This window comes from Pholis gunnellus (genome assembly GCF_910591455.1).
Source record: "Pholis gunnellus genome assembly, chromosome: 20".
In the NCBI taxonomy this organism is placed as follows: domain Eukaryota; kingdom Metazoa; phylum Chordata; class Actinopteri; order Perciformes; family Pholidae; genus Pholis; species Pholis gunnellus.
In genome coordinates this window covers 6,657,255-6,801,433 of record NC_136547.1, presented here as the reverse complement: position 1 = coordinate 6,801,433, position 144,179 = coordinate 6,657,255, and the positions used below count along the sequence as shown (strand labels likewise).

Here is a 144,179-nt window from a genome sequence, read left to right as displayed (position 1 = left end):
CAGGGCCTCAGATGCAGGAACTACCTACAAAAAGGGAACATTTTGCTTTTCAGTGGAAAATGTACTTTTTGGTAAATGCAGTAAGTGCACTCATTCAAAATGTAAAATGTTGGAGGAGCATGTTTAGGAAGGAGATGATAGGCCTATTGAATGCAGTGGAAGTGTGTTTGCCAATCTGCGTCTATGTTGGAGTTTTTTCTTTTTGCCATCTACACTGAACACTTTGCTAAGTCCCTTCCAACTAACAGACTGTCTAATCATAGCGTAGCATAGGTCAGCTCCAAACAGGGTTTGACAACTAGGATCTGCTGCATAGACTCTCATTGTTTTTCATTTTCAGGCTAGTTTTGTGGATTTAGAGCTATGGTTAAAGGTGTAATAGTGATACTTGTTACCCAGAGAGGTTGTAAGGAGAACAAACCTACATGAAAACCTGTGGAGCTAACATTAGCAGAGTGCATTAACACATCATTTAACAGCGTTAGCACTTCCATGCTACGCTAGCTACTGAAGGTATACTGAATGTATACACATGCCTCTTTTGCTTTTTGATGAAGATCTACCTGGCTTTACGGGAACAGTGTTCTGCATATATTAATGCAGTGAGTGCAGTTAGTGACAGTGTGAGCTCCATGGTCGTTGTGACAGAGGAGCAACACAGAATAACATATTGCATTTTAAGTGCCGAAACTGACAAAAAAAATGAGTTTTTTGTCTGAACTTATTATCAACAGAACAGTGATCAACAACACAGAGCAGATGGACAGCACACTGTCCTTTTGAAAGTTATAATTTCTTAACTTTAGTAGACAGCAGGATCTCACACTTTGTTGATTTGTATTCATTGTGAAGCTCAGAGACAGACCAGCATAGGAATTTCTAACTGAAATATTCATCAGAATCCCGCAGGGCTTGTACCATTGAGAAGCTGGCATAACAGAAAGCAAATAACATCCAAACTAAATTCATTCAGGGTAAACATTTTGCCCTTCCAAACAAGTCACAATTACAGAGACATAAAAGCTGCTTTCTCCCGGTGTCGATTTTCCACCAGCAGAAGAGAGAAACCGAGAGAGAGAGAGAAATCTTTTCTTTCCTTTCAATTAGAAATCAGTTTATATGACAGTCTGGCATGATGAAATGCATGCTAATGCCTGCTGCTAATGCCAATGCATACTAATGGTCTCAACCCACGTTTGAAGATTCAAGATTGAAAATTGTATTTTCAACACAGCAACCCTTCACTGAAAATACACTGTGTGCCCAAGATAAAAAGACAATTATTCTAAAAACACACACAACCGAAAAAAAAGATTCAAACTGTGGATCCATTAAATGAATTCACATTCAAAAACACACATTTCTGAGATAGGGACTTTCCAGCAAAGTAGGGGCAGTTAGTGCTTATCATTTAGTCTCATGCAAGCTCGTAGTTCATCAGGGTTTATCTTGGCCTTCGATGTGCTGTTTTAACTCTTCAACATGTTGTCACATAAGTATACTGTCTGTCTTTGTCCTATCTTTGCCTTTCTTTCTTTCCATAAGTCAGTCTCCATAAGCATACTGCCAGAGCTTGCATGACAGCTGGTAGCGTGTTTATCACAGTGTCTATGGTTATGCTGCCTTTGGTTTGAGGCCTGCTCTGGTCCACATAGAGCCAGGACCTTCCATCGCTGGAGGACAGGCAGTTTCCAAGTAGCCTCACCGGTTTGTTCTTGCACCAAAATGGATGAATGCTGAATGCATTCACTCTGGATTAGTTTTGTCTCCATGCTGAGTGTGACAGTATAAACTAATGTATCTATGTCTACACCCATGCTGTTATTAAAAGAGTCCCAATTCGGATGTGTAATGTCACCTGCGGCACAGATCTGATGTAAAATCTGATGTAAAAAAAAAAAGATGAATCAGTCACAGTTGTGATCTGCACGTGTGGTGCCAAATTGGATCCTGAGGCCAATGACTCCTTGACGGTACATACATCTTACACAATCAATGAAACCAATTTTAAGCCATAACTTCATGGCCATACAAACCATCTGATCTCAGGCAGCAACGTGATTAAAAGTTTATTTTTTTCTTTTAAAGGGTCACACTAAAAACTAAATTGTATTCCTTTTACCTAAAGTGCTATTTATCTTGATTGTGTGTTGTGTGAGTTCCCTCATTTTGGAGGTATCTGCCTTCCCCTCGAATATAATGGTAATAAATTGCACTCTGCTTGTGGTGCTCCAGAGGAAGGTAAGAGGAGAAATATGCATTTTTAATTTTGGGGTGTACTGTCCCTTTTTGAAGCAAGCTAAATCTGCAAGACCCATTGACATTTAGAGTGATAAACATCTGCCTTCAGGGACTTCTTATGCAGCATGATGACATGCTTATAATCAATGCTTAGCTGTAATTGATGACCAGCCCAGATGTGTGGGTGGCAGAGCCCTGTAGGTGTAACAGTGTTGAAAAATGATCCTAGACATGACAGTACATCTCCATACGGTATCAGTTTATTGTTCTTACGACGTGATAGCCATAGTTGTGGTCATATTGAGATAAGCTCTCCCTAAATGAACGCATAATTTGCTGAGGTGTATTCAGCTCAGTGGATTGCTCAGCAGGTTGCTGGCACTGTGTGGAGGAGTGTAAAACAGCGGTGCAGCCTAACATTAGCTATCGCTGGCAAGCTCTCCGACAGGCATGCTGTGAAAACTCGTCTATTTCCTGGCCAACAGCATGCATAAAGACAGCATCTTCAAATAATTAGTACATTAAAGCAATCAAGTTGCCAGATATACAACAAGGTTTTTATCCATAATCGACCCTTCGCTAAGTCCCGCCCCCTGCTGCTACTCCGTCAAGCTGTCAGAGCTACCATGGAGCCAACACTTTCAGTAACAGCACTCCCTGTCAGTACCCGATCCGTTCCAGCTGCCCGATCCGTTCTGCGACCTTCCCAGCATGCCTTGCATGAAGAACTGCCACTACTCTGCCTCTGATTGGCAACTGGCTGCTGACCCCTAACGTTGATGCCCTGTAGAAATATTAGCGATTAGAGAAGGGCCTACAATATGCATTTGAAGGACACATCCATAATGTCAAACTGCTTCATCAGTGCAACAGGTAAAAGATAAAGATAGAAGCTAAAGCCTTAAGATCACAGTGTGAAAGTGAACCACCACATCACCTGGCGATCAAGACAAATGACAATGAAATTAAGAAACAACACTGTTCCTGTAAAGCCAGGTAGGTCTTTATTCACTGTAACAATCATTAAAAAGCATTGACAATATACCTTCAGTAGCTTGTGTAGCATAGAAGTGGTACCATGTGCTAATGTACTTTGCACTGTATGGCGACAACAGGACAGACTTTGATATGACTGATGTGCAAGCCTACATTGAGTTGCTCATTTTGGCAGGCGTGTCCAGGTCAAAGGCAAAGCAACAAAGAGCTTTTGGAATGCTGACTCTGGACGGGCGATATTTCAAGCCACCAGGATGTATTGGACAAGTGGCGACTATAATATTCTATCTAAAAGGGTATTTAAGTATTCAAAAAAGAGACATAAAGAACTTGACACGAGCAATTTTTAGTACAATTATTTTCAGGAGGTTTAAATTGCTGAGGTCAAATGCAATCACTAAGGATAGTGAGGCTGCAGCAGGAAAGAGCATGTTTCTGCTTCACCTTCTAAAATATTCAATTTCCTATGATGGTAAATTTAATAAATCCTTGAAAATGCGAGCAAAATTACTGAAATTAACATGAAATTAATAAATATATATGTGTATGTAACGTGTATAAAGATGTGATTCCCCCTTTCTGACCTAAATATAACCTCAATATGGCATGCAAGATGTTTCGCATAACTAATTCATTACATTGCAGTTAAACCTTGAAATCATCACAGATTGCTGGTGCGGTTGTCACTGCAGACACCCAGTCATTCAGCCCAGATGGAGTTGGTGTCTTGACCCAACTGTTCTTATTCAGACTGTAAAATCGAATCTACAATACATTGAATCAGGACTGTGAAGAACATGGTCGTAATTGCTGGCGTGCCCGGCACACGTAGCAGACTAGGATCAGCTGCAGATCCGGAGCTGATTCTCCATTCCAGAAGCTAGCATCAGCGTCGTCCTCTTTTAATTGGCTTGACAGATGACATGATGCAGTTTCAGATTTAAAAAAGAATTCCCTTAATGTACTCGGGGGATTTTCTGAATAAGTCAGAAACACCCAGGTTCTAATTAATGTTCCTTTTTTTACTTCTGGGCTGCTCAGGACAACCGCAGTCTAATGTTGGCATCTGAAATGTGCCACAGGTGCAGATTTTGGGTTAAGTTTCATATCAGTTTTTTCCAGGACTTACTTTTCATTTATCTAGGTACTGAGCTGCTGTCACCTGCAATACCTAAGAGTCAGCATGTCAGGTTGGGATGAGAGACTTCATGTCAAAGGAGAGACTGAGCTCAGATGGTTTTCTCCATCACCCGCTTAAAACCTTGCATCTTTTGTCCTTCCCAGGCGAAATTCAGGTCGGCAATGTCACCCTTCTCATGACTTGTTTTGTTGAGGTATTACAAATGTTATATGCAAGAACAGGCTACCATAACAGTGACTTTAGGACTATTTGCAAGAGACTGGTACTATGTGGAGATCTCATTTGATTAATGAATTACTCCCCGACCTCTGTCTTTTGTGAAACACTGGGCGATAAGGTAATCCTAATAATTCTTCAAGTGCCTCCATTTACAAAGACTGCAGAAAGGTGCAGAAGAGGTGTCCATGAGAGTTCTGTTCCGGAGACATTTGTCTTTGCCAAAATACACAAGGCAACTATAGGGCTGAAATTACAAGCACAGTAATTAAAACCACAAACAATCTCAACAGTCATTAGAAGTCACCGCATGATCCCAGGTATTCCCTAATTGGTCCTGTGCGATTACAGCTTATGTCATATAAGCCTACAGTAGCTGAAGTCTCCAAATATCCCCACTGCCAACTCCTGGATTCAGTTGCACACTCCCTCGGTGTGGCCAAATATCCGCTGAGCTGAAGCATTGGCCCCGGCATGCAATGTCAACAAGTACTTTACCAGGATAAGCAAGAGCATTTCCCTCGGCAGGCAGCTAAAGGGACTGGAACTGAAGTATACATTTCTTCACCAGAACATGATTTCTGACTCATGAATGCTGCCAGAAATGTTAATCTGAACAAGTAACATGACAGGTACGAGCTTGTTTGCAGTTAAAATGTGTATTTTACTTCATTTTTAAATGTATGTGTATTATTTCCAGGGTGAAATCTGAAAAAAATAACAATCTGATTAGATCAGGTCAAATCCTTTGGTAATTATGTGGCAAACAGATCCAATGCACAATCTAATACAAAAGTCTCAATGGTAATTTTTTTTCTGGGATTTTAACTTATAATAATTGTAAACCAAATGGAATCAGATTCCTCGAGAGCCTTGGGTCTTTCTTTTATCCACAGAAATCTCAATGACTTCTTAAGATGAACATTTCGGTCTGTGCAGAAGCCGGGTTATCCAGTCTTCCATTTGAATAAACAATTGTCAGATCTCTGTGTGTTCAGTGGAGTTAAGAGGAAGGCCTGCCAGTGGTGTAAAGCATATTTCAGAACTTTTAAAATAGACTCCGTCTTTGGTGGAACACGTCACAGAGCCTACCCTCAGCAATATCCAACCTAAAGCTAATAAGGATTGTCAACTCGTCCTGCTTGTTAGCCGGAGCCTGGGATGTTGAGAGGCAGTGAACGGCAGTATTGAAGCCTGAGATAACCATAGTTGGGATACCTTGCTCCCTGTGCTGTCAGTATTTCATATATTCAAGTCGAGCATAAAACTCTGAGGATATGAAGGATTTCACTCTGAAGCATTTGTACTGTACGTTGTTCAGGGCCTTTGGAATGTGCGGGTTTATCCTCGTACGCTGACATTTTTAGAGAGAGCACTGTGTGCATAGAACTTGAGTTTTAACACAAATGTATAGTCTTTTCGGTATCTAGGTTACACAGTTAGGCAATGACTATATTCCAGTGTGTCCTTATTACATGTTACAGAAAGCTTTGCTTGGTCAGTGGCCTTCAAACTATGACACGCTATCTACCCCTTACTTACGCAACTTGTCCGACAAAAGAATATATCATGGCTTGGGTTGCAATAACGCTGTAACTAAAATCATGAAGCAAAACTACTACTAAATAATAGTTCACACAGAACACGACAGTGGTCTCCTTGGTGAAAGTCCTGTGCTTGTTTCGGACTTGGCTGGTTGTGAGCTTTCAACCCTTTACTACCTATGTGAGCCTATGAGAGATCACTTTAAAATCTGTTCCAATTTCTGCTGCTATCAACTGTGATTATAGTGTGTGATTGACGTTAAATCCAACTCATCAGAAATCACAGTCACTTGTCACTTTGGTTTAGCCTATCTGTCCCTCACCATGAACACCGTTTAGAGTCCATAGAACTTTTTTCATGGAGGACATTTTGACATGTCACAGTAAGAAAAGCTTATGTAAATTCATGATGGAAGAATTCCATTTAGCTGATTTGATTTCAGGATCCAGGTATTGTACGTTCTGGCTCACTCTCACTCATAATGGGGACACTCAAATAGGCATCGTTCGTGTTATTAATAACACCTGCACTTTTCATACTTTAACAAGTCAAAATGGCAGCTGTGAGAAAGGCCTATGGTGGGTGTATTACTGTATGGCTCAAGCGTGCGATTACACCTCTAAACTATCCTTTAGAGTAAGAACTCTTTACGCTCTCAATTCGTTTTTCTTGATTGAAATAAAGTCTTTCACAAAGTCAGAAAAAAGTCCTGTCAAAAGTAGTGGATGCCTCACTTGCCCAACCAATTCACATAACCCTATTCAACTGGTTCATGTCTTCTTTCCCCTAGTCAGCACATTCAACTTGGAGGGGTATAAAAAAACAACACACGCAGACAGACGGCAGCATGTTGCCACAGCAGGGCTCCATCTAGGAAGGGAACTGTTGAAAGCACTGTTGCCCTCATTCTGTTATAAGCAGTGAAAGATACATGCGGTTGGCATTTGAATGTGAATTGAAATCCAAGGAGCATGGCTGTGCCGAGCCGTCATTTGGTAATGATTTGCATCTTTTTGAACTGTGATTTCTTTTTTTTGAGTGTCATGTGCATATATTTTGCCTGTGCTGTGAAACATCTGTGTGGTTGATGAACCCGAGATGCAGGCTACGCAATGACTTGTTAAATGTCACAATTGACTCTCTGATGGCCGTAACACACCAAACCCGGTGCAGCCCCGCGCTGCATCTGTCATACGTGGCACGTTGGACAAACGACACTATTTGTGAAATGGCAGTGGAGATTCAGGGATTCCGAGGCATTTAAAGGGTACTTTATCAGTGAGTTACCGATCTGAGGCGGTCATAATGTTCTTCTCTTTTCCTACTTTGGAGATGACAATAAGATCATGTTAATTAATTTCTCCTATGTGCTGCTATAATGTGGTGTCATCTGTTCAGTGATATTGCCTTTCTAACAGCGGGGCTATCAGGCCGTGGACAAATCTGTCCGATGTAACAACAGGAACTAATGATGTTCTCCGTTCTAACAAGCTGTCATATCCCATTATTTTGCTCAACACATGACTGATTTTATCCTTTTTTGCAGGTTCAATTGAGTATGTAAAGGTCAAATTGTATTTTCTGAAGACTAGAAATAGGAGAAATCATTGGTAAATGTCAAAGTCAAGCTATCAGATTTTCTAATCAGTCAATACTGATCTTGATAGTGCAACCAATTTTTCAGGCCTAATGAAATATGTTTGGTCAAATCTCGCCTTCACTCTTCCCTGCCTATCGATTAATCTTACTCGCTAATATACAGTACATGCGGTATGATATCCTTATCTGTTACAGATAACAGCTACATCCATATTTCATTAAAAAGTGATGAAATACAAAAACGACTTTGTCAAAGTGTACTCATTCACTTGTAACAGGTTAGGGCTGAAGCTGCTGGAGAAATTGCATCATTCATAACCAGGACTCCACTCTTGTTTTACTCTCTGCTCTGATGACTTGCTGAGGCTGTGTTTGGAGCAGAGTAGATCGAACAATGGAAGAACCTTACCTAGTGCATCAGTGGATTGACAAAAGATGAAAACACCTGTTTAGCTTAGCAATTGCACTTTGATGTAACTGATGCACCATTTCAGCACAGTCAATACATGTATGAATGGAACACAATTGGTCTTGGCTCTCTTCTAAAGCAGATTGGGTTTGACATGAACCGATAACTGGGCCATGGTTAAAGTGCTTATTTTTTAGAGTTTAAAGCCCTGACCATCTAATTACAATATCCTTGGTATGCTTGCGGTCAAGGACCTTTGTTGGATACGCCATTCCATGTCAGCAAACTACTTGAAATTACTTTTAAAAAAGTGTCGCTTTTGAGATCTAAAAGGAGCTTTCCAGCAATGCTGTAGTCTCAATGCAAAGTCTCGAGTTTGGCATTCTTAGTTAATGGCCATTGCAATCTTTGTGTTTTGGAACCAGAAGTGAGAAGAGAGGGTGGAGCTTCTTAATGGTCTATTTTACTCTAAATGGGACCATAACTTACCAAATTAACAGCGTGCTATAATAAAGAAGATTTGAAACTAGTGATTGAGACGATTAACACATTCATCGAGCTTCTGTACAATTGAATTTATTTTTACAACCAGAGGAGTCGCCCCCGGATGGCCGTTAGAAAGAATACCAGGAACTTCCACATTGGTCTTCCCTTTTTAGAAGTGGAGGTTTCGCCTGTGCATCACCAAGGAAGATGCTTAACATTAGCAGATGTCTAGGAGTTGTACACTTCAGACAGATAATACCTGGAATAATTTACAACCAGATATTGAATAAACATTTGTTAATGCTGTTTTCTGCCTTTTGTTTTCCTAAAACCCTAAAATAATAACAGAAAGTCAGCAGTTAAATTATACATTTTAAAGACAATTTAGAGGAGCAAAGTGCTAAAACAACACCAAATGTGTCTCTGTCCAAATAGTTTTGGACAAGCTTAAGAGCATGAGAGCTGCTATGTTATGATTTTATGACAAGAGAAGCTGGCAAACATGCATTCCTTCCAGCACAAAGAACATAAAAATGTCCCCAATAAAACTTTTTAGTACTCAAACTAATGACATATTACATCTCAAATCACAGATTAAAATGCCACACACGGCTTTTACTCTTGAATTTGGAAAAGTCTGCTAGGTATCATTTTATTTTATTTAAAGAAGTTTTTAAAAAAAAGAGAGCGAAAAAGAGTGAGTGAGGGGGAGAGAGCTGCGGTCTCATAAATGCAGACGGCAGCGATAGGCCATGGGAAAGTGTCGCTGTTCGCCTGCGGAAAACCCTGAGAACAAAAGCATGAGCATCCATCAGGCTGCCGTTGAATAGAGCTCCCTCTGGGGAGCCGGGGCAAACAGGCCTCTCTTCCTCTCTGTCTCTGCTGTAGCACTCGCTACATAATAAGGATAAGCCCCCCCTAGCTAGTCGACTGTGCACGCAGAGTAAACAATTACATCTCTTTTTCATGCCAGGGAGACGGCTGGAAAGCTTCAGTTGGTGTTCGGCTCCCCACCTGGTATTGTCGTGTAAAGAGCGAGAGAGTGTTGGAACGTCACCCCGACCTTGCTGGCGGAGATCTGCCGAGTCCTTTCATGTCTCACGACAGCGGGAGCAATGATATCCACTGCACACAGTCGTAGGCTAATTGTAGATTTGAATCTCGAGCTTGACCAAGTGACACTTGGAGCTCGGATTACCAATTAAGTGAGCAGTGGGGACTGCAAAGGGAGTTTGAGCAGGAAGTCTTTTAGCAGCCTTTGCCGAGCAGCTGTTTGGAATTGTGTTTGTTTCTGCGATGAATAAGTCATGAATGTTGAATTATCCGGCTGTTCACAGTGCAAAAACAATGTGGTGGTGCTGACGGGGCGTAGGGGTCCCTTGCGCAACAAAATGAGCGAGCCAGTGGCATGACGAGCCTCAGACGGGTTGTATGTGTGAAGGGTGGGAATAATATGAAAGGTTGAATTAAGCAGTTTGGCTGTAAGGCCCACTGCTTTACTTCACTCTGCAGGGTGCTTCAGCGTTCAGAGAGACAATCTCGTCGGCAAAAGGTCGCAGGGTTCAATGTATGTAGCAGCCAAGAAGGCCCATTGCCAGTCAATCATCAGCAGAGCGCTTGAGTAAGACAAATCTGCTCTCTCTAGTTGTAATTCACTCCGGATAAGAACACCATCTTAGTGCTAAAGTCAAAAGGAAAATCCGCCCCCTGAATGCCCTTACACCGTTATAGCAGGCTTAGTGAGGGTTCAATCAGGAAGACGACTTCATTGACGAATTATCCCTCTCCTGCTTTAATTCGCAACAAGAAGACAGAATGTTCCTTTAGCTTGCATCATTTATTAATCAGATAAGCTTAAACATATCCACTCCTTCTCCCACTCCCACCAGGGAATTAATCACAAATCAATATGCTCTTTATTACTTTAAATAGGCTTGTTCAACATGCTGCTGTCATTCTAGGTGTTAGTGATCTTAACTGTATCACCTCCTGTGTCAAGGTACTGTTTGGATTCCCATTATGGAAACACCTATTTTCTATGCATTATTGGATTTTACCACATTTTTTCAGCTGAGCATTGTCTTCCATTTGAGGTTAGGCCAGTGTTTTACAACCTTTTCTGAGCCGCGGTATATTTTTTACATTAAAAAGATCCCACGGCACACCAACAACCAAAGCGGTTACAAAATGACACCTTGTAGCATAATACAGCAAATATGCTCACAGCTTCATGACAAGTCTCTCAATTTGTTGATCCTTGCTCACTGTGAACCCTGGGCCTGCTTAGATGAAAGTGGAAGTAAATCCAAACGAAAGATAACTTTCACACGAGGCTTTCCATCTGGGTTAGAATTTTGTCCAGGGCCCAGTTCAGAGTCTGCATTTTTCATTTTCAAATATTTCTCCATCGCTGTTCGTCTCGTCACCGCAACCTCTCCCGTGCGTCATTTAATTCTACTGTCTTAAATTAACGACGACATTATTGCGCTACCTACTGCCACCCACTGGCATGGAAGAGTATTTCATTACTTAGCCAGCCACTATATTACAGGCTCAGACGCTCAACAATAGCAAATTATTTGCAGCAACTAAATAATATTTTTTTGGACCCATGAAGTGAAAGTGGACATTTTCCCACGGCACACCTGACGATCTCTCGGCACAGCATTTGAAAATCACTGGGTTAGGCCAACACTTTGATTATTTTAAATCATAAAAGGTTAATACAATCAGTAAGGACTAAAGTCATAATTTAAGAACTGTCAATTTGCTGTGTTTATTTTGTGAAGTTGTTTCCAACCAAACAACTCGTGGACACTGCTGTGTATTTGTGACTAAATCCTACTTATCATGTTCACATTGCACTGTTGCCTGTTGAGGATAATTTGCCAATAAATGAATGTATCTTCCTATTTTATCATAGTAGATATTGCCCTGTATCTGCAGGTTAAAAATTGCGAGTGCAAAGAATCTGTCATGTACAGTTCATGGTTTAGACAGACGAAACATTGATTTAGCTGAAGAAGAAATATCACTGTTGGATAATCTAATTCAAATTTGACCAGCTACCAAGGGAAAACAGGAAAATATACATCCATCAATAGAACGAGTCGGGAACGTGACCATGAGTTTTAGATGCTTTAGTTATTCAGGGTGACTCTTACTATAAAATATCAGCATATGTCTTTGTCATCTTTGATTTCTGTAAAATACTCCGGCCTTCGGCACAGTTGCCTCCACAATTTTCTTGCAAGGTGAGTCCCAAAAGTGCATGAGTGTCTCCTCTCTGTTCCTGTCTCTTCGATGGCCTCAGAGCTCGGCTGAAAAGATAAAAGAGAACAGCATATGTGCATTTTCACTAAAGGTTGACTTTTGAGGCGCAGACTGCATTGTCTCCGGGCTTCGGCAGGACTCCCATGGGTTTCCCATTATCTTTTTCTGAGATGACGATTTCAAACTCAGTCAGTTCTTCCGCTCCAACCAGGCGGCTGAAAGGAATACACGGAACCACAGTGCCAGGGGAGGTGGAGGGTGAAATGTGATCCTTTAAGTATTTCCCTTCATTTGGTATTGAACGCACCGACCACTTTGACCTTGTCAGAGACCAGTCATTTGAGATATTATTTCCAAGAGTCCTGCAGTGCAGTGTGAATGTTTTTTTCTATAGGCATGATGCTGAAAGACAGAGAATCATTTGCTACTCTTGCTTGCCATATACAAGGAAAGAAATATCTGATTTGTGGCTTTGAAAGTAATCTTGCACACTCACACCAGCAAAGGTTGATTTAGTTCTGTCAAAATAACAAGGTCTAAGGCCCCAGGCTGCATGTTTGCCTGTTAAAAAAAGAGGGAAATTCTGTGTTGGAGCCGTTTTTACTCGCACCGCAACATCAGAATGTTGTTAGTGCGCACAGAGCATGCTGAGAGATGGGGCACCTTTCTCTGTTGGCATCTCTACAGCGACGAGGTAACCTGCCATTAGGGAAATTATCTTACAGGTATTAGCTGGCATTAAGCCACATGTCTGGGGTTCATCACAGTGGAATGAGGATCTGGACAGCTTGGGCTCTTTGCACTGAGGGTCATTTATTATTCAAGTGTGGACAGCTATAAATGCACAATGTTAGTAAAGGTGATACAGTGTCAAACAGGGTGGCGTAACGTCAGCTGAATTAATCTAAATAACTAGTGAATATGTGACTATCTAACTCGATGCGTTGCAGCTGTGCAATCTTGGTCTGGGACATTTAGGTTGGATCTGCACATATATTCAGCATTACAGACACTACTGACTTATAGCAGATTCCTTTCAAATAAAAAAGAAATTCAAATCCTGTGTGGTCTCTTTCTTTTGCCGAGCTCACTGAGCCTGGGCTGTGACAAGTAATAGAAGGATCTCAGGATTGTGAAGTGACCTTTACTTTATTTTGTATTCCGGTAGTCTTGATTTTTTTGAGACCAACAGATATATAAGATTTACTTGAACCATGGCCAATGCCACATCATGGTGATTACTTTGACTATTGCCTTCTTGCCAAGCACCCCGCATAATGTGAATGTGCAAATAAGGACTGTTGTCAAAGGCATTTCTCTTACCTTTCTCTCAAACCGCTGGTCAGGTCAGCAAGAGACAAGGTCAGAAAGACAATCAGAAGTTTAGAAAACCCACATATAACAGTGACAGGCACCCATTTCATCATTTATTTCAGAGGACTTGTTGCGTCCTTCAATGGAGTGTGATCACACAAAAAGACGTTAATGACTCGGCTAAGTGTAGACGGTGCAGTCAAAGTCTATCTTTCCTCTCAATGTTAGAGCTCATCTGGTGCCTGATTGTTGATGCATCAGTCCAACCCTGATGTAGGCTATAGGCCATAGTTCAAACCTTCAAACCCCCTTCATCAATGTTCGTGTCTGTCTGTGGACAGTAGGTTAAACAAGATGTATTCAGCCTTCAATGACATTACCATCCACAACCATAGTACAGCACCCAGTCCTCGCTATCTCAGACGGTAGACTATCCAAGTTATCTCACAGCATCACTTATTTGTACTATGGATAAATGACGAATCAAAAAAGAAGTTTTTGCTTGAACTTATCATTATAAAGTAAATGATCGCTAGCGGCGCCTACAGCAGTAGGCTACCAATTGCCAACGCTGGTCTGTTGCCATTTTGAGGAGAGAATAAAAACATGCTTCTGAGAAATCCTTTCGAGTTGATTCATCGGTCCCCCAAAGAAAGTCTTAGTTCTCATCCGTAAATTCACACAAACACACAAGTAGCAGAACTGAGTTCAGAGTTTTGGGGACTTGAGCTGAGGTTTTTCTCTCGGAATGTTTCAGTAATTAAAGCTGCATGCATCATTTAAGTGCGTAAGCGATTGAAAAAAACAACAAAGAAAACTGTAAGCAAGAATGTTCAAATGAGCCAACCTTCATCTATCCCATTTTTTACCGATGTAGAGTTTGTTTAACCGGATCACTGATTCAAGCTACTGTCTCTCTCCTAAGAGGAGTCCTGTTTGTCCTTGCAAATCAAGCAAACCAAGGTCTTGAGATATTATATTGCATAAGCTCCTCTTAAATTGAACTAAATGTAACTGTAATTTGGTCAGATTTGACCTTTTGGTAAATTGCTCATTCTCTGTTCCTCATGTTTCTGGTATCAGTGTTTCTTTTCTTGCTTAGCTACACAATCGTCTCTCATCCTCTCCTCCCAGCAACTGTCACTGACAGTGTGAGGCTTAACCATTACATAGCTGTAGTGGACTTTGCTTCTGTCTTTTCCTGAGTCCCTTATGTTGTTTGTGATCCCTCTGTATCTTGAGCGAAAGGTTCTCATCATAAGCTAAAAACTGAGACATAGTGAGTGGTATGCAATGATTTATCTCCTACTGAGGGGAACATTTTATCCATATTTTATATTGACAGAGTCATAGAGTAAATGCATTGACAGAAGAAAGACACCCACACACGATATCTCTGCAAGTCAAAGTAAGACTTTGAAGTAGACGTTCTTGCCTGAAGATAACCAGACACTGAAAATATGTGATATGTATAGAATTAGCTGGTGTGGTATTGTCAGGATCTGACTTGTTGATCAAGATTTACACTCACATTTATTTCAAGAGAACACAAGGAAATGTGAGTGTCACAGGTATTAGACAAATCAGACGCGCTCGTGTGCCTGTCTTCAGGTTAAAATGTGATCAAAATGTAATTATAGTCAACGATAAGTTCCACAGCAGACATTTCCAAGGGGCTCCGTTTACACAAGTGGTTTACATAATGTTATTTACATTATTATAATAAAGGCATTAGAGGGGAGGGAGAGCGTGGGCCTGAGTGTGTGTTCCACAATAACAAGGCAACGTGTGAAATTGGGAATCGAATGAATGAGATTAAGATAAATACAGTTATTTCAAAACAGAAAATAAGTGCAGAACGTATGTTTAAAGTCAGTTGTGTTATGGAGAGTTATGTTTAAATGCACGCAGCAAATATCCAAAGACAGGGGCATTCTGGCACCTCTATTGGGAAATTAATAGGAGCAAGTTATTGTTTTTCTTCTCCAGAGAAAGCCATAACCAACAGTATATATATTTTAGTTTCACTCAACTGGTTCGGTAATACACGCATGTTTAAGAGCAGTAGTTGACTAACACAACATATAGGTTACATGATTCATGGACAGTGAACAGAGGCTTTTCTTTCCTACTTTCCTTTTCATTTAAGCATCTTTTACAGCACAGTAACTTCAATACAATTTCACATTTATGCTGCCTTTGCATTGTTCAAGCTACACGATAAACATTATAAGAAAGGGACATTTATGCAGTTACCGTTCATAGGAGTCTGATTAGCAGAAGAAAATGCATGTTTCATTCTATACTTACACACCAGAGTATAGAATGTATTGAATAAACTCATTGCACTGACAGAGCCATTACAGCACTCCACCCATTCATAGATTTGAAGTAGTCACTGCTCTGTGACAACCATGTATCTCGAAGGAGAGTTGTGGTGTGTTCAGCGTCAGGGCAATGCCCAACTCAGAAAAGAATACTTTGAGTTTGCCTGAAACAATACACATCTTCAAAATTGGACATCCATGGTTTACATTGGACAGCACCGCCTAATTGTGATCAATTTCAGCCCTTTCCTCTGTGCCTCCTGGAAATACACCCAATAGGTCTCTAAACTGTACACTGGGATCTTTGGGAGTATTACGATAGAATACCACTTTAAGGACATTAAAAAGTTAACAGTGGCCTTTAGTCTGTTTGTCAATTAGCATAATGTCGATACTCCCAAACAGCCCAAATATTGGACTGAAAAAGGTTGCGTTGAAAAATATTCACTTGATTTGGACTGTATGGAGAGGAAGACGGCTTACTGCAAGTATTACACAAAGATAGAGTTAAGAAGTTTAGATCTAAATTATCTCACTTTATTGTTGATTAAACATTAGTATTATATGAATGTGATTTCACCAGCCTGATTAATATTGTGATGTCTGTACAAGGCTGCACTTCGCTGCATAACGTCGTTCTCTCAGTCCAATATCAAATTAATCCAGGGGAACCAAACAAGGAGCATAACCACTTTCAAATGTGACCATGAGCTTGCAAATGGCCACTCAAGTCAAAGCTGCAGAAGATCATACACATTGTGATTTCTTGCTGCTGTGACTGTGTGCACTATTTTGGCCTTTTTAAAATGAAAACAAACCGGGGCTAACAAAAGTAAACAGATGCATGTCTGCTTCATTTCAGTATGATAGATGTTTTATTTTAAATCAGCCGTACCATTTTTCAATTCAGGGAAAAATCTCCCACTTTGATGCCGGACAAATCAAACACCACACAACTCAAGCATGGGCAGCGGCGTGTAAGCCAGTGGGAAATACACCCTCAAAACAAAGCAATTTCTGGGAGATCACATACCTGCTGCCAATTCCCTCGCACTAAATCTATTCAAGATGAATAGTTTGTGTTCGCCCAATTGGAAATGTTGTGTTAGCCTTGTCTGGTTTTCTCTGAAAGCAGGAAACGATGAATTTCCGGGAGTTACCTCACCAAAACAAACTCCTGCCCCAGCCTTCCATTCATTGCCCATGCTATATCAATCCGATTGAGATGTTTTCCTCTTGAATTTGCCCGCTCGGCTGAGTTGTTTTGACCAATATTTTCAACGGGCTGTACTTTCACATCATCACAGCTTTGATTGTGTTGTGTTTACTCTGAGGAGGGAACAAAACCAAGCATGATAGCATGCACTCTACCCACCCATGTGGGGACTTGTTACAATACATCATCTCTTTTATTAATGCATACCATCGCTGCTGTATTAAAATGCTGGCCTGTTCTCATCATCATAATTACTCTAATGTGGGTAATATATGTGTCCTTTGCCCTCTGACTTTATTGGATCATGAATTTTGAGCTCTAATTGTGCGTGCCGCTTTTTAATTAGAAGGTTATTATAGGAGGTTGCATTGCAGATGTGAGCATGGCACTTCTACCCACAGAGTTAATGTATTTAGCACAGGGGATGACACCTCACACACTTAGCAATAATACTTGTTTTGGTGGGCCGGCAATGACGACACACCCCATGACCTCCGGCCGATTTGCTAATCTTCTGGCTGTTAGCGATACGGCTTTTGTTGGCAGATAAGAGACCATTGGACTTCTTTGGCTCACTAACCTGCTAACTCACATAAACAAGTAGAAGAAGGACCTTTTTTTTTGTCTATTTTTTCCTCTCTTTTACAGACAACCTGCATAAAAGTAATCCAGACATTGATTTTTTCTAGTACTTGCTTTGATTATTGTTTATCCCTGAAACCTAATTTCACAAGCCGCCCAGTCTCAAGAACATTGAATATAATGAGCATATGTGTGGGTGCAATTTGAATATGATGAGTCACTTCAAGGAAAGAGTTTTGTGAAAAGAACTGCTGGAATTATACAGAAGGATAAGTTTTGCAACAAAAAGAGGGTTGATGAATTCAAATGTCTCCTGCTAATTCATTTGCAGACATGCACAGTTTGTCCTGGCATTCTTTTACATTCTTCATTCTGGACTAATCCACGGGCAAGTGAAGAAGTGCAAAAACTTTCACAGTATAGTAATACTTTACTTGACCTAAAAGTTTTAATTACTTCTGCACAATCTCAAAAGCAGTTCTTACTTCACTCTTTTTGTACAGCGTCACACACCGTTGGAGTATAACGTCGATGGAGAACACAGAGTCGATTTTCCTTGAGAGAAGAGTCTCCTGGAATACAAAATGTAATGTTCAATTTATAAATGTAGCAGCACGTTAAGGTGTGGTGCATTGCATCTTTAAAATGAAGGCAAAATGATTGACTTTTCAATCCAGAGTGGCCATGTTTGCTTCCCTCATTGATTCATACTGTCGGTGCTAAATCCGCATCTCAAGAACCTTGCTATCGAACAGTTCAAAATCGAACATGACAAATAAACTATATGGTTACGGTTAGGCAGCTGAAACCAAATTGGGTAAGGTTAGGGACAAATCCTGGTTAGAGCTGACAAAAAGGGGAAAGTATTGCAGGACTGTAATGGGGTAGGAACTCTAGTCTCCTTCATGAAAGTCTGACAAACGCCACTCACATTCTTCATGCCGACCTCCACCACCGATGTCAGAGAGAGCAACTGACGTAGTTTAAATGGCGAGAAAGTCGAGTGGGTGGGGGAGAAGGACGGAACAAATGCAGAACTTTCACCCAGGAGAACGTTGTTTGTGTCCCTTGTGAACCCTACCATAGTTTTGTTAAGTAACTTCCAGTTACGTAACTGTTTCCTGTAAATACAGGAGTCTAGTTTGAAAAGACACTTTGTATGTAACAAGCAGATACAGACTCGCCGTCACTGACACGTTTAAAACTGAGGCTACAGGGGTAGCCAGACCCCCAAAGTTTAAAGCGTAAGGCCACATGGCCAAGCTGCAGTATTTGACGAGTTAGGAGTTGAGGATGTGTTGCATCTGTGCACTGACTCTACTCAGCCTGCCCCACCGTGTGCCTAAACATTACAATAAGCATGGTCACAGGCAAGCTCTCACACCAGTACAACAGTGAAGTGAGTGTGTGCCTGCTGTTAATATACCCCTTGTCCTGTTCATCTGCCAAAGTGTCTCCACTTTTCTGTCAAATGTACCAAAGCAGGAGGCAAACAGTCTGAAGTGGTTGGAGTACTAGCTACCATTTCTAGAAATTATAACAACAGCAAATGATATATTGTCTCATAGTACGCCCTCTTTTTGTCATCTTCCAGGATCAGTCCCGTCAGTTTCCGTTTGAACATTTTTTAAACCCCCGTTGTCACACAAACAGTGCCATACAGGCAAGAGAATCCAACAAAAACAGTCCACAGTGCGATTCCTTGCAGCATGGTGGGAAAATGGAGACTCCCAGCAGTTCAATCTTCATACCATCTCTGTGGTAGTGCTGCTGCTGCTGCTGCTGCTGCTGCTGCTCACTGTCAATCTCATCATTGTTTCTAGTTATGCCATTCTGTGGTGAGAATATTTTGCGCATGATTCGTAAGAGGAGCAAGGTTTAAAACAGAGAATAGGCAGCATAATAGTGGACATAATTGTGGAAACAAATTAGGCAGAATAATCAGACATGTTTGTTTACGTTTTTTTATTATGAATTTAAGAAATAAAGCTTTTTATGCATTCCATTAAAGTGTTCCAATAGATTTTTGATATCAGGAAAGATGGTTTTGTGCAGACAGTGTGCCATCAAACGAACACCCCATGACACCTCAGAGAATGCCAGTATCAATGCTGCAGTTTGTCAGCTGAAGACCTGAAGACGCCTGTCCCGGAGACTTACTGTCACTGGAATCAAACAAAAGAAATAAATGATCCTGCAAAATTTGCTCACACAATCAAATTGTGGACACTCGCCTTCCTTATGTGGACAAAATGCATGTTCCCATAACGTAAAGCATTACATAGGAGGGTGAAGACTGGGTTCGGGTAATTCTCCAGGATCTTTAAGAGTCTCACTCTTTCACTCAAAGATCAACACCTGCTTCACCGTATGTGATAAACTAGCTATTGATTTTTCAAAGTCTATCAAAAAGGTTTGAACCATGAAACGTCAGTATGCCCTCATCTTTTCTATCAGTTTTAACTGGTGATTCAAATCCATCACAGCAAACTGTTTTATTGTTCTGTGGCCCTGTTAACATCCGCTAATTGTCCCTTTTGTTTCCTTTTAAAGCCATTTAAACATGATGTGAGAGACTGATCCCTCCAATGAATGAATTAACCCTGACAACTTCCACATCAAAACGTCTCAATCTGGCCAGCTCGCTGCCTCTCTAAAGGAGCGTGCGCATGGCTCACATGAAAGCCCGATGCTTGTTAATTCATGTGAAGGAATTAACCAAAGCTAAGAAACACAGCACATCAATTATTCAGACGTGCTTAATTGGTTAATTATTATGGCAGGCACCCAAATAACCCTTTTTTATAGAGCTCAAGTGTTTTCTAATAAACGTTTTTGGCACACTGCTCGTTCTATCTCCACTTTGCTGTTTCCGTCCTTGATTGTATTCCAATTAACTTAACTTCTGTGTTTAAATTGTTTGAATGAAACACCTGTTTCTCTTCCATTTAGCTTCTGCGGTTGCATCTGTCTGCGGGTTCAACATTGGCAGTGTTGAAGGCATCCTGATTATAGCCCGTATTGTACTTCAGCCTGGGCTGTAACCACACTGCACTCAAAGCAAAGAGCAGTCTGAGATTGAACATGATGAACGTCGGAGCATTTCTCTCATTTAGCAATACGCTATATCTGATGCAACTATATCCCATGCATTATCAATCTGCGAGCGTGCTAGTGCCGGGTAATATTCCAAGCTATTAGACTGTCATGATCTGCAGCTGTGAATCTGAAATCAATGATGAAGCCAGTTCTTGTTAAGATCTCTCCGGTTGCTTTCACACCTAAGCTGTTTGGTGTGGACGAACTGGTGCGTGTGCTCTTTTGGTTCGGTCTGTTGGCTGGTGATGATAAAGCTGCACTTCAAATGCTGTTGAAGACGAAGCAAAAACACTGAAAGTAATGCCGGGCTGCTTCCAAGCAAACCCTGGTGACTGTGTAGTATGAACACAAAGCAGACCAACCAAAGGATTGTGATGGAGCATGTGTGTGACAATAGTTGGAAGCTAAATAAAAGAATATATATATATTGTGTGTTTGGATTGGATGTTTGAGCTTCAGCTTTCAGAGTGATGTATGTGCTGTTTGAAACTAAAAGGCTGTTTTCATCTGCTCACCCTAAATATAAGCCATTGATGTGTTTGTGATTCAATGAGGGGGAAGAAGTGAATGTGCTTTTTCAGATTTTGTCATGTAGTAAGTAACCTTTTTTGTGGGAAAAACCACCATAAAGTGTTTTTATGTCTTGAAATGTGTCTGGAGAAGAACTTTCATTCTCCTATTATGTAACATTTTATGATAATCATGGTAACAGGTGCACGGCTGCATTTCAGTAGGTGTTTTCACTTAAACATTTCACTTAAACATCTTCAGTATCGACGGCAGCTGTGTTACAGTTCGAGATGCTTCTTCTTCGTGCTGTTTTTAGCACCATGTCATTATGTATAATGTTGGAGGTCCAACTGCAGTCTGGTTCGAAAAAAAGTACACTATAAAAGTCTGGTGTTGTTTTGTCCGCCCACGGCTGAATGTCTGATTAGTGAGAGCTGATGTCTAGTGGGCAGTTTATTGCAAAAGTTTTGAATGAAAACACAACTAAAGAGGCTCAGATGTAAATTGATTCCCCCCATCTGATATCCCCCCTTTGGTGCCACCACTACCAGAGTCAGAAGGTGAAAGGTACCTGGTTTATCAGTATGGAAGGATTACTGAACGGGCCGAATGGGTAGAGACCAGAGACCAGGGCTTTAAATAAGTCTTTACACATTTTTACTAATTTCACGAATGTGCTCCCCTTCTTTAAACCTGTCCCCCCCCCCCCCATACAAAACTTTCTAAACACACAGTTCCCCCAGTTCCAACATCCAACCCAGCAAACAGAAAAAGGACTGCGTTCAACGGCCCACTGATTTTATGGATTCTAGAGACTTACAGTTAGCCTCTCTGCCCCTCGACTTGATCTCTGCCACAGCTTCATTACCCAATGCTTACAAAGGATTTCTTCTCTCTGGTGACTCACACAGTATGATCTCCATTCCCTGGTAGTCGATGCTTTTAGGAACTTGGGAAGAGGTGGATCTCATTAATGAGCTCACTTCAAATCACATTCATGAGACAATTTGTCTAATTTCAAATGAGATTTTAGAGACAATGGTGCATTGTTACAAAATAACTTTAAAACCGGCTAATAGCAGACCACCTCAAGGTCTCATTCTGAAAGAACCAGGACATTCTGATGTAGGATTCCAAAATTAAAGCCCTTCAAAATCTCATTCATGAGACAATTTGTCTAATTTAAGCACAGGTGTGTGTGTGTGTGTGCATATTACAGCTTTACTGTCCGCATAGCTCATTAAAGCTTTCCTGAGGGATGCAATGGCAATAAACACAACAGCATTCCCTCTGCTGACCACCGCGACAGCAGAATCGATGGTCTCTGTGGCCAGGGTGATGACCCCAGGGTCACTCATCACATCCGACAGCTGATAACGTGGGAGGATGCAATTGTGGCCACCTGAATGGGTTTTTAATTCAAGCTTTTTATTGGAAAGAGCACTGTGGTATTGCCCTCCAGAAAGTACCGCTCAGCCTGTTTTAGATTGACCTTCACTCACGGGGGGCTGAAGTTTCTTTGTTAGATCTTTTCCAATTCCAGAGAAGCCGAGGATGCACAGTAAGTTTGCCTGTAGTGTTATCAATCACATTTGCGGTATTATATTTTAGCTGCCTGATCTACAGGGAGAGCGAGGTGGTGTGAGAGGGACCGAATTCATAAACACAGGTAGAAAAACATCAAAAAAGCGAGATACTAGATAGAAAAAGCTTTGTTAACATGCTTATGTTTAGCATGTGTTAGTTATACCGTGTTAACTGTCTTGGTTTTGCATGTTACCATGCTTGACTGAACACAAAGTACTAATGGGGCTGAGGTCATTGGTTTTGCAGGTTATTGTTCATAAATAAATGATTTGATCATCATATATTATTGATGATGATGGCACTATATGAAGGGTTGTGAGGTAGCCACAGATATTACTGCTCATCCTGAGGGAGGATGTGATTGTCTGAAATTCAAGGCAATTATTGAATGAACTTAAAACCACACATGTCAACGTAAATTTTTGCGCAGCTGTTGCCATCTCACAGAAATACATGAACTGACAACGACCTCTTAACAGCGCATGGCGATGTGTAAAAAGTAGGTTTAGGTTTAGGCAACAAAACCAACAATAGGTTTATGCAACAAAAGGAATGTTAGGTTTAGTTGGATTTAGGAAAAACGTCGCAAACTGAACAAGAAGGAACACAACAATTGATAATAATAATAATAAAACATGAGTGTTTGTACAAATTGCACGACAATCTATTCTATAGTTATATTGATGTATGGATTTTATTCTGGACCAAGTAGTGGACAGACGGACGCATATCTATAGAGCCATACCACCAGTGTGTTTTCAGTACAGTGTCTGTTTGTAATCTGTTGATTCCAGGAAGCACAAAATAGAATGGGTGATGGAAATGTATAGCAATTCCATGATAATGCCGCAGGCCCTAATTTAAAAAGTCCCGCAACAAAGCACATCATTTACGCAAAATGGTCTATTTTGTTTACTTTGATCAAATTATATAGACCCAACACCAGGGTGCTGCAAAGTACCACTCAAACCTCTGAAATGATCAGTTACATGTAGAAAACAGCAACAAAAACAAACTGTGTTGAAAACAGCCGAGTTTGGAAACACAGTGAGCTATTCACGGTCACTGCTGCCGATGAGCTGAAGACGTCCTGTGGCCCAAGAAAGCATTTTGAACTTGAGGGCACATGTGTTATGTCACTTAAAAGCCCAGCTAAAGATGATTATATGATTAGCATATAACATCATACAAGGCTACGCGTCCTGCCCAATATGTCCTATATCAAAGGTTATATTGAGGGTTGTTCTGACATAAATAATAATTTGATTTGCAGTGAGCTGTTTTTATATTGATATTGTAGTGTTATACAATAGTATCAATAGCCCATTTAGATTACTGGTGATATTGTTAGGATACATGAAAGTCATAATAGCCTATATTTCAAACTGCAAACGGGATAATGTCAACATATTTATTAAGTGTAATTTATATAGGGTAATGAAATATACAATCCATTAGTGAAAGGCTTAGATAAAAGCGGACAAATGGCACATGGCTTCTACGTCAAGTCTGGACCACTCGTAAGTAACGTAGGAGAAAGTTGGTGAATGCAGCTCGTTCTCACTCGAACAAGCTACTTCAGAACTAATCTGTTCGTACGAGTGGTTCTTGCATGAGGCCCATTGTTCGTTAGTTTCTTTTGACCGGGTGATAGTATAGCCAAATTATAGATTTTCTATGCAGGCATAGCCTACAATTTTAACAGCATGACAACAAAATTAATAATAATGATTGCTGCCAACTCCATTAGTGACAGGGCAAGATGTATGCACATGGTACATGCCAAATGGAAATTACAGTAATTATCCTCTGTATGCTGTACAGCTGTATGCTATATATATATATATATATATATATATATATACACACCGGACATGTGCTAGAGTGGAACTCCTGCTGAGTTATTCATGCAAAACTTTGCATACTGCTGAAAATAAATTCAATAATACACTTGAAAAAGTCCAAAGGGCAAGGAATGACTTTTTATGATCAATATACATGCAGTATAATTAATCCATTATGAATGCATCCATAGGTAAAGCAACTATTGCTATTTTCCATTAATTCTTATGTCTAATGTCTCAGCTGCAACCAGTGGAATATCTGTCTGTACATTAAAGTACTGTCGTCTTAATTATCCAAGGTGATTAAGCACTGTGAAAGGCTTTCAAAGCCCAGTCATTATAGCACATTCAAATTCAATCCACCAGCAGGCAAAGGCTATTACAGCCAGCATGGCTTTTGATTACTGATTATATGCTTTGATGACTTCAAACCTCTCCCCTGCACATTACTTCATACAACTGGGATGAAATCCACCTTTCATAGCAATACATTCACGGTTACTCCCTTGGACCTGCTGGAGCAAATATTAAGTGATGATGTACTGCATGGGGTTGTGCTATTTTTGCTCATGAGTTCAAGAATTCACCATTGACCACTGACTTTGTTAGTTTAGATATGTGTGTCAAGAGAACACTGGTCAAGTCATCACTGGTGGAAAGTCGTGGTCCACCACAGCGGGCACAGCAATAATCAAACGAGATATGGTTTTTCATGGTTTGGCAGTTTGCGATTTGAATAACTCTCCAGAGGTCATTTTATGAAAATGCCTCATCTGAGGCGAGGAAGTGTATTTGATGAAACTGTGTCAATTGCATTCTGATCTAATCAAGAAACAAGGTAGAGGCTTACTTTCATTTTGGGTTGATAACCTTCCTGGAAGGATACACAAAAGACACAGTTCTTATCGGCCACATCTACGGCGCACTTTCTCTGTAACTAAGCCCTGGTTGTTCTTTGATGTGCTGCAAGAAATAGCTTCAGAATAAAGGAATTTCATGCTAACTTATAATTACTCTTGTCCTCATCTGCAGTATGTGAAGGTAATTTACTGCTCAATGTGATGGAAAGAAGGGAAAAAAGGACGGGTGCTTTTCTGTAGATCTAGCAACACAGCCCGGCTCCAGCTGTGATAGTGCAGCCTCAGCATAAAAGTGTCCTACCATTATTGCCATTTTCTCCTGTCAGAACACACAGTTACTGAACAGCACTTGTGTGATATTCAATAAGGTCCAGTGACAAAAACCTGGAGGAATCTATTGAGAGAGTTGTGGGCGGTAATTATTTGCAAAAATGTGTGTGTGTGTGTGTCCTAATCTTATGTAATCTACTCTGCAGTGCTACACAGCAGTTCTCTTTATCCCTGGCTTTAGCAGGCCCAAATCGTGTTGTTAGAATCACACGGAGAACAAGGAATGGAGTGCACTGCGCTAATCCCGTTTTTTGCATTTAATTAACCACTATTTCAGAATGCTCACTGCACCCTGGCTGCAGAACTGTTTGCAAAACCGAGGACTACCACTCTGCAGCACACACTCCCCAAGGGAGAAGGGCTTGGCTGAGCAATTGTTCATACTCCTCACATACGTGTCACATTAGCATATCTGGCTCCCTGCACAGACATTAAATACAGGTGAAGTACAACCAGGGTATTATCACTTTGTTTATAACACAAAGGCAGTGTGCGCGTGCTCTTCCCCTCACTTCGTTTCCCACAGACAACACCATGCGGCATGCTTTGCATACTTGTTTTTTTTAATTTCCTGCTAGGATTCAGATTCTGACCCATAATCTCTGTTCTCAGCTGCTTGTAGGCCTTTTCTTTTTCTTTTGTGCTGCCTTTTATATAGATGTTTTGCTCTTGCTCATCAAAGCGTTCGCAGGAACACCATCAGCACAATGAATAGAGGTGTGTATGTGCCAGTGTATCATGCTAAAGTCAATGGAATGGACTTGAATGTGTGATGAATGAACAGCGTTAATGGTGCTACGTGAAAACTATATCCAACACAGTCTTTCATCATGAGCACAAACCCAGCAACACGACGTTATACCAAAAGAGACAATAAGTAGGACCTCCAGGGAATGTTTCCTGGATATTGCTTTAATTGCAGGAATTTGCATGAGCCTGCCGAATTCAAAAACACTGCCAAATTGTACCTGCAAAGTGGAAAAGAGACAGCAACGTTCAGTGTATTGGCTCAAAGAGGCAAATGGTTAATTTGACAGTTGGAAACCTCCAGGCACAACAAAGAGACCAAGGACAGGAATTTAATAACACATCACAAGCGTGGAGAAATGGTAGGTGCATTATGGATAACAATTTCACATCATGCAACGATCCAATTACATTGCCAACAAAGTAAGGAACAGTACTCAACTCGAGGCAATTATCAATTCCGGACAACATTTAAGGGAAGAATAGGCTCTCCTTCCACACTGCATGTTAAAACGTCGACTAATATCCATCCATTTAAAAGAAAAGAAGAGAAACGTCTTTCTTCTGCCTCCTTAAAACCAGCACACATTCACGACGTTAGCAGCATGACTAGGAAATCTCCAATTCACAGCGGAAGTCAGGAGATACCAACAATCCAAGCTGGAGATATCAAATTGGTGGTGACACCTCTAAACACACAGCCTGTGTGATTGCTTGCTAATTAACACGCCATCGACGTGGTGCAGTCAGGCTCCTCTCTGCCCGCTGCGTTCCCTCGCTTTGACACTTACCTCACAATGCGATGAGTCATTCATTCATCCGGAGCGCCTGCTAACACATGTAAACACCAGGCTATCACCACGTGCTTCTTCATCCTCACTTAGACAGGTTTCACACAGGTTTATCCACCAAGGGGTTGTTGAGAAGCTAAAGGCTTGTGATAGCATCTGGAGAGCATCTGGATGAACACTGTTAGCTCTTCACTTGTATGTAACAGGGCGTAACTCAGCAAATCCTCTTACGGATAATGCTGGATAAAGAAAGGGATAACATTTGCTCGTAATGCATTTACTGGAAGTAAGATTAAATTGGACGAGTTGCTGTCAAAAATAAATCCCACCCGTGGATTTTTCCATATAGGTATGTATCAATGTGTGATGTTAAATGAAATGAACTAATCCCAGAGAGCAAGGTGTATCCTGTATTTATTCAAGGCGAGAAAAAAGTGTCAATGGAAAGAAAGCAAACATATGATGGGCCATTCCTGGTTGCTGGATATTGCATGTCACACAATACGAATAAGAAGCAGTGGCTGCATTGGATTCTGGACTTCAGAGGCTGATGTATGTGGGACAGTTCTGTCAATTATTTTCTTTATCCACCTTTGCCTTCTTCTCCTCCTACTCAATCATCACCATTCACCTTCCTCCTTTCTCCCCCGTCAGTGGAATACAGAACACAGAATGAGAGATTATGAACAACTACATCTCACCCGTCCAAGTGAATGATGCTGTCAGTTGTTGCTGACTTGGCTGAAAAAATATGTTGGGTGTTTCAAAAGTCAGGAAAAATGTAACCGAGCTCATGTATAATCCCCAGCCTGTCTGAACACATCCGGGGCCACGTCTTGTCTTTGCCTGACTAAGAGAGAAAAGAAAAGCCGTATCGTTCAAAGGAGAGGTTCCATCACACACCAGTTTCTCACCCTGTGCATATGATCTGGAGGCTGTGTTTGCTATAGTTCCCTGCATGGTAATATGTGAAGGCCACCATGGTAAACGTCTCTCACTGCTGCCTGCCCAGTCTCTTTTACTCACACACAATCACACCCACACAGTGGGATGACCTATTCCTACCACCATGCATAAACATCAATGGCAAACACGCAGATGTTGAAATCACATTTTAAAGAGGAGTACTGCTTTTGTTTTATACAAACACTACAATTGAGCATTTTTAGTACACTATGCCTTGCACCAAAGTTATACTATCATATACACAGTGAAACCTTATTTCTTATTAATTTATGATCCAAAAATGCACTTTTTAAAACAATGATTACAAAAAAGCTCTGAGTTTCAAACAGGCGGGATACACAAAATCAACATAATATACGGTGTGCTTTACAGTTCTTCTGATGTCAATCAGAGTTCTGTCAACATAAGGACAGTGTTCCAGCTAAATTTAAGTATTATCTTAAAAAACTAACTTTAATATGTTTGTTTTCCTCATAGTCCTTCACTGTAGCAACAGCATCATTATTAAAACTTGCAATTACCACATTATAGATTTGCCAAATGAACAGAGATGAACATTATATACATGCAAGTACAGTACTACCAAAAGCCTACATGTTATGAAACATATTTGTATGCCTCGGCACCGTGGCCGGCTGACGAATTGAATAGAATTTTCGTTTTTTATTCTAATTTCACACAAATGTCTAAAAGGATCAAATGAAGTGATGCTATTTTGGACAGACATGGAGGTAAACTGCAACTTCACTGGTTGATGGAGGTAAAACAATTCTGGGGCGGTAATGCTAGCTAATAAGAAATCTGCTGAATTAGCCTGCTTCAACTTAAGAGACCACTTCATTTGGGGAAATGTGGAACTTCATTTCACATGGTTCATGCACAGAAAACTTGAATTGGGTTGTGTGTACAATACAAAAAGAGAAAGCTATAATCCCATAATAAAGTCTGTCTCTGTCAGCTTGGATATTTGTATAAACTAGAATTGCATCCTTGCCTCCACATTTCTACACATCCTTAATATCCAGGAGTAGATCGCTTGACTAATTTCCAGCACAGTAACCTCTACAACCACCGGTCTGTGCACATTATAAGGTATGCTAAGTTGATCAATTACTGTAGGCTCAGGTAGCTGTCTAGACGGGGCCAGTAAGGCCCTGCAACATGCTGACATTAACGATGTAATTATTCCTTAGATGGATAATGGTTTATTTACAAAACCCAGTCACTGGTGGGGTTACGTTCATTCCAGATAAAGCAATTTGCTTTGATAGACCCTCCGAAGCTGCTTGAGCATACAAATGGCAGCATTCATTAGTATGTGACTGCTCCCTGCGTGGCAGAGAGAGGCTATTACTACCCGACACTGGGTGCCATTACCAGACCGAAGAAAGTGAGATGGATAGAGCTTTGTTTTCACACTATTCATGCTTAATCTTATTAATTTGGGTCCTTTCATGTGGGAGTGGTGTGTTTTTCTAACACACACCCCCCCCCTCCCCTCCCCCTCTTCAATCTACCGCAGACGAGTTCATCCGCTGGACTGTGATGTTTGGACTGTGCAGCCAGTGTAGACGAGGTAATGTGTGTGATGGCGCGAGAGCACACGCAGTCGGTGTCGTTGACATGAGCTGCAGACGGCCCCACTGACAGAATGACTCATTAATCATAAGAGCGTGTGCTGAAGAGTGGGATGCCAGGCAGCTAAGAGTGTTCACATGCAGAAGCAACAGTGTAATGACATGGATTCCACAGGAAAGCCTTCGCTATTATATGTTCTGGTTGATAATGAAGCAGCTCAAGTGTAAACAAGCTGAAATCTACTTGCCGATAACAGTCAGCCCTGACATCAGTATCAGGTCACACTCTCACTAATTATGTGATTGTGTTCACGTAGCCGAAAGCTCAGTGACACTTTACAGTGTGAAATAAAGAAATAACAGAGTGTTCTCTTGTTAATAACCCCATTTAAATGTGGTGATACTTCTAAACAGCAGTCTAGATGAGGATCCAAGTGGAGGAGACAGTAGACTCAGGTGAAGGTTAATTGACAGTAATACAATCTGCATTTCATCCACCACGGACAGTCTGCGCCCCAGATACATTCTCTTAGAAAACTCTCTTTTCAACCAAAGTTATTATTTTTTTCTGCCTTCTGGCAGGTCATCCTTTTGCCAATGTATGACTCCTTAATAATTGAATGATGGCAAAGATGTTGCGTGATTTAAAAGGCTGACATCGGCATGCATCAGAAAATGCACCCTGTTAATGCATTTCAATATGGAGATGTATACAATAAAGGTTGTCAATGTTAAACCAGGTCAACGTCTGCTGCAACACCTTGCAACGTCAATCCAAACAGGCAGTAACTCAGCTACACCATCATTATTTCTGATATCACTGAGAGCATGTTGTAGATTTGCACGCATCATAATACCATGGCTGTCTATAGTTGTGCTTTTTTTCTGTTCTTTTTTTTTAATTTGGCTTGATTCACTCATTAATTATGACTGAAAGTATTGAGAAAAAAAAGCATCTATGGATTCACAAGTTGCTGGATACATCTTGGTGATCAGTCATCCTGACTGGTTGCAGGTTCCTGTCGGCAGGGGTGTGTCACAACAAATCTGACTGCAGCCTCCGTAACTTTAGCTAAGCGTGATGGAGTGTCTGCGCTCTTTGCTGTAATTTACCTTCTGTGGTGCTCCGACCAATTAAGAACACGTTTATCAAAACTCTCTTTGACCTTGGCGGATTTCGCAATGTCGTCTTTCCAGTCATGAGTAGGTGATCTACATCAGATGTCTGTCTTATAACCTTAAAATCCTTAGAATTTTTCATTTCACTTATTTTAATCATGTCTAAAAAATATGACGTTTTGCTTTCCTGAAGGATTAGTTGATTACCACAAGCTGTTCAATAGCATACCAGATGACACAGACATGCATGATAGCCTGATATTTTTACAGTTGTTCCGTCACTTAAGGTTGTCTCATAGAAAAAAGGTGTAATACCGGTACTGCCTTTTCCCATTTTTGTATATAAGTATCTCCCCATGCTGCATTCCATGGCAGAATATACTGTACTGTAAGTCAGCAATCTCCCAGCACTGTGCAGGTGGGGAGCCAGACAGCTTTAGCTTCGCAGGCAGGGTGATAGAGGAGACAGAGGAGTGTGTGTGTGTGTGTTAGAGAGAGGGAGGGAGGAAGTACTTAGGAGATGAGAGACACGCTTGCAGAGGAGAGGGTAGAGGAGACGGGTATTTCCAGACAGGAGGTCCGGGAGTGAATTGGGGAAGAAAGGCAAAGAGGCAAAAATAAGAGCCTGCAAAACCAGAGGGAATATATAGAGATGGTCCGCAGGAAAAACAGAATAATGTTGAGTAATTTCAACTAAGGTCAGTGGCAGTGGTTATATATACAGCCCATCTGTGGTTGTTGAGAGTAAGGCAAAAAAATGAAGCAGGGACATGAGAGGGAAAGAGAGAGCAGAGAGAGTTCAGGGAGGCAGGTGAAAAAAAAAGCTGTTTTGGAGGAGATCACAGCGCCAGACCTTGTCACAGACAGCCAGTGTGCAGATGTTACAATGTACAAAAGGTCCCAGTCCCCCATGATCTCGAACAGCTTGACTATGGCTGCCAGGGCTCTCCATGGAGCGGTCAGGTGGGCGAGAGATAGATATAATAAGATGGGCTATTGTGTTTGGATGGGACTGAGGCGAGCCAGGGCACTAAAGGTCTAATGAGGCATCGTGTTCCACAATCACACATAAATACACTACAATGTGGCCACCTGATCACTGCAGTTGCACGACCTGCAGAAATTGAACAGCCTGTTGGAAATAATGGAGTATGAAAACCCCTGCCCTCGGACATAAATAACGATTGCATGAAAACAATCTAAAAAAAAAAAACTAAAAAAACTGACAGATCTCCTTCCTTGTTTTTGTCTTTGTGGTGTTTGCATGCATGTCCAAATGTGTGATATGAGCAGAGTGGATTCACATGCTGCCGTATTGTAGTGTTGACAAATCAAGCTGTTATAGGAGCATTATGGGGGTTTGGATTCACATAACTCAACCCATCTCTATTGTCAGTTTGTTACCATTTCCGCGTGATATGGCCTGTGCTGCCAAGTGTATTGTTGGCCATTGTTTTGCAATCTGACACAAAGCTATTGCTTTGTTCGGTTGTTTCTTCTAATATCCAGCACACTTAGGTAACATTCACTTTGCAGCATGTATGCACATCATTTCATTGAGCAAGACGGGGCTTTCTTTTAAATTTATAACAATGCTCATGTCATAAAAAGACAACCAAATTGTTTTACCCCGGACGTCTAGACCAGCTAATCGCTAAACTAAAGGTTACCAGGTGAGTAAGGTTTACAGAACTAAGGTTACAACATCGTAACCTTCTTTATTGAGCAATGTTTCATTGACAACACTCACGTGGGCGGAGTTACAAATATATTATGCATGTAGTTTGTATGATTGTCTGTATAGCCAGCACAAATAGTTAAGAAGCCTCAGCTGAAACCGAGTGGATTATTTGTGTGTTTGTGAACAGGTTTCTTTTGGTAACCATTTTAAAATGAGCCGTATATTTCATGGGAAACTCTTGGCTGTAGGTGATCTGTCATGCAAAGATGAGTCTGGCAACAGGGGCTCAAACGTGCTCCTCCCATACCTCTCATCATAACAGCACCATTACGATGCTACATGTCAAAGTGTGACCAAAGGCCTTTTTCTATTGAAGTGCCGGGCTAAGAGTCACTGCTGGTATTTTCAATCTTGCTGCAATGAGGGCCCATGGGTATTTGAACACATTAGTGCTTTCGAGGGTAGCTTGAAGCCGTCACCATGCCACTGTATTTGAACTCAACAGAAGTTATTTCTTTCTGTAGTCATTATTGGATCCATTTTTTTTTTTCTGCAGATATGGTAATATTTCTGGACTTCGCCAAGCTTTGATGGCTTCAAAGAGGTATGATGGAATGTAAGGGTCAGGTTTAATACAGTCAGCGGTAAAGAGTTTAGTGTCAGAGCTTAGGACGTAAAACACTATTTTGCATTGATGTCTTGCATTAATGTACTGTAGGTCTGTCATTCACAGAAACAGCCATTGGATAAGACAAATAGCAGATCTAAGGCTTTAACATCAATCAACAGAGTGACTTACAGTCAGTGACTTGTTACTGACTTCCGAAGGAAACTGCTGCAGAACTCGTAACTAAAAGCTTCTGCCCACAAGGATCCTCATCCCAAGGTACACGTGTAGTCCCAAAATGTTAGGATTGTAGAGGTTTTCTTGTTTTAATTATGTGCATGGGCATAGATGTGATTACACCTTTGATTAGTTACAAAGGAGATACAAAAATTACAAGGAATGGACAAGTAACAGTTGAGGTAGAGCTGGGCATTTAACCTCCTTGGTTTTCCGGAATAATTCCTGTGCATCAGTTTTCCTCGTCCTCTATTGGTGTCAACTCAGGGAGGAAATATATATATATATATATATATAGTTTTGTTGCCCAAACCTAAAGTTGTTTTGACTCATTTTCACTTTTAAAACCAGGTAGGTGCAGTTTGGCTAGTCTGAAGCATTCGCATGGAAGTGAGCACCCCCAACAAATCAGAGTTACTATTATATACAATAAGGACATTCTTTTGGATGGAAATCAAACCAGGAATTGTGTATTTGAAGTACCCACTCGGAAAAAAAGGCTCTTACTGATGTGCACTAAAGATGGATGACTGAGGACACACTACAGTAGAAGCTGAGTGCACTGTTGTATATCCAGCTTTGCAGCCCCATATAAAGCTTCTCCGAAATGTTTCTACTCTGTTGTAGATGAAATAAAGGTTTTGTGTTTTCTTGGTTTGTTTGTTTCTCTGATGCGTTCACCCAACCATACTTACAGTATAGCTGTCAACACTGAACACCAGCTGTGAAATGTGGATGTTATTTTTATAGCACAGATGGCAAGGCATAGAACGCTACCGGTCTTGCTTAATGAATGTTGGCAGTAATAAATGAGTCAATTCTTCATTTTCTCAGCCAAGGGGAAGTGTGTCAATATTCCTAAGAAACTGACATGTCACCCAAAAGATGAGAAAAACAGAAATATACTCATCCCAATACTGTGATCAGTCATGATAAGTTGTGCAATGGTAAAAAAAATAAAAAACCCAGTTGGGGATCATTATAGAGCAAAAAAAACCCTGGTATGGATTCAGCCTGCTGTGAGGAGTCATATGAAGCCCAGGGCTCAGTTTATTGTTAACTCAGGTGCATGCTGGGGATGTTTTATTTGCCCTGTGTGAGTTGGCAGCCCGCGTGATTATTCTCTAACAGGCTGTAATAGATTCTAAGGCATTTTAACAGGTATTAAAATGATTTTAATGATTTTCAGAGGGTTTAAACATATTTCAAGAAGATTTTACAAGTGTCAGGTATTACGACATTGCCAAAAGTATGTGGACGCCCAAGCATTACACACATTTATTATTCTTGGACAGCTCATTCAAAACACATGGGCTTTAATCTGCTGCCATAACAGCATCCGCTCTTCTAGGCCCAGGCTGCAGGGACTGGCTCCTATTTGGCCAGAGCATTGGTGAGTTCAGGCAATAAATGTATTTGATTGTCAATATTTAGAAAAAATAAATGTTCACAGACAACAGTTTCTTGTGTCTTGCAAGACGTTTTATCTTCAGTTGGCTCACATTGGCTTGATTCTACTCTCTGAGATGAATGCAATCATCCTTAGAATGGTGGATAAACTTCTCCACAAACCAGGTGTCGGTGGGTTTGTGAGCCACCATTTCCCCTGTTGGTGATACTGAACATCTGATTTTCTCCACTGAATGAAACTGATGAAGGCTACACAGCCAAAAACAGGTTCACTGGAAGTGCTACAGAGACGTGGCCCAATCATATGTCAAGCCTTTGAGCTGGTATTTCAGTTTTTGCTCATATTCAGACTCATTCCGCCTCAATTTAGTCTTTGAATGGAACTGAATGCACTGCCTCGGTGCATATTTTTGATGAGACTCGATGAGCGATTAGTTTCTCAGACACGTAGAGCTGTGAAGTATTCTGAGTGAGAGGCCTCCGTTCTGCAGTAGAGGTATCATGCAGCAGAGGAAATGACTCTGCTTCCTAATGAAGTAATCAGACCAGGGAAGATGTTTATCAGTCCAGCAATCATGCAGTTTGAAATCCACTGAAAGACAGCTAGATGAGTTACATAGATTAACTTTTTCTGGCAGCTTTTCATCAGTCCTGGATGTCTCAGGGCTTCTTCTACATGCAGGCGTTAAAAAAGATACTTTGCTGCCAAAACTAGTGCCTCTCTGGGACAACGATTGATTTTCTTTTCTTTTCGGTTTTTAAATTGTTTTACCGCTTCACCTATCCAATTTAAATGTCATCTATAATGATGACTCAGATGAGGGGCGACAAGCCAAAACACAGTGGTCTTACAATAAAGTTGTTCCAGAGTTTTGAGCTCCTCGGGCCGGCTGTTGGAATACACTTTTCATAGATGTACACAAAAAGGAATGCACTGTAATCGTACATATTCTACTAAATCAATTTGTCAGCATCCCTGTCTGACCCATTGTGTGTTTACCTCTGTTTCTCCTCTTCTCATGTGTTCTGTCAGTTTGTTATTCTGTGCCTTTGTGTCTGTGTTGTCCTCTGTCTGCCTCCAGACACCTCCCATGGCCACATCCTTGATTGGGGCACAGCTGCAGAAAATCCAGCCGATCACCTCCTGCAGCTGACACACCAGACCCGGGTTCATCTTGGCAGTATTTCTTTCAACCCTGGTCCTGCAGACCTGGGTTGTCAGTCCGTCTTTTGCCTCGGTATTCTGCTACCACCGTCCGTAAATTCCCGTTGACAATTCCTGCTTTAATCTCTCTCCTCTCTGCTACGTGTGTACCTGTTAATCTGCCTGCCTTGGTTGTCGATCCACGGGAATCACACCGTCGATCTGCCTGCACTCCGGTGTTGATCCACGGGACATCACACCGTCGATCTGCCTGCACTCTGGTGTTGATCCATGGGACATCACACCGTCGATCTGCCTGCACTCCGGTGTTGATCCACGGGACATCACACCGTCGATCCGGCATGCAATCCTGTGTCGGACCACGGGCTCCACACAGCCAGTTCTATCATCTGTCCGGTATAAATCAAATCAGTTTGTATCGTATTCTGTGTCCTGTGGTTGCTGTTGGGTCCTGATCCTGAACTCCCGTGACACAATTATGTAATCCATGTAATCACTAACCAGGAAGTGTAAAGATCAACAAACTGCACATAGAGAGAAGGTCAGTGTGGATTGGTGGGTCAAAGATCAGACTTTTGTCGAGGAGACTGCTGTTTGTGTACTGGGTGTAGCCAGAAGTCACAACGTCGATTTCATTGTTCTATAACTTTCATAGTTGTTTCAACTCAAACATTGAGTTTTTAAGTCATGCAACTTATGTCACTTCCGAAGATATTTTAACCCAAACCACGATCTTTTCCTAAAACTAAGAAAAAAAGACTGCATGTAACTATTGTAAATTAACATGTTTTTCTGAACATAAGAAGGAAGTCCATAAGGGAAAATGTTGTTTTAAAGCCTTTATTATTTCAATATGTTTTGTATTTATATGGTGCATTTTATCAAATACTGAAGCAATCAAATTAGCAGAGAAAGAAACGGGAGGTGGTGGAGCTGTAAACTTAGATTACTTTGTTCTATATATTGTCCCCCAAAGGTTAATAATACATTTAAATTATTTTTGCATTTTTCCGCAAACTTTGCCGTGTTTAATGAGTAGAGCCAACCCTTCTAACGGTCCCTATTCACATGTTCAAAGACTCAAAAGTGAAATGGTCACATTGAAGCAGCTGCACTCTGAGAAATATAATTTTGTTGGGAGAAAATATCAAAGACAATCGGGAGACTAAGGCTGCTCTTATCAGTCGGCTTGTTTATTTTGCACCTTTTTTCTTTTTTGTTTTGGTCACAAACACTGTCATCACTCAGGGAATACAATTCAGTGGGACTGATAATAAAAGTGTTGTATAGCCCGGTTTCATTTGTTTATTCCTTCTCTAAATATACTTCCCTTGGAGATTAGCCTTGTGAGCTGCAGGACTGTGCTATGAGACAGTCGCCTTGCAGGCTCCATATATTAGCTTTTGAGTAGCTGAGCCAAGATTCAACACTGCCATATGTATCTATGTCAATATGTCATCTACACACCTGGGTTGCAGACATTTCCCAGGGGTTTGGGATTGTAGTGTCGGGAAGCAATTATGTTCCTCACACAACACGCACGCAGATGGAAATGATCTTGCCCTGTTCTCCGCAGGGAAATCCCTTAAAACGAATAATTCCTTGACCAAGTCTGTCTGTTTTTGAACATTGTTTTTAGTATCTTTCTTTCTTTGGAACTTCTTGCTAATAATTCTGAGAAATGAGCACTTGAAGTAGATGTGAGAGCATTGTTTGTGTGATGTTCCTATGACGGTTGCCTCAGGCAAAAGAAGAGAAAGCCATGTGAAAAGAATCCACAAAACGGTTTTGCAGTTTTTTCAAAGCTTTTCAACAATACCCCGTTTCTCCTTAATCTCTGTATATGTTATGCTTTCATCTCGTGAGGTTCTTGCTCATTTTGGAGTGAGCAGGTATCAAGCTCACGGAGCAAGTGAGTGCTGTTTGATGGTAGCATGCAAATACCGCGGGAAGCACGGACATCCCTAGAGGCTTTTTTTTTATCTCCAGATCAATAATAATGTGGGATAATCACAAGACCAACGCAATTATACATAATCATGAGATGCAAACAGCGATGAAAAAAGGTCCTTTGCATTACCTATGGCATGTTGTTACTCCCAGCAGGTCCTCACAGATCACTATGCATGTCCCTGCTGCTCTTCTCAACTCTACAAATAACAGACATTATATGGAACACTGTGTTCTTGCACAAACAGTGTTGTTGCATGGTGGTTACCAAAACCAATAACCCTGCCTTAAATTATACGGTAAACATATATACTGGCTGTATAATTGGTATACAATCAATCAATTAACTTTATGAATGACACAATATTGGCCTTTACTTAAAAAAAACTGCCAATAGACAAATAAAGTTCACAAGGTGAAGTTCCAAAAATATTAAAGCATTCCCACCATTCACAATTTGTTTAATTTCTCTGGTAGCATATAATTGACCCTTCGCTAAGCCACAAAGTTGCCGCTGCTGCTCCGTCAAACTCCAATCCCTGATTATATATTTTCAATTTTTGTTGGGAAAATGATGAAACATTTTAAGGTTCAACAGATAAAAATAAAGCCTACAATACACAGTGTGAACCACCACATCACCTGGCGATTAAGACAGAAGTCAATGAAAAGAAGGAACAAAAACTTGCTGTAAAGCCGGATAGGTCGTTACAATCATTAAAAAGCTGAAATGTGAATAAATTCAGTATACGTACAGTAGCTGGCATAGCACATACGTTTGACACAACAGAAGCTCAGTTGTAATTTATGACATTAAAGATGGCCTTATACTATTTTTTGGTAAGTCCCAGCTCTCCACTGCTGTGTCTCCCTGCTGCTCACTGACGTGGCTTACTGGGACACTTGAAATGGAGTGGAGAAATTATGTATTTAATTAGTTCCACCTGTAATTTTCCTGTTATGCCAAGTCAAAAGGAAAAGTAGCATTAGCATAGAGACACATCTGTACTGAGGCCGCCAGAAACTGTCAAACCAAATTCAGATTACTGCGGTTTCTGCTGTTACTGTGCACAAACAAAGCACACCAGTGTAGGAGCTGCATCTACGGAGTTTTATGGAAGATAAAAATAATGTTGTAATTATTATTATGGATAATTATTTGAGAATTAATAGCTGACTTTTCCTGTCCCTTGCAGGTCACATTAACTGTCAACTTTATTAAAATGTATTAATTTGCAATATCTGGCCTTGGCGCAGCCAGATATCCCATACTAGTTTATGTATTATGCTACTGCACATACGGAGCAAATGAGTGGGAGCTGGTGGCTCCACCCTCCTCAAAGCAATCGGTGCGTTTCCACCCTTAATGACTGACAATCTGCAAGGCTCAGGGGCCTTTTGGTTTATGTTCTCATCAGTGGCTGATTTGCACTTGGGACACCAGGTGACGGCAATTACCTGTTAACTAGCTGGTAGAACAGAAACGCAGCAGGAGGAGCAGCCTCTTTTCTACCGTTTCACAAGCATCTGCACCTTGATGTGGGAAACATCATACTTCAACGCAGATTTAGAAAGGCAAAAGGAAATGCAAATGATTACTGATTCTTTTCATTTCAACCCACTGTGTTTCAACCAGGGCATTTAATGCTGATAAAAGAGAAGCTATTCCATTCACATCCAACATTACAGAGCACCGAATTACTCGACCGTTCAGTTATAATCTATTGTTGTCATCACATGTGAAATGCCGCAGTGCTCTCCTTTCACAAGCATCAGCTTGAGAAAACGCACCGGTTTTGTCTCCTGTGAAGGCAAATCAAAGTGGTGTATATATTCTGTCCCTCATTCAGCTGAATGTCAGAAACACTCATCAGTGTCTCCCCAAAGACCTCATTATCCTCTTAATTTCCAATTATTTCAAAGACAAATGAGTACACCTGGCATCCAAGCAAACCTGTCAATGATGAACACTGGAGACTGTGCCATCCTTGCTTCTCTCACTGGAGATAAATGGGCTGATGATCAAACCTTTTTTTAATTAGTTCTTCTTTTTTTTCATATCTCAACTAGGCTGGAATTGAAGTAGGACTTCCTTCTCGTAGCAGCGATTTTCCTTTCATTAACATTCCCGAGAAGGATTCCACGCTATCCGTCGTCTCCTGCCTTGATGTTGTGGTGCAGCTCATTTGTGGTCGACAATGAAAGAGGGTCTCTCCTGCGTTTCCTAATGTGCACAGGCGTCCTTGTGGCTCAGCTGTTTGGGGCTATTACACTGTGTTCAGCTTTGACCCTGGACCTCCTCTATCAGTGAACACCCTCCAAATATTCAGTTGAACAAATACAGTTCAGTAGCAAAGTGCTTCTGTACATGTAGGTCTTGAATAAGGAGTGTATAAGAGCTGCAGAAATTCTGTGTTTGGCCATTGCATTTGGCCTGAATATCTCAAGTCAAAATGAGGTGAAAATATGCACATAAATATGCTACAGTTAAATCGGAGATTTCTCTTCCAGAATCCTCATGATTCAAAAGCATCAAGGTTGCTGGTCCAATGAGTTAGCAGGTCAACATGAAAGCGAGAAGACAACATTAAATATTTTGGGCTAAAATGACTGAATTCTATTTTTATTTTTTTTAAAGGAACAAATCAAGCAACATTTCTGGTTAATTGGCGTAAACTTAAACTTGAAAATCAGTGAAGTTTACTTTGTTATAAAAATAGGAGGTTTGCGGACATTTCTATCAATAAAAGCAAGCCAGATATACATCTGTATGTCCCAAACAATCACTTTTCAGGAAATGAAAAGGGTCGGATGGAACTGCCTCATCATGTATGAGGTTTTGAATATCCGACGGAGTTACGAGATCTAGTCACAGTCTCCTTTTGGTGCTTTGCATCGGTTGAACATTTGTAAAACCCAAAGACGGAGGTAAAGGATCACCAATGGTTTTAATTTATGGAAGGAAAAAAAAAAAGAGACAAAATATAGAGAGACAAGGTTTTCCTTAGATGCGGCCTTATTTTGCTCGGTTTGGACGTTATTCATATTTGATAAAGTCTTGATATGTTACTGCCTGTGGGGTATAAGAGTATGGAGCCCAGCAGGTCATTTTCTTTCATCATGCCAGCGTGCAGATTAGTAATTCTTTCTTTCAAGTAAGTAATTCCTGGCTGAACCCCAGGCTTCAAAACGACTTTCAGAAACGTTGGAGTGATGTCACGGATAAACCTACTGCGTAAATCTTCTTTTCCTTTTTTTGCATGATTCCCTGCGTACATTATTTATTCAGTATGTTGGTTTATCTGGTGTTGCTTTTAAGGAATTCTATGGAGTTGCTGGGAGATGGCTTGTGGGAACCTCCCATCACAGATGTTTAATTGAATCAGATCTCGACACAGCGGCTTATTTAAAGCCAAAGAGAGGCCAAATTATCAGTATCAAGTTAAGAACACACCTCGTTTGAAATCAGTGCAGTAAAGCATGATTCTACCCGCTGAGCACTGGGAATACTGTTCCAATACATTAGTAATGCCATGTGTGCAGTGCATGTGGCTTATTTCATACTCAATCATCTAAACGGTTATGACTTCCGACTGTCAGAACAGCGGGAAGTACCGCAGCACCTAGATGAATTGTGAATGTTCGTAATTCATCCGCAGTAATCATTCGTTTTGTTTATGGGGTTGTTGACAGTAGGGGAGATATCACCACACTCCTTCCTGGTGAAGAGCTTTGAGAATAGTTTGCAGCTGCAATCGAAATTCTCGTCAAAATAACATTTTTATGTGGGAAGGGAATTTAGTCATTAGCAGCCTTAATCTTTAATGCTTCAATATATATATAGAGAGAGTAATTTATACTGTGCTGTGTCACAGGAGGACAAACACAGCAGGGGTCAAAAGTCAGTCTATAAATTAACAAAGCACATCATAATTCAGGTAGTAAGAAGAAAATATTAGCAAACTGCATCCTGAACAGTTTCTAAACTACTTCTTCAATAAGAAAACAACACAAAACTTCACTGCTGAGAAGCGATAGAAGGTCCTCTTTTTGTGTAGATAAATCGAAGTTTGAACTTTTCAATTTCAATTGGAGAGCTTATGCGAGGAGAAATCCACATCGGGGACTAATTAGTGCATTAAACCCAAATGTTGGTGTAAAGACTCGGGTATCTGAATGTGTATCTGAACCTTTTCAGCAGTTGCACAGAATCGGTCCTCGCTCCAAAGAGAGTTGTCCCTTCATTCTGCAGTGGCCCACCATCCCCTGAGGCATAAAGCTGTGTGAAAGAAAACTCATTCTCAGGACAGCGACTGTAAACATGTACCAAAGTCGTACCACATGTATGAAGAGAGTTAGAAGCTCTGACTGGCAAAGCTTTCTTGTTGGGGACCAGGTCAAGCCAATGTATAATAACTGTGCCCGGGAGATTAAAAAGACTCCACCGCCACGTGGTTCAACCCTCAGCTATGTTGCTTTGGGCTCAGTGCTCCATCGGAACAGACTGGCAGTGTTTGTGGGTGTGAAGGCACTCGATGCAACCTTAACAAATCTCCCGGGGCAGCTGTAGGGTGAGGGGCGGAGAGTGGGTGAAACATGAATCTTTGAAGATGTTATACCTTCATGCTGAAAAGTCCTCGAACTCAGATTAAAAGACTTGCTGCGCATGAGAGGAGGGACACGGTGGTCTGCAGCCATCTCTGAGCAACACGATGCCAGACAGTTTTCAAGCTTTTAATGAAGGAAAATGGTGAATGTGAAACATGCTAAGACTGAATTTCACTTAATACTAAATTAATTGATTTTATTATGAAAACCTGTGTAAATGCATATTGAGTCAATGCAAAGATGTTGGTGAATAGAGGGTTTTTTTTACGCATGCGTCCCCATCTTTGGTATCTTACTCATGAGCTGATGATTTCATGCTCTTCAACTACCAACACATTCTCACACCAATGCGTCAAATAATCCAGCTCAGTCAGTGGCATTGCGCTTCATGCTATGACGCTCTACGTACCCCTCTAGCATCAGTTTTGCCCGTCTCTGTGACGGCACGTCAAGTTCCGCTCGTCTCATGATATAGCATCTTTTCAAAATAAACTTCCGTCTTCACAGGAAGTTAGGTTTAGCAAAAGAGCATGGTTGACTTTAACTTGACTCCATGCGTGACTGTCGCAACACCAATGCTGATGTTCACTATTAGTTTCGGACAAGACACAAACAGCGGTCTCCTGCATGGGTAAATGTCCTGTCTTGATCCACCCAGTGGATGTGATATGTCGCAAACATTATCTGGGAAGAGGTATGCTTCAATTGAAAAGTAATTGACAATGCAGTTCGTGGTATGGGAACCTCATTTTTAGGAGACTAGGCTGCTTTGGCAAACATCAATAAAGACAAAATGGGTGAAAAGGATGTCCACTTATAAAGTTTTCTAAAATAAATTAATACAATTCTTTAGGCAGATGCAATGGACTAATTCGAGCTAACTTAATGGCTGTTTCCTATTTTGAGACGGAGAACTTGTGGTGCATTCCATGTGCATTAAACGGCACATGGAGCCGTCTCATATTCATGAAGAGGTTTCAATTTCATGATGTAGCTTTATATTAGTCACACGCTGGGGAAGAAAGTCTGCTGCAGCCTGTCCCCACTCCTCCCCTGCATAACTTTTCAAGGCTATGTAGGTCAGCTATCTCACTGAATGGTGCTGCTTTGAACCATGATTTTCAAATTCTTCATTGTTTATTCTCTCATGTCTTTGGAATTTATGTATTACCACAGAGGTGACGTGTTGGGGAGACAAATGCTAATCACCCCATTCATAGCCTTATTTCCCCTTTCCTGTGGAAGCAGTGGAGGCATGTAAAAACTCCAGCAATCAGAATTATGTAATTGTGCTTTCTAAATAGACTCATTTTCAAAGCCTGGATTCGCTTACAGTTCCGCCATTATGGCCTCTCAACCGTCATAAACATCAGTGTAAGAAGACGTGGCACTGATGAAGCCATTTTGCATCTTAGAGCTGAAATTCCAACTTCTACAAAGAAGTTTTCCAACAGAAAACAAACCTCTGCAGCGCCCTAAACTTTGGGGGTAAAACAACTTTAATGATCGCGAGCTTGAATTTGAAAGGATTTTTAGTCTCTTTGATCTTTTATTTCCAATTCACCTTCACATACTCCAGAGTCATGAACATTTATAATATGCAAAGCTCTCCACCATTAAACCATACTCCATGTGAAAGCTTCAAACCTTCTTAGAAGCCTCTGACCTCAAACGGTATGAAAAGAAGCACCGGCTGGCTCTGCCGGCCCCGAGGTCTTAGCTTACACAACCCACTGAAAAAAAAAAAAAAAATGGAAAACACACACACACACCCTTACCTTTCAGGCACTGAGATACACAAACACAAATGCACATCCATCCTCGGCCTGATATGCAAAGTGCAATTAAAGCTGTTTTTAGTATGCAAGCATGCTCTGTAAACAAAGTCTACTGTATGATGCATGGCTGCTCATCTAAAAGATATGAGGGTGTTAAGGGTGAAGGAGGCAGTAAAACATCATAGGAGCCATCACCACTTGCAACGGCGCTGGTGTTTTCTTAGATAATCCATTCTGCTTCTTTTGACAAAAGATAAAACCTCGGGAGCCATTTCCCCAACACGTATCCTCACGCGCCTGTGAGATATTACCCCTCGCCTTATCTGGGAAACATATGGGGCAGAGCTTTGATAGATTGTGGCTCTAAAAGGAAGAAATCTTTATTCAGGGAGTGACGGTTTAATCCATGTAAACCCCTCTCGGTGTCTTAACACTTATCTCCCCATTCATTTTCTGCACAAAAGCGCAATTTGGCACTCTGGAAACTTTACACCACTTTTTTAATGAATTCATATTTGGAGTTTATTTCTCAGCTGAAACTTCTTATTTGAGTCTCGTGTATGTTTAAATACCTAACAAGTCACTAATTGCGTCGAGATTAGTTTTTTCAGTCTTTGATGAAAAATCTCCCTCTTTCCCTTTGTTTAAAAAAAGCTTTAGTCTCCGCCAAGATTTATCTTCTACACAGATTGCATGCCGATAGATGTGATGAGAACATGCTGTGTACAATAGAGCGGCACCGCATCGGCTGAGGAAGTTATGTTGATTTCATGTCGTTAGTTTGACACAGTGCAGTTTACAGACCACGGTGTCCATTCGGGGTCAAATTCAGTGCCCTCACATAACATGGGATGCTTACTTACACACAGTAACATTGAATAATCGTGCAACTAAATCATTTGGAGGTAGTTAACGGCTTCCTGCTCCAGGGCTGTTTATTGACTTGAACACCATCAGCTGTATAAAAGTCCTGCTGGGTTTATTAAATGATGAGCGCCAATATTGAAATTACTGTTGGATACTTGAGGATGGATTATTAAAAAAAAGCTATTAAAAATACAGAAACTTTATAGAATACTTAAAATCAGCCCGGATAATACTGATTAATTCAGTTATTGACTGATCTGTTGATTATTTTAGTTTTGTCAATGACATCCGGGGTGAGTAATAAATGTATTAAAAATATATTAGACATAAATTAAACACACTTGCAGATTCTAAGAGTTATAGATTAGAACGTAATCTATGAACAATGATATTATATATTTAAAAATCTAAATATAATCTGTTGAACTGTTAAACCCTGGGTGTCCCCTGACCCCACTTTGAGAATCCCTGGTTTGGAGCACTGTCCTGTATGGAGGCAGCTATCCATCTTCCTGAGTAAGGCTCCCTTTGTCCAAAACAGTTTCTACTTGTTTACACACACACACACATTCCTCCAGGGCATGTACTCGTATATTTGTTGCTTGAGGAAAAAGAGACACCTTAGGGGCCTGGGAGTCATTAGAAAGTTGATGTTTCCCGTGAGAACCACACTAAGAGAGACTTACTTTGTGAAGCCTGGGGGCAAACGGCAGATGGACGATAGATTGTGAGAGTTTGAATGATTGCTGCTGCATTCATCTGATGAGTCATTAATCGAGGTTCAAATCGAACACAATTCATGCACTTTAAAAAACGCAAATACACAAAACCTCAAATAGAAACATAAGCAAAGAAATGACTCCTGAATTTCAGTATGAGAACTTCCATGCTTGCCTTTGGCTGCTTTATATGACCTTTGCCGTGGGCCAGCCCTCGGGCTCCTCACAAACGTTGGAGCGAATTTCTCTTCTGTTTTCGATCCAATCGCGAAAAAAGAGAAAAACACAGTCATTCTGCGAGCAGAAGGGATTAATGAGCAAGAAAACGAGGAAGGAGAACGAGACGGAGGATTTGTTATGTCGAGAAGACGGTTGTTATGTCGGGAGGTACAAGTGGAGGTTCTAAAATATTCATCATCTTCACTTCGTCTTTCTTGCGACCGTCGTCCGCGTTTCTGACGCAAGCAACGCTGAGCGAGAGCGTGACAGGACAGAGGAGTCAGTGAGGGCTGGTTGAAGATAACTAATCACCCTGTACAAAAGCACCATACAAGAGACACAATTCCTGCACGTCAGTGCTGACGTTACTGCCCCAGCACATTGTTACTCAGAGAACCAGGGAGTCTAGTTGCAGAATGACATTAACCATTCGTGGCAGCTACGGAACTTCCCAGACGTGGCCTCGTTTTACAAAATGCTTAATAGCACAAAATGAGAGCAAATCGTACCATTTTGTTGGTGAAGTGGCTACTTTAACTCCCCGTTGAGAAAATGACAGCACTTTGTAGTTTTAGTTTTCTTGGCTCATAGAAATATTGCGTAATGAATGTGAGATCATTCTTTGTTCCCTAATGGATGTAAAGGAAGGTGATGTTCCTTCCATTTCATGTCATACAAAGTATTCTCAAAGATGTCACTGATGGTACTTTAAATCTCAGACAAGATCTCTTATGGATAAAGCCATACTTCAACTTTTAAACAGACAAGAACTACAGTATATATTAACAATGGATCATCTTTTCTGTGTAAAAGGTCGGTCGCAGTTTTGAAACCACATAATGTCACCAGAGCTTTATAGCATCTTTCAGCACATTGTTTTTTTTTTATTACGACCCAAAACTTTGCTGTTTTAGTTTCAGAAGTGTTTTTATTGAAAAAGTTTTGAAAACCCACTGGGTGCTATACCTTCACAGGACGACATGGAAGGCAAACAAAGTTAGCAACTAGCTTGTAAACATAGTCGATCATTTAGGAGCTAAAAAGTCACATAGTTCAAAAACGGAGCTCAAAGCGGCTGGACATTGTCCTGACATACAGTAAGCAAGAGACATGACTTCAAATGATTTATGTTGCTCTGAATCTCCTATATGTGTAAATGGGAAAGTGTTTGTTAACATGTTTGCCGCATCAAGACGAGACAAAATATCAGTTTTGTGTTTCAGCTCGTTCCAAATCAGTAAATGCAGTTTTAACACTGCAAAAGCGGCCCAAATCAGATATCTTTTTGTGCGTATGCGACTCATCATGTTGTTGTTTTTTCATAACCGTCTGAACAGCACAAATCAATCTGATCTCTTAAATTCCGCTGTGAAGCCGTTCACATTACGACCACACCACTCCCGGCTCAGACTCTGCATCTGCACAAACCTCCGTACAGAAATTGCAGAACAAGAAGCCACAAATACATATGTAGCTCTCTTTATCCTCGTCCTGCTCACTGCTTCCACTCCCCTCTCATCACCCTATAAATGAAACCGTTAACGCTGGGCTTCGTGCATGGGGGCCAGTTCAGGACCCTGAGCAGTTCACACTGGAATCTGAGCTGTGATGTAATGTGATATAATCCACATGTTAATGGCTTGCAGTGTGAAGGAAGCTTGACTTAGCCATTACAGTAAGACAATAAGCGTGCTACTTCCTGGTAAAGTCTGATGCAGTAATCTGTGTGGTATAGAGGTGCACACAAATTCATCTGTAACCTGGTTAACAGTGTGTACGTATATGTCCCTCAGCGGTCCCATTGCAAAAAGCGTCACGCACGGACGATTTAATGAAGCGATGCAGAGAGAGCGGCTCCTATAAAGGGGCCCACAGACACCTAATGAATTGGAAAGCTGACCATGAGGAGATCCTGGGGAAACTTCGGGACACCAAGGCTGCATGTCTTGGTTCTGTGGCTCCAGAGAAGTCTGCTGTGTTTGTGGGGAGCAAAATGTTTTGAAAGGATGACCGGTTAACGTATGAGCTGAAAGATTTCACATCATAACCACTGTTCGCTTTGCCCTTAGCTGATGTATGTAATGCTAAAAATACTAGTCGTGATAATAGCCTAAAGTTGCCTCCCGTCAGTGAAAGAAGCTTGGAAAAATGTACATATGTTAACAGATATGGCTGAATTCAATGTGTGTTTCATAGATAATGGCAACGTGGAAGAAATGACACAAAACACATTGCAACACGGTAGGTGTCATTATTGTGGCTGAGCGTCATCCTCTGCTTAGTGAATTATGAACACCTTTGGTGATGCCTCCCACCATGATCTTAACTGCGTGCTGTACGGTATATCCATTCTTGGATGAAGAAGACAAATGTACAATTTGTTTTTTCACATATCCACTCGTATGGATTTCAGGACTTTATTGAGCAATAAAAAATATACACCGAGGAAAATATCATTTTCCCTTTTCCCCATATTGTCGTTCTTCCATCTCAAAATCTGATTTAACACTTCCAGATGAACAACCCACGATCCAAAGTGACGAAAGGGAACGAAAAACAAAACAAACAAAAAATGGTAGCGTAGTCATTTCAGTTCAACAGTTACAAACCACCGGGGGAACAGTTTGAAAGCATCTCTGTTTATATTGTTCACTGAAAATTTGAAAAAAATGGACTTCAAACTGATTTGGTTTGAACAGCAGTGAGCTCACAGACTAGGTCGTCACATCCGAATCTGCCTCTGCGTAGAGTTCTGCCAGTTTCTGGAACTCAGGCCCCCAGTTGTCCAGGTAGTTATAATCCTGCTCTGATTGCGTGGCGGGAGTGTCTAAAGGGCTGATGGATCCCGTGGGTGAGCCCTGCCCCTCGTAAGCGTAGGTCTGGAGGGAGTCGTAGGGCGGCCCGCTGGTGTCCATGTCGGCCTCCACCAGTCTCTGCTCGATGAACTCGTGCACATCCACCTCGTCCAGCTCCACCGACGCAGTCCGGCGGCTGCGGGGCTGGGCGCAGTGTTTTCTCGAATCTGGGCGAATGTCCCGTCGGAACTTGAGCTCCTCGGCGGCGGCTGGGTTGCGAAGGGCGATGATGTCGAAGGCCTCGGTGTCCTCCTCGCCTCCGCCCTCGTCATCATAGGTGACCACGTTCTCTCGGATGTCCTCCTCGGAGATAATGAGGGGCTCTTTCTTGCTCCGCCTCAGTGTGATGAAGAGGACCACGATGACTGCAAAACAGAAAAAGGACATTTGTATTAAGGCTCACATTTAAGAGAAAGGGAAGTGCTGATGATAAGACGCAAAAACGGAAACATTTTGAACTAGAAATATGAGAAAATGACTTCTTCCAATAAACTGACTTATTTAATAGTTGTAGACAAAAGTCGGACAGAAAGAAAATTACTTTTCCCAACAATTCAATATACAAACCGCTAAGCAGAGGAACATCACATGCCACAGATCAGCTCAATGTGGTTCCAATGATCAGCCGTGTTTTCATAAACAGCCAACCAAATGAACACAACGTGAATATTTATCCGATTTCACATCAGGACAATAAAACTAACCAAGCGCTGAAGAGTTGTAAATCAATAATACGCATTAGCCGACATTAGCATCGGCTGTGATGATCGTCTGACTGCAAGCTGTTGGAGATGATGACAGTATACACATTATCATCATCTGCTGAGCAAATCTAAACTCCCATCCAGCCAAAATGCAAAACAGCCTGTAAGTATAAAGCGAGCGTGTGACAGCATATGGAGGTACGTCTCGTGTAATTCTCTTTTCGTTAAATGTGAAGCCAGCGATAGAAAGAATGCGCCGGTTGTGCCACATTAAAGAAAATATAGCATTTAGGCAGATAAGCAGCTCACAGAGTGAAATGTCTCTTCCAACTGTTCATGAAGTCATGAAGCCGAGTAATATTTGATGACATGCTACAGCTTGGAACTTGTTCCTACAACTAATGAGACTTATACTTCTCTGGGTTAATGATGACCTCTCTGCAAGATGTTAACGCTAACATCTATTTAATAAAATGGTGTTAGCGAGGGAAGTGCATTTGTAGAGCAGTGCAATATCTTAAAGGAGTTCATTATGCTGCGTTAACAGAGACGAGCAAGCTAGATCAGTGCTCCTGCTGAGGCTCCGTTGCTCCACCATCACATTGCATTGATTATTAGCAGAATAAAAGCTTTTTTGTCTTTCAAGGTGATTTGAATCTTTTCGGCATCTTGGCGCTCCACTTCTTGGCGTTTTATAAATATGATATTTTTATCTAACCAGCAACACCCTACTGTGTGAGATCAGCCTCTCGGGATGAGACTCCCTATAACACATACAAGGTGGTGGATTATGAGATGGGGGGGGCGGGGGGGGGGGGGTTCAGATTTTTATAACGTCAAGGATGCAATGAAGCATTTGGCTAATCTACTGTATTCACTCGGGCATTACATTTTTTTGTGTGTGTATATATATATATACACAAAATATATATATATACACATTGTGGTGACTACGGCGCATACTAGACAGACTATAAAGCAATTTCAAAGAGAAGACGTAAGCCTCAGAGCAGACTTAGATTAAAGGTGCATTGACACCAAGCTTCAGCTGTTTAGTCCAACACTGAAGCCTTTACTCCTTCAGTTCACCTTCAGGTGAGAATAATAATCCCAGACAAACTCTGGTAGTGCTGCATAAGTGGACCAGACAACATTGATAACGCAAAAACTTGCCCTAGTTTTGACACAACTAAGGAACCTAAACCAACTACAGTGAAACAAATGTTCTCTCTCTTGATTTATTACCTCAGTAAACATGAGTTTATGGTCTTAATCTCTAGTTTCGAGTTTGAGTAAATCATTTAGTAAATCATGATCCATTTAGCATAAAGCTTGACTTGAATGCCAGAAAAGGCCTGAACGTCTTTACAACGGGTGGCCTGTGTAATAACATAGCTAAATCTTTAAATTTCTAATGATTTTCTGCAGTATTGGTGCATATTCTCCCTGAGAAAGGCACAATTAATCGGCGTACCTTTAACCAAATAGGGAAGTTAATAAGTTCTGTGACCACAGGGCATATGCCCTCTCTGTCCATCTGATAATGCAGCCCTAGGTATGAGCAGACAGCAGCAGTTATGTTCATAATAAAATGAATTAACGGAGTCTGGATTCATACTTCTCCAGCCATTTCTTTTTAATATTTTAACTGCAGGGCAGATCACTGCGACTCCTGACCTACTTGTGAGGCCACGAGGCTTTTTTTTCTCAAGCCCTGATTGAGTTGAACTTGGATAATGGGAAACTAAATGTAGAATGCAACAAAGTAAACTTTTCCATTATGAACTACAAATTGTTTGACTGTACCCTAAGACACCGTATGACTTAAGTAATTATGCGCAGATTTATCTATCTACATATATTTCATTGTTCAATGCGGTTCCCTGCCTGTGGTTTTAATGAAACCTGCACGTGATTAATCTACGTAAAGAACTAAACAAAGTCCCTTCACTCCACCTGGTGCACTGGCACGGCCCGATTGGGGTTAGAGAGGGAGAAACGCAATTTGTCTGGGACAGTGTTTATCGCTCGGCTTGTTTAAAGGGACCAATTACACAATGCAGGATGTGAGAGCGTGCCGGGTGAGCTGGGTCAATCACAGTGAGCAGAACTAGGGAATAAAGAATTGCGTTCTTCTTGTGCTGCAAGGTTTTTGTCCACTTCCTCCCCTCCCGCTATGTACAGTTTAATACCTCACTGTTCTGTAGAGGTAAACGGCCTGAATATAAAGAGTCAGTTAATGCACCTTTTATTATTTACCAGCATCTCGTACATTAAACCGCACTTTCCACAGTTCATGATCTACTTTTATTTGAATATTCCCATCCACTGTACACACTATATTCTATTACACTCTACATTAATGCTCCCTCAATGGTCCATTCAGGTCATTTCATTTGCCTCGCCAAGGCCGGTCGAGGTCTAGCTGTTGCTCGGTACACCACTTATAGCATCCGGAGCATTACCTCAGTCTACAGATACCAATTTGCTGCAGCAGAAGCCGTAGCAGGAGTCTCATTTATGCTGCATTCATCCTGGTTATGGAGGACTGTATCGTCAAAGGATGTCTCTAATCCAAACAAGAGGCCATTCCATTTGAACTTCCCAAGGCACAAACCTCCGTTCAAAGAGAGACAAACTTAAATAACACAAAAGTCACATTTGCAATATTTTAAGTCAATCTGTCTTGTTTTGTTTTTTTTACATGTAAATACAGTATAATTTCTTCACTATGATCAACATTGAAGCCATGTGAATCATCACCTACATTTTCCAGTGTGAACAACTTTACTAATGTGGTTTATATTTGAGAAATGCAGACATTGACCCAAACAGAGTTTGCCTTTAGGTAAATATGTTAACCACCGAATCAGCGGACCTTTTGTTAGCGGCTATTCATCAATAACATCAAGTCTACTAAGACTGCAGGGAGGAAGAGTATGCAGCAAAGACAAATGGGGACTTGTGTTGTGAAGAATCTATAGGAGTTTATCCACCGCTGTACACGATCTGGTGCATCTCATTACAGAAGTGTAACCACAACCGTAGATCACTATTTGAACAGGACAACCACATTCAGCTATTTCTTTATTGTACGTGCTATGGAGACCAGAGCTGGTGAATTGTAAAAAAAAACAAAAAAGCAGGCAAGTTCAAAGACCTGCTGTTACATGGAGTGGAATCTGATGTATTTTGAACACGACCAACTGACAATCTCTTATCTCTTGAGGTGACGGGTTACCAGACCTCTGTCCAGTAGCTGAGCTATGTGTGAGACACTTCCCTTGTAACTGGAAGGTGTGAATGCACAATGCAACACACAAGAAAATAAAAAAAATAGGTGTGATCTGTCTCTCCTGGTTTCTATTGGTCTCTCTCTCTCTCTCTCTCTCTCGTATCCTGCCTTGTGCTGATGATTAGGGATTCAGCGTGTGTCTCTCACTCAAGCGTTTGCTCCAAACAGTGGTGATGGCCTTTTGTTCGCCTCAGCCAGAGGCTTTGGCATAGAGGAAGAACGGTATGAATATGCATAACCTTCACGCACTGATGTCCACAGACAATCACTGAGGAGAGGAGGGGAGAGCAGCGACGGTGAAGCCGTGTTATTAGACAGTTTTGTGCGATCATGTCCTCCTGCAGTTTGGTTTGCAGAGGAAGGAATTAGTGCGCGACATCTCTCCGTTTCATTTGACGGGAGGCTGTTGACTTCGCTTTATTTGATCTTTGGATTTTTTTTTTTGCGCCATCCTGTAAAGCCGACTGTCCCCGTTCCGACTTTAAAGTGTCGAGATCAAATTTGCAAGTTTCTATATAATCGCATAGCTGGTGCTGTGAATACCGGTTGCTATAGCAACAAGGCACGCACATTCATCGATTCGGGGACAATGAGCTGGCAACACGGATGCCGCCCCGTTTATTTTCTCACAGTGTTTCTGATGGAATCATGTATTCATGTCCGTCACACATGAACTCAACGTACAGCGGCATCTGTGTTTGTTGGCTGTCCCCACATGCGACGGCGGGGAGCGGTGGGGGAGAAGATTCAGTTGAATTGCAAAAGAGCAGATTTGAATCGAATTTCCAATCGTCAACACATGTGATTCAGGTCTAATCTGAGTTTCTGATTCGAGCTGCCTGCCTGGACATGAATCCAAGCTGCTCTAGGATTCATGTCCGACTCCCCGTATTTTTTTGTTGTGAACAACTCCTCTCTGAATCACACTGACCCTGCAATCTCCATTCCACCATCTTCTTTCTAGTCACCTCTCCTCCAGCCGCCTCCTCCTTCTCTTCTGTCCTTCACACGCTTTTCTCTTTCTTCCACCTCTGCCCTCTTCATCTTTTTCTACCCTCATTCTTCATTCTACCTGTGTCCTCGCGTCTTTTCATCCCTCTCTCCTCCTCTGCCCTTGTCAGACCCTTCCACCCTTCCCTGCTTCTCTATGGTTCATCTCCTCCGTCCTTGCCCTCAGGATATTTGCCCCCCCCCCTGCTGCAGTCCCTGCAGCGGCTGTCCCAACTTACCCAGCAGGATGACGATGCACAGCAGGATGGCAATGAGAGCCCCCGTGCTGAGACCCGCCGAGGAGAGGAACGCCTCGCCTTGGCACATCCGGATCCTGCCGTGGCTCTGGCACGGGCACACCCGCAGGGTCAGGGTGCTGGTGCCGCTCAGCGACGGCTCCCCACCGTCCCACACCACAATGGGCAGTTCATACAGATCCTGGGTCAGGTGGTTGAAACGCCGCCGCCTGGCAATGATGCTGGCTGTGCTGTCTAAAATGAAAGGAAACAACTTGTTTAGGATAATTAGACCCCTTGGCTAAAAAGACTAATTGATGGTTTGCTTTGTCTTCTCAGTCGTGTCACTCTTTCAGCAAAGCCTGCAATTACCTATTTATACAGACAGACATTTAGGGTTAAGGGTGAAAAAACCCAAAATCCAACCCACAACATTTTGCATTTGGAGTATCTCAAGCTGGTGCATTTCTTCCCGTGTGCCGAGGCTAATTATTTTCAAAGGTGTTCGTTTACTATTTAAATGTGCTGCAAAAGAGCAGTTCACCTTGGCCTCTGCAGACACGCGTCTGTTAATGGAACTTGTCGTGTAGGCAAACAGAAATAAAAAGGGCTGCATTTGTAGCGAAGTAAAAGCAAACAAGAGAGACCGCGAGAGGAAGGCATGGTGAAAAGAGGAGGAAGCAAATGAGTACACAGAATGCAACACATGCATACAAGTGAAAGAAAGGTGGCCTGAAAAGGGCCCGGTTGTGTTACTTGTTATAGCTGTACTCTCTCCCGCGGCGTGCAATTTAACCCTTAACCATGAATCTGATGAAACAACTCGAATTGGCTTGAGCGCATATCAATATTCTTGGTGAAGAATGTTCTGATTGCTTCAGAATGAATGTATGCCGCCACAGGGATTCTTATTTACACGTGTTTATGTTTATCTGTAACATGCACAGCACTTTCCAATGTCCTATATACTGCTGTAGCCTATTGAAATGTATTTTGACATCAGTACATTGTGGAACTACAGAGAGATTGTATAAATAAGGGTCTCAATAAATATTTATGTGTATTAATTGTGGATATGCAAAAAAAAAACATCCAGCAGTGAGGAGCATGTAGATCAGGGGCAACAACACAGCTGCCATTAGCCACCTGGTGGCATATGTCGTCCAGTTGCCCACCGATTCCAACCGGAACCACTTCCACCGTAGACGGTTTTGTTCATGGGGTTCTCATGAGTGCCAGCAGAGAAACTTTCTTCAAGGACAAACCAGAGACACGACCAATGCCAACAGGATAGACGGGAGAACAGCTGACTACTGATTCAGTGCACCTGGAACTCAAATCTGTGTTTGTACACAAACACAGATTTGATATATAAATGAATCAAAGACGGAATTTATTTTTTCGAGCTTGAAATGAGGCCATTTCAATGGAGGAGAATGTTAGAAGATATTTACTTTACTGACATTACTAAGATAAAGATGGGGGATTTAATATTCTGAAAAACAAACTTTACACTGCTTATGTATCCTGTAGCTATAAAACATGATCTCATACCTATTTACTGTATAATTTGCTGCTTTGGCAGAAGCCCCCGGCGTTAACTATCTGCATAACATCTTGATGCTAAAGGGTTGCGCTGGCTAACGTTGTGAAACGTTAGCGGTTAGATTTAGGCACCAAAACTACTCGGTTAGGTTGACATACCTTCATTTGACTCAGTGTCAAATCGCTCCCCTACGTTGCATACTACGTCCGTCTGAGCGTCTGATAATGACGCATATGGATTCACAGTGGAGTTCTTAAAAGCCTGGATCATCTCACAGTCTCACGTCTCTTTCCCACTGTACGTCTATGGGAAACAGTCTTTTTGGGCGCAATGGCGTCGCGTGATGGAACCGGAAGTTGTTATTTCATTGTTTGGCCACTATGTCGAAATAGCTTTAAAGAACGTTGCTCTTCCTCTGGGCTTGATTGTGGTTGAACAACTAACATAGCTGCAAAAAGATCTGCTGCTTTTTAAAATGTCTCTTTTCCAATGTAAGTTTATGGGGGAAAAAGCCCAACATTAGCTAAGGATGTTCATTATTTAACCTGCACCTTTTTATCTGCACAAAAGTAGCCCCCGCTCAGTTCTTTCCTTTTTATAACGGCACAGACTAAGCTCAATTTGCACGTGTTAGGAAAGTTCAACACTTGCTAAGTAGCTTACACCAACACGTAGGCCATCACACGACCACTTCACACGTCGGGCTGGACTGAGGGTTTACCGTTAAGAATCCTACATGTAATGCTTACGGCTACGTGTAGGCTCTCAGCAGGAGATCAGCAGTCTGTATCTGCAGGGCGTCCAAACAGCTATAGCCTGATGGACTACATCGAGCACTAACACAGCACAGAATTCAAGTCCTCCCTGTTAATTGAAATGTATGGCTAGGTGATTCAAGGAACCTGGATGACTAACTTGCGCTCCCCATGATTGACTCACTAGAAACTTGCATATGACACGTTGATATATAACTTCCGAAAAAATGCTGAATCGTGCACGGGGTAACCTTTTCCCTTTCCATCCAGCGGAAACACCTCCTTCGTGGTGTACTTTCGCACCGCTGCTCAGAGACGTTCGCCTCCCACTCCAATCTCTGCTCCATCTATGAATAATTACAATGATCGACAGCTGGAATGACAACACGTACTTCAAGCTTTATTAAGTCAGACTCGCAGTATCACCGTATCAGCAAGCAGATGGGTGGGTGGTGGTGGTGGTGGTGGTGGGGGGGTGGATGGTGAGAGAGTGGAATGTGAGAGATGCAAATAACAAGGAAGAGAGATGGAGAGTTGGGAGATGAGTGGAGGAGAGGGGGGTGAACGGAGGAGGTTGTGTGTGTGTGTGTGTGTGTGTGTGTGTGTGTGTGTGTGTGTGTGAAAGTGCCAAAGAGAGCAGAGCAGACGAGAGGCCGAGGCAGAGAGAGACAAACAAGCCATGTATACGTGTGGAGTCGGCTGTCACTGCTTTCACACAGACCCGAGGCAGCGCGGGTCCTTGTACAGACCACAGCGAGGAAGTGCACATCAATTATGTCATGCAAATTTCACACTAAAGCGCCTCTTCGTCGCAGGTGGGAGCGGGTAGAGCCGCAGTGTTCGCTGATTAACGCCGCAGTGAGATGGACCTTCAGCAGCCACGTGGTACCCACATGTGAGGAGAGACTGCAGGTGTTAGCGCAGTAACAGGCTAACCGTTGTTGTGACAGCTCTCGCTACGCGACGTTACCCCCCGTGGCGCGAGGCAGGTGACCGCCCAGGAAATAAGGGAACGTATGCTTTAAAGAGCATTGCACACTTCGTTGGAAATTATCCTGAACATTTTGATCTGTGCTATTTTGCACATCACACGCAAGCTATTTTCCTTTTTCATCTGGTTTCTATCACATATAAAAAGATATATATTAATATTTGTAATATGTTCATGGTTTAACACAACCCTGTGGAATTCCGCCAGCACTGGGTTCGTTAAGCCAGAGTGTGAGCCCCGAAGTGGAAAATGACCTCTTTTTTTTTTTTTACTTTTCCCAATACACTTGCGTGCATTCACACATGGATTCCTGTCTCTCCATCTCAAGAGATGAAGTTCAGTGAGATTTCACAGCAGCAGACAAAAAAGCTAAAATTTGACAATTTTAGAGGAATACTTTCCCTACAGGACTCAACTACAGTATGAGTATGCATCTGTTGTCACTAAACTCTCAAACATTTTCTGACTGTCATGTAAAGACAATGAAGGCATTTAAACGTTACCCTGAGGAACGTGCATGTAAAAACATGAAATCTCTGGCTTACAGTATGAATTGATATAATAAAATGCCCAATTACATTGGGATTTAAGGCATTTAAGGGATTTGCTATATAGTGAATGCAGATGTCTTTGTTGAGGAGCTGACTCACTGTAAAACAGACAACCAAAAATATATCGACAATGGACACGCGACGCAACCACGTCTCTACAGACGTCACACTTGCCTACACATGCACTTAGCTGGATTCCTTGTGAACTTTGGTGGGTGTGTGTAGGTGCCGCTTATGGGATTCAGCACGAATCTTCTCTCCAGCTGCCACTCGGAGCACGACAGACTGACACTGCTTTGGGGCAGAACATATTTGCGGTCAAATTCTAAAGGTGGGTCGTTAAGGTTTGGGGATGGCTCACTGATTAGTCGAGCTTTGCAGCTCTAAAGCACTAACTTTTCCCTAAATCCTGTTTCAAAGTTTAAACTGGCTGTTGACTGAGTGTAGTGATGACAGAAACTATTACAGAACCGCCCCAAGATCAGCATCTGCTAGCCAACAGCTAACCACTGTCATACTGATGAAGCTTTCTAGTATGCCAAGATGTAGTGTGCACGTCTGTATCAGACTAATTCTATACAGTAGAATAATAATATTGGTAATACATAAGTATTTGACACAGAATGCTCTGTGTGGTATCAACCATACGGAACAAATACATATACCGTCATAAGTCTAGGTATTATTATAGGAAGGCTTTGAATATTGATTAGCGGCTCAGTGTTGTTCAAACATTAATATCATTGTGTGCCGAAATAAAAAGGCCTTTCATGCAGAAAATTACAAACAGCAGATCAAGAGACAAACATAACAATCTCCTTTTTAAAAGAAGCTCCTGCATTCAATACGGATTAGTCTGACTCAGTAAGGCTTAACTTAACAAAACATGCCCGGCAGTGACGGGCTGCTTTTTAAAATAAAAACGCTGCATTGTTTTACAGCACATTCACACGGTCACAGTATGATATGGTTGTTCCATAAGGTTGTGTTTTGTGTGTTTGAGTTAATTCGGGGTTCGGCCTGTAAATTTCTGCAGTAACAATTAAAAGAGGGCTGCAGAGTACTATTACGCTCCTCCGTTACGCAGGAACAAATGGGTTCACAACGGCTGCCGAGGCCTTACTGCACACATGTGAATACATTTTATATAGGTTTATTTAATTAGGAAAAAACGGAAATCATAAACAGTAATTAGAGCAATATCTGACCTTTGCTTGAATAGTAAGAGGAGAGCGTATCGTATATGTGAAATTCTGACAATTGCCAGCTGTTTGTTCTTCAACTTTTGTCAAAACCAGCATGAGACAAGCTGCTCTGCCCTCTTTGCACGAATGATGCTGTTTCAGCAGATAATGGGTGTTTGGGAATCAAGAAGTACACCACCCCATTGCATGTGAAGGTTGAATGACATAAAAGCTAATTAAACGTCCCGCATATCAATGTCTTGGCAGCGCTTCTTTTAACACAGCTGATTAACTGTAATATTATAAGTTCCTCTGTATGCACACTGGAGGAAGATGCCTTCAGATATCAACTGATCTACTTAAGCATGTGGCTTATTTAGAGATCATAGCCTCCGTTTAATTGCCTTTTTAGAAGCAAATGTCATCTCAATGTGACAGATAACGAGATCAAAGAAGCATTCATTGTAAAGTAGGCATAGTCAAGTGGAATATATTTAAAAGGCTTTTAACAGAGCAGGTTTGTCGCAAAGTGTTTTCCTGGAGCCGCTGAGCAGAAGCACCCCTCCTTGTTTTGCAGCTTTAATGGTGCCTACTATGCTGTAGGAGTTTGACCTGCATTTAACATCGCACATCCAGCACTTCAAATGCATCAACACATCTGCAAAGACTAGATCTGTCTTTTCTTCTTTTAGCTTAAGAGTTGACACCAGACTGCTATATTGATCTGACTTTGTTAAACAGCTGGAGCCGTTGCAGGTCTTTGTAGGAAAAGCACCAATTATAACAAGATGATAGCTTTTAACAAATCTGATATGGTTGGAAGTGCGGAAAATAGCTTCCTGCAAATGATGCTTTAGTTAATGGGTTCTTTTAAAAGTCGTGATTGTTAAATTACCTGAATTTAATGAGGAATCAATTTGTTATTTAACAAAGAAAAAAATGGTCCTCATTAAAGATATCGGAGTGTTTTAAACTAAATCCTTTTTCTTTCCTACAGCAAGAAAATGCACACAGTCACTAAAAAAAAAAAAGAATCCAACTTTCATGAGGATCCATTGTGAGCAATCTGTAAGTGAGGAGGAAAAGAGGTCATGAGAGAGTTAGTCGTGTGAGTGACTGAGAGGGATTTTCGTCAGTTGCACAACAACAGAGGGAGGTATTAGGGGCTGGCACTGAGCAGCTACCAACAGTTGGTCGGCTGCAACAGCAATGAAAGAAGCTGCTTCGAGTGTGAAGGGCTTACTTTAATTATCAGACACAGGAGTCGACAGTATGGTGCATTGTGCCTCTCTCTCTCTCACCCGGATATTGTGAATACAGCAAATAACTTCTAATACACAGCGGCTGTAGAACGCAACATGACTCCGACACCTCTTTTGAGTGGGAGTTCAAATGCAGGCTCCAAGTGACTGAAGATGACTGCAGTAGTGTGAACTCAGGAGTTCAGCGGCTTAACATCAAGAGGGAGTTTGGTGTTTTGAAAGTGCGGATGAGCCAAGAGGAATTTAAAAGGGGGGGGGGGGGGGAGAGAAAAAGTGATATGAACCATTCTAGGTGGACAAGGAATTATATATGCAAGACATGAGTAGGCAAGCAAATTACACAGCCCAACAAGTCAGAAATGTAGCAAATAGGCTAAATGCTGTAATATTATCTCTGTCGGGCAGAAACAAGAAAAATGTCCAGGAAATGTTGCCATTGTGTTTTTATAGATGATCAGACACTTGCATGTGTTATTGTATTCTTTTTTTTTAACCAAAATCCAGCTCAAATGGGGTTACGAGGTTTTTGACCAGCGAATGTCTCCAGATACGTGTTTGTTTTCCGTCACTGAATTGATTGGCCGCTCTGCCGCAGAGGTCACATCGCTAGCTAGAAAGAATAATCTCCTCAGCAAACACTTCCATCTATAATCACAATGGCAACATCACAGCTCGATTTGATAAGTACACTCAGGCAGCAACCAGCAACCTCTGGGTCTGAAACGGGAAGTCAATGTGAAAGTGCCTTAAACTCGCATTCTTTCTAATGGACGTCATGGGTCGACTGACTGTAAAAAGAAGACTGGTTGTATAGAAGTCTCTGAGAAAATGACTCTACTTCTCTTGATTTATTACCTCAGTAAACATTGTAAACATGAGTTTATGGTCTCAATCTCTAGTTTCAAGTCTTCTTCAATACAGCATGATGTTCATTTAGTGAATGATGGTCCATTTAGAGTCAAACAGACCATAAAGCAGGGGATGCTTTAGGGGTTAGCTACCTTGTGTTTGACAGGTCGCTACCGCGGCGTTGTCCGGTCTGGGAGTTGTCCGTGTTTTTGTCTTACAACTTTAACCTTTTCACAGTGTGTTTTCACTTCATGAAAGTTAACTGTAGTATTTTTGGTCTCCACCCTCTCGTGTCACTTCTGGTTGCAATAAAGAAGATGGGCTGCGGCCAGAATGCCAAATTCGATCCCTCAAAACGGGTGACATCACGGCGACAATATCCACTTCTTCTAAGAGTACACTGTATAGTTTTGAATGAGGGGTGAGGTCCAGGAGAAGGATATTGTGATTGCCTTTCCAAGCCAACCTAGAACAGGTTGTGGGGCCTCTTAGACGAAATGCGTTCGGCGAGGAAAGAGGTCTCACAGGGGGATCTTCTCACCCCGAGCAGCCGCTCTGACCCGCCGATTTGAATGTGCCGGTAGAAAGTGTAAACTGTGGGAAACACCGCCTCAGATGAAGTGGTCTTGTACCGGTTTACCTTCAGCTCTTCTGTGTGCTACGCCTCATTGAAGGAGGAGGCAGGGTGGAGCTAGAGGTTTTACCAACAGTTTGAGGATATATTGGAGTTACCAGAGTTAGTCATAAGATCTGTTCTATACATGCAATTGGTCAAATATTTGTAAAGGGAGACCAATGAAATGAAATGAAAGTGTTAACAATGGTTTGTCATTCAAGTTTTGGGCCTAAAAATGACACTTTCCTTCATTGATAAGCTGCTGAATATAAAAGGACATATGTGTGTGTGTAGTCCTTGAAGAGAGAACCTCTTTCCTCGTCTCAAAGTTAGGTTAAAGAGTGCCTTGATCGAGGCATTTAACTGCTCCAGTGCAGCTACTCTGTGGTCAACAGCACAAGTTGGAGGCTTTACTGGGCAGCTGCCTCCCTTTCATCTGGTCAACTAACCGTCTAAATCAGATCGTGCTCTTTAGCAGCTTTCCTGGTTAAAGAAAGGAAGCCGTGGGAATGAAACATAAGTATTTCAGGATCTGTAAGTGACATGACATTTGTATTCCAGAGGGATCATCATTTTTAACACCATGGCCTTCATAAAGTTCGCTTTTCTTTCAACTTCTCACTGACAAATTATTTAAATATGAATCATTTCTTATTTCCATGTCGTGACACATAATCGGCCCATCCCACACGGGATTACATCACAGATGAGGAAAAAAAAACCCAGATCCTGTGGGATGTGGAGGTGTGCAGCAGGAGCTAAATTCAAATTGAAAGGCACCATTACTCAAACAGCATGAACCAAAACACTGCGATCAATCCTTCAGGAAAGAAGGGCTTCCTTCCAGAATGCTTTGGGAATATTTTGCTGCAGATGACTATGTTGAAATAAATCCAACAACCTTTGAGAGAATCACTCTGCAAGAGCGGGGGAACATTTTCAAACGGCGGTATTTGGGTGGAAAATCTATCGCGTTTTAAGAGTTTGTATTTGCTCCATGCACTCAAAGTAGACCGGCCCAACCTGTGCAAATGTATAACCCGACCGACCAGGCGCTTGTCTGGAAGGCCTGGCTCCAGGAGGGTGCCCTAGTTTTCATGACCCAAGCGGACCTTTGCAAGACACTGATCAACGGATCAGGACTTATTTGTCCTGGAAGATCCGAGCAGGAGCTGCCATCCAAAAACCTGCCGGGATCGCGAGTTCTGCAATTTATTATGTTAAAATATATTAATTCTAAAGCACTGAATGACTTCATCACTGTGGTAATTGTTGCTTTTTTCGGTATTGGCATTTATTCATGTTCCTCCAAGTCCACGCTGTGATTCTGTGAACACGGCATACGGCAAAATCAGCGAGAAAATGTTTTGCAGGCAACAGTGGAGGTGTCCCTCCTCGTGTTTCTCAGGAACATTCTATAAAGACGAAGTGACAAAGCGAAGAAAAATTTGTATTTTTTTCCACAACATTTACAAAAAAGTCACACCCAAAAAGAGGTGTTGAAATAACAGCGTGGTGTTCTCATTTTTTCAATTCCCCATGGGGAGCGAGGGCTTCTGCAGTAGGTAATGACTAAAATAATATTATACTTTAATATTTCATATCTACCCCGACACATATCATCACACTTCCACTTCTTGCCAGTTGACTTCAGAGCTGCTCTACCAAGTTAACATGTGGAAAACAGAAACTGCTGATGCAACTAGTTATACGTTTTCAATCTGAAAAACCTGCTTTGTTTGATTCATCTCCCCCTCAGGAGTGGAGGTGGGCAGACGGTGAGGGATGTCTCTAAGTGCCACTTACATGAATGCAGCAAAACTTTCCACTGTAACTCAATGTAGGCAAGGCTTGTGGCTTATGGTGGGAAGCAACTGGACCGAGGGCTAAACAGACTTATCTCCTATTATCACATTGATTTATTTTTTTGATCTCTCTTGCTTCCTCTCTGTTTCCTTGCCTCTCTCTCTCTCGCTGGCGCAGAGATTCATCTGGAGTGTTGTGAACTCCCCCTCTCAGTGGGCAAACTGTGAGTTCTTCTGGCTGAGAGCTTTTAGAAGCCCCGTGATTGCAGACCAACCCCGGCGCTCGGAATTCACCTGAGACTGAGACGGTTGCCACGGTAACACCCACTGTTGGCCAATGCGCCGGCACAAAATAATGCACGCAGGAGGGTGTCAGAGCGGTTTATCCCATTTGACAACATGATGTGCAAACATGCCAAACCTCTATGGCTCTTGTGTTTTATGAGACCCGACTCAGAGGAGATCCTGGTGGCCCCAGGTTGACACAACGCATATTGTCACCGCGCCTCCTCGGTTTGAGGAAATCCGTACGGCTTATTGGACTTCAGAATGTGAGCAATGAGGACCCGAAGGCGGTGTGCAATACTCATAAGAAAATGCAAACAAACATATCGATCACTTTAATTACCTTCATTGTCCTTCAGGGTGAAGTTGGGATTAACTGGCAGCAGGCTCGGCAAAGCAAAGGAAAACCGCTGTCCGTTGGCAAAGTCGTCCTTATCCACTGCTGTGACGGTCTGGATCACCTGTTGTTCAGAAGACAACACGCATTCAATCAGTCGCTGCAGCCTTCAGCAGAATCAAAGAATTCACTCTAAGTTACAGGCAGGACAAGGAGCTGATGTAGATTCTCACGCATGTCTTATGATTGGTTGATCAGAGTCGAGTTCCACTGACCTACAGCCAACTGGTCTTGCAACATTTTCTCCTCCTACCTAAACGCTAAGAAGGCGCTAGGGTTTCAGAACGTTTGGCTTGTCCCGGGGGGTGGGGGGTGCTCGACATGGGTGCTCTCAGGGCAACCTCACTGCCACTTTTGTCAACTTGCTCCCCCTAATTGGTAAAAGACACAGTGAGAGCAGGTAGAGAGATGGCCTTGAGAGAAAAACGACCCGATGGCTCTGTCACCACAGGGAGTTCTTATCTGCAATGTGAGATTTGGGGTGGTGTTGTGCTCAGGACAGGAATGTCACCGGCGCCGTGGTCCCGATGCCCTTCTGAAAAACGAATGCCCATCGGCCAGTGGCCTTGATGCCCCGCCTTCCTGTCAATACTGTTTGTCGACACAAGTGTCTTTTGTTGAGATTCTGAGCCTGGTGTGAACCACAGGAAAACCGGGCAATTTGTGACAATTTAACGTGCGCCAGCTCTGTGGGCAGCTGTAGCTCAGTGGGTAGAGAGGGTCGTCCTTTCACCAACAAAAGACGACCTGCTCTAGCACCTCAAAGATCGATCCCCAGCTCCTACTGTCTGCATGTCGTAGTGTCCTTGAAAGAGACACTGAACCCCAAGTTGCTCCCTGGATGCTTTACAGCAGCCCACTGCTCCTAAACGCGCAGGATGGATTAAATGCAAAGGTCAAAAATTCATTTATGTACCTCTAGTTTATATGATTATTGTAATTATGCTCAAGTTCTATAGACAAACCAGAGGAGACCCACAGTGCGCCTCAGAAGCTAATCCGCTAATCTCTAGGAGAAGAAATGCATTCACCCCTGCTGCACACGCACTGTATATGAAGTATGGACACAAAATAATTACGAGCATGAATGTGTTTTTATGAACTGGAATCTTTCACAACTGGATTTTTCAGGCGGCTATAGCACAATAAAGTAGGAAATAACAACAATAAACAACTTGCAGATATTGGTCATTTGTAAATGCATTTTAGAAAACTGTTTTGTGGAATAAACTGAATTTTAGTATTAAAAACAAAATCATCCATAACCTTTTAAGTTAAATGTATTCCTTCCATGGACATGCTATCATAGTTTTATCTGATGGCCTTGCTGCCCTGGTATTTGGCCTTTGTTCCCTCAAAGAATTGACAACACCAAGTGGCCTTGTGATTGTGCTCCTGGTGCACTCGCACAAGCCTCAGACTGTTAACTGCAGTATTAGGATGTGCTTTGTTAGGTGCTTGAGGTTCCTTATGTGGATGTCGAAGGTTGACAGGGGGCCACTGGTGGGGGCTTTTTGGCTGAGAAGGCCAGAGTTCTCTTTCTTTTAGGTAATACTGGCGACGAAGTTAAGTTGTGATCAATTTGTTTTCCATCAATGTGAAATAGCAGCTAACTGCCACTTGATTAGTCTTAAAAACAGGATAGCGGGACGTCTAGCAAACCAGAGTAAGCAATACAATTGTCTGTTTGCTTGTAAATGGCTGCCTGAGGAAACATCACCACATGATTGTTTCCTGAGTGGGTGCAAAGTGGTTTTCCATAATGCAAATTTTGGTTTAGAGGATAATGATAATGGATTTCTTAAGAAACATGTGAGCTCGTCTGGCTGCTGGTGGTGGGTGTGAAAGTACTGTAGCATACATCTAATATTTGCATGAAGTAATTAACTGTTGCAAACTGTTGAGCAGTACAGTGCTTTAATTGTTGAGTTGCTAAGATTCCTCCTCTCACGTATAGGTTAGTGCATTTAAAAGTGCTTCACAGATTACTTAGTGTGGACAGTGAAAACAACAGAAAATACAAAAATTCAGCAAGTTAATGATTTGAGAATAATGCACTCAAAAGAATAAAATGATAAAACGTTAATAACAGTAATAGTAGTAAAACAGCGTAAAATAAAAACTAGATTAATAAAATAGAATAAAAATAATGTAAGAACGAGTGTTTCCATAATCCATTATGTGTCAACGGTCTGGCTGAATAGAAAGGTTTTAAGTTTACCTTTTAAAGATCAACAAGATGTTTTGTAATACCAACAAATCTGACCCTAAATCAGTTATTTACATCATTTACCTGCAAACTCGTCAATCTCAACGTTGACAAACCTTGAACCTTGTTGATTTCCACATTTTTTTAACGGCACCTGCCAAATTTGAATTAAGTCAGAATGTGAATATTGTAAATCATCACACCTGTCAGTTATATAAGGTTACAGTTGCTTTAAACACTGACGCTATGTTTATGTTGAGCTATAATGATAAACTTATAATGATAATAATGATGTATGTTAATGTCGATAACAGAGCACCCTGGAGTGCATTCATGTGTATCACCGAGGCCGACAATCAAAGACGAAGGGAAGCTGTGTTAGAGGTCATTTAATTAATGAATAGTTCCCTTTTACTGGAGTCCTGTTGCTATGGCGGCCCACAGTTTAACATATCGTGAGCCCTGATTTACTGCAGAGATTTAACTCTTAATTGGAACTCGGTGTTTTGATGGACACCTGCCAACCAACAGGAAAGACATGTATAAATGGTATGAACATTTTAATCTGAAACATTAATTAATGAGCAGCTCTTTTCTTTCACACATGTTGTCATTTGAACGTTGGTGTGCCACTGTCTCATTCAACACTTAATCCCCGGCGCTGAGAAACCCTGAGGCTGTAATGCAACCGTAATTCAAATTTAATGCAAACCTTAATTCAAACTTTTCTTCCACTGGCTAAAAACTATTAAAAATGTATTTAGTTGTGTCTTCCCGCTCTTTACTCCATCATCATTTGCCGAACTGCCCTTTCAGCCATTTCCATGCTGCGGATTGCTCTACATCTCAAAAACCTTCTTAATTTGAATGAATCAAAGACTACTGAGAGCAAGTTGGAATGAGCTTCGATTTACAGCCGTCATGGTTTGCCGCTGAGATGCTCATTTTGAATGAGGGATGATCGAGCAGCTCTCCCCCAATGCCTTTACAGTTTCTTACTGCTCAGCTCTCAGTGAGCCACTCAAAACTGCTGAGGGAAACAATAGCTGAGTGCAGAGTGCATGTAGTCGGTGCATCTGAGGTTAATGCACAGCGCTCAGGAACTTTGAGGCGTGTGAGCGGTGTGGAGAGATGTGAACGTGCGAGCGGATAGAGGGCGAGAACGGGACCAGAGATAGGTGGTGCATATTTTTCGAGGTGAATCCGAGACGCTCACCTGTCCCGGCCTTGAGCTCTCGCACACAATGACCTCCTCGTCCGTGGCTATTTCTGGCGGATTGTCGTTCACGTCCAGCACCTGGACTGTAACAGGAACGTGGCTGAGAAGGCTGGGGTTGTCTGTAGCAGAGGGGAGAGAACAAGCGACAAAAGAAGATGAAAGTCAAATGTAAGCCTTAATGACAAAGTAGAGCATCGACACTGTGATTTCAAACTGGGACACACTGTGCTCTTCTTGTTAGGCTGCTTATGGGTTTTGTCTTAGACTCTGCCACTATAAAAGCACTGAGGGACGCAACGTTGCAGAAGGCAATTTTGTATATTAAAGCACATCTGATCATCTTCGTGCCGCATTTCCGTGTCCCACTTGGTGTGCTGGGTTGTGATGCATTATTTGCCCCTTGCGCTGCATGAGCAACTCATGAGGCATGGAAATCAAATGACCTACCCTCCTTCATTTTAACATAAAGTAGCAGCCTTAATGGCAACAAAATAGCCTCCTAATTCACTGAGTTACGTGAATATAGTTTGAATTATGAGTTGCACTATTGGATTACGTTTTTTATTGCGGTATATGCCATGCGGTGGACACTTATATCCGTGAAGCATTACAGTGCCACGAGGGCAGGAATGTCAGGCGAAAGTGCTCCTAGAAGTGGGAGAGAAATGTTTAGGTTATTTTGCCCTTGAGGCCGATGAGTCGGCTGGGAGGGGTGAGACTCGGCCTCGTAGGAGGCTTCATCCTACTTTGAGTTATCTTCTTCATTGTGCCCATATGGACCTCTGCGTCGCCGAATACACATATGCAGCTGGGTGAAATAATACATCATTAATGAGAAAATGATTAAATTCTTGTTCTTATTTAAGAGTTTTTGGGAGTTTATGAAATACCTGCAGCGGTCCCACGGCAGCGGAAAACGATGTGGGTGTTCAGAGAGATGCTGTGCGCATTAACGCACGAAGCACAGCAGAGTAGCTACAGTCAATATTCAAATCCCTTTTTTTCGCTACCATTTTCACGTAAGGGAGCTTTATTCATTAGTTTGTTATGACACAACTGTCATTGCGTCCCCAAATCAATGATGGTGAGCAGACACCCCTCATGCGCTTCAGTTACCACCAACCCACTGAAGACGCAAATTATATATATGTAGAAGCGTTTGGCTATCAGCGCTGAACAAGGCTCACTTTCATAGAAAGGGGGGGATTTTGCGCCAAATTTATGAATATTACCTGAAACAAATACGTGCAAATAGCACAGGAGCAGGCAAGTTTTGCTCGGCAGTGCCGTTAAGGATGCATTTTTCCATTTGAGACTCACACGGTTTCTTTTTGTCTTATTTGCACAAGTTTAGCGGCTGCAAAAGCTGCACAATCTTTGAATTTGCCCCTCGGTGTGTGGTAACGGTTTTCCCATGATTTTCCGCTATAGCTTCAGATATATTACTGAAGGGCTCTAGAGCAAGGCATTCCACCCACAAACCGTGGAGCAGTAGACTGGTTTCACAGCTTCCAGGTGTGAGCGTGTTTTACAGTACGAGTGTGTAGCACAGTGGTCCCCAAACTACGGCCCGCGGGCCGGATGCGGCCCGCCTCCACATTTGGTCCGGCCCCCTGAACAATACCAGAGACGCATTATGATTTTTTTTCAGTCTGCACAATTAATCGAATTTTAATTGCGATCACGATTTTGGCTGCCACGATTAAATGAGCATGATCGTCTGCGATATTAACGTTTAAAATACGTGCTCTGCTACATATCAAATCAAACGCTTCCTGAATCAGCCAACCACCAGGGGGCGAACGAGATGAGAGCTGTCATGCGCGCACCCTGTAGAAGTAGAAGAGTAGAAGAAGAAGAAGAAGCAGAGAGACGGGAGCTTGAAGGACGAGTACTTGTGCTTCATTTATTTACACGCCGGCATGTCATGTCTGTCACTACATGGTCGCACGTTTTCAATTCCCCTGCTCTCTGTATCGCGCACGGCGGTGTTCCGCCCCGATCCGCGCGCACGATGCAACAGTCGCTCACCTGCGAGTAGCACCCCCCCCCCCCCCCCCCCCCCATAATCGTGCGGCCCTAGGTCAAACGATATGTTCAGTGATGTGGACCTCACAGGAAGAAGTTTGGGGACCCCTGGTGTAGCAGGACATCGCTGAATAATAACATGCTCGCTCGGCAAAACCTTGCTTGAATGGGAAAAATTCCGGCAGTTGCGGCAGTCTTTCTATTAAAATAATGTTTCAAGTGGTATATTTTCAGCGCCTGAAGGTCTCACATTGCACCAATAAATCAACAACACAATTCAGTCACATATTCATACTTTTAATTCACTCATTCACTACAGTCGATCTACATGAGAAGGTAAAAGCTGTACTGCTTTGCGTCTATAACACTGTGTGTCCTTGCTCATTGAGAGTTGTATAAATGTATTGTTCTGTTTTTTTACAATGTCTCGGCCTGTGACTGTATCCTTGAATACTAAGGAGAGGAGATAAAGAACCATTAGCATGCAGCACCTCTGTCGGTTGGCGAGAGATTTGTCTAATTGTGATTACAAATTACCCAAGTTACCTGATAACAATTCTTGAATTTAGCCGCGCCTGCATTGATTTAATTAATTTTCAATGTAGAGAAGGACATTGAAACAATTGGGACTAATTTGATTTTGTAGTTAATTATAAAAAAAATACACTCTAATGGAATTTGTATACATTCTAATCAATATGCAAATGACTCCTTCATCCTTGTTTTCTCCAGACTCTAATTGTTACTTTAGCTATTAACTCATCTGTTATTGGGCTGTGTTTAAATACTGTTGGATAGTATGCTATTTAAACATCTTGCAGCTCCAAAAACTGGACAAGTATAGGAAAAGTGCACTGAACTGCACCATGCTGTTTAACTATTGAAGAGACGGACGTTTTAATCACATTTCTTGGTTATACGATTGACCTCGAATGTTGCTGATTAAGAATCCTGATCTTACAAAACAAAACAAATGCTTTTATTTTATTGAAAGCTTTATTTTACCATTTGAAGTGGGACATTTCCACTGCATGACCCACATAAATAAGGTAAATTGATGTGGACTGGGCCGTATACAGTCTCTTCACTGTGATCCTTAAATACAATTTAGCAGACTAGTTAGAGTCAGAGGAATGAGCAAAAAGAAAGTCGTGACACTGAACTGGTTAGCTGAACAGCTGCAGGCAACAGCAGTTATTGCAGTCGTAAGGGTTCGAACGCTCATGCTCCTTGTTTTTGTGCATTCTTTCCAAATGTGGAATGACTGAAAAAGCCTCTCAATCATTTAGTGATTCGCCCCTCAAACGCTAAACCTGCACAAGTAAGACAAAAAGGGAAGTGTGTAATTGTCATAGGGTGAAATGCGTCCTTAACTTTGCTGCCAATGAAAATGGAATTCCATGCTCCTCCGTATTTAATACTTTTGCCCCAAAATTGTCTCCTTTTTTTATGTAAATGAGCCTCATTACAAAAACAGTCCAATCACAAAGATCAGCGCAAATAGCAACATGCAGTTACGGTGAAATTATAGCGTCCTCAGAGAGTTAGTGGTAACTGAAGCACATTAATTAAATCTCTCTGTCACGTTTACATGCCTCGTCGGTCAGGACCTTTTTCTTCTTCTCTCTGCCATTGTCCCCGCCCATGTGCACTTGCCGCAAAGGCCACAATGGGCAATTGCAATCGGCTGCAAAACTGAGAGCGTGACGTTCTATCACGAGCGCAATATATTTTGTGGAGAGTGATGCACAAGACATGGTGCTAAACACAGCGGGCGCAACCCAGTCTTTGTGAATTGGCCCACGAGAGTCCTGCAGTGGATGTGTGTCCGTTAACACGGTTTCCTGTTGAAGTGAGTTTGATCAAACCAGTGAAGGGAATATCTAAACGGTGCTGGTGGTTTTATTCTGTTGGTAGCGGAACAGTGTGCAGTGGAGATTCATAAAGCCATTCCTTTTTATGGATCGCTCCTTTTGTTGATATTGATTTTGACTCCAATTTTACACGCTATGATTTTGAACCCGGACTGCTCTCTGACTCTACGATCCCCTCAGGGTGTCTTGTTATCTTGTGGGGAAGGTGGGGAAAAAAAAAAAAGCCTCTGGGTAGAACTATAGCACCAATCATTGCTTTTGACTTTCTAGTCTTTAAATCATGCTGTCGCAGCACAACGCTCACCCATGATTTCAATGCAATTCTGATAGCGATTTACAATGTCTGCCATTAGCTCGGGGCTAAACAAGATGAGTGTGGAAAGCAAGAGCAATCTATGTTAACTGCTTCTTTTAGGCAACTGGATAATAGCATTTTGTGTGTTTACTACAGTGCCCGAAGGTGTCAAACATACTCTATATCCTGGCTTTTTAAATATGTATATGTTAGAAGGTGACCCGTACGTACAGCAATTTTTAATTTCCAAAATATATATTTAATTCAAAGATAAATATCCTCTAAAACATGATGAAATTGTGTGTCTACAATTACATTAACATTGGGATTTCATAAAAGCACTGAGGGAAGAACATTTTCCCCAAGTCTCAAGACTTTCCTAAACTATGCAAAATGAAAATTAAATCGGAATCTGTTCAACAGGGAGTAAGAAGAAGCATGACGACGTGGCAAGACATTCAGGAAAACCATCATCTGCTCACTCGTGAACACTCGCACGAGAGCAAACAGACGCAGCGTCACGTTTACTCGCCCCCCCGTGTAAACATTGTGTTTATGGAAAGCAACCGGGGTACCTACCAACCTCCGAGGCCATCACAGTGATGTTGTGCCAAGCCATGTCTTCTCTGTCCAGAGGCTGCGTCGTCCGTATGAGTCCACTGCTTTCATCGATTCTGAAGTACCGCAGTCCTTCCTCTTTGCTGTCCAAGAAGAACCTATTAGGAAAGGAAAACATGATCTTATGTCTCCACTCCAGAAGCATTCTTTAAAAGTTAACACAGTGATGGAAAAAATATAAGAGTTTCGGCACTTTTCTTGATTTACCAGTTGAAAGATTTCACGATTTTCAGGTTAGACTGAGCTAAATGTGCTTGAGAAGTTGTGTTTTTTACTATATTTTTATTTAGTTTTATACAATATGTACCATTGTTTCGACTGCATTTATTTGACTGCACAGCTTCACATTGAATCACACAGTAACTGTGTTGCAGTTGCAACGGCGATTACGTGTACTGTTACAACTGCTTTATGCCCACTTTGAACAATAACTTCTTCAGGTCTTTTGACCCACTTTAGAGCCACAGAGGACTGTTGTTCAAAGATGGCAGAGGGCCCCTTTAAGTCAAATAGTACTTGGTTAAATGCTTCCGGTGCAGATTCTTTAACCCATGGCTTTAGTTTAACAATTGCACTGCGGCCTTAGAAATCACATATTTACTTACTACTAAATATATATATATCAAAGCAGAGAACAAAACCTTACATTGATGATAAGAGATCCAGAAGACCAAAAGCGTGCAGTGAAATGAATAAAGTGCAGACACAGCACAAGTCGAAGGGGGATGTTCTTACGCTGCTTTGATTTTCAAAGTCCCGCAGCACACGGAGGGAATAATTCCCGCTGCTTTTAAATGGACTTTAGGTCTTGAAAGAATGTTCTGAAAATACATATTTCTAAGTCAAGAGCAATTATCTTACATTTTTAATAATGACAAAAGGCGATGTTCTGCTGGCCGTGTTTGCACTGTTGTAATGGCTTTCGAGCAACGCTGTTATCCAACTAGAAGCAGAGCAGCCTGTGGCATACAAAGCAGAAATGGGCTCAGCTGCTCCCCTCATGAGTTCAAGCACGAAATGAGCATTGACTGTGTATTCCCTAATTTATCTCCTAATGACCTATTTACACCTTTAATCCGGCATTCATTCATTCATTCTCCTGAGTAATATGGCTAAGTCGACAATTTTCAATTGGCATGAGAGATGGAAATGGTATAGGGGTATTAATGCCAGGATTGCATTTATTTGAAATAATAAACTATTTTCTTTTTAACTTGGATTGCTTACAAGTGTACCCAGCAGCCTCAGTAGAAATACTGTCATGATTTATTAAAAGCTCAGGCTCATAAGAGCGTGAAGGCTTTCCAGCAGTAAGAGTTTAGGTGCTAAGCATTTGCTTTGTCAAGATGAAAAACCTGTTTTTTTTGGCTTGTAGGGGGAAAAAAAACAACACTTTAATTACTGCTTCTGGTGATGAATCGTATTTGTTTTAAATTAAGATTATTTAGTGATTTATTTTCTTATTTCTGTGGAAAACTTACAAGATGTGTTGTATCGTAATGATTACTTTCCAGAAATATCTTTCCTTTTCTTCAGTTAACATCAGCGTTTGGCGTCAGACGCCCTGAATCAAACAACAACAAATGATGATTGTGTACATATTCCCATTTGTTCCGTAGCTAATAGCCATTTACTCTGGCATTCTGGGAAATATAAGGAATTCAAACTGAAATAGAATAGTTGTTTTGTTTTCATTGTAGCCTTAGAGTGCACTGAACATCAACAAGACTAAACGCCTACAGTACTGCAGCCCAGCGAGGTGGGAATGCACATCACAAAATCAAACTTGTCAGATGGACAAAAATAGGAAAAGCAACTTTCGAACTATTGTTTTAGTACAAAGTACTTTCACATAGAATGCCAAAATAACGTAACAAAAGAAAGCTGCCTTCTCAGAGCCAGGTGGATTCTTCTGAGCTTTCGCACCGTGAATAAAGGCAACAACAAATCAGGTTGTGCGTATTCAGGTCGTACACTAGTGTACAACAACACGGAGGCTCCGTAGTCCAAACTGGGACAGCAACGTTTTGTACTCCTTTTAACCTCGACAAAGGCAGCGCAGACCAGATCCACTCTTTCCGTTCATACCTTTCACAAAAAAGCCCGAGACATATAAAGTACACTGCATAGCTGTTTACCAGAGGAAACTCAAAGTCACTCAGAGCATTTCACCCACAGGAAACTCAATAAAATAGCTAAGAGTAGCTCTGGCTCTTCAACAATTTATCTCAGACAGACTGCCAGACGCTGCTCTGGTTCAAAAGCATCCCGGTAGTTGGTCCTCTGCCTACGCAACTCTATTCAAACCGTTTATTGAAAAAGTGCTGCAACTGTTGCAAACAGCAGTGATGCCGGGGTATTTTGTATTTTTCCGCATTTCATCTTCATATTTTCAAAATGCACAACTTTCCTCAGTTATGATATTACAGCTGTTGCCACTTAAAGGAAAATGCATGATACGTTAATAGAAGGCTGACTTAAAAGAAACCAGGCCAACCAAGATGTTTTCATAACTGCTCTGATGATAATGTCAACCAGAGATAATGAGCCATCAAGGCGTTCTTTGGCTATTTAGATGTCAATTTAAAATGTCACTTCAACAACATGTTTATTTCACTGCACGCATGGGCGGACTTGTGATGATCAAAGGGAGCCAGATCCCTCCTGCATCCTGATGCCAACACAGGGAGCAGTGGCACAGTTGTTTAGCTGTTTTCTTCTTCTCTAGGTGGCTATCGTGGAAATACTGCCTTCGTCTCTATTTGGTGAACGTTGGGAGCGATGTAACTCAGGAATGGTCGAGGAGGACGTATCCCACAAGGAGAGAGCAAGGGAACTCTTTCATATGCAGATTATCTTCTTGTTCCAGCAAATCATTCACAGTCTTAAGATTCCTAAGAATATCCTTTTCCCCATGTCGTCCTCACATTGTAAATTGAACATCAGCCGTCAAGGACCGCAGAGCTCGCCTGTCCAAAACAGGGAGGACGGTAGCATGGTGATAAGTCACTGTGCTTAACGCGGCTAAGGACACCCCTGGGCTCTGCAGCCTATGGCAAAGCTTTTTCCTGTGATCCTATAACATATAATCGTGTCTTAATGATATATCAGCAAGAATTCATCTCATGAGGACATCCATGTTTACAACTATACTCCATCATTTACTCCGGGGCTAAAGAGGGAATTCTAATGAATACAAGCGGTGCAGAGCTGCTTGAGTGCAATGTCACGAAGCAAAGGTACCTGTGCGGAGCTAAAAACCTAGGATTAGCCCACTGCCTAAGGGTAGTATCAATCTGTTTCAACAGTTCACAAGCATGTGTTTAGAGCGCATACTAATGTGCTAAGCAGTTGTACCGCTTCGGGTTACTTCTACAGACTTGCAGGCAAAATAACTAACGATGATGCAAAAGAATGAGAAGGATACACAATGCATGTTGTTGATTTTTAGAGGGTATGGGGAACGTTAAAGGCATGTATAGGAGCAGCAACAAACACGGGGCTACTAAAGACAATGCAGTACATTCTATTTAACATTATGCTCTATAGTGGTGGTTCAAAGCCATCTGAAAAATCCTCAATTTGCCAGAATCAGAATTGTCATATGGTGCTTAAAGACAAAAACGAGTGCATTTTGACATGTACATGTGCAAACTACAGTGTCATAGCTTCAAATGCTCATCCACAAAAAAAGTACAATTATATGGGGCAGAGATATGACATGCAAATTGGGGTTTTAGTTCGACAAACATTTCTTGGAGGCAGAAATAATCGTATTAGTTCGACTTAAACCTCGAGGGGCGGATCTACAGCACCTCACTTTTTTGCAGCAAAAGATATCTCACTGGTAAACCTGAATGCCAGAAAAGAAACTCTGATCAAAAGATGAATACATGAATACATAAGCGAGTAATTCCCAATGAAGCTGTGAGCAATTTGGCAAAAAATGGTCTTGATTCTCATCAACAATCTTGCGTATCAATCAAACGTACGCTTTACCAACCACCAGATATGGTAACCATTCTTTATGGGACTTCATAAGACTGGTATGTTTCTAAAAAAAGATTTGCCAACTAATTAGTTGACTCAAGAGCATTGAGCCTCAAAATAAGCCTCATAATATAAGTAACCTCCACTCTTACCCTTTGCTTTTGCAGTGGGCTTGTCTGATATTTCTTAACACGAGAAACGATAGATCTTCAATTATATCCATTGGTGCACAACTAATAAGACAGTATGCCTACAGAGCTGCTCTGAATATTTGTAATCTTTTCAGCAGATTGTCGGAGTTACTTACCTGACAGGACTGTTCCTGCCGTCAGGGTCTCGAGCCGTTACGACGCCCACCTCTGTGCCACTAGGAGAGTTCTCGTATACGTCCATGATGTAATGGTCTATAGAAAAGACTGGGGCTTCGTCCACATCCCCAACGGTGATTTTAAGGGTGGCAGTGTCTTTGAAAGAGCCAAGATAGGAAAAACGAGGATCCACATGTGTATTCGTGCCCTCAATGTGGAGAGTGTAGGTCTTCTTTCTCTCGTAGTTCAGAGGCTGTTGGGGGGGGGGGGGGGGGGGGGGGGGGGGCATTGTTGGGAAATCATTAGCACACTAGAGCTGTCGGCTTAATGCCATGCTGGTTGATAAACGAATCGTGCACTGAAATTAGATTTCTTAACTGCATATAGAAAGTTAGAATCCTGTGTTTTCATTGTAAACTGAATTATTTAATTTAAACTCAACAAAACTACAACATTGTAAACCTCTTAGACCTATACTTGTGATGCCTTTTTTCCCTACTAAACCCTATTTGTTTAGAATTATTTAGAACTTGTGGAACAGTGTAGATCAGCTGGCATTTTTCTTACCGTTTTTTAATGTGCATTACTTCCACCAACTGTTACCACTCTCTGCATACGGCAGCATTGTGTATGCATGAGTGTCCACATATGCTGGTTAGTCATTTGATATGAGGACCTGTTTTATGGTACCACTTATGGTCAAAACTCTCCAGAATACACCTTTTAAAGGGGGAATATCATGGAACACACACAAACCCACAAACGGCAAAAAGACAACCTTTGCAGAGGTACACCATATTTTTCTCGGAAGCCAATCAGAGCAGACTGGACTGGTTTCAGGAAGGTTTAAGGTCTTAAAGAGACAGGCGTTAAAACAGAGCCTTTCAGAGGGTGAATACAGGTATATTCAGGCAAACAGTATAAGAAAAATAATGTGTTTTTTGAACATCAAAGCATGTAAACATACTCTAACTAAAACCCAAAATACAAGTATACTCAAGTCCCCTTTAAGTAAGTGTTCAAGCAAGACTGCTCCACAGGGCTCTTTGCTCATATATTTTCCAGAGGGTTCACATTTCTGTGTTGCAGGAATCATGTTCTTACCTTTTTGAGGCTGATGATGCCCTCTCTCGTGTCCCTTTCCGTGGCTATGGAGAACGTGTTGGCCCCCTCTGAGTTAATGATGCTGTACTTGATGTCTGCATTGATGCCAAGGTCCTCATCATTGGCTTTGATCTTCCCCACCGGTTTCCCTACTTGAGCTGATTCAGGGACGTACAGCTGGTAATTTTCTGTGGATAAACATTAATGCGTACTCATTTAGAGATGGGGGTAAAAACTAAATATATATATATTTAAAACAGAAGCTGACTAGCCCCACATCGTTGTCTGGATGTTCTTCTAACAGGGCTTAGCTGAGCAGTTTGATTCTGTCACCATTTGTTCCTGAGGGAATGTCATTAAAAATAGTCTGCAGTGCATCAAGTGACATTAAATGCTAAACGGAGGTTCATGCTGTAGTACTGCAATGGCGTGGATCATCGTGGGTGATAATTCAGACAATGTTGATGGTATTCACTGCAGCACAAAAATGAAAATCTCCAAGCCCCGGGGATTGTGCTTGATGGGGCCCTTTCAAAGACAACTTTATCATTACTTATACAGTATTTATTATTAAAACGGAGGAAATTCAGACGGCAAAACAAAGGGTTTTGATAAAAGCTAGTCTAATTCAGCTAATTATGGAAACATTTAACTGCAATATTAGACTACTGAGTCACACAGTAATGAAGTATAATACATCACAGTGAGGAATGCTAAAGAGGTCTATGACGGGAAGCTTCAATAATCCATGATCTGCTCTCTAAGACCCTCTAGGATTGATATATGGTTAATTACCGCAAGCATGAATAAATTATAATTAAAAGAATTTTGTCCCTGCAAATACTGAACTGTTGATGCTTCTTCTTTTCATTCAAGCAGCCATAACAGCAATAATCTGGTTGTCTTTTGTGTGCAGATGATTTTAAAAATAGCATGTCTGCTCGTCCACTTTCAGAAGGGAAACACAACACAGATCTCCTGTTAGAAATGCTGTTCAGGTTCTGCCTCAGGCCTCTGTAATGGAGGTCTGCTTAAAATGTTTTTCCAATTTCCAGCCAAAGCTACTCCATTTAATGTAACATAAGTTGTGTATATACTGTATATGTAGGTTCGTAGTAACACATTCACTTTCCCATTGGTTATTGTGCTAAATTAGCCTTGTGGCTAGTTTGCGTTAAGAGTTTCCTAATAGAAGCTATGGCCAAAGACAATTTAGCCTAATCATTATTCACTTAACTGTGGTTTTCTACTGATTGTTCTGCAAAATAATCAAGTTTGGCCTGCATTTTGTTTGTTGTTTTCAGGTAACGATGGATACGCACTTTGGGGAAACATGGGCGGGTTGTCGTTGACGTCTGTCAGAGTGATGTTAATGGTGGTGGAGCCGGAGAGGCCTCCGACCTGGCCCGCCATGTCTTTGGCTTGGATAACAACGGTGTAGTGTTCTCTGGCTTCCCGGTCCATTTCAGATAAGGCAGTCCTGATGATTCCTGAACAGATGGAGAGAAACAGATTTCAGCTAAAATAGGGATGGATGAGCTCCTCGAATGGCACCGGACATTTTAATTATCAGGTTGCAGTTAACACCAACTCATCAAGATACATATGCCACCACAGAATATATATATATAGTTGGGTATTTTGAGAATAAAAACAGCAAGACACTGGTAAAGTAAAACAGACGAAAAAAAATCTATTTCGGGATGACAACGCAAAAAGAGATCACTGTTGAGAGAGTGAAGATACCACTGTTACTATTGTCAAGATGTTACAATCATTGTCCTAGTATATTCCACAACAAATCGTCTTTCACTTATGGACTCCCCGTACAGCACCGTATCACACGTTCATTTAAAAACTAACACCATGAAACTGCTTCTCTCATCTTTGATTCTCCTGGTCTTTTATTGTGAAGGTTAGTCTTTCCTCACTTTTCATTTTATTGGAAATGACTATGCAACCTTGGATCGGGGCAGAATGCAACTTTCTAAGCCACAACCTCGATCACATTTACTACAACAATAACGGAGCAAACACAACCATGAACTTCCACAATGCTAACTCAGTGATATACGACTGCCCCTCTGCCCGCTACAGAGAGATTCTGTACACAGGTAAAGAGTATTTTCTTTGTGTAGGTGATTTATAGAATATAATGCATGTATTGCACACATTCTTTTGTCTGTGTGTGCGTGTCTTTGTGTGGAGTCTTAACACGACTGTCTGTGTTAGTTTTCCATTTGTGTCTATATCTGTGCTGGAGGGTTAATTCGCCATCTTAGCTCCTGAAACCACATCACCACATGGGGCCTGATTTAATATGTTCTACCAGTAACATCACTGTTCCTTGGACATCTCGCTTTTCCCCAGAGACAAGACCCTCCGGCAACCATTGAACTTGTGAACCCTTCAATAATACATAGCGGCTGACAGGGGGCAGTGGGACCTGGCAGGAAAAGGGATGATGTTGATCACGACAGTAAATGGATTGCTGTTGCTTCATGTTGGGAGTGGAAATCACAACAGAAGGCGACATTTGATAAGATAACTTTAGAGAATGAATCAAAGCATCACCAACATGACTGAGGCCAGGTGAAAACCTGTGGATAAGAAGTGGACGTAGTCACCGCAATGTCACCCATTAGTTTGTGGACTATGGTTTTTAAGGCCTGGAGTTCAGCATTTTGGCCATCTTTGGTTTTTGGCCGTCACCATGTTGGTTTACGGGAACCAGAAGTGACACGAGAGGGTGGAGCTAAGAACAACCAAAGGCAGAAAAACACATTTTTAGGTGACCGAAGGGTTACGATTATGTGTAAAAGTTTGTGTTTTCATGAAGTGGACACAATGCAACCAGTGGAGTCACCACAAATGCAAGTTTAAGTCACTTCAGCACTGGTTTCATGTTTTAAGAACCGGAGGTTGCCGCTTTGTGAAACATTATTTATACCATTATTTACACTAAGTTTGGTTTGTGTAATGTTCGTACTCCTCTCCCACTGCTTATTTGCATTCTACTCTGGGCAGTAAGATGTATGTGTATAATTGACTGCAACTGGCCCCTCTTGACAAACACGGCTGCCCTAACCCTAACCCATTCATTGTATATGGAGCAGCACTAGACTTTGATGACGTCAAAAATTACTTTATTTTCTGGCTTTGAGAGAGAATAGCTTATGTTCATTCTTAAATCTTAATGTAGGTGGTGTTTACCTTTAAACTAACCAGCTATAGGTCAGTTGATGCTTTGTGATTGAAACGTGTTTATTTAGTGACTGAAGATCTAATCCTCTCACATGTGTTTTCCTTACATTTATCATAATGGTCTTAAAAGTCTTCCTAAGTATTGATGAGTGAAGTAGAATGTATCTCACAACTGCATTTAAAGCTATTTTAAGTAGGTAATTTAACAATTTCTGTGTAAAAACTGCATTTATTTATATTCTACCAATCCAGAGTATATTTATATTTCTTAAAAATGCATTTGAAATACATCGTTAACCGACTCAGATGACTGATCCAGTAAATTAGCATTCATACCAAATATTCTGCCAGTGCTCGGTTCTTTGTTCAAACCCTAACAACTTGAATTTCACAGAATGAAAAAATCATTTTTGAGTGAATTAATGCAGTTTCATGATTTCCTAATTTTACCAAAGAGTCAGCTATAGCTGCGTTATACAATAGGTACATTTCCTCTTTGTTTCTTCAAGGCTCTATAGACAGAATTAATCCACTGGCCTGAGGCAGAATAATCATTAAAAGTGGGCCAAGGAGCAAGGCAGCCAACAGTATTACGATCCAGGGGATCTTAGGTCACACATCATCTGTCACACTGAGCTGCTGCTGCTGAGGTCCCAGAGAACCTGAACTGATCAGCAGCAAATCAACAAAAAAGGGAATTATGTTATAGCTTCATAGACCAGAATGAAATCGTAAAATCTAACTATCACAGGCAATATAAATAAAAGAAGAGTCATATGAGCAGAAGTTGTTGTAGGAGTTAAGAGTTCCGGTGAAATTTGCATTTGAGAGGTGACCTCATGTCCGATTATTTCGTAATCTTCACAATGTAACCTTTAAAAAAATGACCCTGAGATGGTGATGGCATTCTCATGAACGAGTTGTGAATAGACTCTCCACTTCTGCATCCACGGTGGTGTGGATAAACCCTAACTTATTGATTCCTCTAGTGGCTGATGCTTGTAGACTTATTTTCCATAAAAATAGACAGAATCTGCTGGTTTAAAAAGAAAGGGGGTTTTCAATGTACGACATCAGTATACTGCATGTCCTCACATTCCTCTCTAAGGCTACACAGAAGTGCGAGTTGTTGGATGTTGGGAGATAAAGCAAAACCAGATTAAGCCACTTTCTTTGTGAGGTACTTTCAAACACATTGGGGTGATTCAGTGTGTTTTGTGCAGCAGCTCTGATAGTGTCTACTCCTCGTGTGGTGTGATTTAATGTGTCTTAGTTCTGCTTGCAAAAGAACAACCGTTAAGTGGGGCAGCAAGCTACGCAGACACTAATGTGTTGCAGGGCTTTAATCCAGGAGACATCAAAGCAAATTAATTTACTTTGACTGCCAGGTAGATTCTTCTCTGACACAATATAAAAACATATATTTCACAGCATGTATATCGTTCCCTCTGTTGTTCAAGGATATAATGAGTGATTAGCTTAATTAAATGGGAGAGGACTGACCTGTGCGTTGACGGCGAATAGTACTTTGGTACATTCTGCCTTTCAAATGCTACGGGGAACATGACAGACCGTACTCTGTTTGAACTCTGAGTTGACGGAGCAGATTAACATGCCGCCCTCCCTGTTGGCGACGCCAGAACTACGAGTTGAACGGACACAAATATAAACACCAGTGTTTATATTGGGACTATTGGGATTCTCTGCAATCTCAAAAGAAATTCTGAAATATCTGTCTTCTTGTTGCAGTAAAAAAATAAAACTATGAAATAAATGTGTTGATAATGGATTTTTTATTAAACAAGAGGTTTAAATGGTGCACTTCAAGAGAAACACAGCTGTGCTCATCAGTTGCTGAGTCTTTTCACTTAAGCCGGAAAATAATTCATAGAAATAGTAATAAAGACTGGGGATGTCCGATATCCAATATCTGTTTTTATCTGTATTGTGTGCACTTGTTATATTTCAGCGAGAGCGAGAGCGTTTCTTGCGTTTTGCTTTCATCTATGGTGTTTCACCACAGACAGTCAGGGGAGCGCCGACAACAACCACACTCACCAAACAAAAGCACTGAAAGTAGAAATCCTATAAGAATGTATTAATGTAAAATGCACAAAAGATGCACAGACGACGTAAATAAATACTCAGCGGATAGTTAATTCACTTTAAAAGGGAGAGAGAAACTTCCTTTAAGATAGCGACAAGGTCAAAAAAAGACAGAAGGATAAAAGGCATTTTCTTCTTAATGCAATGCAGAGCTATTCAGTTGTTAAGCTCATGCATTGGATTGATTTGAATAACTTCAATGTTCTTGAAGTGTGCACTCTGCAGCTGTATTATTTAGGAAAATACAAGTAACGAGTCAGGAGTTAGTATCGGCAGATACTCAACATTAAATGACCGGGATCGAGGGAAAAGAATACTTGATTGGGTCATCCCAAAACTTTTTATTGGACCCTACAAAACTGCCTTATCACAAATAAAAAAACTAAATGTGATGAGACAGTAATAATAATAAAAAGATGTTAGAAAACATGTACTGTCACAGAGATTTTCACTGCAACAAATACACATATGTAACATTTCCAGGAAACCCAAGAATCTTAGTTTTTTGAGCCATGCTGTTATTTCTTGTTTTTAAATGTCAGGTCTCAGCATGGATCCACTTCTTTTCGTGGTTTCTAAACTAATCAAAGTGCTTGCAGCCACTTCCCTGTAATGATGCGAGCTCTGCAGACTCTATTTGAAGCCCTTTGTTATTAACTGGAGTCTTAGCATTACTTAACCTGGGGTCCTTGAGACACACCAGACCTTGGCGAGTGGCCACACTTTCCATTAAACAACAGCAAGACAGATGATATGACCTTTCAAGGCTCTTATTACGCCTTTACTCATGAAGGCGCAGCGCTCCTGAGCAATATTTCACCGCGCCAGATTTAGGAACGATGAGCACACACTAAAAGTATGAGGTCTTCTTTTCTGGGCTCTGGGAATTCCACTGTTGCCCACACCAATGGGGATGATCTTCTGTCAATCATTTGTCGTCAAACAACCAAATGAGAAGCTCTGCTGTTTCAGACAAATTAAAAAAAACAGAAGCAAGCACTCAACAGGAGGAGAGATGTGTGAGTAACACAGTCACAGCTGATGCAATGCAGCTAGATGACAAACGTACTATCACTCAACTGCATTCAGTCTTGAATTTAATTCTTTAACACTATAGAAAATGCCACAAGGGTATTCTTTGGCATCTGAGAGGTATGCCAGTACTTTGACATGAGGATCACACCCCTGAACTGCTTTTCCTGACCACTTCTGAACCGTAATACCTCAGATAGTCTCCGTTTAATCTCTATGGAGCTTGTGGGTTAATTTAGAAAATAATTGAGAAAGAGCTGACTTCCTTGAACCTGGGCCCATTTGACACAGTGAGGTGGCTAGCCTTTTCCTCAACCTCCCCAGTCTATTAGAGTTGATACCATCGCGCTATCCACCTCTTTGTCTGGCTGCAAACTTCTAAAGGAGGACAATCTCCTGGGTGAACAAAAAGGATTATAGGAGATTACTCAAGCACTCTTCAATCTCCAGCTTCAGGAATCTTTTTGGCTCATCCAATACAATGTTATCCCTGCGTGCCTGCACTCGCACAGCATTCCTGGAGAAATGGTAGATAACACGAACAACAGCAGCAATAAAAATCTCAGAAACCATAACAGGAAACCCCTTCTTTTTACTTATGTACATATTTGATTGAGAATAATTGGTTGGTCGGCTCAAGAGTCTACACTGATTGCAAAAGTGGCACTGTATTCCTTGATTTATACCAGAGGTAAGGCTTAATCCATGAACCACAAATGTCTTGATCTGTGTCAGCTCCTTCAATAAACTCGAACACTCCCAAATCCCAGATCAGCAGAGAAATTAGCCTATTTAGAATGCAAAAGGGACTTAGGGGTTCTGCGGTGTCGCGTGTCTTTGTGTGTGAGCCAGTGCTGATGCGAGGTGGGGTTGGTGAGAGCTTTCGACTCTGAGACTCGAGAGGGAAAACCCTGATGTCTCTGCGAGCAAGTGACAGATGCACGGTAGTGATGGGAAAGACAGGAGTTACGACCCGACACTAAAAAGGATAAATGCAGCCAGTCTAAGTTCCACTTTTGCTGAGATATGGAAGGTGCTTATTATAACTGCCGGCTTGCAGTTTTGAGATTTGCAAACCATGTGATCAAGTTAATCCATTGCAGCGGATGCTTATAACACAGTTAGCATGTCACTTAAATAACTAGTCTGGTTATGTGGCAATTTAATATTGTAAGAGCTGTCAGACAAAAGAAATATAAGCGCTTTTATAAAGTGAACCTGTCAAATGTACATCCAGCCACCATATGTAACTTTCATACTGTGGGATTTACACTCAGTGAGCAGATAGAGGTTCAGTCAGTCCGTCTAATACCCCGTTGTCCTTGTGTATCCGCTCTTGTTATTGACCAAAATCCCCAGACAAGTCACCACACAAGCAGCAGGTAGGGTGTTCAGGGTTCTTCTTAAAGGATAACTTGTCAGGATTTGTAGCTGTTGTCAACACGTTCTCACTGCAGACTCGTCAAAAACCACGGCTGGGTCAGTGGCCCTAAGCTTCAAACTACCTTCAAGCTTCAAAAAGGTATACCCCTCTAGCAACAGCTAAGGATGTGTCAGGGACAAAGTTTCAATATATGCTCTTTTCATGCAAAGTAACTTTTCAAAATAAACTTACGTCTTCGAAGGAAGTTATTTTTATGCAACAATGGGACTAATCAGTCACATTACTATCAACTGACGTAAAAAAAAAAGCAGCGCCTTCGGGTTATAAGTCCAGTGTTTGTTTGTCCCATCGACCACCCAACCCAAATGGCCAAAACAGACTATCGTGCACGTTGTGTTAGGTCACTTGCTCTGAGTGTCTAATAATGACGTGCATGGAGTTAGTTGAAAGCCTGGTGCGTCACATACAGATGCTAAAGGGCGCCTCCGTGGATCGCTATCGGACGCCGAGGGGCACCGACCAAGCTGCGGTTATTGATGTGTTGGGACAACAGGTTGCTGTTCTGGGGAACTCCCTCCTGTAGCAAACCTCTTTCGACATCTTGCTTCTTTGCAAAATGCAACACGTGTAAACGATGTAAAAGAACAGTTTGACATTTTGGAACATACACCTATTCACTTTTGTGCAAAGTTGGCTGATTGATACACTCTTAGCTGGCAGACATTTGTTTTAGCCTTTGGACAGAGCAAAGCCAGCTGTTTCCAGTCGTTCTGCTACGCTACGCTAATCACCTGCTGGCTCTCGCTTCGTATCAAGCATACAAACATGAGAGTGTTCTCAATCTTCTCATCGAGCTCTTGGCAACAGAATGAATAACCTTATTTCCCAAAATTTCTTCCTCTAAATCCATTTCTAGGAAACCGCAAATTAATTCCTGTTTATTGGTGATGAATATAAAAAAAAAACTGGACCAAGCGGCTGCCTCCATATGCAGTAACTCCGGGTAGAAAGGGCGAGCAAATGGTATTGAAGTATGAGTCTGGAAGTTTCCACTCCTGCCACAAACACTGCACCTGGTGATTTCACTGATTAAAGGTCTCCACTCTTTTAGAATGTGTGGTAATCCGTGACAGTCGGACTGAAAGCCTACAGAGTCTCTGCGCTTCACAAGCAACCGTGTGATTAATGTAGACCTGGATGTACACCTCTAAATAACATATCGTTGTGCTTATAACGCTATAGACACCATCTTATTATACATTTGCACAAATCTACACTTGATTTAAGAGGCTTGTGTTGGTATTTTTTGACAGTTTTGAGCGTAATATTTACGTCTACATTGTGTGGCGTACATACTGTTTATGATCTAATGATCTAATTGCTTTGATAGATCAAACACACTTCAAGCTCATTGCTAGAATATTGGTTCAGTAATTACATCGTGACATAGTAAACAGCTACTTCATTTAAATGCATAGTTTTTTTTCCTCAGCCTGATATTTTGTCATTTGTTCTTTTTACTTACTCTCTTCATGAATAAATTACTTCTTCACTAATTCAATTAACAAGGCCAGTGGCCAGCCACACTCAGCACTGGTAAATTGGAGCGGTTAAGGTAGAAATGTAAATCTCTCTCAGCACCACATCATGTGTAGTGACACAATGAATCATTGGAATTGCACCTCATATTTCCATTAGCTATCCAAATGTCAATCACACATACTTGCAGACAACTCTGTCATTCTATTAACAATTTGGAAGAGATTATTCATGAAAAAGAACTGCGAAGGATGTCAAATTATTATAACGCAGTGCAAAGCTGACACATTTGTGTTCTTCTGCCCACATTTCCCCCCTCAGGCTTTCCATCATTATCAGTTGCATCAGTTACATTTCTGTATTTACAAAGTCTGTGTCATGCTCATTTATTTCTTCAGCCAAGTAAATCTAATCCGAAATCCCCATCTCGCCTTGTTTGCATGCTGCATGACACCACCTTAGATGCATCAATTACAATTTTACATCCATGATTGAATCTCATTTCCAGCGGAGACAAGAAGCCGCCTTAATGCTGTTCTCCGAGTTAATTAGTCAGTTAGGAAGTATGAACTCAGTTATTTTTATCACTGAGCAATTAGCATGTCTGCCTTAGTTATCTAGCCTTTAAATTCGGAACGTCTAATGTAATTTGCCTTTGGTTTGGTTGAATATTGGTGTGAGGTTAGGCAAATAAAGCTGAAAATCATTATTCAGTTGCCATGATGCGAAAGCTATGTGCTTTAGGGCTGCATTTTATTTTGTTAAAAGCATCAATCTGGGACAGGGGTCAGACCCGGACCCCACCTGCTGAGAGCTGTAAAAATGTACATGGTTCATTATATGAAACTAGGCTCTGATAATCAGTGATCAGGGATTTTGGTCAGAAGATTGGCCTGAAGATCAGCAAAAAGAAAACCGAAGTGATGACTCTGAACATTCCAAATCCCTCACCAATTCAGGTTTACGGAGAAGATCTCCCCAAAACTGACGAGTTCACATATTTGGGCAGCGCTGTCAGACACAATGGGGGCACAGATAATAGTCTTAATAAGGCAAGGAACGCTTTCAAAGTACTAAATAACATATAGAGGTCACAGCAGTACACCATCAAGACCAAACTCAAGTTGTATCAGAGCTGTGTTTTATTTACCCTATTGTTTGGTTCTGAATGCTGGAGAACGACACAAGAAGATCTCAACAGACTGTCAACCTCCCACACCAAGAGTTTAAGGCCAATACTTCACATTTTCAGGCCAAACACCATTTCAAATGAAGAACTGTATGACAAATGCCAACCAGAATGCAGACCATCCTAATGAGAAGAAGATGGAGATGGATAGGACATGTGTTGAGAAAAGACCTGTGAAGAAGGAGATGCAGAGCCTAAACCACTCATGGGGCGCCATCCAGCGAGATGTCGATGCTGAAACGGTGTATTGTGTAGCCCTAATGTGCTTCGCAAAATTGAATGTTAATGTTATTTCGCAGCTTTTGTCTTGATGAACACGGTTTACGTCATAGCAAGTCTTCACGATCTAATAATAACCTTAGACCAAATGGTATGGATCTTGCATAAGTAGGCGTTCATGCCTGTTTAAGTCTGATTTTGGTTTTGAAATATAGCTTTAATGTGCTTATTTCATGTCACTTTTGTTCAACTGCACCAACGTGACCCTAATGTAGCTAAAGAGTGGTGATGCAATTTACCGGCATATAATCATTACCCGTAGATGTTTATTGTTTATTGACTAATTTTAATTCTAACAGCTATGACAAATAATGAATGGGATATTTGGTTTCAGGAGCTGAAACACTAATTCATGACTGATTTGCCAAGGTGGTGTGTTACAAAAGGTTGAAAAGGGAGATCTTCTGTACCTGTGGTCAATTTTACATTTAATACAATTTCCAAACAGAATTCCCGGCCATTTCAGTTGCTGGTAGGTATGAGATGATGTTATCGAAACCCACTAAGCCAGGGGAAAGAAACAGGTGAAAGTGTTCACTTTGTGGCTTGCTGAGGATTTGGTTCAAGTCTGAGATGGTCCTTCGGGGATTCCTTCAGCACCATATGTGCAGGCCAACTGCTATCATTACCCTCTGTCCTTAAACGATTTCTCCTTCTACCTCGTGGGTCTTGTACAAATCTGTCACAGGCCACCAGACCAAGGTCAAATGAAAAGAGGTGGGTTTGTCCGTGTGTGTGTGTGTGTGTGTGTGTGTGTTTGCATGCTTCTGTCGTCTGTGTTTAATCCTGCTAATAATATATGAATTCCCCAAGATGATGTCTCTTCAGTTTAATCGAGGTGGGAGCCAGGTACATGTGGATATAAGGAGGTGGCAGCAGGCAAATGCGCTGTGAGACATATGCAGGAGCATATCGGTTCCCCAGTGTGGCGTTCAAACGAGGCAGCATGCCAACACAACTGCTCTAAGACTCGGGCTTAGCATATTACAGATCACATGCGAGTGCAGCTTCCTCCATGTGCACATTTCCCACTGACCGCTGGAGTTCCTTGTCCTAATTTAAGGGAGGAGGGTGGATTGCCAGCGGCAAAAACAACCGACGACTTGTATAAATGAATACATGTGCTGCGCAGAGAGTGCAGCTGGATAGGCCTTCGATCACCCTCCTACTCCTCTGCACGCCCCGCGCTGAATTACAATGCAGACAAGATGCCGAGTCAGCTCAAGCTAAACAAGCCATCTGATGTGTCCAACAGCAAGGGAGCATATGGGAAATGGAGAGAAAATTACCGCAGGATAATCATTTTTACAGTCAAAACGCGATATAAAATAGATTTCAGCTGAAATATTTGACGGAACACTGTGTGTGCTGTTGTGAGAGAGCCCGGTTTTCATTCAAAAAGTTGGCATTGCTTCTGCCTCACGACGGCGCTGTGAAATTGCTCCATCAATCCCCACCGCCGTTTTCCCTCGAGGTGAAGTCAAAATATTCAGCAATTCATTTGTGTTGCTCATTCAGCAAAGAATTCATGTTTTACATGGGCGGCATAGTCTCAAAGGGGCCAGTAGTTGTATGAATTGATTCATTGCAGTCTGGAACAAGTGGATCGTTGTTCAGTTTAACCAGCAGCAGCAGCAGCAGCAGCAAGCATGCAAGACTTCAGATACAAACATGCACGCACAAACTCGTTTGATACAAAGAGGGATCCAAAATAAACAGACATGCACACACTCACACACATTATTCACATCATATAAAAGTTAGATGTCTCGCACTTTAGAAGGTTTATAAACATTTCATAGATTCCAGCAGAGCCCTTTCAGACAAAGGATGGAATTTGAAAACACTGAGCACTGCAGCCGTTGGAGCTTTTTTTTTATTTCTTCCTCGTTTTAAAAAGGTTGCAAACAATGGCTTTCTGAAGGCATCTCTACAAATGCCTTCTTTGACCCCTGAGGAGTTAGTTATGGCCCACAAAGAGCGGTTTGCGTGTTCAACAATATAGCAGTCGTATGAGTAGTCCATAACTCGACTGTGGCTGCTTTAGCTTTTATGGTGTCAGACGTGCTGCAATAACAGAACAGGAGATTCACTGAAAGAAGAGCATGGTGCACATATTTCACTGCATGACATACGCATCTCTTTAGGGGCGCAACAACAGAGATTATAACTAAGTTATGACATCCATTTGTTGTTATAGTTACCAGGCTTGAAATAGCATGTGCACATACTGTGTCTGTTCTCCCAAGCATGCAGTAATACCACACCTGTTTTGGGGTCGACGGAGAAATATGGCTGTCCTTGTAGAATACTGTAGACTATTCTGGCACTGTTTCCATAGGTGGGATCGTCTGCATCAGATGCTGTGATTTGCAACACGGAAGTGCCTAAAAAAAAAAGAGAACACAGCAAGATTATTTCCTGGGATTTCCGGTCTCTTGTACTGGTTTACAAATGTTAACAGAAGCATATTGATGTCAGTTATTGGCTCTGTGCTGAAAATCAACTCGCATCCATGTCTGGTTCCTTTTTTAGAAGTGATGTTAGATTCACTAACCAATCGAACAACTCTTAGAGGTTAACTCGATTCGCAAGCAGGACTGAATCCGAAACGTTGCTTAAGTATGGCGAATGCACAGTTCTGCTTGAGAGCCAGTTAACATCCGAGAGCTGCTGCTCCAGACTCTCTTTTTAACGTGACTCTCGTTCAATGCGACTCTCGCTCTCGTTCAGCCCCCCCGAGCCTACATGAGCACACAGGACTACATAGAGAGAGATGCTTAATTACATGTTGGGCACATTCTCACAGAAAAACCCAGAAGAGTTGTAGCCTTTAGAGGAACATCTCATTTAACCCAAGGAAACAGCTAGCAAACTAACAAAGATTCTGATTTAGCGTGCTGGAGAAAATACTAACACAATATTTCACGATATGTTGCCAACTTGCAACCTCTCTAAACAAATGAAGTTGAAGTTATCTGGGCAGATATAGTGGTTAGCCACCTAGCTAACAGGTCGCCATTATGTAAGCACAAGATAATTCAGAAAAAGTATGATAAATGAACTGTATATATAATGTGTATTCAGTTATTCACGAGCACAAAAGCAGACTGCATTGGGTGTGAGTCACGTCACGTGTGCCATTGCATTTTTCAGCTGTCAAACCTTGGGGGATGGGGAATATGAGTACAAGCTCTCTACTTAGTTTTCAAGCATTTTTCATTGTATAAGATGACAAAAACAAAGACAAATGATATCAAAACTTGGAGGGAAGGTCATTATTAACACAGTTATTTAAAAAATAGCCTGCGTGAAAGCCACTGTGGTTCAATTTAACAGTTGAAGTGTTGCTCAAACAGCATTACAGGCTTCATTAACCCATCATAATTGCATGATGAGTGCATTGCAATTGCACTACAAGCTTATATGATGCATGATAATATGTATGAATCATAGTATGACATGATGCATAGCAAGGCTTGTAAATCTTGTGGATACTTGCATTATGTTTTTCCTCTGGGAATAAAACTAAATTAGACAAGAGAAAAACCACGATGTCTCAACAGATGTGAGGTTTTTTTTTCTTTCTTGGAAACCTGAAGGAGCAGAGTGAAATGCCACCCATAATGAACCGTGTTCTCCACAGTATGCTTGGGCACTCTAAATGTCTGTCAGCCGTGCTGCAAACATTGCACGAGTAATATTTTGACTCAATCAATCGTGGAATGGCTTTGGAATCATCTGGCTAAGAAAACATATTAGTGAGTACATCGTTTAATTGATGAACCTTGAATTGACCCGTGTTAATGGCAATGCTCGTCTGTGACCTTGTATGATTCATATTTCTACATAGCATGGCGATGAATCGGAAAATGGTCTTATAACTTTATCACAGATCACGTTGCATAATGCCCTCTTAAAAGACTCTACAGTGTGCTTTCTATCGCTCACAATGCACTTCAACTTGAGTGCTGGAGTCTCACTATGTATTTGGAACTATTAAGGTAACGAGTGCAGCATTTAAAGGTCTGATTCAACTCAATACAGAGTGAACACTCAAGAGTCGGTATGCACGTGTTTGCTGAACATACATTTTGAAAAATCTGTTTCACAAATGCAGTAAAACTCACCAACAGGTCAGGTTTTCACAGTACCAGTTCACTTTTTATTCACGTTCGAAGTGTCCTGGAGAGTGAAAAACACTGACCAATACAGCTACTCTTAACGGTTCTAACAAAGGGACAACCAACTAACGGGACTTTTTTTAGTCCGTCTTGTAAGCAGGAGTCTGAAATCTCTGTAAGTGCGAAGCAAGTTTTCAAAATTTATATTTTTTGTGCATATACAAGTATGATACAAGTACAAATATTTAAATATTTTTGATAGTTAAATATGGGGTCAGATCAGTCTCAATAATTGCAAATGCACACAGAAAGACTCACAAATGGTTGAAAATGAGGCTGACATCTGATTGGCTACAGATAGGTCTATGTTGAAAAAAACGCATTTGTGAATCATTTGAAGGAGCCTCATAAATCCACAAATAAATGCAGTGCGATCCACAAATAAATACATACAAATCCACAAACAAATACATACAAATCCACAAACAAATACATACAAATGCAGAAATATATTTGTGATTTTTTTTTACATTTATATAAATCGTAATTCATTTATTTGTGCATTGGAATGTATTTGTGAATTGTTCTGTGTGCATTTGTAAATCGAATATATTTGTGAATCTTTCTGTTTGCATTTGTGAGTCTTTCTGTGTGCATTTGCAATTATTGAGACTGATCTGACCCCATAGTTAAACCCCTTAAGTCCTCAAGGATATGTGACATTGTTGGAAGCGAGGCTGCTTTGAAGACAGAGAAGCATCATATATTTACGGTTTCAGATTTACAGTATACTGCACCTCGATTATTCTTACAATGGCGGTTCTTTTAGAAAATGTAAGTAATAGCATCCCGCTGTAAGAACAGCCGACGCTCCACTCCAGTCGCAAACACGTGGTCAACATTGTGAATTCAAACAAAAACACTTCGACACATTTAGGAAAAACATCATGGTTGGGCTTAAAATAACGACATAAGTTAAGTACAAGAATTCTGAGAGTTCTTTCTGAGCGTCTAAGAATGATGTGGATGGGTTGGCACTGTTGCTTAGAAGCTCGGTGCGTCTCATAAAGCACTAAAGGATGCCTTGAGCTATGATATCAGATGTGACAAAGTGTTGGTTTTTGACGCCCTGGGAATGAAAAATAGGCTGGAACAAAGTTGAGGATAATCAGAAACACACCTTGCTAGAAAACTGTGAAACTTGTACTCGGTTTAACGTATACAGATCATCCTATCCATTATGAACCCAGTCACATACTGTTTTCCCGTTTTTACCTCTACTTTCATCACCTCCTTTGGGTTTCAACATCTACTGACCTCGCTGGACTCAATGCTGCGACCGCAAGACTTAATGCACTTTTAAAAGATCAAGGTTGGTGTCTGAAGGTGGATTACAAACACAAGGTTCCCTTCATCCTCCTTAAGTTTGAGTCAGAGGCCTTGTGCCGTTTGCTTCATCCCCACTTACATGAAATGTAAAAAAAAAAGCATTTCCTCGACCTGTAACGTAGCAGCAATTGGTAAACAAGATGTTGTTGAGACTTAATGGGTGGAAGTGATATGTCATCTTAATGGAAGGAAGGAAACTGATTCAAAAACAAAAATTGATCTGTGTTTGACGATGGATAGCAACATTTACCGGAAACAACACCTTAGAGAGTCAAAACGTTGAAAATAAATCAAAAGTACGAGTTCAGTATGCAACCCTGAATGCATTTTGTTTGGTTTATTAAGGGTTTGACACTTACCTGTGTGTGCTATTCGCCTCAACTTCCAAACATAGGTTCCAATAACACTCATTTAATTATGACTCCTCATCTAAACAAGCAGTCACATCTGTCTCGGAGTTTTCTATCCACTATTAACCTGTGATTTTCCCAGAAGTGAAATGGTTGACAGGAAAGCGATACCATCTCCAGTACGTCCATTGAGAGACATCTCAACTGGGAGATATACAGCAGTTGTAAAATGATACTCCTTTCATCTGGCACTCTAAAAAATATGATTGCACCATTGAATCGGAGGTATGAAACGGTAACGTTGGGACTACCTGGCACCTACCCAGCTAATCAATTTAGACAGGAAAAAGAGAACATCACAGCCAATTAGTTGCCACACTCCCAGACAGCCCCTTCCTGCACTTGGGAGCGCCGGTATCGACAAACGCTAGGGGGATTAGTGCTTTGGAGTGCGAGGACAGTTGATTGTTACAGCCGATTTGACGCTGCAGATGCCGAACCAACGAGGAATTACTTTAATGGGCATGAGCAAAAGAGGGGGCGGGAAAAAAAATGGCTAATTATTTTCCCCTTCACAGTCCTTGATTTCCTCCCTCGGGTCATCAATGGTGATTGATTCTTTTTGTGCAATAGATGATGAAGTTTCCAGCGAGGACTGAAACTTTAAAAATGAGTAGTCTCGTTAGGACTAAACGAAGGATGCCAATACACAGATCAGGGCTGTAAGTATATTATTATGCACTCATTCAGAGATAAAGATTACAGCAACTGATTTTATCTAATGAGCATTTTATGGTGGATGTTTCTTTCGTCTTACAATAGCAACAGCATCTTTATCAAACTTAAACTGAACATATAAAATTCAATATTCAGTACGTGCCAATAAATAGGACTCTACATACCAAGCGTCAGGACTGTGCAGTGCAGCTCTCTCAGCAGAGATTAAGACATGTACTTGACACGTCCAATTTAGGTACCAACAGACTGACTGGCAAAGTTGTACGTGTGTCAGGCCTGACTGTTCCTGAATATTCATGAACGCAACCAGGGAGATATTGACTGTTTATACGGAGGGCGTCCACAGGTCTATTGGGGTTAGCATTTAATCGGTTTTGCACATTTCCATCTTCTCGCTGCAAGAAGCTGATGATTCTGTTCATTTCTCTCTTTGAGGTATTTCTTTTTTCGCACTAGTGCAGTGCCCGTTCAGAGAAGAGAAACAGGGCCTGTTCCTAACGGGCCCTCGGTGTTGCTGCTTGCAGCTTTCTCAAGAACCTCTCATCCAAATAATTTCACACTCAACCCTGAGCTTCCTTTGGTCCTGAGAAATATACACCTGATGTGACAGAGTGGCATCCCCTACGGACGCTCACGTATACGCGTCATTCGGGTGCAAAATCTAACAAGAAACACCGACATATACTGTACATGCAGACACTCTAGTTAGAAGTAGTTCTACTTCTTTTCAGCAGCTGAAGAAATGATTTTAGATGGACAGATTTAAATGGAATGTTTTCAACAAAGTGTCTAGCACCACAGATTCACTACCTTATAGTGCTTTAGAAAGAAAATCGCTCTGACAGCAGTTTGGCCACCATTTATGTTTGGCCACAACCTACATATGTTTTGAAGGAGTGCTGTGAAATTTCTGAGCACCATACTTTTGAGCTATTGTGCTGAGAGGCAGAGGGTGGGGGGGGGGGGGGTTTGGCCCGTGCAAAAAGACAGAAGAAAACAGCAAAAAGTAGATGTTTGCCACATAATTCTGGGCAGGAGCCGCTGTCTCAGAGGAGGCGTAGAGGCTTTTCTATCCTCCATGATGAGGAGGACTCCACCGCCCCGATGGTGGGGATTGCTGTGGAAGCACTATTGAGTGCTTTTCTAAAAGACCAGCCCACCCGGGAAACCATCACAGCAACCAGCAAACAAAGATGAAAAAGAGGACTCGGCTGGCTTACAGGAGATCAAACATTCTGCAGAACATTATCACAGAGAGGACAAACCAGAATGCTGCACTGGCTCATAACATGTTTGAGTGAGACATCATGGAGCAATACTTGGTCATGAGTGTGTTTGAAATGTAATTTCTTTTTACCGCACGGGTGAGAGGGATTATAAACAATATCTAAAACGCAACACTCAAGTTTAGACATTTATTTTCATCTCTCGACCCATTCAACGCTTACTGCAGCAGATAATCATGCGTTAGTCCAGTTTATTTTGTAGCACTACTCACCCAGTTCAGACATCTCAGGCACCGTGGCTACAAAGGGTCCATCTGGAAATTTGGGTGCATTGTCATTGATGTCTTGTACTTTGATGATGAATTCCGACTTTGGTTCCAGCGCCTCCTCTGTGTTGCGGTCCAAGGCTTGTGCGTGCAGGACATAATGTGCTTTCCTCTCGCGATCCAGACTCTTAGTGGCATGAATGTCTCCCGTCACTTCGTCGATGATAAATATATTCCCAGCTCCGTCCCCGCTCAGGATGTACCGGACAGATCCATCGCCTTTATCTGAGTTTGAGTGAAGCTGCAAGGCAAACCAGACACAGGGTGTGTGAATACAGAGAATAGAGCATTGCCAAAATCGCTTTCGATAGTTGTTTTTGATTCACCGTTTCAATACATGATTCACGGTTGTGAAATTTACAATATCCACAGTACAATGCTGTAGAATATCTGCAGGATAATTCCATGAGAAGGACCACTATGATGCACAAATTAGTGCTGAAATGATTGACTGATTATAATTGATTAGTCAATTAACACATAACTGTCAATGCTGGTAGTTAATTATTTTTCGAGAAAGAAATACTAAATATTATCTAATTTCATCCTCTGAAATGTGAGGATTTTCTATATTTCTCTGTTTTATATCAATGTATATTAAATAAATGTTGGGTATTGGATGGAGAAAAGCAAGTCAATTGTTAGCTTTGGATCTTAGAAATAGTGTTGGGCATTCTTTACTTCTACTTGACATTTTCAAGATTACTTCAAATTGGCGCTCAATAAGAATAAACTATGATTCACATCTAAAGTACTACACTTTACCAAGGCCATTTAAAAGCATGTGCTTTATATAGCATAACCTTTGCAGCATTACTGCACTGCATGGTGGTCCACGGCCCACGTTTTAGATTCAGACAACTCGCAACATTATTAGAAATTCCCGCTCAGCCTCGACTGTACCCGAGCACTGCTGAAGAAATTCATCTGTACAGATTCATTTTTGTGTGAAATCCCTACAAGACTGTTAAAGGCGGGAGTAGAAGGGGGAATAAGGGAAGACTTTTCAGCCATAATTGATACCAAGAGGATGAAGACTTTCATGCCAACTGCTCAGCTGGGTTTGTAGTTTTAGACTTTATAAATATATTTTACAATACCACTGAATTTCCAAACCGGGGCGTCATGGTAACATCATCATTTAAAGAACTTGAGCTCACCCATGAATAAAACATGTTAAGAATGAAAGACTTTTTTTTTTGTTGCCTTTTTTTTCCTGAGGGAAGTGTCACAACTGAAGATAACAGAACAAACCATTTCCATTATGCATCGGCAACCTTTTCTAAACTGGTGGTACTGGTAGTGGTTTTGTATATCACACTTGTATATTCACATCAATGAACTGTGAACACAACCTTTGAATTCCAAGTCAGTTTCGCCGCAGACAAGATTAATGCATGTCTTCGGAGAACATAGGACAAACACACACACACACACACAGAAAATGAATAATTCATGCCCTGTTTGTATGGAGGTAACATGTTACTCTCCCTCACATTATTATATATACACATACATACAATCACATATTGAATAAGAATGGATATTATAAAATACCTGTTTGCAAAATACCAAAATGTAAAGGGGAGACAAATATAAATATATATATAATGTCATGAAAAGGAACTTTGAAGTGATAAATTCACAATTACTCGGTGGGTCATTGTCTGTTTGATGCCAATTAGCAACATCTGTCAGATATAGCAGAGCTCAGCACTTTTATATGCGAGTTATCACAACAACAACAAAAGCAAACCTGATCTGTAGGTGAACCTGTCAAAACAAATAATAAACAGATTTAAAAATATATTTCAAGTTGAGTAGTTAAGAAAAAAGAAGAAGAATTACACAGATAAATAGGACCAGCAGTCACAACCAATCAAAGGGGATGTGCTCTGACTCTACTGGCGAACATTGTAATATGTCCTTATCACGTAATACAATATAACCATACGAGGCAAAATTAAAACGTGTTTTTGCAAGTTAACAGACTCTTGAAATGCCTTATTGAAGGTGACGGTGTTTTACATCCTACTGAACTTCTAAATATGAAATCTCAGATGCCTACAGATTAGGACTCTCACGATAACAACTACTGTTGTTGGACTATATGTTGTGCCAGAAATAATTGCAATAAATAATAGTCATTTTAAGACTCTGATATAATGCATAACAATGAAAGTACATCCTTTCAAAGAGCAATTAACTTATATACTTATACTTATATATAACTTATCATATCCATATACTGTATGATAAGTCGATAAGGTCATTATGTTTACAGGCCTACTCAACAATTCAGCAAACGCATGAAACTTCTGCGTTGTCTTTGATGGGGAATGATTTGTACTGTGTGATCTCACTGCTGATACATCTGACTAGGGATGTATCAGCAGTGAGATCTAAACAGTGAGTGTGATCTAAACTAATTTGTAAATTAAACTTAATTGTAACAGAAAATGTCCTCAATATGAGAATAAGAAACTCCAATATACCGTTGATAAGTTCCATTGCTTGATAATGTACTTGAAACCAATCACATCAGAGAAAAAAAAGCTTTTTCCAAACACACATGATTTTCCAACATAGGCTCCCACTCGAGTCGGGTCGACTAAACACATGCAGTGGTTTGGTAGCAAACGTTGGATAGTTAGACGGGGGAGATGATTGAACCTTTAGTTCATCTAAAACCTGCATTGCTTCAAATTCTCCTCCCATCAACGCACCAAAGACATGAGAAACACACCATTATGTATAGCAATTACACATGTATTAGTATTATTTAAAAGTGCAGGAGAAACATTTATGAATGTTGATGAAAACTTTCAAAATCCTATGTTTTCTTCTTTTCTTTTAATAAATTAAAAGCATATTAGGGCCTAAAACTAAATCCATCCACAACAGCTGCACAGTTTATAGGCACTGTGTGTGTTAAACAGTTAGTTAGTTGCATAGCTTGTTTGACCTGCTGTCCATGTTGTTGGAAACAAACTGAACATCATGATACATCAAGTCATATTACTTGGGGGATTTTGGCAAGAAATGACTGTCCGCCACACAATCTGCAGCACTCAATATCAGACAGTCAGCTGCAGCAGAATTTGTTGTTTGCCAGCAGTCGGCTAACTAAACACTTTTGGAAAGACCGCAAGCACGGATTGAAAACCCGCAGGTCAGTGCTGGGCACAAACACACTGCCAGTGGAACAATTTAGAGGCGATTTGTAGGAAAAATAGAACTCAGAGAGGGCGGACAATTTCCTGAGTGGTAAAGTCACTCTTTCAACGTCGGCGTGTTCATGAGCTTTACGTCAAAATGTGGAAACAACATGGACGCCACAAAGAAGATGTGTTGCAATTTATTGCGAGACCAACACATTAGCTGTTCTGGAGTTGTTGTTCCGACATGAGGGGGCGTTCATGTGAATTTTCCCCAGACGGAAACTACATTTTCACGATTATTCCGACGCCGCACAAATGCCCTCTCTGGCATCCTTCATGAAAGTGAAAGCGATCGCGACGGGTTGTTGTATGTGGGGAGGCAGCTGCTTTCACGGCATTCTGTGCTGTGCCAGCGACAGCTCAACATTCACAACATCCTTAAATGTAAGGAGCTGTTGTGGAATAATGAAGCGGCAACACATCAGTGGCACTTTGGTAAAGTATAGCCCCCGTTTGGCGTCGAAGATGAAACACCCCCGAGCAAGGCTAGGCTACTCAATGTCTGACATGAAACTTAGACGATGATGTATGCGCATTAACTAAGCCAAAAACAAAGACTAAGTTCATCGCATGAAACATCACCACTAAAACAAACTGTAACATTACAGATGCACATAACTGACCCTGGCTGTACATATCTCAGGGTTTAGACAAGATTGAATAAGAACTTTCTTTGCGTATAATTTGCTTATCTGAATAGATTCTGGATATACGACTTGGGAATTATAAGTGAATAAAGTGAATCTTGAAGAGTATAGTGATATCAACTGACGAGAACACGAGTATATATCAGGAAGAATCCGTTTGCCATATCTCCCAGCTCTACATAAGGATTTATATAAGGTCCTCCTCAAAGCTTGCATAAATAACTCGCCAACCAACTGCATTGATTTTGTTGTAAACACATTTAACTGGTGCAGTCCCTGAATTAGGACACAGCTACATTGTTTTGGAGTACAGACCAGAGCTGAGAAAAGACCGTCTACTCTGGCAGTGACCCAGATTTAGAAACAATCAATCGTCATACTGTTCATTTTTATTAAGGGCATTCCACTTCGCACCCATTATTGATGGATTCATTGATTCATTGTCTGTTACATAATGATTTACTATTTCAGCACTGCGAATTCCTATACTGGATGTCCATCGGAGATCTCTGCAGGGAGATACATATGACATGAACAGCCCGTATACCTGCAAAGTGCATGAGGACACATGTTCAGTGGAAAATAATTAGCTTGTGTTACCTTATTGACCCCGAAGCCCAGTTAATTAAACCAACCCTGGGTGTATTTTCCAATCGATTAAAGGGAACATGTCATGTGCAAATACATTTGAGTGTCTCACAACCTACAAACTGGGGAATAGTTTTTATTTTTTACTGGCTGTCTAGATCAGAAAACATTTGATTTAACAAGCCAATTAGATTTGGCTCTCCATTTGTCACATTCAGGTTCATTAGAATTGTGTTTGTAACTTTTGGAACATTGTACATTGGCTGGTATTCTTCTTCTTCTACTCTTTTATTGGAGCACAGCTACCTTTTTAAAGTGCAGTGCTTCCACCAACTGTTACCACTCTCTGCATATGGCAGCATTGTGTATGCATGAGTGTCCTCATATGCTGGTTCATTATTTGATGTGAGGACCTGCTTTACAGCACCATTTGTGGCTAAAACTCTCCAGACTACACCTTTTAAAGGGGGCATATCATGGAAAACCCACTTTTTCAGTGCTGGTGCACACACAGTTAGGTTTATGGAGTGCCTACCAGCCCACAAACTGAAATAAGATAACCTTTACAGAGGTGCACACTATTTCTCTCACATGCCAATCACAGCAGACTGGCCTTTTTTGTGATGGGGGCTTAAAGAGACAGGTGTTTCAGACAGAGGGTGAAAACAGGTGTATTCAGACCAACAGCATGAGAAAAACGATTCTTTTTTTAAACTTTACAGCAAACAAACGTTCGAGCAGGAAAAGAAAATTCGTATTTGCCTGAAATCGAGCATGACGTGTCTCCTTTAACAATGAGTACAACCACAGAGAGAGAAATGCAGTGCTACTTGTAGAAATGCTCAACCATAAACAGACACAAGTTATTTAACAAGTTGAACGGCGGAGATCCTGAGGCCATATCTAATCAAAACCTGGACGAGCAAATAACTTACTAATTAGAAAGCCACTGTCGACTGCAGACCTGCCTCTTGATGAAGCCGCCTGTACTTCCCATGGTAAATACCAGGCCTGTAATTAGACAAGGAGTCAAAGATGCTGTTGAATCAGGTAGCTAATCAGTTGCTAGATTGTACTAATATGAAACACAACCTCCACAGCAAGAAATCCGACTACGTTTACACATCGGAGGCAGTGTGGACGGGAACAATTACTTTGTTGACATTGTTTGGCTCATTTCTGCACTCTTTGAATTGTATATGTAGACATTTTGAAACAGTAGATTGCAGTACTGACTCTAGTTTGATAATCAATTCCTACATATAAATTCAATCATGTAAATGGACCAGACGGAACCAGACGGACCACTTCTATAACTACTACAAGGACATATCCACTTCTGTCCAGCAGCACTCCACAACTCCAGCTCATAAATGTAATGTCGCCTCCAGTCAGGGTGCTAATTTAGCCATTGACTTCCTTTGCAGGAGGCAATGAATCATGCTCGTTGAAGTGCAAACCAATGATGCATATGGTAACTACTGCCTTCCAAAATCTATAGGTGATAAAGGTGTCAACAGGTTGCGGGCCATTACACAAAACATCACAAGCTAAAAGTACAGCAGTGTCAGGCCAGCTGGGAGTAAAACAATAAGAGATGCTCAACATTCAAATCCCAAACGAGCGAGAAGGATTGAATGAGAGCATGTTCAGGTGTTCTCGGTATGTTAGGTGGTCACCCTCATCTCCCAAAATACCCCATCATGGTCCATTGTGTACTCATGACAGAAGTGTCCTACACACTGTATGAATTCATTTTTATACTTCAATATGTAACATATCATCAGAAAAAGAAAATAATAATCAGTTTCTATCAAATCCTTGTTTTGATTTCCAGCGAAACACAAATATTTGAATATATAATATTAATTAAACGTACACCCTTTGAGGTATAAAGGATTGCTATGGTAAGTTAAAAAGGATCAGTATTACGTCAATCAATCTGGTCAAATTGTTCACTGTTAATTTGTATTGGAACAGTAAAGTAAATTCAAATATTTGGAGTTAACTGCATCCTTAAGAACCAAAAAAAATAAATAATATATAACAACCACTATTGAGAGATCTTACACTGATACTGTTTATCTCCTGGCTTTAAGTTAGCTTACTAACCATCTGTGAGATGCAAAGAAAAGACTGTTTGAGCGTCCAAGTTTCTCTGGACAGAGAGCTCCCTCATTGCTGTTTAGTTTAGTATTTCACATACTCCTCTTCTTAGTAAAAGCTGATTGTACACAACTGGGCTTGGGGCAAAGCTCTGTCACATGATTAACAAGAAAAAAGAAAAGAAAAACAAGGCTCCATTTCTCTGCAGAGGGTGCTGCTACTGCACTTTCGACTACAGCGCTGGGCTATTTTATTCATGCTTCATTCATTTTGATCACACGGAAAATTTCATGACAACTCGCCTTCATGCAATTAGTGTAAAAAGGCTGAAATGAGCTCAACATGCCTCCGATTTATGTGTGGCAATCTGGAAGAGAGAGGGGGGGAAATGGCAGTGATGTCCAGTGCATGCAATATATAATGAATGGAAATATCTCATAAACACGGATCAGTGAAGTCCGGGGAGACGAGAAAGGTGAAATTCAGACCTCTGCCATCTGTTGTCTTATTGTCTTCCTACAAAGACTCACGGTACTGTAGAGGGATCCTTTTCCTCCGCAGGTCATCAAAACAAGGGATTGTGTTTATCTCTCTGTCTCTACGGCCGACTTTATTAAAGACTAGTGGAAGAGACGACTGGCATGCGGCTGGCGGCTGGCGGCTGGCAATGCATTTCTGAGGAGTTTAAAAAGATCAACGTGAGTCTGGGGCTCTGAAGCCGCTGGCGAAAAACACCCCAATCTCAAAGAGAACCTCACTTATAATTTCATCATATGCCCAAAGGAGCAAGCCGAGAGAAAGTGGATCTTCACTTTCTTTTGTCAACAAGCGGCACGTTTCCACTGTTTGGGCTCTGCATACTCATTGTCGAGAGGAGCCTTAAATTGTTTGTGTTCACAAGCTAATTGGTGCTCGCAGTCAAACAAGCGTACTTTTGACTCTGTCGCACCGCCTGACAGATATCTGCCACTACAACAGCATTTCTACAGCATTCAAATAGTATTTATTTGTACCTATGTAGGGTGGAACATAATCATGTAAAATAATAATGGGTAACAAATGCAATCAAACTAACCTAGGATTATAGTTATTCAATCAGTAATTTAGGCTGTCGGAATTGATGAAAAATGAAGTCAGGAATTATGAGTTAACAGAACACAGTGTGACAAATACACTGCTGAATACTAATAGAAGCTGTAAGCAGCACCTGTGTGAGCAACGCAATTGTCAAAATTAGAAGTAATTCATTTGGATTCCGATTGGTAGATTATCAACTCATCTTTCATCTCGTAAAAAATTCGAAACATTTTCTTCCAGATACGAATATTACTGTGATATACTGTATTTGATCAGTTTTTATTGACTTCATAACGACACGGACCTATGAACAAGATTTACATACACTATTATAGAATATTATTGTTTGAAATTATCACAAAATCTTCACAGAAAGTTGTGAGACAATGTTCATAAAATAATGATAAGCAGATTGTAGTGCTGGATCTAATACTGGAATCACATTGGTTTGTTACTCCATTTGTTGCTGGGCTTTTGTGATCCATAGCAGCCCTGTTACCCAGCAGCTATTTAGTCCCACCTTACAACCAACTTCACAACAACATAATAACTTACAAACATTGATGAATGGATTTGCACAAAACTGCTATAATGATGCCCAACCACCCCAGAAAAACCAGTTGAGATAAAAAAAAGAAGCAAATGCTCTATTTCTGGGACCAATAGAACATCATGCACAATGCATGGTGTAGATCTCCAGTAGCCGCCACGCCAATTATTCTATTGCAGCCAATATCTCTGCTGAAAAAAAAATGGAGCTGACTGGCCAACTTTTTGGAAAAGGAGTACATGACATGTAACACAATGTTTACAATTGCATTGCCCCGGCTGAGGGAAGGCTCTGTTGAGCTTGACCTGTCTATTTTGCTCCTCCACTTCTTTTCTCTTCTGAAACAGCTTTTGTCCTTTTCCATCGTGCAAATCCTGATAATGTATGTGCGTGGTTGGATTACATTATAGGTGAAAGCCACTGATAATGTCTTGGTTTTATTCAGTGTACAGATCCACATAATGTATGTGCAAGCCAGCCTTGTTTGCTATCTGCTTGTACAAAAGGACATTGCTTTGCTGCTGTTGTTCGCAGTCTTTATGAACTGTAGGTAGAACAAGAAGGCAAACAAGGAGAACGACATGAAACTCTGCATGTGACAATTAATTAGATCAAATCCAGGATCAAATTCTATACCAGGCTAAACACGGAAAATATGTGAAAATACAACCAGGGTAGCTGCATCCAGCTGATTTATAAATCATTTTCCAGCGCGTTCAACTAAGACGCACCCAGTACATGCATCACTGCCTGCTAGGGCCAAAAATGATGAATCCTAATACTTTTGATCAATGTTTTTAGGATCATTATAGCTTGATATTGCACTTACATTAAAAAAAAAAAAAACAGAGCAATGCTTTCACTTTCGTGTTGTGCAGATGTACAAATATTTGCATGAAGATAATAGTTAAAATGTTTTCTTCAGCTATCTGTTATTAGTCTTCTACTGTGGACTGCAGCTGCATAGTGATGTGCAGCAGCATGACAGCGCCCTAAAAGTGAAGCCAAAACCTCTTGGTCGCCCCTCGGTGGCTGGCTGTTAGTTCGGAAGCTCTTGATTTGATATGCCGCGAAGTTTGGATGCATTTATATCGCAGCCGATTGCTTCATTTGATCGTTGGAAGCCGAACTCACGATTAATAATCGATTAATTGCGCAGCCCTACAGCCAGCGCAACATCTTTGTTTATCTGCGTGCTCTTTGTAGTGATTTCACAGCTCTGGTAATCAGGCTGGCACTGGACAAACAGCGGTAACATTTACTTCATGTTGCTTTTGCAAAAACGGGAGTTGAAGGTGGGAGTCAGGTTGTTTGGGCATTTATTCCATCAACAATGTGCATGGTGGGGGAGGGGGAGGGGGGAGAGAAGGAGAAATAAGCAGGTTGCGCTGCCTAGCTGATGATCCATGCCTTGGCTTCATATTTGCAATTAGTGAAGGGGGGGGGGGGGGGGGGCGGTATTTTTGATTACATCTCGGCTCTTCTTATACTTCACTCAAGAGGACTTAATCACTTTCTATGTGGGCGTGCTTGATTGTCTGATTATCACCACATTTTGACCGCGGTCCCTCCCAATCAACTCCTCCGAGCGCCCCTTTCTCTTCGATTGATTTGTAACAGTCACAGTAAGCCCTGATGATGGAGAGCCCGCCTAATGACCATACATCAAGAGACAGTGATGAGGGGTGAGACGAAGACGTGCTACCGATGCACATCACGGAGATCCGCCCCGATAGTTGTCCTCTATTTTGACATCTGCAGGGAGAAACGGAATGAATCGTTGTCTTCCCAGAAGGATGGTTGACTTCTCGATGTACAGTAATGAGATTATTAGAGTCCCGGAAGCAACTCTGACACTCATTTTAGTGGCTCTCTCTCTAACTGCTGCTAAAGATGTGATATTTGGTACGAGACAGAAATGAAACCATCAGCAGATCAGCTCGAGAAAACATGAAGTTTCTGCCTCGTGCTCTGGCAGCGAGTGAGGGCAAATGGCTTTAGCCTCAAGTGTCTAAATGGTGCTAATACGTTTGAACGTCTCAGCCAGAGGACAGGGGAATGCACTTAGGATGTATTAAGCATGCCTGCACAGACAAGCAGACTCTTCAAGTGTTATTTTCTGCAGTTGGTGACTCTATGGAAGCGGAACTGTTCACTGGGTCACCATCATTTGTTTGGTGAAAGTGTGACTGTAACAAGCACACGGCACAGCAGATCCATTTCAATGCCTGACCAGATAGTAAAGAGCCTCCCCAAACAAACAGAGACTGTTGATCCAAATTGCCTCAAACACAGATGAGAAAAATCAATGAATCATGAGTGCGCACACACACACAACTCGTACTGAATGTACATGTTGGTGCATGCACTGAGTGTACGACTGTCCCTTTGCTAAGCCCCGCCTCCCGCTGATACTTCCTCAACTGTCAGAGCTACCATGGAGCCCACACTGTCACTAACTACAGTCCCTGAATAGATATTATCAATTTTGTTTTTTAAAAGAAAGCGATTTCAGAGAGAAACAGATGGAAAGGTCTACAATATGAGTTTAAATGACAAAGCCAGGATGTCAAACAGATTCAGCAGCAGATAAAAGATAAAAGACAGAAGCTGAAGCAGACAGATCATATTGTAAAAATGAACCGACATTGCCTGGCGATCCAGACAGCCGAGCAATGAAATTAAGAAAGCAAAATATCTTTGAGTTTTGGACTGACAGATAGAGAAAACCGGAGTAGACCAGAATCTGGGCACTGCTCAAGTCGAGGTAACAACTAAATAGTTACTTTCACATATTTTGGAAGTGTCCAGCTATAGAATCTTATTATTTGAGGTAATGGTGTTGGGAAAGTAACCCTCAACACAAAGCTAAACTACTCGCATATGAGCTGGACTGTAATGCCACTGGCGACATGTCTGTCTGTCAGTTCTCCAGTGCATTTGAGTTCCATTAAAACAAAACAAGAGTAATAATAAAGAAAGATATTTGAAGACATCATATTGAGCACTTTTTCACAAGTGTATTCCATATATTTTTTTTTTAAGAGTGCTCAATAATAAAAAGAAATTGAATTGCCACCAAGCGGTTGTATGCATCCACCACCAAGCAGTTAACATCCTTGTCTGTGCAAAATGTCACGAAAAACGTGTTTGTGATGTCACAATGACCAAGATCTTTCACCACCAAATTCTAATCACTTCATCCTTGAGTTCAAGCGTGTTTTCATGCCAAATTTGAAGAAATTCCCTCAAGCTGTTGCTAAGCTATTGTTTCCTCAAGACTGGGACAGACGAATGGATGGACAACCAAAAAACTCAATGTCTCCCTGGCTGCAGCTGTGGTTGAAGCATAAAAAGCTTTAGTTGAAGCCTTGCTACACATAGACATAGACCCACCTCCACACTCATATGTACATACCTCAGTGTCAGCAAAATGTATCAGTGGTTGATAAGTATTATATCTGCCATTTTCAGGATGTTTCTCTTTCCAACTCCGCATATTAATAATGTGACATCAACTGTGAAATGTTCCTTGTTATTTCATGTAACACCTCGCTGGTTTAATACTGAAAACATTCCAATCTGCATGCATTCGTTTCCTGCATTGCAAAGAGTGCGTGAAAAGCAATTTGATGTTAAGACCTCGCTTCATTTTCTTTTTTTGGCCATTTTCTTTTTCTTTCCACTGTTGAGCTATTACTGTACATGCAACAAGACAGTTGCCTGATTCTGTCACAGCACAATCCATTTTTAGATGTATGAATAAAACATTTAGGCACCTTTCTTAGAGGTTGCTACTCTGCCCTGCAAATGAACACAGGATAAGACCGGGGGGGGGGGGGGGGGAGATTACATCCAATCTCACTTTATTTACTGTATATTTTAGCAGTGGGCAAACGTGGGTAAATTCAAGGATACCTGACTGATATTTTTCATCCAAAAGCTGCACCATGTCCTCAAACCAAGTTGCATCAGACCGTTCACCGCAACACACATTCATTCAGGGTCTGGGGATTTGCAAAGTCTTCTAAAAATTACCATCCAGTCCGTAACCCGCCCGACAACTTCAAGGCACCACGCTGAGCAGATTGACGTGGAGACATTCACACCTCCCATTGGGAGAACGGGTTGTCTCCTGTCTCGTATCTGGACAAGCCCTGTCCCCAAGCAAGCATTTGCGCCTCACTCATGCACAAAGCTGTCATTTCCCCAAAATGCGTCAGCCTCCCCAGAAAGGTGTCACTGGGGATTATGGGATACCTCAAGGGGATTAAAAATGTTCTTGACAGACTGGCTGCTTCACTTATTCACAGAAGTCACTCTATGCTGTCCTTTATGTGAGACTAGAAGAAATAGTACACGTAACATCACCGACTGCCAAGGCCGAGTCTTACATAATGGCGTGCTTGTGTGATGTTTGACCTTGCAGGTTTCTGAGCACACGTCTGCGTTGCATGTTGACCACAAGATTATTGGATTTCCATTTCTGTCCTCGCATCTTATCGCAAAACGTCTGTTTCAAAACGTCCCATTTTTCAATGAGAGCAATAACCGACAAAGACTGTGTTGGCAATTCCCGAGTGGAACTGCTCATTTGCTGCTCGCTAATGTCCAGAGTTTTTAATCAAGCAAAGGAAGGAGGGGGAGACAAAAAAAACCCAACACAGCGCTGTACGTGCTGAATGCATTAATCCTCCTCCTCCTCTCCTGTCTTCGTCTAATTAAGGGTCATTCTGTCTCCTGGACACATTAGGACACTGCACACAAGTCCCAACCCACATAATTAAATGTTTTTTTTGTGCTAACCATCTGGAGACCTCATCTCTTTAAACATGCATGTCAAATTGATTCCTTAATAATGTTTATGTCTTCTCAGTGCTTTATCATCATCCAGGATTAGCTGTTTCTTTGTTTTGCTTTCATCAGCGGCACCCGCCACACACACACACACACACACACACACAGAAAAACAATAGCCTTAAGGTAGGAGTAGAACGAGCACGATGAGCCAACCAGCCAGCAAACCAAACAATCATGAACTTCAAGGCAGCGGACGAATCTAATGTGGAAGTGAGTAACCACGTCTCACAAAATGAACCTTTGAATATGCTGCAAATGTCTTTGCTATCGTCTGACACTGGGGACACAATGCCTCGTGAATGCTGAGGGATTGTTTTTGTTGGCACTGTGGGATTTTATGGTTCATTCATCCGTCAAATAATATTACCTAAAACATGTTTCACCAATAAATAACCTTTCTTCCCTGCTTCGCAAGGACATTTGTGATTAAAACCCCAGGTTTTTTTCAATAAACAGTCTTAGAAAGTGATATTTACTGTTTGGTTTTTTTCCCTTTCACCTTTTTTTCCAAGCATGTCATCCCTCTTTTCTTCCATTTTCCCTTGCAATGGTACCCGTTGTTGAAATACAGACATATGTGCAGTCAGAGGAGCGTTCTGCCTTTCTCATTCTCTTTCTCTCGGAGTGCAGTTGAGGGGATTAGTCTGTGCCTGAGTGCCTAGAATAATGATCACTGCAGTGGAGAAACACATTTTAACATTTCAGGAGATAAGGGCAGGCAATCTGCAAGCAGAGGACTTAACCAGCTCCCTGTGGCTTATTGTGGAGCTAACAGAAAAGTCACCACCAACAACCGAGCCACGCCGTACCCTATATGCACAAGCAGAAAGAATACCCACCACTATCGTTTCCTCTGTAAGGCACATCGGTCACTCTGAAATCTCATTCATACAATGTTCTAGCTATGAGGGGCCCCCGATTACTATGTCCCCATTGCAGAACTGCCCAATTTCCAACTGTGGTGGTTCATTTTCCAACAAGAGATCAAATCTGAGTTCAATTCCCACAGAGAGAGCAAATCTGATATTCCAGTTGAAAGATAGCTTGATGTAGAGAGTGGCAGACATGCTGAGAGCCACTCCCTAATTACAGATAACAAAACGCTTTTTGGACATTATCACGAGAGGAAATCAGTCCAACATTGTACTGACAAACACCTTCACACCTTCACAAATGAGCGCTGAATTTCCACATCAGAAGATAAAAACAGCGTGTGTACAATGCTGACGTGGCAATTTAGCTCAATAGAACAGCTTGGTCCTGCTGTAACCCATTTCTCAATAAACAAGAGGGGAGAGAAAAATGCCAAGTAAGATGTTCAAAAACCAGTTTCCTGGGATAAAAAGTTCTCTTTTGTTTCTTTTTTTTTTGCAGACAGTTCAATAGAAAGAACAATCCTACCTTTCCCACATACTGTGCTTCTGGTCCCAAGTGTTCTTCTAAAACAAAGAACTGGTTCCAGATCCAGCCTCGCTTCGGCCTGTGGTGCACCTCCGTCTGCCCGTTGGCCAGTTTGGTCTGGTTCTTGGAGGGCACTTTGGCGGGGAGGTGGTGGCTCGCCCCGCAGCACCTCTGGATGAAACAGAGGCAGACCAGAAAGGGACAGAGACAGGAGGTGGTAGATATCCTCATGGTGGCGCGTGCTTTTGTAAAGTTATCCCCGTGTTCCAAAGTTGTAAGGTCCTCCCACTCCCGCCGCGGCAGCCGCCACAACTAGCCACCGCTGCAGGCCCGTGGAGTAGTCCCAGCAAAAGAAGAATCTAAATCCAAACTAAGGAAATAGCGGTCCGGGTAGATCCTCTAAGGTTCATGGCCCAAAGCTGAAGGTTTAATGAGAAGAAAAAAGGCCAAGATACATTTACATTATGGAATTTCCCAGGCTGTGAGATGCTGTGCAAACGGACGTGAACTTCTGGGTAGCTCTACCAAGTGCAGAGGTTAATCCCGGAACCCATTCTGGATTTCCTGCGAGAGAGAGGAGGGAGGAGAGAAACACAGAGTTAGAGATTAATTTGATGGATATTAGAAGCTAAATGTCCACTAATTCCCTCCAATTAAATTGAAACTCATAAATCCTGACAGATGAGGACGTGCTCTTCAAACCGGTCGACTGTGAAAAAGTACAAACAGGCAACAAAGACTCTGCCGGCTAATTTTGCCATTATGCAGATGATACAAACGAGTTTAGACTTGAGGAGTTACAGTGCTGTTAAAAGTTTGTCCATGCCTATGAGGTCAGAGCGACGTGTGGTGACTGATACCGCCCTGTAAGGTCAAAGTCGCTCAGAGCAGAGCAGGATGAGTAGGCTTTGTTCAAAAACATTGGAGAAAAGGTTTGATTCAACTGTTTTAACACAACCAAGGCTTTCTGTGGGGCTTACTGTGTGTCTCAGCACGCTGAATAATAAGTGTGGCAGGAAGAAATACATTTACTATGATAAGGAGACACATCAAGCCACTCAGAAGAAAGGCAGAGAGGGATTTTAAAGAGGCAGTGGAATGGAAAAGACAAAGACAAACTGTTCTTTTTTTATATCAAAACTATATGTTGAAGATGGCATTGAAGCAGTAAAAAAATAACTGCAAGGTTCGTTAAATTTCTTACGAAGCACTCCAGTGAAGCTCTGCTAATCTTTTGACAAGAATGTGCATTACACCTGCATGTGCAACTCTGTGTTCTTTAAAAAGAGGAGATATTATTGAGAATCATCTAGTCTTGGGGTGCATTTTAAAGTTAGATACATTATTTAAATGCTGCTGAAGCATGAAATCGGTCCTCACTGCTCACTGCAGAATTTGACCTTGCTATTCTGAGATGCCCTTCTGTGTGATGTCACACAACTAAAGCAAATAACCGATTTCATTCAATCTCATTTAGGGTTCTATACAGTGAGATACGAGGCACTTCTCAAATGGAGTGCGTCAAGTTCGAGCTTGCACCGGGAGAACGGGAGGGCGCAGAATGCTCAATTTGCAAACGAGACAAAAGCGTTCTTGCTGACATCGCCAGCTCTGCCCGGCTCTGGTGATTACATTAAAACACCCCATTGTACACCTGCTGTGTGACAAAATATTCTCAGGGTCGACTTAACTAGCTCTCTTTGGAGCTTTCAACCCTGTTGACTGCATGGTCAACACATTCTCACTCCCAGTTCGTCCCATACCGACGCTTGGTAAGTGTCCCTAATCTTTAAACTGATGCTCTACGTACCCGTCTAGCGTCCCTGTGTCCCTGTGTCCCGTCTAGAAAGCCCTGTGTCTGTTTGTCCCACCTGCCATTGCACACTGTATAGCCTATACTACATCAGTTGCTCTGACCCTTTAATAATAATGCTGATGGGTTTACAATGAAGTTAGTTGAAGGCCTGGAGCATCTCATACAGGCACTAAAGGGTGCTTCTGTGTCTCAGTACAAGACACCGACGGGCACTGACAGAGCTGCAGTATTGATGAGTTTGAAGTGAGAACAGGTTGGCATGGTCAACAGATATCACACCATTGCATGTACCCACTGCAAAGTACATTTCAAATAAAACTCAAATTTGATAAACACAGAACTGCTGTTGTTTGTAGCAGTAGTTCTGTCCATTGTGAACAACTTAATACAAACGTGAACCTTAAATTTACTTTGGGCCAAAAGAACCTGACCAGCAACAGATATGATATTTTAACATTGAGTTTAGCCTCTCAAAGGAATTGTATCATAAGTTTAAAATTCCATAGAGATATCACTACCGACAATACATTACAAAAAGGCTTGCTATGGCGAGGGAAATGTTGAAGGATATTTTTTAAGTAGGTTTATTTTTGATAAATCAACCACATATTCAAAATCTTAACGGTTAGTTCCCCTCTTTAGTCTCAAAACTACATTTTCTGACACGGTAACAGATGAACAAAAGTCAAACAAGTTAAAAGTCTGGCTCATATTCTACTCAGCAACTCCATCCAAGGTATCATCGGTGATCAGCCTCATCAATACTAATGTTACGTATGTGACGTAACTGAACGTGTGTCATGAAACGTCATTATTTGAACTCAAACCAAGTAGGTCTGTTTCAATACGCAAGATTGAACACATGGAGTAGTCAAATCTGCAACTGCTTTACTTTCACAACATGCCAGTAGGTGGCATGCTGTCTGAAGCATGAGGGTGGTAGAAGTGATAACGTCCCTTAAATGGGCCGATGACACTGGAAGTGGAAGCTGATGTGTTGGGAAAATTTATTCCAAAAATGGGAAAATCCTTCTAAATGAAAGCCAACTGCATGCATTAGCAAGTGAAACACCGTAAAACAATTACAAAAAAAAGTTAAAAAAAAGTTTGGATATGTTCCCATAAATTATAATAATAATAATAAGATACAACAAAGCAGGACAGCTGGTCCAACATTGTGTGTTCCAGTAGAATAGCAGCTTTGTGGGGATTACCGAGTGGACAAACATATGTTGATATTAAATGGGATATAGGAGCCGACACACTTCAAAGGCTGCTGCTCTCTATCTCCCACAATGCATGCGACAACATTAGAGCACAGCGCTAAAAACGAGACATTAATGCAACTTGTGACTGGCACACACTTTGAAGGATAATCACTGAAGTTTTTTTATGAATATAAATATTTTTTTACATACATATGGATTAAGATTTGCTTAGAACCCCTGACTAATCCCCATGTTTCAAATATCTCTACATGCAAATTGCGCAGCTCGACTATCGTTGTTGGTGATGTTGACTAAGTGCAGTGGCTGTAACGGGTAATTCCTACTGCCAGCCCCGACAGTGAAAGGGAAGGCAAAGTCTGTTCCACATCGACTTGGATTAAAGCAGCTGAGGATAAATACTCAGCCACACACTAAACACGTGTAATCTGGGAAAAGATTCTCATCTGCATAGGTAGAGCTACGCCCAAATCCTGCTTCCCCTGCTCTCTTCCAATAACGGAGAAAAAGATATCAGAGCCCTGCAAAGAATACTGATAGAGTGCTTTCCAAAAGCTGTTTCAGAGAGAGATTTTAAGGTTTTTTTTTTTTTTTTGTGCTTTCCTGGTTCAATGTGATTCAATAACAACACGATTGAACCACACTCTAGCAAATCTTCCCACAGTCGAAGCATCGCTGAGACAGTCGTGGTACCTGAGTGAGTCAGACTCTGTCAGTGCTTTCACTTTCACCTCTCTCCTGTCGGTCTCTTCATTTTCTGGTTATCGTGCTGATTCTAAGCAAGAACAAAACAATGACAGGGAGCCTTGAAATCAACAGCATCGGGCTCTGTCAATGGAAATAATTCCTCCATTTTTATGATGATGATATTGTTTTGTGTGGCCTTCTGGCCATGGCATGTTTAATAATGTGCAGCGTTTAACAGGATGGGTTATGCACGGCGGCAGCCACAGAGATTTTGGCAGGATGCGTGCAAAAGTGGCTCTGTTAACACGCACATGCGATTCTGTTTCTATCTTGTGTGTGTTCACGGCCCACGTCGTTTCATCCGATGATATGCCACACAATGTGTTTCAGCACCACACGTGAATTAATCCGCGGCTTGAAACAGTCCAACATATGTACTATTTACTGCTGTTTCTGCAATGTTTTCTAAAAACTACTGTGCCCAATTGTTTTTAAAATACATTTGTTTACAAACTGAAACAATATATTCGTAACCCGTTTTCATAGATTCAATATTGAAGGACGGTCAAATTTTTGTCTCTTTTATAGTCATTGTTTTTCATCATTGTCGCAAGTAATCAGTCATCAATCACACACCTTTGCTTTCATGGACTGCTGATCCGTCAAAAGCAAACAATTCAAAAATGTTGTGCTGTGGGAACTCTTGAAGCACAATTCTGACTTTGTTTTTACATTTCATTAACTAAAATGATTTATCAACTTCTCAAAATAAACTAATCAATTATGAAAATGTTAATTAGATGCAACTCTAACTCATGACTTCCACTGCAGAGCTGCCGGATCATTTGTTTCCCAGAACCCACCCTTCAGGTTTTGTATGTACTGAACTATTCAATATCTTTGAGAAAGGTTACACCACATGATTTATCACGTGTCCGTTCATTCTGCACATTTTTAGAAAAACACCTATAACCAGCTTGTGAGATGGTTATAGGTGAGATCCCTTGCCAGCATCTTTTCTCTTCCTGTCCCCCCACTGCTACTGTATGTTGAACCTTTCATACTTCATATTTTTTTGCTGGTGAACTGTTCGACATGTGGCTAGGACACCATAGGCAGACAGAAATACTCCGTCTCTGTCTCCTTATTTATTCATGTAAACAGAAAAAAACAATAACAGGGAATCAACTGGTCACGAAAACAGCTGAATAACACCGTAGCCGGAGTACAGCCAACAGCTCTTGCGTGTAACCCAAACCACTAATGACCCCGCAGGAGACCGAACGCTTAAAAAAGTATAATGAAAAAACAGCGCGAGAGAGAGAAGACGTTGGGAGAGCAACAGAGATACACCACAATTCAGAGAACAGGCATCTGTCGCCTGCCACTAATAGCTAATGTTTTGGGCTCCCCAATGAGAGCTCGCCCACTGCATTCGATTTCACAGCATCAGCCTTCTGCCGGTGTCCAACACCAGATAGCAGAAGACTAGGGCGGGTCAAAACACATATTACTGAAGCACTGTTCTGTCCTCAGAACAAAAGAGGGCCGGGCAGAGATAGACCACAGCGAAAGAGACTCTTGACTTTTTACCTCACCTATGAAAGGAACAAGTACAAACACTCCCCGCCCATTTACAGCGCCTGTTTGCCGCCTGTGATCTTAGGCAGTGTTTCACTAAGCGGATGTAAATAAACAAGAGGGCTAAAGTAAGTACAGGCAAACGGCACGGGAGGAAATTAGTGACACAGCAATGTGCTTATGTGAAATCAGACTGTAACGCTGCTGTGAAATGTTCCTCAGGCCTGAGCATGAATTTATTTACTTCTTCTTTGTCGTTTCTGCTGAACCAAAGGGAGCTCTCCATGAACCTGCAAAATGGAAGGCGGGCCAAAACACATCCTCTGCACCAATCGATGCAGTATGTGCAGTAGCATCTTGTCTGAAACCAATAATAAGATGTCATTGCTTATGGCGTGTAGCTTTACACTGAATGTACTGAGGGAAAGGCCACAGGATCTGGCTGCATTGGACTTAATTAAAAGGCAACTGTGTCAATGTGAAGGTTTGAGTGACACAACAATACAAACAGTGAGTTGAGGCAGTATAGTTTTTTTCTCAGATCAAATATTGGTGGCTGTTATTTCTCTAGATGTATTTTGATATTGCGGGCAATGTTGCAAATCAAAGAACAAGATTGCTTTATGGAAAAATGTGATGTCTACATGATTTCTGCATCAATGTGATGGAAGTACCTCCCATTTCCTGGTGTGTTTCAGGATTAGCCAAGTATAAACATTGACAAAACAATACCGTAAGTGTATTTGATCCAAATAACATACTCCGAAGAGGAAATACTTTGACTTAAGAGTTATTTGCAGCGGCCAGTGTTTTTTCAATCAAACACCTAAATATATACCAGAGCTGTGTTGTGTAAGACACAGCAGAGTCTCAGAGGGCTGAGTTACATTATTAGTCCAAAGGAAGACATATTTGTTCACAGCAACTTAATAAGCACATGTTCGTCTATTCTTTCCTTGGAAAAGACACGAACAACCTGTCAATCACGAGGTAGGCAAGCCCTAAAGCATATAAATATATATAAAAAGCAATAAATCAAGTGAGAAGTAGTCATTTTCTCATAGACTTCTACACAATCAGATTTCTCTTTGCAACCAGACGAGTCGCAACCTGATGGCCATTACAAAGAATGCACGTGTTAGGCACTTCCGCATTGACTTCACTTTTCAGAACCAGAGGTTGGCGCCTGTTTCCAAGCAATGTCCTATTGATGACTGATTTTTCATTTTTTAGATGGGATTTTTTTTTAGGAAGACAAACGATAACAGCCACTTTCGTCAAAACTACAAAAATGCATTTGATTGATCTTTACACGTTCTAAAAACAAAAGATTTTGCCAAAAGATTCATTGTTTGTGAAAGGAAGCAGATTAGTCTGATCAGCTTCACAAGCGGGACAATCCTGTGTGTGTGCGGCACACCCTGGAGGTTCAACGAAACTGGAGGAAACAAATAGGCTGGAGAGAGGTGCCAACGATTCAGGGGTTTAGCCAAGCAGACTGTGGTATTTCTACAGTGCCATCTTACTAGAATACACACCGTGGATCACGGCTGAATGAATTGGTTTTGTGGTTTGTTGTTCTACAATAACTGCCTTGGAGCTTTTTTCCACACTGGTCTAGTTTAGGGTTTGTGAGACACGTCAGGATTTTACATCATGTTTTTTTTTGCAAATTAGTTTGATGTGATGAGGGTTTTGTCCACATAGCCACAGAACAGATGTAAACTGTCTGGAATATCACAGTTTCTCTCCTGGAGCAGGCGATAAATGCCTTTCTCACCTTGAGAGTAGCTGGTCAGCCAGAAATATGTCCTGAGATTGCGACATGGCACGGTCACAACTTCCCTAACCTTCCGCCTATTAAGCCCAATCCCAGCAATTTGAGGATTTTCCACAAAATTGAGATGATTGGTACTTTTTTCAGCACATATTTGAACACAATATTGTGGTGTCAGATGATTTCTGGTTTCTGTGTGTAGTCTGAGTAGCGTTGACCAATCACATTCTAACAGGTTTTGGTTGAATGCAGGTAAACAGTCCATGTTGAGAGCAAAAGTGGCGATAGCCAATGGGTTCCGAGATCACATTACAGATGGTCATCAGAAGACAACCTTAAAATCATCTGATCTCATCACGGCTCTATAGATTAAACTTTCCTAGACTCGTCTTCTTGTGAAAACCGAGATCTGAAAATCAATTATCTTTCATCTTGCCTTAAGTGATGAGGCTAAGAGTAATTTAGTTTTCAGGCTACAGATAGTAAATCTGTCTGGGTTACATCTTAAGAAGGTGTAAACTGTGAAAAAAACAGAAAGAAAATAAATTGGCTGTCAAACACACTCATCCTGTAGAGTACGAGGACAGTGAAGGCCCTCTGTGTAAACAGTCCAGGAAGTATAGGGCGACAGTGACGCTGCAATTAGCCATCTGAAGCTTGAAAATATGACATATTGTAACAATCCCTGCATCTATTTTCTCTCCTTCATGCACATACAAAAGTATAAACAAAACAAAACAATTGCTCCAACCTTGCATTTCAATCTTTTTCCAACACTTGTGGGTAATTAAACGCAATAAGCAGCAGGTTTTTAACCACAGATTAGGCCTGAAGGTAATTAGGCCCATTGCAGTAATGACTCCCACTGAGTCATGTGGGCTGGATGGTGTGTCAGTCACCCCCTCCCACCATCTCTCCCAGAGTCAACAGCGACTTGTCCTTCCACTACACTACCCTCCAAACACCATCTGTCCTAACCCTCGGCTTTGATTACCTCAAACCCAAACGCACCACTCCTCACACGGCTCGGCCGAGATGAGAGCGGGAGGCCTCTGATGGTTTCGTCTCCTCGTGTTTACATGCCAAGTTAAACAGCCTTAATTATATCTGTGAAGGAGGAGATCTTTCTAGAGGCTTTTTTTTCCTGTTGGTGTCAAATTAGGAAACATGTCTGCACTCGTCAACCCAACTATATGTTGTTTGGCTGCTTAATGAGAGCTGGGTGGAAGATGGAAAATGGCCCATCTGTCGTATGTTTAATGGCTGGATTCTTGAGCTCTAATCGTACAGCCGGAGTGCCAGGATGGAGCAGACAGCCCCCATCTGCTGGCCACTGCAGGGGAAAAAACACAGTTTTTCAGCCCGCACCATCATCATCATCATCATCATCTCGCTCTTCTCCCACTGCGGCCACTGCTGCACAACATCCAGACAAGGTTCCATCAGCATTATGCACATGACAAATGCTTTGCTGCAGGGCTCATGATTATTTATTATTTATTGATTCATTTGTTTATTGTTTTTACTAATAAACCAATGTATTGTTTAGGATATTGGATTGTTAAAAAATTCCCCTCCGACAGTCGACTTATCAATGAATTGGCTAATCATTTCAGCCCTACCTGGATGAGCGTCTAATGCTTTTGGGATTTAAGTCATCCTTTGCCAAATAGAACAAGAGAAATAGACACATGGTAGGATTCGGCATGGAAATATATTCAGATCCCCTACAGCACTTGCTTCTCTTCATGTCTGAGAAGTCTAAATTCAAGTTGAGGCTACCGGGGTTTGGCAGGCTTCTCCGTTTCCTACATGCTAAAACACACAGAGCAGGTGGGTTTTACAACGAAGAGAGAGCCCCGTGTGTTCTCATCCACGATGTAGGGCTGGGGCTATTGGCATTAGCATTTCATACACAGATAAGCTTGCTTTCTCGCTGCCAGGTAGATTCCCTCATGCGAGGGTGAAGTGCGAGAGATTTGGGGGGGTTTCGCAGATGCTCGCCACACTGCTTTTCAAGTGCCCGCGGAGAATCGTGGGGGGTGTCAGGAGCCGCAACAGACAAATACGCCGCCTCGCCATCCAAACAAAGAATAAGCTGGTGATGTAGACTGCAGAGTTGGAGGATCGGTGTGAGGAGGGGGGTGTACAGTATGTTATGTGGGCTGGGAGCACACTAGAGTTTTCACGCTGACATTTTTTTTTCTTTTTACATCGTTAGAAAGGCTGTTAAAAGTTAAATCTAATGCAGTAACATGAAAAAACAAGGGAAATCATCAATTTAAAGAGCACATTGGTGGGCAAAATAGGAATGATGACTTCCTCTCACCGCTTTGTTTCCTCTTTCTCTAGATCACCAAGAGGGTTTCCTTGATTCTGACATCGTTGCACTGGTATTGTTTTTACAATGTGAGTGGCAAAATGTGGTCCTGGGTAGGTCATGTCTGCAAATGGGTGTGTGTTTAGTTCATTTTGTTGCTCTTTTTCTCTCACTGTGTTACTTTGAGAGATTTCTTTGGCAGATTGGACAGATACGTTTCGTTCATGGTATAAAGCAGTTTGTCATTTGTTAAATTCAACTTGAAGCCTTACCCTCTTTTCAGAGGGTCGAGGGAGCGGGCAGATGTTGCTATAAAGTGAATGGTTCAGGCACAGTTCTGGAGACAGTCCTAAGAAAACCTGCGCACACACTACCGCAAAAAAGGTAGCGACAGAGTACAGTCAGTGTTGACTGACAGTAGGAAGTAGGAAATATTTTCCAATCCTTGAGCAATATTGTGTGCATGTATCAAAATAGAAGCCAAGGCATACGTTCTCGTCTAAAATCTGGCAATAAGGCAAAGAACGTTTACTTGTTTATAAAACACAGCATAGAATTTAACCTTTTGTGTACGTATTCAAGCAGCATTAGAATTCCAGTTTTCCCCCGCACCCCCATCCCCCGTGGCTCGCCTCTTATCCACCTCAGATCTGTGATTCAGTAGGGACGCCCTGTCCATCTCCCCCATCCCACTCTCGCTCTCACAAAGCGCTGGTCCAATTAACATCACTCTCTCACATTTCAACGTCCCAGCGTTGCATGTGAAAGGTGAGCGGGTCTGACAGGAGCACAGCACACAAATGTTTCATCGGTGCCACACATCAGGCTTTGCCATTGCCCCAAGACACAGATGACCAACTGGCCCTTTTCTCTTCATCACGACACTACACGGCTTTTCAGTTAGTGTCCATTTCAAGGCAATGTTTTCAGGTAGTTGAGGTAATACTTTGCAGCACTGAATGGGAACAATATGAAAAACACTGCAGGGTTTCACTTCAAGATTCTACATTATTTCAACACGACCCATTCAATTCCACAAAAAATAAAGAGAAATTACATTTTACTTTCTCATTGAGAATATTATTTACGGACAAGTAATTTGTTTGAGTCCCGTACTTTGAAATATGTTGCACACTATGGTTTACTTTTTCCGTTTATTTTTTTGTACCATGTTGGCTTGAATCTAGTGGAAACTGCCTCGTCACCTGAAATTGAATCTCAGTCTTTTCGACCGACGCGCTTATATTCTGCTGAGCTCTCCTTCAGCAAGTTGCCGAATATCTACCCATTTATTATGTGCTCACTGCTGAGTATAAAAGCGTTTGTGAAATGCCTTAAGGTTAAAATGTAAATCGATAGGGGGATAGGTATGAGAAAGAATGTGCCCAGGTGAATAAAACACAGGCTTTCCCTTTAAGAAGCTGAAACCTCCCGAACGTGACCGAAGGCAAACCCACAACCCTGATGCTTTAGAGCGGAGAACAAAATAAAATACTTGGAGGCAGCCCCCAGGATCCCAGGCAGAAACGAGCAGCGATGACATAATTTCATCCTTAAGAGCGGTTTAAAAAGGGGAAAGTCTCTGAGCAAACATTTGCAAATGTAAAATGGAAATCCAAACCCTGACTAGTACATTAACTATTCATGCAGCATATTGGCAATCAAATGACTCAGTTTTCATGGTTTGCAAAGACATTCCTCCCATTAAACAGTTTTAAGTACATCACACATTTTTTATGCTACATCACACTTTTATTGTCTACATTTAAATCACGCATCCAGCAAAAAGAAAACGATTGCAGAGTTTAATCGCTTGGTTTGTATTTTTATGTAATTCACATCTAAATCCTCAAACAGCAATGTGTTGGAAACTTTGCTGACGTGTAGGACATTGGGATGTTAGCTGTTTTATCACTGCCTGTACCCTTCTGGAAGTTAGGAGGAGCGCAAATAGATATTATTAGCATCCACTTAGCAGGAATGATGTTTTGGGATAAATCTAACCTGTCTTGAAAAAACAAACAGAATATCATACAATGAAAGACGGCCAAAAAACGCTTGTGACACATTCAAATCCTCAAAACCATTTCATTTTGCCAATTAAGGACAACTTTATCGCTTTCCTGAGGTCAAAATCACAGATAAATGTGCTCTGTCACGATCAAACATAGACTTCCTCTCACTCTGCTGAGTGTTCTTTAAGGAAACGCTTTGCTGCCTATTCGTCACTGATGGTGAGAGCAGGAGATGAATAATTCTAATGTTGCTTTCACCCATACTGACGAAACCCATAGTGCAATAATGTCAGCATGAGGCAGACCGCTCTGTGTCCCACAGTAAGAAATGAAAGTCTAAATTTAAAAAAAAGGACAAGCTAGATGACAGCAGGCCAGAAATGGTGAATTAAAAAGGTACAGGACCCTGATGTTTTCTCCTCCCGGTGCTACTGACGAGTCAAACTTTGGTTTCCATTAAGAGAAAAAACCTCTCTTTTCCTGCATGACTTTTGTTTTCCCCAAAGTAAGAGAAGCCAAACGCATCCAAGCTGTTGTCACTTTCTGCATGATTAGCAACAAACCTTTTGACCACACCTACCTAGCTGATGAGTTCATGGAGAACACCTACTATCTCTTACCACCTGTCACAAGACTGGCCATTGCTTGCATTGTTTAAGGCCTATTTAATTAAGGCTCCAGAAGCACATGGTCTGTAAGTCGTGCCGTGATGGTCCCATGACCAAAGCTTTCACTTAACGTTCAAACGCAGTTAAAAAGCCTTTTTTGTTGCCGGTATATGATCTTATATGCAATATAATGACACTTATATGAATTTGACCCATGAAAGAAATGCCCCAAGAAAGATTATACTGTTTGCAGTGTTTTAACAACCAGAATATCTGTTGATTAATTCTATTTGGATAAACATGGTGGCCACATGTCCTCTTTGTTGATAATTGGAAAACAGACCAATGCAGTAGCATGCAGGATTTGCCACAGTGATCAATGTAGATACTTCACTCAAAACAATGAAGTCAGAAAAATGTTGTTTTTCTTTCAGGATGCAATTAGTGAGTAAATTCAACCAGCAACACAGGTAGATGAAAGTTGCAATCTGGGAGAAGCTTATGTAATGGTTCGATTTTTATAGTAAAGGTGATGTAAAGCACTCCTGGAAATAATTTAGAAATAAAACAGTGAGGGGGTCTGTTGGGGAAAATCTAAATGACTAATAAAAAGTGTGCTTACAAAGTCTGGTGTCCTTATGAGATCATTTTTATGGGACCCTGTCCTTGTTGTGTAAACTTCCTCTGACATTAAGAACCAAGCTGTTTAGTCTATCCGAAAGAACACTCAGCACTGCTTGTAATGGTAAATAAAGTTGTAGACCGCGTCAATACTTCATGGCATCTTTTGATTAGAAAAGTGACCTTTGTACTAGAACGAATTGTTAAAGTCTCCAGATAATTAGAATATGCTGTATGAAGGCAATTTGTGTATGTGTTATCCTTTTGTGACGTATTGCCTGTGACCCTGTATGTTTACTTAGTATAAATATCCGAGGCTCAGAGACAGAATTTAAAATGTATTGAGTTTCAAAATGGGTTCTACAATCGGGAGCATCTTTGTTCAGTCCAGTGGGAGTCAACATGGTTAACAATTTGTAGCCATATGCTACCGGTGTTGCGGTTTAATTGGTGACTTTCAGCCAAATGCGTCCGTTGTTGCTCTTAGTTAGTTACGTAAATGGTTGGGGTCGATAATGAACACAGATGAATGTGTTTTCAATTTATTGAAGGCTTTAATGAGGACACTTTCATATTTGATTCATGTTTCCATCTGCTGCCATTACTACAAGCAAACACAGACGCATTTGGCTGAGAGTCACCAGTTAACACGGTCACTATTTAAACTGAAACACTTGTCGGAATTCAGACATTTTGATGCTGGCTACAGTTTTATTTCAATGTTTAAAGGTTGCTAACTCATCTGGATGCCTGGGGCAAAACATCACTTCCGCTGCCAACATACACACTCACATTGTTGATGACGTCGGCTGTAAAACGGTCTATCCATTCCCAAAAAGGAAGCATGTCTGATAAGAAACTAAATCTCAAAATTCATCCGTTATTTATTTTTGTAAACCAGACAATAACATCACACTGCAGCATTAAAAGCAAGGGATTAATTTTACCCTGTCACAGCCTGGATTTAGAAGCAGATTGCATCGCTGACAAGACCAATCACTTAACTTGTCAAAGCTATAATTCTTACTTGCAGAAAACCCCTACAGTGTCAGTCTTGGTTGGCAGGCAGAGACGGTGAATGACCATTCTTTGTTCGCTATCTGTAAAGAGACTGTGAAGAAAAGCACGATTCATCTTTTGAATGGCCCTTCGACTGTGCTGTTGGAACAATAATCTGCTGTTCTTTTTCCTGTCTGCTGGTGATATGATGGTAAACACTATGGCGGCCATCACACTGTAGCCACCTGGGGTGAATCGTTTCTGGGTGGACCATGAACTCTTGATACATCTTGCTCTTGCTTTTAGGATTGATTTGGCACGATCGAGAGAAAACGTAAGTCCGTGCTGCCGCTACTTAAAATTACACTTCTATGATGTTACTTGTGAGAGAAATCCAAGCATCAGATGCAGATACAGTATGACCTGGCATTTAATCCCAAGTATGGATCAGTCTCCAAAAATACTGGGTCCTACATGCAATTCCCATAACGCAACTTCAGAGAATCTTTTGTTGAAGCCTTTCTCCACTCCACACCTCCAGTTTGCAACAGAGGATTTCTATTAGTCACCAAGCCGAGGGCAAGATGGAAAATAAGCCTGATGACATCATCAGGTCTTTTTTCTTAGACCCCTCCAGAGCCACGAGAAAGTGATCTGATTGTGTACAATTGTGCACCTTTATATTCATGTATATATGAACCCATGTAGGGATGGGAAGATAAAGAAAAGAATTTACCGCGGATTGCGATCAAATACACTCACAATTAGTCGATAATGGTGAATTTCCATTATCAGGATAATTCCATTTATGCAAGAGGACCTTATGATTTATTACTTAAGATGGTTGATTTATTTTTCACTAAAAAAACATCTGTGATGCAATAAAAATGTGTCTCTTGTAAGGTCAAATTATTCAAATATGTTTTGTGCCATTTTGAGAGCTTTAAGCATATTTTTAAGATTTTTTTAGATTTCCGGGGTTAATATTGTGAATCGCAATTATTGTGGCCAGGATAAACAGCACAAAATTGGCTTTTCATAATTAGGTTTTACTGGTATCACAGCATACCGCGGTATCAAAATCGATAGTTATCATACCATGTACATTTGCTTATCTCTGGTATTGGGGGGAAATGTGCAGACAGGACCAGTATGTGATGCACCTTCACCATGTGATAATTGTTAGTAATTATAGGACATTATTTTAAGCTAGTTATTTTAACATGTCATAGTGCTGTTAGCAGGTAAACTAACATGCTTCAGTTATATACAATGTTCTGTTCTCAATCCTTGAATAATTGTAACTAATAATACTTTCAAAAATGGTCGTCGTACTGTGAAAATCTGATACCATTACTTCCTTATTCAGAATCCAAACAGTAGCAGTGAGTGACTAAACAATCGTTAATGTGTGATCTTAAATTGAGCAAAGTTTGACGTAATTATTTTATTGTGTTGCACCTTGCCACCGTGCTGAGCGACACACACTGTTTAAGATGTCTGCTCTGCTGCAGGCACACTGTCGTCAGTGACTGATTATTGCACGATTGTTCACACTTGAGTTCACAACACTTCTTCAGGGGTAGAGTTTGTGTAACTGGCATCAAATGGGGGATTTGAGTGATTAACGTAAGCAGTTATCATAATGTCGACATCACACACAGTTTGATATTTAAACACTGGAGTTTGCCCGTAAGTAAAACAGACATTTCCCTGCGTTGCTTGTCTTCAGTTAGGTTAATAATGGTGTAATTAGCTTGGTGCCCTTTTCAAACAAGAAAACACCTACAGGCTGGAGAAACACACATACTATTATATCAACAAAGAGTATCTAATCAAGGGTAGTGAGGCCACCTTTGTCCTCACAGAACATTTGCAGCTCGCTTTAGGATGGCTTTCAGGCAGGTGTTGGCCTCGTGTAGTGGGATAGCCTAGCAATAGGTTAAATGATCATTTGGTCTGGTCATTGCAGGGACATCAAGCATTGTGTGTGTGTTGTTGAGGAAACCCGCTTCACTGTGGAGCCAATTAAACATTAGATTAGCTGGTTATCCAGAAAATCAAACATTCAGGTCAAAATGAACAGTTAGGTGCAGGTTTTCTCTTTGAATAGTGTTGTATCTGCTAACGTGTTCACTGTTTTTTTTCCTATTTATTGATCAGATCATTGAATAAAGAAACAAATCATTTCTTACAGCCAGTGCAGCTGGCGGCGTTATGCTTTCCACTTGCCAGATTAAATAGACCAATTGTAAAACCAGTTAATCTCAAATTCAAGCACCAACTAAAAGGCTTCTTCGGAACACGGTCAGCTGCTTCATTTTGTTTCCATAGAACTGAACATTTGTGGCTTTAAATTCCACATTTTACACGACTACTCTCTGTTGATGTGTCAGCTGTTGTGATGGTTAATTCAAAGTTTAGGTGAGCTATTATGTAGTGCTCCTGTTACAGTAAGTCTTGCCCTGCACATCTGAAATGCAGGAAAAGTGAGTGATAATGGCTTTTACGTGGGAATAAAGTACCACTGAAAGGGTCGGAAGATGCGGCAGGGGGCCTCCTGAGTCTGTTGCCTTTAGTACAAGCCACACAAGTCTTTGTGATTACATATTGTATGCCATTCTGTTGCACAATCGCCAGTGATTAATGAGCAAAAATGTGGATAAAAGCTTCTGAAATGTAGGGGTTAGCTGAATTTCTTCGGTTTACATGATTGCAAATGGATTCTGGAACATAGTGATGGACATGTTTTACTCATTTCTGATGGTATAGAGAGCAAGAAATTAACCAATTATCAGAGAACTAATTAACGGAGTGAAGTGATCATGGAAATATGAATTTATTGTAGCCCTTGCCCCGTCCTCGTGGTTAAATAGAAACTGCTATATTATGTCCCCAGGCCCCAACTAAAGAAAAAATAAATCATTAAAACTTCTCCCTCAGCACAGTGGTTCTGATCATACATGTACATAACATTTGCATGTTGTCTGCACCAAAATCATTATGGGAAATGGGAATACGGCAAACACATCAATCCACAGCTTCTTTTTTTCCCCCAACAGACTATAGCCCAACTGCAATCACATGACACCATCTTGTCCCTAAACATTTGCAAACACATCAGAGAGGTGATCACCTTGCAAAAAAAAAAAAGAAAAAGATGCAGTGCTGAAGATTGGCAGCCATACAGCTCACCAGAAGCCAATCAATGCAACATTAACAGGGACAGCCAAGCATCTGGCACTTGGCTCACGCATCTTTCTCTACACACACACACACACACACACACACACGACTGTCAGGGCATTCAGATGACTGAGGCGTCTTTATGCGTTTCTCCGAGAAAAAGATGGGATCTGGCGCGGAGAGAGAGCTCGACTTCTAGAGAGGCTGCAGTCAGAGTGGACTCCTGTTTCCTGCAGTGCGCGTAAATGTCAGTCTGGCTACACTGGTGCGGCACACGTATTGGAGGGGATCGGATAGCCTCCAACTCCCACTCTGTTACGGAAGCCTGTCTATCATTCATAACTCCACCGAGGCGCTGTGCGCAACGACACCCCAGGGAGAAAAAATTGAGGCGAGAGCCACGTCCACTCCTTGTAGCCGGACAAAAGAGTGCGAGAAAAGTGCGCGCTCTCCTGCTTCTTTTCACCTCGCCTGGTTCTTTCTGCTCTTTTTCCCCAAAATGTGCAAATACGCACACAGTCAAACTCGCTACTTACGAGCGCGCGCGCACATGCTCCCTCGCGTACAAGACTCCTATTCATTTGCCAGCTCTGTCAACCGCAACGCATTAGGGCTAAAGGCGGGGGCACACGCCCGCGCTTCTGTCACGCGCACAGGTGCAAAGGCACAACTTACACTCTAACACAGATAACAGCTCAAAGCCACACAAACTTATTTGTCTCTCTTACCTGTCCGCGTGAACACGCATGGCAGCTGATTAACGGCGAAAAAAGATGCACGAGTTTGAGTTTGTTCCTCATTTCTCTTTTCCTCCGTCTCTCCTTCAGTTGCAAAGTAATGCTGCCATCCTCTCCAGAGCAGAGCTCGACTGCACGGCTTGCGGAGAGCCGATACTCTCCCTCTCCTTCCGTGTGAGTGTGTGTGCGTGTGTGTGTGTACGTGTGTGTGTGTGTGGGCATCTCTCCTCCGAAGCATCCTCCAATCCTGCCCCGGCTACTGCGGCGGCTCAGGCCGAGGGAGGCACCCGATTGGTTTGTTTCTACATCAATCCGCAGCTATCAGGCTCGGACCGGCCTCCCCGTGCCTCCCCCACTACCTCTCTCTCCTCCTCTGCTACTCTGTTAACACGTGATTATATAAGATAGTGATCAGGAAGCGATGCGTTCTCCCCGTCTTATTTTCTGACACACAAACACACACACACACACACACACACACACACATAGTGCCAGACACAGCCTACCTTCCTAGACAGTCCCAGTAGGATAGAGAGCTTCAGCAATCAAGAAAACTGCACCCATGCTGGCTCAAACTCTGGCCAGACTTGTGGGGGCTGCAGACTAAATGTTGCACTGATTTATTATATATTTCTTACAGGAAATAAGTGTTTAAAACCGTCTAAAACCCCCATGCCATAAGCTCAACGTCGGATCAAAAGGAATAAATCGTTTTTGTGACGTATTGCATTCAAGATTCATGATGTCATGTCAGTCTCTCTGACTTCATATGGTCAACATCTATGTGAAATGCTAACAAAATCATTAAAACAGTTAAAACATAGGCGACTATTTAGTAATAACTTTATAGCATTGCATAGATCTCCATTACAACACACAAGGAGGGGATACAACCAACTTGGTGTTTGTATTGCTGGGGGGCCCCATGAGGTGCTTTGTCGAATTTGGTGCAATATGGACACAGGACGTGTTCCATATCAATAAACCTATTGTTATTGAACACGTCTTAACAAAACAACAAAAACAGAGACTCTTTGTAGCCTCAGGGACGGAGCTTCAGGGCTCTGCAGTCCAACATGTCATCCGCGGAGGGAAGACAGCGGCTCATTGACTGCAGTTCTCTCTGGATATATATATATATGCTGGATATAGCCTGCTAACGCTCCATGAATGCTGGATAACCCGAACTTTTCCTCACTTCCCTTGGAGTCAACGAGCACGAGCGGAGGAGAGCCTACAGGGAAAGCGCCACTCTGCCGTTGCAGCTCAAATGATGTACGTTTTTTGCCATACTAGCTTCCAACTTAACCACGGGCAAAATACTTCCGTTTATTACCTCCAAGCTCAACTTTATTACCACAGGGGTTATCTCAAAGCAAGCGACTAGTATGCCTGATTGGAAAATAATACCTAAGCTAAGTAGATTTCACAGAGTAACTGACTGAGTAACTGACCTGGGTGCATTTGTCAGGGTCTTATACATTGTTGTTTGCATTGATACCATTTGTAACACAGATTTGGTGGTAAATTTAACCTTTTTTGACCATAGAAAATTGATAGAAATTGCCAAAAGACCTGTAGGAACATCATAAAAAACATAATGTGCTGTGATTTGGTATCAAAGCTTTTCACATTTGGAGGTTTCTGCAAGAATTGTATTTTCCTGCGTTTGGATGCTGAGCGCTTCCACTTATTGTCAATATATCTTGGAAAGCCATACATCCTCTGAATGCCCGGGGCCTGTGGTTTGTTCTTGTAAGTGAGGACATAGTTTCAAAAGAAAAGTGGTCTCACTACAATTAAAAGGCTACGATGGGGACCAACATCCTCACACAATACAATGAAGCTCATTGGCTGCATGACTCAGTTCTCTCAGTTGTCCAGTCATTTCCACACAGCACCTTCACTCTAGCTTTACAGCTGCTTCAGCCTCTGAAAGACCGTAATGTCAGCTGACGTCCTTTGGGGGGTTTTTTCCAGACATAAACAGTCTAGCAGTCCAATATTTCCTAAAAAACAACAACATGAAGAGTCGTTAAGGTTTTCTGCTTGAGATTTGGCAATCATCAAGAGTTGAGAGTTACTTTCATCCCCCAGAATCTCGATAGCGCCATCAGCAAAGCACGGCCACCAATTACTCCAGTTAGTTCAGAAGAGTTAGGAGAGTGAGGTCAACATCGAAGCAGTGGATTTTGTGAAAAATATTCTGACGCTTCATGGAGTGGCTTTGCCTGTATGGCCTTGCCTAAGAAAGAAAGTGTGTAGCTTTTCAATGGTTAAGAAGAAAGTTGTGGGCTTTTAATGGGCTTAAACAATGGACAGACTGTCAGTATCCTGTAACCTTACAACCACTTATCCCATTAAATGTACACCTCTGCCCACAATACATAGCTTCTGTTTACAGACAACAGGGTGCATCAGTAGTTGGCTGTTGCCTTTTGAGGTGTAGAAGTAATGCACTGAAGAAGTCAATAAGGAATGATGTTTTGTTTTGAGCCCTGTTTCAAAAAGGCACTGCTCTCTGAAATTCAAAGCTGTATCTGCAACCATCTTTAAAAAAAGTCTCTTTCCTTCTCAAGTGTCTACATACATAAAGATATTCCTCTAAAAAGCTCTGTACCTTATACGTAAGGCGTTCCTTCTTTTGTCACAGCAGCTTGGCTTTTACATTGTAAATACACTGCATATTCTGGAGTAAAGGATAATGCCATTGATTGTAAAACAAATGTGTGTAGCTGCTCCCACATTGCTGCCATGACATCCACTGACGCGTGTTCTCTTTTCAGCTTCCATACCTTTTACAAATCAAAACAATAGATGATGACATGAAGAGAAAAATAGCGTTCTAATGTGTTCAGTGTCACTTTCTCCGTGCGTGGGATGGCTGACTTCATGATGTCAACATAACCCCTCCTTTATCCACTTTACAGTATAATAACAAAATCCAACACAACTAAAGTAACCTGTTCTGCCCTTTAATCTCACAGCAAATATATCAAACTCAGATATGCCTCACTTATCCACTCTTCCACGGAAAGCTGCTTTTGAAACACATTCAATTTCTAAGTCTCTGACCATTTTCAACCTTGAGACCTCCTGTATACTTCTCCGTATAGTTGCACTTGCTTGCATTTTTTTTGGTTTTCAAAATACAATTGCATCCTGTTACGAACACTTCTCAGCCTGGCTGCTCTATTTTTTGGGGTAGAACACTCTTATGCTTTGACTTTCACTCGTTCTTTTTCCTCTCTATTCGTTTCTGTCAATCAACTGGTCTGTCTGTCAATCAGTCAAACCTTCTCGTTCTACCTCCCACTCCTCCACTCTCTCTTCCACACACACACACACACACACACACACACACACACACACACACACACATTAATTTTGCTCAGGTACCCTTGGGCCGGCTGTTGAGTCTGCCCATGAATTCAGCCGTGCTTTTGCTCTCTCTGGATCCAAAGGGAAACTTAATGAATAATGAACAGAGCAGTGAAAGCGACGGGCGGGGGTGTAGGATGAGGAGATGGACAGCACGAGAGAGAGAGAGAGAGAGAGAGGCCCTTTAGGACCAGGACACGGTGGAGAGATGGAGGGAGGGTAACTTGTTAGTGTTCACTCATCAATTAGGCTGCAGAGGAGACATGAAGAGAATGGAAGGTGATGCGTCATGGACAAGTGGAGGAGGGGAGGGGGGGGGGGGGGTGAAGGTCTATAAACTAAAGAGTGTGCTTGCTGAGGAGACAGATTAGGCATCAGAGACGAGGAGGCGAGCAGTGGGATGAGTGGGAGAGGGAGAGTGGACGTGGAGAGGCAGGGGTCTCGAAGACGCCAGAGGCTCCTCAGCATACTGCCTCCAGCTTCATCTATCATCCAGGCCCAGTTCTTCCTGCCAACACAACTGTGTCTCTGGTCCACATCCAGAGTTGGCATACAGCTTCAAACAGGCTCTAAAGTGGACGTGCTCAGTATATTAAATAATAAGTAATGACTCTACTTGAAACTGTAGATCGGTATTTTTATTTTCGTCACTGACAGAAAAAAAAAAGTGTTGTTACATTACTGCCAAATGGGACTGTTTAGTGGTAGATGGGCATGTTCTGTTCAGGGTTTGTGTAACATCTCTACTGAAAAAATGTTGCCATTGTGTGTGTCATGTTAGCCTCGTATCACGCTTGCAGAAACGCACAATACCGCTTGGTTGAGGTTATGAAACAATTCGTTATTTTAGGTTAGAAAGAAGTTCATGGTTTGTGTTAAAATAGTAACAAAATAACAAAACGACACAGCAACGAAATAGCGTGACACCATAACTAAAGTCAAAGTTTACTTTAGGTTGCACACAGGACACAAACAGGAATGGTGAAAGTCCTGACAAATTAAATGTAATACCATGTTTTATTGGAATAGCAAGGTTGGGGTGTATTACTCTGGCTAACTCTGACTAATGATGCAACCTGTATCCTCACCGTCTGGGAAGTCTAACTCAGTATTCTGCCAGCCACTGTGCAAGAGTTTTGATTGGTTCTCGTTTTTGAACATTTCTCGCCTGTGGTTACCTGCACACAAGTGAGGCATAGACTGTTTCTATTATTATTATTGTTATTTTAAAAAGAGAGATTTCCAAGTGCCTAGAATCTCACATTAGGTATGAGGCCCCAGCTCCTTCCTGTTCTGTATGCCAATCGAAGAAGGCTGAGCAGACTCTGGACACCATTCACTAACAATGCGGAGATGCATCCCATAAAGGGAGCTTGCATTAATAGCTGTCAGTTCAATAACCTGACAATATCACCTTAAAAACTCCCACCTGTACATGTGTCCTCACTTGCTGAAACAGCATGTCATGCTTGATGCTGCTCATTTAAAACATGGTGTATGAATTTGTAACCAATTTTCTAGGAAAAAAATAACAGTCAAAAAGTAGCAAACAGGCTGCAAACCAATGTGACATTTGTGCAAAGTGCATAGATTTCACTGAGGGTTTGTTAATGAGGGCCAGGAGAGCCTTCTTGCACATACAGTGTATGAGTGTGAAAGTCTGTAAACACAAATGCCTCTCCCTAACGACAAGCTGCACAAGGGTTACTCGGGTATCGATCCAAAGAGTCATTTCTCTGCAGGATGTCTATTTCCTTGACGTGTTTTTAACGACAGGTCAGTGAATCATTTTGCCAGAGGGGCTAATTGCTGGAGAGCTTTTAACGATACACTGAGATTACAATGTGTTCTGTGGTCAAGTTTACGAGCTTTTTAACTTGCATCAGGACATATTTGTTTGCCGTGTACAGAATAGCCGGTGTGTTTTTTTTTTCTTCTCTTTTATAAATGGTGCAAACTGGTTCTGTAAACCCTCCATATATCAGAGATATTTGGTCAATTAATCACAGCTAAGCAGAACTGAGGGATTACGCACTTGAGTGAATCTCATTTCAAGCTGCTGGTTTCGGGTGGGTGTGTGCACGGGAATGGCTGTGGACACAGACAAATGGTGGAGGCAGCGGACTCTGCTGGAGCTGGGAGACACACATCAGCAGGGTAGGACTGGAAATTTGTTTGCCTCCCGCAACACTTCTAATTCATATATGGCTGACGAGCATCAAGGTTACACCGCACACCGCCATTAAAAAAACATATACTCTTCCCTCAGTACAGAATACTGTGGTACGGTTACCCCCGAGCACTTACCCTGCCAACACAAATCGCTGCTCAGGAATCAAACAAATTGTTGTATTTGCTGCCAACTCTGAAAACATACAGCCCGAAAGGTCCTGCTGAAGAATATACAGCCTCCCAACAGGAAGTAGTCTCTCTAATGCACATTGGTTTATGCAGTAGTTACAGTTAGATATGAACACTGTATTTCTATACAGTTAACATTTTATGAAATTTACTGTGATGCGGATATTGGTGAGTATATAGTTTTGAATATTAAACTGACACTTCATATTTCATTTTGTAACCGGATGGATGAACGAAAACGGCAGATGAATATATTTTATGGTCTTTAAAAGACGAGGATTTTTCATATTCCCAACCCACATTTTATAGTCGGATTAATTATCAATTCACAAGGTCTGATTTACAATACAAACACAGGCAGTGCCTGGTGGGAAGGAGGGGGAGAATGTCAAGAGTCAATCTGTTTTACACAGGGGGAAGTTTACACGCAGCTTATTTACATCCAGCTCAAACACAGAATGGGAAGAGTGAAACCGTCGGAGTAACTGCAAATCATATCTGACACAAAGTAATAGCTGTGTAATTGGAAATATGACATCTTGAACAACTGACCAAAAGAAAATCAATCCTATGACAGAGCCAGAGTCATTGACTTTTAAAAACCACATTTCCTCACACCGGCGTATGGAGAGGCACCATGTGGCTCAGCTCCGTTGCTCTGAGTGGTGACAAAACACAAAATGGTGAGAGTGGGGAGACGCTGTCAAAAGTTACAACTCCTAATGGGCCGAGTGCACTATGACTGAACGATGGAGCTGCTGCTAATGAAAACAAGAGGTACCATTATTGAAGTGGGTCAGGACATTTAATTCCTTATCATATATGGAAAACTAGAAAAGTGCACTCAGAAGAGTGCAGATGTCTGCCAGGTGTGTCTGCAACACACACCGCTGTAATGTTTGATTGAAAGAATATAAACTCCATTTGGCCTTGCCCCGTTTTTTTTTTAACTCCTACATCTCCCACAGTCTATGCAGCTGTCTACAGTTCACAGCGTAACACTTCATCTTGACTGTGAAATGCTCCCTCTGAACAGAAACTACCAGTCCTGCTGTGTGTTTAGTTCCGTCAGCCAAACACACCATCAGGACTCCCAACCGGCAGCTAACAGCTAATTAGCTACCAACAAAAGACCTGCCCCGTTGTAGTCAGCGCTCCATTCAGTAGTTCTACATACGTACGTACACACACACACATACGTACATACTTGCAATTGCCTTACCTAGGTATGGAAATCAAGAGAACAAGACGATTCCAAAGACTTGTGGCCCCTACCGTCAGGTTAAGAGTAGTAAGGAGTTGTCACTGTCACTGATGGTTTAAAACGGTCAATAAAATGTGTTGTCAGGAAAATGTGTTTTCAAAAAGTGTCAAGTATCATCTAATAACAACGCCATTCTTTATTATTTTAAGCCATGCAGTCTGTAGTGATCTATTTTGAAGTCACATTAGTGACGTTTGTGGCATGTTTTCCATACTTATGCTATGTTGTTTGCATACTTATTTTAAGCCCAAGCATGATGTTTTTTCCTTAACCGAACAAAGTAGATTTGGTGCCTAAATCTAACTACGCCAAAAAAACAAAGCAACAATTTATCCCTGACGTTCACTGGAGTTAACCTGGTTCCATGGCCCACCATTTGTTCACCAGCACAGACTCCTTATGAACTCTGTGCGGTACAAGAACATAGCACTTTGTGGACTAGAGAGAAACATTGCCAGTGAACATAATCCATTCAGCAATTATGTTTTCCTGAAAATGTAACAGCCGAAAGGATTAAATGCCACACGCACATTATATTTAGAAAGAATGCCCAACAAAAAGGTGGCACCTTCAAATTGCTTGTTTTGTCTAAGCAACACTCCAATAACCAAAGTAATTTAATTTAATAGAGTAATAAACTGACAAATAAGCAAATCACATTTATGTTTTACTCATTTTAGTAAGTGGTAAATATTGTTGCATGTTTTGCATCATGAATGGCTTGAATTAGTAATGAAAACTAGTCTGCAGTCCTAAAGTACTATGCCCAGAGATATCACATTAGGTATAAGTGATTCATGATGAGTATTTGTCTGTCAAAGATACATCGTGCATTTACTAAAGTGTTGTTTCTTCAGTCATCTATGGACCATTTACAATGTTCTAAAACCTTTTATAATGCACAATAATAAATCGGCTCCAGCGCACACATTCCCATCACAGGTTTAACGGAGTTGTCTCTCTGTAGGATGCCGTCATCCTTACTTCAGAAATACTATGGCAACCTTGATGACTTTTTTTTTGAGCTGTGAAAGAAGATACTGAACTCCAGGAATGCTGGTGGGAGTGGGAGCTTTTTCGCATCTTACGAAGCTGCAATCAGTGGAGTAAAATATCGACATGTGAAGACATCTACAATTACCGTGGTGGCTGCAGGAATAGGAACGGGAAAGGAGATGCTCACATTTACATGAGAACTGAAATCATATCCACAAGTGCTGCACTAAATACAATGTTGAGGTACTTTATGCTACTTGATACTCGACGTCATTCATTTCAAAGTGAACTATTGTACCTTTTCTTAAATACATTAATTATGGCCAAATTAAGTGGACACCCTTATCCTTGTGTTTCTGCTTGGCCCCTTCATTCCAATGATATAGCATATCATTTAGACAAGAGTGTGCTTCCAACCTCACTGGCTTACACAGAACTTTAACCTCAACTCCCTCAAACACGTTTGGGATGAACTGGAACGCAGGCGGCAAAGAAGACCTTATCGGCCAACAGCAGTGACTGACCTCACTAACTTTAACTCGTGGCTGAATGGGAGCTAATCCCTGCAGCCAGGATCCAAAAGTTTTGTTGAAAGACTTCCGAGGAGAGTGGAGTCTGCTGGCAATGTGAATCCATCATTTTGGAATGGCACGTTCAACAATCACTTTCGGGTGAAATATTCTTACTTTGTCTTGGTGTCCGTACCCCCATGATATGCCGCGCGCCATCTTCTCTTTTTAATAACTCTCCTTTCCAACAGTATGAGCTCCACCATGCAACACTAAAATGCTTCCCACTAATGCCAAAGGAATACTTATACAATAATATAATATACAGCATCAGATCCTGGCTCTTACTCCGATTGAAAGGTCACATTGTTATTTCTGTAACATGGTATCCAAAACCCTGACCCATTGATTTTTTTGAAAAAACGTACCCGCTCCAGTTATGTTTTCTTTCTGACAAGACTGAAATGTAGCCGTGAATGAATTATTTAACATTTCACATGGTGAGGTATACACCATTAGATATGTACTGTTGTGTGACGCATGTGCAACATTGCAGGTGGGGACGACTTGCTTTCTTGTCGTCGTGCATGCAGGAGGGTGGATAATGGCACATTTGCATTCGGATGATACGATTATCAGGATATGTCACAAAGTATTTGTGTTTTGCAGGTTACTGTTGAAAACTCTCCACCACTGTGTGTTCCCGCCTCTGGCAGCGCCCAGAGGATCTCTGTCCTCCCATGCATAGAGAGCTCATTTATAGACACACAGTAACCAATCAGCGCTGACTCAAAGAGTTTTGGTTCCCACTGAGACCAAATGTAATCAAATTCTGGGGAAAGTTTAGGGTGGCACATGGCAATTTATGTGCTTTTTTGACAAAATGTCCTAGATTCATAATTTTTGTACGTATATATTTAATGTTTTATGGTAATATAAGCACCTTCATTTGGCATTTTAAATATTTTATCAATTGAATGGACAGAAAATATTTTATGCCAATGAAACGTATTTGATCTGTAACTTCAAGATCGTTTCCCCAGCTAACTGTGATGCTTTCCATGAGCTTGTACCTTGTTTAGTGCCTGTTTTCCGTTTTATTAATGACTCTGTTCTTGAGGTTGTGTTTCTGTTATTCATTAAACCGTTACATAACGTTATTATAAGAGAGCACGCACGCTTAGTCAACCTGTTTTGCATTACAATGATTAAAAAAACGAATGAATTATATTGATATTACAATGCAACATTACATATGAATCAGCCTCTCATCAGGGTATGTCACTGATCTCTTATTGGCATTGTCCTAATTGTGTATTCTTTTTTCATGTCATTCTTTCTTTGCAAATAGACGCAGTGGTCCAAAGACGGCAATAAAGGACCTTTTAAAGGACACATTTTGTGTCACAGCTTCAGAATCTTAACAATATCCAATTTCAATAGAGTGCTGCAGAGATTGTACTGTATTTTTGTAAGCCAACCCAAGAGGTTAGTGTCACCATGGTTCCTTTGAAAAAAAGGAAAATTGGATTTTTCACTTGGATTTTGGATTATTGCAGAAAATAAGATCTGTGGCAAACAAACATTCATAACATTTACACTTTTTGTTCAGGAAGATAATCTTCTTAAATCAACTTCCCTCTTATGATTTTTGAAGCGTGAATGCAATCGCCACCTGTAAAAAGCTTGCTTTTTAAAAAAAAGTCTGCTCAGGTCTCATTTAGCCACTTGTTAGCATGCGCCTTTCTTAAGACACATTTACTAATGTATTTAATATCTCAGAACAAAATGTTAAAGCGCTACAGAATATGAGAAAAACTCATTCAAAAAACACCTTAACCTAGAGACAATGGGACCATGAATGCTACCTCTTTTTCTGGTTTTAGGACTCATTCAAGCAGCACTCTTCAGTGATATGGATAGCAGGGCAGCCATCAGCAGATCGCCATCAAGACAAATGCACAATTCATGGAGAACTCCTTAAAATTAGCATTAAAGCTAAACAATTGAGGATAAGAATGTTTGAGTAACCCTTTTTTTTTCTTCAAATTATCTTCATAAGACCAAAATCTATTTACTCTTTGCTGCTAAAGCAAGGTTGTGGATTTGAATTGGTATGGTCCTTACTCTTATGGGCCTCATTACATCCAAAGTAATGAGTCTGCATGGTCATTCCAGGTACCCAACCAAAGTATTACAGTGTGACAACCACAGAATATGAGACCATTTTACACAACATAAGCACCCTATTGTGCAAACAGTGCTGCCTCGCAGTGCTCCCATATGCTGCACATGTATCAACTCACATTAAATACCTGACTGTCTGGTAATGTGTCAGCTAACCAGCTCAGAAAATATCTGCTGAGCTTAACACATATTTTGGACAATTAGCAAAACTCATGGCATATGTTCTGAAGAACAAATGAATGGAATTTCCATTCTTTATTAAAGTATCAATCAATGAATGCATCTACAGGAGTTTTCCAGCATAGCCAGTACAATCTCTACAGCCTCCAGAATGCAACCATATTTTTTAAATATTCAATTAATTCTACTCTAAAAAAACATGTATTTTTCTTTTAGCATATACATTACTGTACAGTACAACTGACTTTGTGATCATAACACTTAAGGAGCTGAAGCTCATTTAGTTGCATGAAAAGGGCCTACACCTCAATCCTCTGAAATATTGTGGGTCGTGTCTTTTAGGTCAGTCCTCTTCCAAAGACACACAGAACTTAATGTGAGCTACTGGAGGGCACGGTGCTGTAGTTATTTGAGGAATGATGAAACTGAGCAAACTTCGACTGTGTACAAAGACGGTCACTATTCCTGAGAAGTTGCAGCCCCAGCAAACAGCACACAACTCCATTTGGCCTTTGAAATGATCCACTTCACTCCAATTAAACCCTCTGTGGAGTATAAGACAGTATAGGCTATAGTTATTTTGTCATTGCTGACAGCTCCAAATGGAAATAAAGTGGCTCCCTAAATATAAATAATATTAGTAATAGTATGTTTGTTTGTTATTGTCATTGCATGGGCTGCTGGTGACTCACTTTGCCCTTTGAATCATTGATGTGATCAATACTGGGTCCGAGCACTGCAGCAGCAGATGAAATCCAAGTCGGAACTTTAATATCAGGGCAGGCACAGAGACCACAAGGCATTGAATCATCCATAATAATATCCGGATGAGAGACTGCATGGCGGATGATGGTCAACATGTGATGCATTAGGAGGTTAGGGCTGAAAACACAGATTAATTTCATCTTTTCGGGTCAACAACCTCGTGTTACAGCCAATATTATTGGATAACCATGAATAATTGACTCCACATTGTTGGAATGCACATGCACGAGAGGTGACTCCACACGCGCATTAATGTGTGTGAAAAGCTCTGTCATAACTCACTGATTGCTTAAATTGATGCTGCACTTCTATAACAGCACTGGGGTTAGTGCTAACCAATGAGCAGGGTGGAAAAGAGCCTTTCTGTTTATTTAAGAGGATTGTGTGTGAGGATTGAATCAGACATCCAAATCATGAACGCAGAGGGATGAAGGTGACAGATTTGCAGAACTGCAGAGGTTGCACATTAAACAAGGAAGATGGAGTTCTACATCATCTCATTAAAGAATATTACCCAACGTTTGACCATGACTTGTATCCACAAAACCAGCCAGAGAATGAAGAACAATCTTAAACGATTCTGAGCTAGCCGATGCTACGCTGTGATTGGCCAGTCTGCATTTGAGTATTTATGCATATATTGATACAAATGTGGGTGTTTGTAACATATGTAGAATATAGCGAAGACGTGGAGAAGTTTCAATTTTGTTATTTTTTTGTTATTGAGATTTGGTTGGAGTATTAATTAATACAGTAGTAGAACTTACATGCATTTTATTAAAGATCAATCTTTTAACGAAACCCGACACTTTATGTAATTAGGGACTGCAAGTGTAAAATGGTTCTGCCACCTACAATATCAAATTAAGATTTCATGTCTTAAGTGCATGAATGTAGCTATGTGCCTGCATAGACACTAGATAGTAGAATCAGTGTTGATTCAGATTGTCTCCTGGAATTATAAGCTGTTCAGATGATCCTCTCCTCGTTTCATGTAGCTTCTCAACTGTACTCTTATCCAATCAACATAATAAAAGAAAAATACTTAACTAATTGGTATTGTATGTGTTGATTCAAAGAACACCATATTCAGGATGTTATGCCGGACCATAAGTGTTTAACATGTCATCCTACATCTTTCAGACTTTCAGTTGGGAGGAAGAAAGATCTTCAGGGACCCATGTGAGAAAAAGGTCCATCAATATTTATCAATGTATTTACGGCTGCTTGAAAGTCATGGGTCAAAAGGTTTCACTCTCTGGCAGGCAGCGCCAAAGGCTCTGTCTGCAGATCAGCTGTACAAGGCTATACTATTTCTTAACCCTTAAACCTACTCTATAGATATGTAAGCTTAGTGACTTACATCTCATACTGCAGCTAACATTAGAGAGCATTTAATTGCTCATGAAACATGGTTTAACTCATGGTTAAACAATATAGAATACGGCCGATGTTAGGCAAGGATGATATACATCCAACACTTACTATATTGTATCCTTTCAATCATTACAATAAAACACATACTTCGTTTTAGAAGGGAGAGCATGCAGAGAGTAGTATTTCTCTTCACATTTAACCAGAATAGGGTACTTTCCCCTTGCTATAAGCACTCTGATGCAACATCCACGCTTTGAGTGGATGTTGTGTACCATTACAAAATCAAGGTAATGTTTAGTGACAGTTAAATTTGCAATTCTTTCTTAAAATTACAGGGATATTTGGGGATTTTAACATTCAAGGGACCAATTAGAATAATGTCCTTGTACTGCTGAAGTCCCAGTCAGCCTCTGTCTCAGCTTATGTTCCAACACACGGCAACAAACTAATATGAACGCTAGTAGGCCTGAGGACCATTTTCAATATCCCTTACACCCGCTCAAACACAGTTAGTTCGAAGGCATCACTGGCATGGATACAAGTTACATTTCGGTAGTGGCTTTAAGAGACCCTCTCATTATGCTGAGTCAACGCCATTTGATGAGACATGAAGTGACAAGCGTGTTTGCTACCGCGACGCCACCCTAAATGTCCGGAAGGGATGTGCTGCAGACGAGACGAGCAGAAAGGTGCCTGAAGCCCGAGCAACGCCGTTCGGAGGAAATCGACACTGTCAGATGTCATTCACATGAAGAGGAGGAACTGTAGAGGCACCTGCGTCACTCAACTCCAGGACCACAGGGCCACAGAGGGGAGCATGGTGACAGAATGTGATCATGCAGAATCTCACACTGGAATACTCTCAGCAGACTGGAGTTGTACTTATACAAACGCTCTACAATGTTACATTTTGAAGAGCCACAATGTTCTGACTTAAGAATGTTAGACCGAAGCCGAATGTAAAAACACTAAAGAGAAATAAGAACTGACTGTAGAAATGGCTATTAAGTTTGCTGTTGGACCCATTGCTGCCGTAAGTCATGATTGAACAGAAAAAAAAAATACTCATTTATATTCTAATTAACATGTTTACGAGAGTTCCTGCTTTGAAATTTGTTGAATACCAAACTCAACTAATTAGATTATTTCCGCCAACAGAGCAGCTCTGCCTCTGTGAAGTGTTCATATTAATCCAGCCTGCCTCATTTGGGGTACACATTGTACCAGTAAAAGAACTAGGTTACCTTGTGTTTATACAGAGATATTTTGTCTGCTGTTTGGTGGGACAGAATCCAGCACACCCATGACCTTGAACAGAAATAAGCAGCAAGTAAGTGGGACATACTGTAGACGTCTATATCCACAGAACACAAAGGGTTTGGCCCAAACAATCAAGGCTCATTACCAACCGAGACGGGCTTTCTTTTCACATTGTGGGTCTGTGTTTGGCCACTTGAGGCTGCCTCCAAAGGCGAGTCAATCCCCACTTATCAGCAGAAATACACTTGTTTACAGTCTGGTCTGAAAACGGTGTTGGTGTCCATAGCTCACATCCCTTTTCCTGCTATCTGTACGGGGGATTACTTTTTATACAACTCACCTGTTTAAATTGCATTAAGGCTTGAAGTTATGTGCAATTTAGGGCTTTAACTTACAGGTGGGTGTCGTCTCAGGTCGCTCGCTGCTAGCTGTCTGCTCTGACCTTTTGTACCACACCAATATTTTAACTTGGGCTTCATTTTTATCTAAAAAAAACTCACCTGTAAAATGTCGTGACTGCATCTTGCAAAAGTTGTGACGCTATCGCGGTGACAAAACCTGTCCACGGACATACAGAGGGACGGACACACATACAAACTACTCACGCTTCCGTGGTCGTTACAGTAGGTGTCTCCAGGACCACACTGACACCTACGATGACACACGCACAGACGCACAAGGTAAAAACAATACCAGCCACATGCAGTTGCAGCTGGGAAACATAATGAGGTCTGACTGCGATAACAGATGTCAAGAGTACATCGACGCTATGTAAGAAGTTCAGATGTCAGAAATAATGACTGCCCATCAAAGACAACTATAGAACACATCCTTGCTCCTCCATAAACGTATGTTTCACATGTCTGCCAATCAACACCTTTCACTTGCACACCACTGCTTCTGTGAAAGAGCTATAAGTGTGAGAGTTTGTTTTGTACCCGAGGTTAACCCCTCAACACCTGCCCTGTTTTCTGACCTTTTGCCTTCTATATGATTATTCCTGTATCA

The 144,179-nt window shown here is 41.4% G+C and overlaps 1 protein-coding gene across 1 annotated transcript; it reads right to left on the bottom strand.

The window, feature by feature from the left end:
* Positions 1-48,730: 48,730 nt before the first annotated feature.
* On the bottom strand, positions 48,731-111,549 carry LOC306712243 (cadherin-18; the record flags this gene model as incomplete). Its single annotated transcript, XM_079181424.1, has 11 exons — positions 48,731-49,236; positions 54,100-54,351; positions 64,284-64,401; positions 67,763-67,884; positions 72,542-72,678; positions 76,878-77,131; positions 77,983-78,170; positions 79,305-79,472; positions 90,983-91,102; positions 96,815-97,109; positions 111,319-111,549. The coding sequence occupies 11 exons, from the start codon at positions 111,547-111,549 to the stop codon at positions 48,731-48,733; spliced, it is 2,391 nt and encodes a 796-aa protein (XP_079037550.1).
* Positions 111,550-144,179: the final 32,630 nt, after the last annotated feature.